Genomic DNA, 110,458 nt, shown 5'->3' with positions numbered 1-110,458 from the left:
GGCTGAGAGCCTGTTCCTGAGCTGCTGTGGACGCAGCTGTGAACGACCAAACTGTCAGGGTCGTCTGATGTTTAAAAAGAAAAAAACAAACAAACAAAAACAACCCACGATGTGTTCAGGAGTGCTGGGATGTCTCTGAGGATGATGTCACAGATGCCTACTCTTTCAGGATGAGTGCACTCAGGTCTAGATATTTCAGACCGAGCCTGAGCCTCTTGGGTCTTCCAGCAATGCGTACAAACTTGAGATTTTCTCTCCTGATGACGTTGTTGTCCTCTGAAACCGGCGGCGCTCCCAGAAGCTTCAGATAAAGCGCTACGACTTGACTTCCGTTCGTGTCCGTCCTCTCTCCAGCCTCCATCACAAACCACCTCGCGTTTAATCGCTTGCCCACCGGAAGTCACTGCGACATCATCACAGTAGCAGCCATTCACATGGCTGGTAAATCCTGTTAGTCTGAAGACTAGATCACTCCGCAAAGAATGACTTCTGACCAATCACATGACTCCATCTCGCCGCTCACCTTTTGAGGCCTGGTCATCCAGGTGATGGCAGAGCTACGACATTGTGGGGCAGGTGGGTACTTTGACCTCTGACCCCTGCAGGGCTGGAGAGGTGACGGTAGTAGACTGAACTGAACCACTGATTGTTCTAGCTGTCGACCTGAAGATGCACCGGATGGCATGACAGAGCAGCCGGGGCTGATGGGAGGTTGAGTGAGAGAACAGAGGTCTGGGCATCATTACAGTGCAGATGTTTGCCGTTAATAACCTGAATGAACTCTTGAAATTTTACTGCTCGTCTTTGGAGTGTAGATGTTTCAACTCCCGGTGATAAGAGCACGTCTGCGATTTCTCATCCTCGTCGATTAAAAAAAACAACAAAAAACACTTGAACTTAAAACTGGAAAACTACAACTGTCGTGAGTGTTGATGACTGAGGGTTTGGACATCTCCAGGAACTGAATCGCTGAGTAGGACTGTGACGCTCGGAGGAGTCGTCGGTCCTTGTTGATACTTCCTCTCCACTTAAATTTAATACCATGAGTGGCGTTGAATTGGCTGAGCAAGCGCACAAGACGAAGAAACACGGACCTAATAAATCACTAACTTGCTTCTCTAAGTTCACGATAACTGATCGACCTTTACCTGACCCTCTGCAGCCAATCAGAGTTGTCCAGACCTCCTGGTCCAGGTGACTCTGAGAGCTCCTGGTCTTCCTCGTCCTGGTGCCCGAGCCTGCAGACACATCACAGCACTGTGATACTTGTAATAGCTGCATGTGTGTAAATAGTTGAGAGACTATTTGGAAATACAAAGGCAACACTGCGGTCTGGCATTTTGTATTTAAATTATTTATTTTTGTAGATTTTGACCAACGAGCTCTGCTGTTACGTCTGTCGCAGCCGAGCTCTTTCTATTGAATAAAGGATTTCTAAGAGACTAAAACTTGCCTGGCTTCAGTGTTTTTGTTTTACCCATAAAGGCAACGATGACTTTTACACACCACTGAGGAAAATCTGACAAGTAAAACCTGTCTAAATCTATTCGCGTAATTACAAAGAGCGACGAGCTCTGTTGCTTGTTACATTTAATATCCTACAAAAACACAACAAAATGGAGCAGAGAGATGTTCCTCAGTACAACCTAACAGGCAGTCGCTGTGAATTACATTTCCATGACTTTTCCAAAATGTTTTGGCTTTCCAAAGAAATAAAAATAAAGATTCCAGGCCTGAAAAGGGATATTTTAACCTTCCATGACATTTTAAAAGTTTTTCCAGATCACATGGATGAAACCATTCAGGCGGTTTTAGCTGTGAACTCGTTTTCTTAGAGGGTCACACGTTGGGTTGGAGGGTGATGGCCCTGATGATGGACTCCACCGCAGCCTCCGGTCCCAGAAGCCTCAGCAGGCTCTGAAAGGCCTCAGCGGCGCCACCTACAGCCTGGGAGGGGAACAACTGGAGAGCTGCAGAGCACAAGAGAACCCAGATGAGCAGCGGGGTAAGAAGACTGATGAACTCATTTATAAACATTGGTAAACGAGTTTGGCTCGTTGGTTGCGGGTTCCTATATTCCTATGGATTAGACTGTAATAATTACCAGCATGAGGAAGTCATAGATTAACATGTATAAATATTTAAATTGTTCACAAACATACAACTGAAAGACAACTCTGGGTTATTTTTTTGTTTTAAATATCTTACGTGCTCCCCGTAACGTTACCTTATCATCTGCCAACTAAAACCTTTACAAACCCATCCACTGGTTCTGGAGGCATCCTGGGAATCCTGCTTTATGTGGGTCTCACCTTCCTCTGGGATCTTTGTCAGCAGGTCGATCTTCGGCGTGACTCCGCCCTCCCTGGTCACCTCGACTGACCAGTGAACCAATAAGACACAGCTGTAAAACACAAACGCAGGTTGTTAAGATGTCAGCACAGGTGACCTCCTCGTTTTGTTTTTTCTGCTGTGCTGAATTTACCCCGGAAGCTCAGGATGGTGCAGGGTCATGACCTCTGACCTGCAGCCTTCAGGGAGAGAGACCACAGACGGATATTTGGCCTGCAGAGGAACAAGAGTAGAGTAATTTCTGTTAGAAATTTGCATTCCTCTCCCCACACACTCATGAGAATGGGCAGGTGGAACCCGGTCCAGGATTCGATAAACACCACCCAGTCACTCGCGATCATTTTATTCTCTGTTAAAAAGAAAATGCCAAATATCTTCTAATTATCAGCTCATAAATTAATTGTTTTTTCTTGAGAGTTTGGCATCTTCCAGCCCCCCCCCCCCCCCCGCCTGTCGTTAATAACACACATTATGAGATGCTGCTCCTTGTTCCTTCATTTATAAATTTAGCCTGCGGGGGGCGCTGCAACATCTTTTTAATCATCTACAGCTTGAGAACACCAGCAGGGAGGACGCTCAGGTCGTTTACAGCTGGGATGTTGTTACCTGAAAGCTGCTTCAACATCTTTGTTTCCATCAGGAAAAACTGGATTGAGTTAAGAGAATTAATGAGACTCTCTCTGAGAAATCTAATCTGATAATTTACTGTATATTTAATTTAAGCACCCCCGCCCTCAGGCCGTCTTCTTCAGCAGGTGACGGGTGTGTCAGGTGACTCAGCTGAAAGGTATCTGCAGCTGTGTTTGTAATCACCACCAGGTTTCTCTCAGCTCCTTAAAAACCAGTCTGGATCAGACCAGAACCAGATATTTATCACCCCCCCCCCCCCCCCAACTTGCTAGGCAGCTTCCACAGTTAAAAAAGCAGCTCTGGAATTTCAATCTGAGCTCGAATGTCTCATGTGAACAAATGACAACATGAGAGAAACTAGAGGAGGTCGAAACTGTTCACATCAGCCTCAAATGAGTAAAACAACTCTGCGTGTTTGTTCCAGCATAAACTCACTGAACGTTCTTCACCCTGCAGCTCCTCTCACGCGCTAGCCGAGACCACATCGGCACCAGGACCAGTTCTCTGTCAGGGTGTCTTTACAACAGTCGGACGGGTGTGATAAAAGGTCCAGGGTGGATTTAAACACCCGCTCCAAAGATGTGTTACAACAGTGTTTCTCAACTGGTGGCTCGCAGGGAGGAAAAAAAAAGTAAAGAGGAAAGTCTACACAGAATTTCTGACCATTTTATTACGAAGGACATCATTTCCCATGATGCACATCCAGTGGTAATGTAACATTGTTGCTGGACCCTGCTCACTTCTGTCAACATGGCGAAAACACAACGCAGAGCACATCTTGTAGTCTTCCATCAAAGACAAACATTTATCTTGAAGTGTTTGACAATGTTTGTACGGTCACACTTCCCACCCACTGCCACTCAGTGTGCTAAGCTAACTAGCGGCCAGATGGAGTCCCAAGGCGCACACAGAGGAGAGAAGAGTATCTGTCCTCTTGTCTGGCTCTTGTCTTCTGATATGAGTGTACCTTTACTGTAAAGTGCTACTCTATAATAAAAACCACCACACGCCACTGAGTGACTCGTGTTGTCTTGATGCTTTTTAACTTTTCATGTTTTTAAATTCATGCATTGAGCTTTTTTTCCCTTCCGTTTGTCACCCGTCTGTATCGAGGTCAACTCCGCATCATCAAATGTTTGTCTTTCTTAATTCCTTATCACATTTACTCAAAGTCAAGCCGATTCTCCACCTTTGCGTGCTTTGGGCTTTGAATACCTCAGGATATTCTTTGACTTCTCATCTCTTTTTCCTTTAGTTGACGCTGAGTTGAAATGTTTGGTCATGCGTGACCTCTGACCTCCATGCAAACACGGCAAACTCAACCTGCGGTCTGTTTTTCTGTTTTCTTCTGTCTTTCTGCTTGTTTGTCTTCCTCAATATCTCGCGGCGTCCAGACAGGAAGACGTACGCTACATCTGCCTCTCTCTCTCTCTCTCTCTGTCTGTCTCCCTCTCCCTCCGTGTCGTTCTCGCTCTCTCACTCAGCTCTTCTGGTTGCACAAATCCTGGCTTTCCCTCACAGCTCTGTTAGCCTGCTGCTCTACACAACTGCTCCAGGCTTGCAGACACACACAAACATACACACACACACACACACACACACACATACACACACATCTCCTGGAGCCCCAGTAGAACCAGAGGAGGAGGAAAAGAGGGTGGAAGAATTTGCCCTGAAGTCCTTCAGCTGCCTTCGAACTGCTGGTAAAGTAGAGTCAATGTCTGTCTGTCCTCAGCTCCTCCCCCTCTGTCTGTCCGTCTGTCTGTCTTGATGTGATTTGTAAACAGTTGTCTGCTGAAGGCTTTTTTTCTATAGATGTCTTCTCCACATGTGCAAAGGTAAAAAAAACCCAAACAACAACAAAAAACAAAACAAGGTTGCATCAGGGCCTTGCAGGAAACTGGACCAGGATTCTTTAACGTTAAGAAATTCATGTTTACACTTGATGGTTTTGATACAGCATAAATTCTCTCTCAGCTCATGGCTCCATGGATCAGAGCCACAGGACACATGTTGTTTTCTATTCAGTGACAGTGCAGATGTTCTCCTTCATCTTCCACTGTGTTTCAGAGCAGAGAACAGAACCCGGGCGTCAAGGTCTGGCTCTTAGGTTTTGTCGTCTTTTGCAGAATAACCAGTTTTTCCATTTGTAGCTTTTGCCGTCTTGGTGAAGAATGACGTTTTTTTTCCCCTTATCAGAATATACGGACAAAAAAAATTAACCACCTTGAAACAAACCAGAGAATCTTACTCATTCGACAAGACTTTCAGTAGAACGTCACTGAGTCAAGCTGTATGTTGTTTTGATCAGTTTGTACAAAAGATGACCAGACAGTTAAATCACAGCAGCGACCCCGGGACCAGTTCCTGGAACACAACCGGGCTCAGGAGGTAGTAATTCATGCAGTTCCAGGTACTTTCAAGGTTGGCAGCGCTGCTCTGTATTGTGATTGTACGAGCAGATGTGATGTCACATCACAACAAGGATGAGAGCAGAGCAGTACATTGATTCTGCATCTCCGTGGAGCAGAATAAATCAGCGTTAAAAACAACGGAAAGTTGGACAAACCAACACGCGGAGGCCGTCGTCGGTATTTGGGGAAAGCAGCTCAGTTGGAGGGAGCCGGAGTCAGCGGTTGGAAACTAAACCATGGAGAATATTTCTCAGAGAAACGACGCACAGAAAAACAGCGTCAATGATGAGAAACAACAGACGTGCTTTGTTGTGTTGGACAAATCCTTTTATCTGCAAGTAATGAACTGTTGTGCAACATGAGCATCGAAGCTCAGTAACTAAACCAAACAGTAAGGAAAAAAACGTCCCTCAGTCCAAAAATAACCAATGAAATCCAGCCGCCTCATCAGCTGGATAAACGAGGGTCATTTATGAGAGAGAAGTTTCTGGGGGAGCAAATGAAAAACCGCTCTGAGTCAGGAGAAGTTTCTGGGGTTAGTTTTCAGGCCTGCGTCCTGCTAAAATCAGTCAGTTAATGCATTAATCAGACTGACCAAACTGGGATGACCCTTTTCACTTTTTTAATGGTTTATGGGAAATGATCTAAAATAGTAACACACACGCACACACACACACACACACACACACACACACACACACACACACACACTCCCTCCTTGTTATTTTTATCCTCTGCTGCTGCTGCTGGAAGTCTCTCCGTCTGAGCCTGATCATCCAGAAATTGCACTGCTAAATATTTTCCGTCCCCCGCCCCTTCCCTTTTCTTTCCCCTCGCTGTCTTTGTCTCTCTTGCTCTGCCTCCTAATTGGCCGCTGCTGAGGTCAGGTGGGAGGGTCTCTGCTGACGAAGGTGCGCTCAGACCTCCTGACCGTGGAGCTGAAGGCTTAAGTTTTGTTTTCATTCAAGAGGACCAATGTGAACGATCATAAAACAGCACAGATGGATGGCGGAGCTGCTCACTTTGACATGTTAAGCTTTTGGCCGCTCTGGGAAAATTAATGTACATCCAAAAAAAAAAAGAAAAAAAAGAGAAAAAAACCCAACAGCCAATAATCGCTGTTAAAACATGATTTTTTTGGCCACATGGGGGCAGCAGAGCCAAACTGGGATTAAAAAAAGATCAAAAAGGGCTTTACAATTTTGAATTATTATTTAGATCAAAATATTTGCAATATAATCATTATTTTTACATTATAATTCTCAACTTGAAAACCCCATTAAAACAACAGTATATATTTTTTTTATAGGGATCTGTATTGAACAAAGATATTTTCTTAAGTCTCAAGAGGATCTCTGCAGCACCAAGGTATCTACTTTAAAGTGTTTCTTCGCACTCAAAATCAGCCTCTAACAAACATCAAGCCTTGCTAGGATTCATTTCCATCAACTGTGCAGCCCCACTAACTCACGCCTCCAAACCTCATGAGGCGATTTCTCCTCTTTCTGTCCCCACAACTCAGGGAACTCATTTAGATTAGATGCATTTTTTTTATAGCTTGAACTTCATGACCAATTAAACAACAAAAATGTGTAAAAAAAAAAAAAAATTAAAAAAAATCCTTTTACAAACACCATCCAGATTAATCCACATCTTTTTTTTTTTTTTAACATCAAACCAGAACACTTCGGGTTCGTCGCTACCATCAGTAACTGTGACCAGCTGGAGGATCCATTTCAACTCCTTCAATCAGTACCAGGGCCTGACGCAGGACGCAGGACCCAGTCTTCAAGTTACAAGGTGTTCTGACTTTCTTTGTGGGATATTCTAACAGGAACAAAGGAGCCATGTGTGAAGATACTCAGGTTGCGTACAACTGTTGGCACAATGTTGAGCCGTAATCAGAGCGTGTTGTTGCAGTCTGAGTGCCGGAAACATGATCACATAAATGGTTGTTCCACAGGTGGAGACGCGGGTCTGGGATCTCACTCAGGTTCTGAGATCAGAGTTCTGTTGAGAGACGTTAAAAATGTAGCTCGGAAGGGGGAAAAAAAACAAAACACGTCTGTAGCTGCTGCAAGTCGACCAGCAACCTTACATCAACATTTGATCAAGAGATTGAGATCATTTGATCAAGAGACTCAAAGAAAATCCCACATCTCCTCCTGTAACAATGACTCACAACAACTGCAGTCACTTTGCGTGTCATGTCCAGTATTCATTCTGCTTCTGCGCCGGTCGAGTCTCCGCCAACTCCAGAGAATTAAAACATTAAAGGCTCCGGAACATAAACGTCCTTAAGAGTCAAAGTGAAGTTTTTTCCTTCGGGCAAAATATTTCCCTGGATTAATTTAGGAGGACTGGCCTCTCCTAAGTGTTAGAATGAGGCTTTCGTGGGAGTCACGCTGTCGAAACAGGTCACATGTGTGCCTCGGTTACCATGGTTACGCGTTGCGCACATTATCTTTTGCACATTTTTCGGAACCAAAGCCAAACTGGGATGAAAAATGAGGTCAGTGCTCCCCTGCAGAAAATACGGGAAGCACAAGCAAATAATTTAGGGTGAATGAAGATGTTTCACATCCATTATCAACATTTGGGGGGAACCTTAGTCAGCAGTGGGCAGATCTTTAGCGTCCGGATGTGCCACTGTGTCGGCCGTGAAGAGCTAAACCAGAGAAGCAGAACTGAAGATGATGAGTTTGAAGGACAAAAGGTCAAAATATGCACCATTTCTAAGGTACATAAACAGTCACCGTCCAAAGCAGATGCTCCAACAGTATGTAGGGAGGCGCCATATTGGATTCTTTCCTAGTATTTTATAACTGAATTTGAAGTTCATATGATTGACGTGACATTTTCTACAAACTGTAAACATGTCAAATTCATGCTATCTGAACTGATGCTATCGTGCCTTCCCGCAGAGGCTCAATCTGCTCTGTTATCAGAATCAGGAGAAGACAAAACTATCAGGTGTGTGTTAATGTCAGATCTCTGCTTTAATGACAGGACTGCTGTCTACAGACCAGTCATTACGCACGCGCACACACACACACACACACACACACACACACACACACACACACACACACACACACACACAGACACACACACAGACGGAGGGAACCAGCCATTAGGGCCCCAGCAGAGACCTATATGAGGGCCGGCAGCAGCAGCAGTAGCCCTCTTTGTCAGAGGAGCTGCTGCAGGTAAAAACCTCTTTTCACTCTGAATGTTTCTGCAGGCGGAGGGAGACGAAGGGTCTGTCTGTTGGGTTCAAGCCCTTTCAGCTGCTGGGTGTACTAACGGGTCTTTTCTCTGGCATTCAGGGACGCACAATGATGACAGCTTCATGATTACATCTGCTTTTTAAAAAAATATAAAGACAAAATAGTTCTGCTTTTTTTTTTGCTCATAATTTGTCATTTATCAACCAGCTGGAGCAGTCAAGTCTAGGCTGAGTGCAGTCTGTAGTTACGGAAAAAAGAATGTTTGATTTCTAAATGTAAGTTGTCTAAAAAGGTAGCAGGTATTGAAATGATACTTGGATCTGTATCCAGAAGCCCGTAGGTTCCTGTGAGGTGACCTGAACCTGTTCCGCTGCTCTGCAGGGATGAGGTGGTGGCTGGTGGTGGCTGGTCTGTGGCTGCTGGTGGTCCTGACTATCTCAGATGCCCAGGTCAGGAACAGCCCTCACAACCAGGGTGGTCAGACCCGCCCGGGGAAGAGGAAGAGGGACGGACGAGGTAAGACTCCTGTCAACTTCCCTGTAACAGCTCTGACACTCTGAGGTATCAGGACTGAAATCATCTGAACTCCTCCCTGGACATCAAGCTTTTCGATCCATGTAAACAAGCTCAAAGTTCCTGTGACCTGCATTCTTCCTAATGGCCAGCAGGGGGTGGCTTCTAGGGTTGCAGAAAGAATTCTAAATGTAAAGACATCAATGAGGAAACTACCCAGCTTCACCCTTGATTATTCCAAATGACTTTATGACACCAAATCTTCTTCAATACTGTATGATACTAATTTCTAAATTATCATCCCATTTAGATTAAAATTGATGATAAAGCAGATAATTTTAGACTGTGGCTCTGTTGTGATGGTCACTACCAGGTCAGGAAGTCTGTGTCTCAGTCAGATTCACTCTTTACTCCTCTCCAGCTCAGCCTTCTCTTCCAACATAATGGTTCATAAAAAAAAAAAAAAAAAGCCAAGATGGTGACTGCCATGAGCTGATGGTAAATCTCTCAATTTATCAGTAGATTTACGCTCCAACACTCACCACAGCCATAGCCAGTGACCGCCAAAGTGGTTAAAATTCAGTTTGGCTTAACCACGCGGACTGACATGAGAAATTTACAGGACAAAAGAGTTTTTATGCAGATCCCAAGGGAAGAATTAGCAATGATTTTATCATTAAATCACTCATTTATTCTCCTTCCCAGCGTCTTGAGTAGGCGGAGGGAGTCTGTCTACGGTGAAACCAGCGAGCTCATAGCCACAGCAGGCCTCAAGCCATCAGAGTACATACAGTTAATAATTTCTGACCAGTGGTCCAGCAGCCTTCTCTGGAGGTAGCGCACCAACAAATTCGATGAAACAGAAGCTGAGTATCTCCTCCGTAGGACGGGTGAGTCCGTGTTAACTGGCCAGTGGTCTCCTGAAGAACCCGATAACAACGAGAACTAGCTCATATACGCAGGTCACCTTCTCTTAAAGGCTGAATAGAAGTTTTAATGTCACTCAAACCAAGACAAACAATCATGTATCTGTTGACCGAGGGACCCTGGAATCCAGCAGCTCTGCATACTGTCTCGATACTGCCATACTATATATCAACATCAGTACCACTGTGTGTTGTAGGCCTTGGGAGGGCCAGAGCGGGGCGCTCTAGACCACTTCAGATCAGACTGATTCCTGGTTCTGGCATTCCGGTGGAGCCTGGGAAAAATCAAGGAAACACTCTGTTTCTGGAGTCCTTCAAGAACGTTCAAGAATCACAATCCAGCTACAATATCATCCCAGGTCAGAACTTAGCCTAGACCAGGGTCCTGAGACCTGGAACTCAACAGGCAGCTCCTGGCCGGGACACTGAACCTACTTTGATCCTTCAGTGCAAGTAAATGAATGAGTAGCACTTTTTTTGGGGGGTGGGGGTGGGGGTGGGGGTGGTGGTGGAAAGTGTTCAGTAAAGAATTCAGCCTGAACTCGATTAGTCTACCAATAACAGCATGTTGCTCCTCAGCTCTCCACCACTTCTGATCCAGACCATTTCACAGTTTTATAAACATTTCCATTGAAAAGGTATTCCAGAGAGCAACTGCATTGTTTTTTTGTTGTTTAGATCATTGGACTCACCACTTAAGAAATTATGACATTTCTCTTCCGCACATCAGTACGTTAGAAAGGATGTTGCCAAATTTCATCACACTCAGTTAATAACCCAGAGGTTTAACCCTCCAACCCAGGGATCATTGGGATTTGTATTTTTCTACTGTCTTACAGTAGCATTTAGTCCTTTAAAAGCATAAACAGCAGTTCTGTAGTCAATTAAAATCACAACGGGTTAAAGCACGTGTGAGATGATGACAGGTCACAGTCTCACTGCTCTCAGCCAGGAGGACAATAGAGAGAATACACCAGAGACGCAGCTAAAGCCTCTTAACTACCTGTGTTCTAGAGATGGGACACAGAGCATAGCATTAGAAAGGACAGATGACAGAGGGGACGGACATGATTTAGTCTCAAAGAGCCTCCTGCTGCTGCAGCACACAGTGCTGCCTTGTGACTCACGAGCAGTTCAAGCCCGGTCCAGCCTCGGGTCTGATGTTGAAAGGAGGAGTTAATGCAGAGGGAGGAGTGGAAGCACGACATATCATTGCTTTGTCTGGTTCTGATGGTAAAGTACAGGCTTTAGATCGGACTAGACGCACACAGCAATTACTGCAGCAGGGCCTGATGACAAGGGTCCACAGTCAGACTCTAGGTGGGCTTGTTTGAATCAGTCAGGGGCCCTAAACTGGTCTGTGCTGGGCGAATTTACAGCTGTTTCACTGCTTGTAAAAACCAACCGAGCCACTTAAGAGCCCAGATGAGATGTCTGACTGTGAACCGCTGAGCTGCTAACGTGTCCCTGTTGTTTCAGGTAAGCAGGGCCAGTGTGTGTACCGGGGTCTCACCATGTTCGACCAGGCCGTCTGGTCTCCCAAGCCCTGTCAAACTTGTCTGTGCACCAGAGGACGGGTTGTTTGTGATGAGATCACCTGTCCCATAATGCACTGCCAGTTCCCTGTCACCCCTGCTGGGGAGTGCTGCCCGGTCTGCATGGAGCCAGGTAGAAACACAACATGTGGCAGCGCCATGATGCAACACGGAGAGGCCACAGAGACGAGCGGCGCTTATGATCATTACGACCAGTTTGGTTCCAGTCGTAACTCCTTTCAGTTCTGGAGAACGGCGTCTTACAACCGCTGAACTTCTGGAGTTCAGTTCAACGTGATGCACGAACTGTAGAATCATTTTAGATGTGTTTGCACACAAGACATGATGATATACTGCATATTTATATATCAGCAAATCAGTCAAATGTTCACAGCCTGGTGAAACTAATTGTTACCACACTGCCCAGTGCTAGCTATTATTATTAAAACCCTCTTAATCCAAATTACATTATAATCTATATTTAATGTCGTCGTGTTTCCAGGAGGAAATGAAACATTTTTCGTCTCTGAGGCCTGAGCATGTTGCTTCCTGTTTCCATCATGGCTTTAAAAATGTGGCCAGCACATTTTGGGTGAATGTTGGGGGGGGGGGGGGAAACCCACATGTTGTTTTCAGCTTCGTCGAGGATTTGTTTCTCATTATTGTCAATTCAATGTCAACGAAATGAAGGCTGGATATTCAGCTTGATTCTAAAACAAAAACACAGGTGACTCAATGAGTCTCTGAGCTGAATTATCATTATGAGATTCACACACACGCTGAAGTCACAAATCAAACCGAAACGAGTGGAAATTTATGGGGAAATCATGAGGTGTCATTTGTCTGCTCTTAACTGCACACATGGCTGAGGCAATGGGTGGGAATACTTGAGTGTTCTAGGAAGTCAAACTCTCTGTAAACTGAGAATGAACAACCACTATTTTCATCTGGTGATTTGGTCACAGCTTTGGAATTTTATTAGGTGGTGGATAGTTTTCTGCGGCACTGGAAGGGAAAAATCTTGTTTCAAAGTCAGACGGCTCACACTTTATTTGATTATTTTATTTCTTATGAGTGGGGTTGGCTACTGAGCTGAGGACTGACGCCATTACCGAGTACATATTCATAATATATCAATGGGTTCCAAATTTCAGTACCTGAGGGTACATTTGAGTGAGAGAGAGACTGAAACACAGAGAGAGCGAGATCACATGACATCAGCTGTGCAATGTGTTCAAACCCAACATATCGTCAGGGAAATGTGAGCTGCTCTCAATAGTGGTTACTTTTTTTTTGGGTCTAAACTTGACATAGACGACGCTCCCAAATACAATTTGTAATGTGAAATGCAAAATTGGTGACTCATCCAGCCAGAGGAAACAGTCCTGTCAAACACAAGATACATCTGCAACATCTGGGAGAAACTTAAAAGTTCTGACTTATTAGTTCCAACTGAAGATAAAGTTTTGCGATTATAGAAAAGTTCAAGCACATAAAAAGTGCTGTTGGGTGTCAGTACAGAATTCTAGTCACAGGCACCGGTGCAAGCATCAGTTCAAATTTGAATGGCACCACTTCTCATAACACAGAAACATGAACGCACTTGAAGAAATAACACTGGAAATGTCGACATGCTGCAGATCGACAGTGACACAATGGCAGTGTGCTGCCTCCCTCCCCGTGCGTATACTTCCTGAAGGAAAAAAAACTGCAGGAGTTGAATTGACAGTAACTGTCTCGGTACTCTTTCATACACTGCAAAGGAATCATGCGCATGTATGAAAGCGACGTAAACCTCTTAAACGTTTCTTTTTCTTTCAAAATCAATGACTGATGCGTCCACTCTGACTCCTGGCTTCTAAAGTCTGACGGCGGGTCTCCCCCCCAGAGACAGGTGACTGTAAGCAAAGCGAGCCTGATGTAGTTGTTTTACAAAATTTCAACATCAAACATATCAAAACAATGTCTGTCATTTATTAGCATTTGACTCTTGGGAAGTAGGATAAACAGTTACACCCCCCCCCCCCCCCCAAAAGCCCGCCTCATACTTTGAAAACCTCTGCAGTGGATGAACACAGCATTGATGTGATAGCCGTTACCATGGACACATGTATGTATCTCTATACATACATTGTGTGTAAACTATGTCCAAGCTTTCGTTTCACTGTGTCTGTGTGTTGTCTCTACGGTAACCAGTGAAAATACAAATAACGTGAATGTGCCATGATGTTTCAGTTCAGAGGGTTCTGGTCCTGATGGGTCCACAGTGGCTTCAACAAGCTGTCTGGACAAATGGGGGTGTCCGTCGACAACACTAACACAAAGTCATGTCTGTCTGTCCACATCCTGTCTGTCCTCAACACCTCCACCCTGTCTCACTCTCTTTTAGCTTTCTTTATTTGTTCCTTTTCCTTTTCCTGCTTCCTCCTCTCCTGTCTGTCTGTCTGTCTGTCTGTCTCTCTTCTGTCCCTCCACACTGTCTCTTTTCTGTCCTCTCGCTCATCGCCTGTCCTGATTGGCTGCCCTGCGCCACCCTACACCCACCTTAGACCCCGACCTCAGCCTTGACCTTTCTGGTGACTCCCCAGTTCACAATGACCCTGCTGAACCCGTTACCCCGCTGACCCAGGAGGATATCCAGCGCATACTGTGGCGGGAGGAGGAGGAGCATCTGGCAGAAGAGGAGCGCCTCAGGAAAAAAGATGAGGAAAAGAAGAAGAGGAGAAAGCAAAGGAAGGAGCAGGCTGAGAAGCAAAGGAAGATAGTGGAAGAGAGGAGGAGAGAGGAACAGGAGAAGCTGAGGCAGCAGGTGGAGAGAGAAGAGGAAGAGTGGAGGAGGCAGATAGAGAGGGCGAGGGAGGAAGAGATGAGGAGAAGACAGGAAGAGGAAGAAAGGAGGTTGAGGGAGGTAGCAGAGAAAGAAGCCAGGAAAAGGAAAGAAAACAAGAGGAGGAAAGGAGGAGGCAGGAAGAGATGCTGAGGGAGGAGCTACTTGCTGTAGAGGAGGAGGAGGAGGTGTGGTTACGAGGAGATGTATTTCAGATGCCCCCAAAAGAAGACGAAGAGCCTGAGGAACCAGATCTTCTCCCAGCTCCAATTCCAAGGCCCCCTGCTGCAACGGAGGATGAGCTGAAGGAGATGGAGGCTGAGGTGGAGGAAGAGGAGGAGGAAGAGGAGCAGACAGAGGTAGCTGTGGTGAACAGAGGAGGTCTTCCGCCAGGCTGTGACATCTCTGATGTCACCGTGACATGCGAGAATGCCAAACTCATCCACTTCCCTCCTCTGGCCATCCCTGAGCTCAAATCTCTCAGTCTGGAAGGTGAGTTCACACCTGTCCCACTAAACTGTCCCCATAATCGCAACACAGTCACAAGTGAGCAAGATAGGGTCATGAAACCTTAGAGGTGTGTAGTTGATCTACATGGAGGTGGGCCTGACACAACTCAAACCAAACTACCAACACGTTCCAGACGTACAGAAACACACCGCAGTTACAGAACGTCTCCTCTCCTGCTCTCAGACCAAACTAACTCTAACTGCTCTGTAGGCAACAACATCAGCAGCATCCCAGCTGCAGCCTTCAATGGCATCCCAAACCTGGAGTGGATCAACCTGAAGAAAAACAAACTCACCTCTGCTGGAATCGATGCCACCTTTAAAGTAAGACCTGCCTGTGGTGCACACAGTGATTCTCTAGTCTAGAGGCTCAAAAAAAAAAAAAAAAGATTATGGGATAAACACTCTTATTTGGCCGACTGGAAATATGTCAGTATTTCAATGATGTAATGGCGCCCTGTCACATGGATCTACAAGATGAATTAATAACCTACAGGAGTACGACTTTCAAAATTGCTTCTATGAGACCTGCGAGAGAAGTTAAATACTAAAGATGTGAAGGCTGTGAAACTGGAAACACAGGTGAGAGGTGGACAGGTATCTCTGAGGAGGCACAGCTGACTCGGCGCACGCATCTGTTGATTCTATAATGTGTTTGTGTGTCAGGGTCTAAAGATGCTGAGTCGTCTGTACTTGGACGGAAACCTTCTAGAATCCGTGCCCTCCAACCTGCCCCCCACCCTGCAGGAGCTGAAGATCAGCGAAAACAAACTAAAAGGGATCCAAGAAGACAGCTTTGAAGGTAACGCTACAACATTCCTGACATTATCCATTCCACCATCAGCTTGAATGTCACTCAACACTCAGTTGTCAGCTAATTCTTCAACGGCCTGAAAATGACTGGGTACGACCACAGAGACTGTTTATCCAGAGAGAGACTCCCCGCTCTGAACCGCAGAACTAAAGCCCCCTCCGTCTTTGCAAATATGATCAACTGTAACAGAGTTTACCCTCTTTTGACTTCTGCAGCACAGACTCCCTGAAGTTGGCAGCGACAGGTGTTGCTTCAACTTGTATGATCATTTGCTTACGGCTTCAATCACGCTTCCTGATTGGACGTTTTACCATATTTACATAGCAGCGTCTTCACGGGATCAGCAGCAGAGCTGGAGATCTGTGAGGTTTCACTCTAGAAGGAGCAAGAAGCTCAGATACCTCACACTTTTTCATCAGTTTCAACTTTGACCTTTGGGCGGGGTGGGGGGGGTGACCATGTTAAGAAATGTGTTCCTGTTTGTCGATGACATTTCAATTCACACGATGAATTAAAGCTATCTATGACGTAACGTGTACGAAAGGTGACATTTTCACGTTTGTTTGTTTGTTTTTAAATGTGTAAGATCTGAGGAGCCTGGTGACTCTGGAGTTGGAAGGAAATCTGCTGAGTGAGGGGAACGTACATCCCAAAGCCTTCACCCCCCTCACCCAGCTCTCCTACCTCAGACTGGGGAGAAACCACTTCCGCACTATACCACAGGGTCTTCCCAGTTCACTGCTGGTATGAAGCAATATGGGTTTCCATTAAATCTCTCCAGCCCCCCCCCCCCCCCATTCCTCACATGGACAGTTTCATGAGTATCTGCAAGGTCCACGTCACCTTGGAAAAACTAGTCATCACGGCCCAAACCTAAATCCCTGAGGGCCTCCACGAAGAGTCGTAATGGAAATACAACAAGAAAGAGGTCAATTTACTTTCTAGGACGACAACAGATACAAATTCATAAATATCATCAAGCCCACGGACTTTAATGTCGATTTTAATTTAATCTAACAGATTTTCAGTTACACGATCAGAATCCTGACAATGGCTATGTCTGTGGCTCTGGTGTTAATGGCTCCACTGAATCAACTCTGCCTCCTCCTGCCTCTGGTTAACCACAAACACTGCAGGGTACCGAGGACGTGCTGCTATGTGAATCCTAAAACAAATATCACGTCGTGGGGAGTTTTTCTGCACTTTTTTGCGAATCCCACATTGTTTCTGGAGACTTCATTCGAAACTCTCATTTGGTACAGTTCTGTTTTCACAACAGGCAGAGCAACACGACATTTGTTTTGTGGTGGATGTTGTACTCGTAACCTGGAACACTCCCCACAAGCCACTGACCTGTCTGAGAAGATTACTGAACCAAAGGTGCTCAAGTAACACACCACTGTGTCATGACAAACTCTGCACCGGCGGCTTCGCTGGAAATAAAAGAACGTAATGCGAGAGACCATTTCAGCCCCATCAAGCCACTCCCTCCCTGACACCACAATCCTCACTGTAAAAACAATGGGGACCAGACATTAGGTCACCTACCACTCATCGATGGGACTCGATATTGAAGCTGGATGCAAAATAGTTCAAAAGAGGCTATAAAGCAGGCCAATATCACACCACATAAGGAGAAAAAATGGACCCAAACCAAGAGTCGCTGGGTAACTGATGTGTTGAAGTACACACAACAACCACAATAACCCTTGAAACATTCTGGAAAAAAGTAGAAAACATTCACCCAAGAACTCAATGAATCATGCAGCCAACCCCCCAGGGCTCTAGGTCTAGCATGACCCAGGTACCCATGAAAGAACTCTTCAAAAAAAACAAAAAAAAACAAAAAGAACACACGAACTTATGGGATCCGACAGTGAGTAATTCAGAAATGGTTCTCCACGAGTTTCATTCCTCACTCTTCTTTCCCACCTTAACAACGGCAAATATTTCCTGTAACTGTCCACTTCTCTTTTAGGAACTACACCTGGAGAACAACCTGATAGAAGAAATCTCAGAGACGGTTTTCAACCAGACCCAAAGTCTGAATGTGGTTTCTCTGAGACACAACAGGCTGGACGAGACCAGGATTGCCCCCATGGCCTGGATCAACCACAGGTCGGAAAAAATCAGACCCGTGACTCACCCATGGTCAACAAGGGGGGGGGGGTCCACACAAATTTTACTCCCATTCCATCATTTCCAGCACAGTGCAATTTAGCAAGAGTTACGATCATGATTTAGCGTTTTAAAGAGTAAAGCAACTTTGCTCTGGCAAATTACTAAAAGACTTGATGATGTTCAAGTTCAGTTTAACACCAATAAGCTGTAACTCTTTCATTTCCATTACCCATCTTTCCTCTCCTCATCCTCTATTTTTGCTGCAGAAATCTGGAATCCATCGACCTGTCACATAACGATCTTTATCTGGTTCCATCCTACCTACCGAAGTCTCTGGTCCACCTCGTGCTGGTGGGAAACAACATCGAGAGGATACCTGGTGGGTAGAAAGTGTTGATGGAAGCCCTGGTAGAAAAGCGTAGCGAGCAATGGAAGGTAGTTTGGCAAGATACCTGCAGGAATCCCCCCCCCGTCATTTGTACGCTCAAAGTTTCACAGCTGGTGTATCTAGAATGCATGAAAAGAACTCTTAATGGATGATGTCAGCGATAAATGACACGTCTCACTGAGCAAACTTTTAGTCCAAAATTTAGCTTTAGGGAAATAACGACAAAAAAATCAACAAAATTAGTCGGACACTAAGTCAGAGTGTTTTGGGGGTCTTGAGGGGTCTGAGTCCCCTTGACTAACACTTGAGAACCCCTGAAAGCCTCTAGTCTACGACTCCCTTGGTAGAACACCATGAATGTACGTGATACTCACTCGACTTAAAAAGAATAGTAGCTCTTGCTGACGCAAACAAAACCTGTCTCATGGTCTTCCACATTGTTTCCTACCAACATCTCCACAGGTTATGTCTTTGCCCACATGGACCCTGGAATAGAGTACCTCTACCTCTCCTACAACAAACTCGACGGGGAGGGCATTGAACCCGAGTCGTTCTTCGGCTCGTACCATTCGATGGTGGAGCTATGTCTGGATCACAACCAGCTGCTCTCTGTGCCTTCCGGGATCAACGAGATGACCAACCTACACTTCCTCCGACTCAACAATAACAGGATCAGGTATAAAGTCATCAGCCATAAACCATCGAGCTGCTCTGAGGGAATTTACAACTCTTTCTTTCCAAGATTTCCGCAACGGCACTGATTCTAACTGACAATGTTTATGATGATGAAACCCCAACCAAACAGTGGTCTACCAGGGTTAGAACAGCATCACTTCATTTCCCTTTGTTACTCCTGTCATTATTTTCAGTTTCTTTTTAGAGTCTTGAAAGTAAATTTGTGTCCATCTGGGGCAACTGCTGACACAACCGATCTGGACTGTTGCAACTAGCTCGGTTTATTCAGGCATTCATGTTTTTGTCAACTTGTTGTTTTTGTCGTGAGTACGGGGGCTGTTTGTCTGAGATCTTGAAAAGCAGTTGAGCAGATCAATCATGCTGTGTGTCCTAAGATGTGACTTAGGCAGTGGAACACTCTGCTTTGTTAAATGGGATTTACCCGAACTCTCCTCTCCTTTGACGACTGAGTATGAGGAGGACAGGATCATGTGACGTCCCACCCCTCTGGCTGCAATCCACAGTGCCGCCGCTGTGAATAGATTTGATGCAAAAATGTGTGCAGGGGTGTATTATTTTGTATTTTCAAGTCATTTTTGTCTCTTTTCCAGAGTGTAAAGGTCAATTTACTGCCAAAAATAATAAAAACAACTATAGAAAGATGACATGATTAAAAAAAAACTAAATACCGACAGTGTCAACTTCATTAATACTACAGTACAGTACCAACAAAAGACTCAAATTATAAAAACAAATGGAGGCAGTTAACAACAATAAAACCAGGTGCCTCCAGATGGATATCATGGAAAATAAATTAAGAACAGCAACAAAGAGTCTCATAAAGGAGCAAAAGCCTGGCTGGATGACTGATTCATTCACCACCACACGCCAGATAATAGCAAAGCTGGAAGTTCCCGATTGTTTTCATGACAAGAAACAAAACAAGGCAATTCATGTTTCCCCGTTGGAGTCACCTTAAATCACCTCACTGCTCACAAGTCCAGGCACGGCACACTGCTAAAGAACAGTTGCTTCAGCTTCGCAGCCAGCAGGACTGACACCTAAACCGCTAGATTTGACATGAAGATTTTACCGTATGTGTTATGGTATAAGCAACAACAAGTTATAAATACAATAAGTAAGATTAAAGGAGGATTATAAATGCTCGTCTAAATCGCAAGGGAGTTTGCGTTCTCTTCATGCGTTAATAATTCAAACTTCTGAGGGGCGTTCAGACAGAAGTCTTGGGTCTAGGAATGAGGATAAAAAGTACTTACGTGTATCATCTGCATAACTTAAGTATCATATTTGACTTTTGGGAGAGAAATCTGTGAGAAAAACTGTAGCACTACAACAGAGAGATATGAATGCTAAAATAAAAGCTCTGACTGAATCAACCACTGCTGCAGCCTTGATAGTCAGAGCCACTTACTTAACGACCTTGAGCGCAAGGAAGCAATTCTGAGAATCCTTCAATTCCTTAAGTAATTCATCCAGTGAGGCGTAGTACAACAGAGAATCAGGTTCAAAAATGTAAGAGTGTTTTTGGTGATTATACACCGAAGATCTCTGGACTGTTGACCAGACAAAACATGCTGTCTAAATGCACGGACAAATATTGAATGGTTCAGGGTTTACTTCAGAGAATAATTGCCAGGTAATTAATGTTCCCTGCAGTTCCAACACAGGATATAACAAAGATTCTACCCTCCATGTCTTCCAGGAGTATTCCCGATGAAGGCATCTGTGACCCGAACCACAGCGGAGACTCCACCCTTGTGGCACTGAGACTGGAGAACAACTACATTGACCCACAAAAGATCGCTCCAACAGCCTTTTCCTGCGTGCGCTCCTCATCCAGCGTGGTCTTAAAACCCCAGAAAACTGAAAATCCAAGGCCCACCATCAAAAAGACATTTTAAACAAACCCAAAAAATCACAAGTTTTACAGCAAATATTTTTTAAACTACCAAGAATAATCAAAACCCACAACAAATGTACACACATTTTTTTTCTGAGTTGTCATAACACTTTTACAGCTGGAACATAAAAACATAGCTGCTGCTGATGTAATGACGCATTATGAGAACGCGTTGTCCTTTCGTATCATGAACCCTTGTTGTTGTGAACAAGTTGCATCTCATATTTTCTTCTTCTCTGGCCCTGACACACAGTTTTGGGTCTGGTGAGTTGTTTTCACCGTCTCCTGGCCCAACTTTAACTGGTATAAAAATGACAGAACACCTTCAGACCTCAAATCCAGCCAGTAAAATATAGTAAGAGTGAAATATCAAACCGCCTAGAATGGCAACAATTCCATCTTCGGGTATTCTTGTCAAATGAGGCTACTAGTCCAACGCAGTATATTTTATGAACCTAAGCACTTCATGTTCTCATATCTGTTTTCGGCATTTGCTTCTTAAGCAATATTCATAAAAAGAAAAAAAAAAAAAAAAAACCTATGACATGGAAAAAAGTGAGAGCTGAAGTGAAAACGGCAGGAGAGCGAATCCCTCCGACAGAAAAAAGCAACAACTGTTTGTCCGCTCATCTTCTCCATTCTTCATATACACTTGGATAGCAACAGCTTCCTCTGGTACAGTTGAACTGGATTTGTAAATATGCTGGAAGAATAACTGGTTAACTGGAGTCTTGCCAGACGCATTTATATATATTAAGTTTACTGTTTAACCCGTCAACACCAGACAGATTTATTGTATGAAATATGGTCATGTAGGTCTTCATCTATATTTCCCCACAGCAACCGTTTTTTTCACACACAAAAAAAAAAAAAGGTGATGGCCGATAGATTTGACGTCCCTCAAGGTGATAATATTACGACACTGTTACACTTTGCGTAGAAATGAAAATGCACTGAGACGGAACGAAGTAACAGACCCATTCACCTCTGGTCCAGCAGCAGAGGTGTTAACAGTGCCAGAACAGTGTCTGCAGGGAAGGAAACGGCATCTCGTTGAAATCGCTGATGCTGCTGAGTTCACGCATCGTCCGTCTCGCCAGGGCGCCACATGAATTCATACGCTGTGTTGACATTACGCCAATGCTGTTTGGTTCTGAGACATTTTTATGGTGATATCGCAGAACATCTGTGTACAGGTAGCTGTGGTGTCAAGGTGTTCAGGTTGAAAGCTAAAAATGTTGGGTTCACCAGCTGACTGTATAGCTGCTATTTCAATGGTGGACTTGGACAGTTTTCATGTACTTGCAGCTGTTGTGTATTTCCTCATACAGCTGGGAGTACTGGTGTTTTAATCGTGGCTGCTTTCTGGTCTTTAAGGAGCAGTAACATCAAAGGTTGCAGAACATGCATCATTAAAAAAAAAAAAAAAAAATCTAATCAGCATAAGAAATTAAAGCATTACATCAAATGTTTAATGAGTGAGCATGTGGAGAGGAGCTCCGCGAAAGATTCTATGTTGGGTTACGACCGGGGCTGGTGGGTGGAGGTGTGGCTGCTGAACATCTTTTAGATGAAGAGTCGCTGGTTCGATCCTAGCGTCCCTCAAAAACCATGTCGTCGTGTCCTTGTGCAAAATACTGACAAGTAGGCTGGCGCCTTGTACGGCAGCTTCCACCACCAGTGTTGGATGAGAAACCATGAGGGTAGAAAGACGCTTGATATATTATGTCACATGCACACATGACACTAGGAGACGGAAGAGCCAGGTCTGCAATGTTGGAGTGGGAGAGAGCGGATAAATGAGAAGTACGCAGCTCTACAATCAAACATGATTTTGTACCCATTATAAATAGTAAAAACCAATTGAAAATAACTATGCAGTAGCGGTTCATGTCGTGGAGGGCCTCCACAAATAAATTACTGTACTGGAAACACTGCATTGTCTGCTTATTAGAGCACAGGCTGTTCCCAGTGCCTCGGCGTGGACAAGAATGACTCGTCTGAGGGTCAGCATGAAATGGCAATCTAACGGTCAGATAGGAGAGAAGGAGACAAGCAATGGAGAGCATAAAGACAAGTAGTATAACTTTTGAGGTTAATTCTAAAACTGCAGGAAGTTATAAGGAGTTACTGAGGAAGATATTTGCTTACTTCCATGAACGATTACGCCGAGCTACGGTTTTAGCTTGATTAGCAGATTTATGTTGTCCCAGTACTAGGCTAATTGGATACTCTAAATTGACCGTAGGTATGAATGTGAGTGTGAATGGTTGTTTGTCTTTGTATGCTGGCCCTGCGATGGACTGGCGACCTGTCCAGAGTGAACCCCGCCTCTCGCCCGTTGATGCTGGGATACGCTCCAGCCCCCCCCGCGACCCTTAATGTAGGAATAAGCAGAAGACAATGGATGGATGTTGTCCCAGTCTACTACGGGAATTATTTGACCAAGATTCAACAACACATGCTGACCTCTGGAACAGTCGGTGGCGGTTTACCCTCCTTCAGTTGGTGGCAATCAGACTTTGTTCCAGTTCACCCTTTTTCTGTCACATACTAAAACTGTTGAACAGCAGACTTAAATTCAAATAGTATTAACGATAACAAGGAAGCCGAGATGGCATTAAGTTCTTATCTTAGTCCGGGCAAGACCTGTTTTCACCATAGTTTCACACGCCATGATGACTGTACAATTTCAGTCAGACTAAGATGTGTACATGTACCTTTAAAGTCCAGCTTCATTCTGACTTTGTCTAAAATTCAATAAAGTACTGTGTGTTCTGCCCACGCTGCAGACATGAGGGGCAAGCAGTGCTAAAACAGTGTTGTAATACCAAGGGTCTATAAAATCTACAATAAATCTAAAAATTAAAAAGTGTAGAGACTCTTGTGTACCATAGTCTGATAATCAGCTGTCAATGTACACAACATCAGACCGGTTTAAAAAGCAGAGAAAATAACGGTGATTCTGAGGCGGAGAACCAGGCTACATAAGACTCATATTCCCTCCTGGAACACCATTGGAAACCTTGAGGTTTTTTAGGAGTAGACACATGCTGACACTGAGTACAAATATTTAATCAGTGTGGTGAATTAGTCACATATCCAGACAATAGGTTTAGTGTATTTCGGGGCATTGCAATCATTTCTTTTCATGTCATCAAACTAACTCCTCAGGACTCCGGGAGGAAGTGGAGCCATGATGATTATTGAAGACTGAGTCATAATAAAATGCGGTTATCTTTGTATCACATGTCCTCAACCCTCGCGCAATAGACATTCCATGAAAGCTGTAATTCTAAGAGCTGCAAAAGCCAACTTTATCGTCACATTTTCCTCTGAAAGCCTGAGGTTTAAGGATCATTTAATACAGTGGCAAGCAGATCTAAAGGGTGATTGGCAAAGAAAGGTTAAAATGTGACTAAAACCTCAGCTCCATCTCTGGTAGGGCAAACTGGAAATATTAGATAATTATATGCAGACAAAAATAAACCTACAAGTAGAGAAGTAATAAAACAACAATCATCATTGCTTTGGTCAGTTTCTAGATGAGGCAGTCATCCTCAACATACGCTGGCTGGAAAAATTTCCTGCAGTAAGTCGGAGCTTAGCGATCAAAGGTTTGCCTGTAAAGAAGAGAATTCTACTTCCCTGCCATCACGAACAGCTGCTCAGATAATCAGTGTCACAAAGCAGACACTTGGAGAACCCATATTAATAATCATCAGTAACAATATCCCTTCCGATACGCCAAAGGATGAGAACTTATTACACGCATATCAGTTACAAACTCAAGCTTGCGTAACCTGCAGACATTTTATCAAGCGCAGGTTTGTGCTGCTCTGTTAATTCAATAGTCCACAACACCAATGTTGCTGCAATGACACTTATTTTATTCTATTCATCTGATAAATGTATTCCTCGGTTGCAGTCAGGTTTCACAAATTTAGGCCCACCCCTTAAAAGAAGACCAACCAGAGGTGCATAACTAGTCACAGTTTGCAGTAGGTCAAGATGATATTGGACTTTTCGCTGATATCCAGTATTCCACAACAGATGTGGCAGATATACGATATCTAATGACGTCCAAGTGATTCAAGTAATGAAGCCAAGGGCAGATGAGCATGACCTGGAACAGGATGTATGTGCAGTCCTTTTGCAATACAGGACAAATCAAGCCTAATTAGAAATAAATTGAGCAAATACAAGTGTTTATTGTATGATGTAAGTCTGCTGCTCTTTCTATGGCTGAATATCAATATCGAACCTCGACAAAGGGGGGGGGGGGGGTTCTGGCATGATTACTCAGTGCCTCCTACATAGGCCATGCACAGTTGTTGCTAAAACAAACACACAAACAAACTGGGACATATACAGCTTGTTTACTATTCAGTGTGCTAGCATGCTACAACAAGTTAGCCCAGCATTTGTGGGTCCATAATCATGGGTATGTTTACCCCTCTTGATCACAAAGTGATCAAGAGGGGTAATACTGGGATCGCCATAATCTATCCTGATTATTGAGTGATTTCATACAAAAACATTTGTCCACATTTAAAATAATCAGAGCACAGCTTTCACTTCCATGTGCTACATTCCTGCAAATGTACAAAAAAATACTGGTCCTCATTGACAGTGTGGTATAAACAGGATTCCAGACATCATGTTTATTGGATCTGTCTTGGGCCAAATCAAATGCAGTTGCATTGATTATTTCAGTCTGGCTTTGGGAGCTGGGCGGATACAGTCAGCTGCTGCCAAACCTCGTTACTGTGGATTCCTGACTCGATGCTGGACTCAATATTTAGCAGATTAACGTTCACAATGTTATTCATCAATGCCTTCACTCTACTATGGTTTGTAGTGTTGCAGAGACTCAAGTCTCACGGACTCTTTGTTCCTGCTTCACATCACTTTTCCTAAATCCGAAAACACATCCAAATGATAGATAATGATCTTTCAAGGGAGTTGCTCTTCACCTTTTGTTCTAGACAATTGATGTTCACCCTGCTCATCTGTTCTCTGCTGTATTACTCTTCCACTTTGGGCTACAGCTGTTAACATCCAGGAAAAAATTTTGGACAGGCTGCAGGAGCAGGGTGGGCATGCAGCATGACAACTCCCTGTAAGGGGGCCAAAACATTTTGATCGCCTCCTGGTGGCCGGCTGTTAATTTAAGACGACATGTCAGCCGAGTTTCTAGGGCACACATCAATATTGCAGTTGATGATGTGGTCCACTTGTTTCATCTGCATATCTGTTCTGTTATAAGTACTTAGACAGCTGTGGAAAAACCTGTCAAATCTCCTGTATGTGTTCACATAATTGGCCTGTGAAGCTGATTGTGGTTTATGGATCCATGGGTCTCTGCTGCCCCCACCTTCTAGAGGTGTTGTGACCAGTTCGTGTGCTATTATGTGGGATGCACTTTTTTTTGGTCACAATCCTTCTAAATTTAATGCTTGCGGATTTGCCCTTTGCAAAGGCCGTGTCTAAGGACTGGGTACAGAAGGTCAAAGTCAATCAGGGGGGCTGGAGGTGAAAGCAAAAGAGAGAGATGAGGTAATGGGGAAACAGTTAAAGGGGAGGCGGGAGAGTTATTATAGATCCCTCCACTTTCCATGGCGAGACACATCTTGTCCTGCTACAGGCTACCTACGTACCAACCTAAAGGAAAAGACTGACCACGCTCACTGGAGGAAGTGCTGTTTTTTGCGGCTGTGCATGGGGCTGCACATTTAATTCGAATAAGCTTGGGTATGACGATTAAAAATAATAACCAACGTTCATCAACATCAAAATGCGTCATATAATTGGCATCATAGCATTAATCCTACGTGTCGAAAGGTGAATGGACTGTTTATAAAGTGCTTTTCGACCGGGATGGACCTCAAAACCCCTCACAGACAGAAAAAATATCTTAAAACTTTACATTACAATATATGGCAAATCGTATCGACCTTGTGGAATCGGGAGTAACGCGCACACACATTGACTGTGTTCAAGTAGAAGTTGGGAAAGGTTTAAAAAAATATCCATCCATCCATCCATCGTCATCTTCCGCTTATTCCTACACATTAAGGGTCGCGGGGGGGCTGGAGCCTATCCCAGCGTCAACGGGCGAGAGGCGGGGTTCACCCTGGACAGGTCGCCAGTCCATCGCAGGGCCAACATAGAGACAGACAACCATTCACACTCACATTCATACCTACGGTCAATTTAGAGAATCAATCAGCCTCGTCCCCAAATTGCATGTCTTTGGATGGTGGGAGGAAGCCGGAGTACCCGGAGAGAACCCACGCAGGCACGGGGAGAACATGCAAACTCCACACAGAAAGATCCCGTGCCCGAGGTGGCACAGTGTGAGGCCACAGTGCTAACCACTCCACCACCGTGCAGCCCTTAAAAAAATATAAGGCAAAAAAACAACAACAACAACAAACACATTTGTAACGTCTCAGTCATCGGCCATTCCAGCTGATGACAAGAAGTATTCTGTTCTTACAAAAATAACTACACTCTACAGGCAGAGAGTGAGAAGTACTGATGACCAGAACTATGAATGATTTCAAGTGAGACAGTTAAGAAAACCACAACAACAACATATTATCAAAGCATTTACTCTTTAAATAGAAGCCATTTTTAATTTTGATTTTCATCTGCATTATGTATCTCCCAGTTTTCCAGTGGGCAGAGGGGTTTGGGGGGTGTTCCAGTTGAAATTCCCAACTGGGAATTCGGAAGTTCCGACTGCCGAGTACAACTGGAGAACACCGGAGCTGCTTTCTCTCTCTCTCTCAGACTTGTGTTGGTTTTGGACCGCAAACAACATCCAGACCAGCAAATCCAGTCTTCAGGCCCACATAGCGACCAACTGAATTACCCTTGAAATGAATTATGGCCACATAGTTTCCTAACATAAATCGTGTTACCGTAACTTCACTGGGCTTGGAAACATTGATGTAACCAATAAGATATGAAAGTTTTGACTCTGATTTGTAATTTTTGAATGAATAAATGATGGTTTCATGCAGGCCCAGCCACTAGATATTGTTCCTGAAGTGGACCCATAGGAACAATCTTCATTTTAAGATAAGTATCAAACCAAAGCACCAATGGAATTGTTGGCTAATAAAAATAATTATGATTCTGCACGAAATCTCAATCTTGGTATCAGCATCACAACTCCTGCTCCGGGTGGTCTCAGATGGTGGGGTCCGAGGATGTGAACAGTGGTCTGTTTCTTTAACACTTCCAGCAGCAGGTAACATATGGTACTGAAGGGTCATAACTCCATTCAAATGTTTCCTGGCAGCAACTTGCTGCTGTGGTACTGAAACAACAACACTGAGGCAAATCCTTGGCACTGTTGCACTGCATGTTGCCCCGGTGACTCACACTTTTTAAGGCTCCGATGGAGGAAATTCTCCTCAACACAAAGACCCGGCAAGCTCCTGTCGGTCTTCAGCCAAACAGACGTCTGATGGGTTGGAAAGTATGAGATCTTGAAAGTGTAGAGACATCCTGACTGACTCCCATCAGGAACGCAGACCATCACCCATCAGGAAATAATCTCTAACATTTAATTTGCAGCTTGAATACTGTAATTCCAACAATTAAGCCATACTTCTTTCACTACCACAAACCCATTTCCCTCTTTGGACGATTCAAGCGACTGATTTAAATCCGTCTGTGGCAAACCAGTGAACTGAGAACCATGACAAGAGAATGACGACGTGACAGCCGTAATGTTCAAAAGTATTCTGCATTTTAGAAGTTGCAATTTTGTTCTTCAACATATTTCCAAATATATTATGTGCATAGATTTAATTTACCCTGTTCTAACAGCAAGACAACAGCGGAATCAGAACTTTTTAACGGTAGGAAATAATAGGGGTATGACAAAGAAGCAATTATGTGGTCATGTTGGCCATCTATGCTACGGGAGTGCATTACATTTTTGTATCAGTGAAGAGTCTCGGTAAATGAGGAGTAGAGGGAGGTAATGCCACTTCGGAAGACCTAACAAAGAGGTAGGAAAAGCTTCATCAGTACTTTGGATTTAGAAACATGGAAAAAATTATGAGAGGAGAGAAATAATATCCTGCTTGATGGCTAACACGTCTAGCCACACACTTCAAAGCTTTTATAGGAGTGAAGATTCCCCAAGAAAAATCTGTCCGGCGGCATCATAACTGAAAATCTCACACCACCAAGCTTAAGAAATTTAAAAAAAAACAAAGGAAAAGTTGTACAGTCGGTTATACAAATTCAAAATCAAGCTGAAACCAAGGCTTATCTTTCCTGAGTTTGTTTGACAGCATTTCTCTTTGTTCTTGACATATTTCCGAGTATGTGGTCCTTAACCTGATTATGGCTTCAGTCCTTTCAGTCTTTGTAACTACACAACACACAACGTCCACAATACAACAACAAACAAACAAGGCTGCCTTTACTGATGCTGCATGTTTCTCATCCAAGAGCATTTCGCGACAAATTGTTACTTTGTCCCACCACACCACACATTCTGTGATAAAGGCCCAATCAGTTAAATACAAGTTGTGTAATTGTGTATGACCGCAACTAACATTTAAAAAAGTGGCGTGACAGAACTCAGATTTCCTGATGTTTCCTCTGTTCTTGGTGTTGGTGGAGTCGGCTTTGATGCGCACTGATGGGGAGTTTTAACCATCCTCTCAACACAGTCTCTGTGACACTGAGGAAAGGGCCGGGAACTTTACTGCTTTGTGGTCCTACCACTTAGAGAACCATTCATTTCTCCTACAAACGCAGCCACCTTTACTTCCTACCAGCTAACACGTCACACACAAACCCCGACAGTGCCAGAGCACAGGAACTGTCCATGGTGAACTATGCAGTCAAATACACATCCACTACAACTCTTTCATTTCCTAGGAAGCATGGCTGAGCACGGCAATATTCCTTGACAAGAATTGTAATGATATTGGCAAAACGGGAGAGTTTGAAGGATCACCCAAATAATTAGGAATCTCTGACTGACTACTCAAAGGAAACGTAATAGTTAGAAGATGTCAAGACATCCTGTTCTGGACTGAAGAGTTGGACAAAGGATTATCAGGCACTGCTGACATTTAAGCAAACTGAAAATAACTGACAGACATACGCTGTTAGGCTAGTTTTCCTTAAAGTGCAGACCAAATGCTCTTTGGCAGGATTACATCAGGCTCCAACAGATCCCTGTAATGTTTGGGAAACTTGTGTCCTCTATTCTGGAAATCTGGCTCCTATGATGGTATTGTTTCTCCAGAGCTACATATCTGTAATTACGAGGAACTGGGATTAATCTAACAGCAAACTGTAGCTTTACTTACATATCAGATAATAGCAGATTAATAGCTGTGCTAAAACCTTGACAAGTCAGGATCGCTGTCCGCACAAAAGGTGTAAAATGAATAAAATGAGAACAAAGCAGCAGCATCAGGGCTTTGTCAGTATAATCACCTTTTTATGTAGTTACGTTAGGTTGATGTAGTTGCTCAAGTAAAATAGTCTGCCCCCCCACCCCCAACAGAAACAGGCACTTCAGCTATCATTAATAAGCTTGTAGCAGCAGAATGTTTCAGAGCTGCTGATAAAAAGGAGTCCAGCAATTGTTTGCACGTGTATCTGATAGCAGAGGGTAAGGAGGTGGCAGGAAATGAGGGGAGAAGAGGCACAACCACCAGCAAAAGCTTTCGCAGATATTTAAAAAAAAGCTGAAGTCCGTGCATTTTTTTTCTTCTTCAGCAAACTATCATCACATATTGGGCTCACTCGTTTTAGTCTGGGAGAGTTGGAGAGTACCAGTGGGAACAAGAATGTGAATTTGTTATAAATCTTTAAATTTGAGGAATTTCTTTCAAAGACTACGTTGAACATGAGGGAGCTCATCAGGCTCCTTGTTTATGAGATGATTATTTAACCAGATCTCCGATGGTTTGGAAAATATGATTTCAAAAGTACCAAGAAGATGAATTGAAACCAGAGACTTGCTCCCATTTGGGGTCGTCTAACTGCCAAACCAGGGCATATTTGCATGGTCTGGCTCTGCCGTAAGTTGTGCCTCAGAGTGCCGTTACAGCTGGGCTCAGCAGAAAATACCAGCACTGAATGGAAAATGAAATAGTAGAACACGTGAACCCCTGAGTGAGCGAACTCCTGTTAATTTTTCCACTCTTGGGAGGTATTTGACATTTTTTTCCCCTCCTTAAATAAAAAGCTCTTCTTTTGTTAGGATGTACAGTACATCATCAACATCACAACAACAGAAATAATGCTGGTTTGGGGTTGCAGGTTTTTCCCTCCGTTTTTAGTGATAAGGGTGGTAAAAACTGGAGAACCAGACCTAACAGTTGTGCAAGTGCAGGCAGACACCTTAGCAAAATCTATCTTTAGAGCTTCTCAGTCATTTTCAGAAAGAGAGGAACACCGGTATCTTGAGACAGAGGAAGCTTTCCTGTGCTATGCTAATGTGTTTCCGTCATGTGTTCTTGTCTGTCGGCCATACGGTGGGTGTCCAATGAAGAACATTTATGTGACAGTTTTCTCCGAGGTTGTTTCCGTGGTGGGGTTTTAAAAACATATTTTCGTAGTTGGAGCCTTAGTTAATGATCGTTGTGTGCACAAGGGAGGCCTGCCTCCTCTTGTCCCATTGAATTCATTGATGCATCCCCCCCCCCACCAATTTCATGGTTTATTCATGAATTCTGCCGCTGTCGGTGTTGTGTTCATGTTTGCTGGATAGGAATGAATGTCATCAGTCAGTTGGCATGAATGTAAACGGAAAACATAGAGAGGAAGGCTGCAGCCCACAAAAAATATATCTATATGCCTCCATGCCAACAACAGTCGTGGCGTCATGTTTTTGGATTATCTGGCTGTTGGTCCCATTCTCGTTAATACGATTATCTCAGAAACGTCTGAACGTCTTCACATTTATCACACGTCTACTGGGACTCATGGGTGAACTTCAGGGAAGTGAAGCACCTCCCTTACACGTCTTGGTTCATTAATTATGATAAGTGAATTATACTTAGGGCAGCACGGTGGTGCAGTGATCAGCACTGCCACCTCACAGCAAGAAGGTTCTGGGTTCGAGCCCAGGCTGGATCACGGGATCTTTCTGTGTGAGTCTCCATGTTCTCCCTGTGCGTGCGTGGGTTCTCTCTGGTACTCCAGCTTCCTCCCACAGTCCAAAGACATCAAGAGGGGACCAGGTTAATCCAGACTCTAAATTGACTGTAGGTGTTGCTGGGAGAGCCAATGGTTGTCTGTCTATATGTGTTGGCCCTGCCATGGACTGGTGACCTGTCCAGGGTGAACCCTGCCTCTCGCCTAAAGGCTGCTGGGATAGGCTCCACCCCCACCCCACCCTTAACAGGCTAAGAGGTAGAAAATGGATGGATGGATGGAATTATACTTATTAGGGGTGCAACGGTTCAGCAAGGATACTGTTTGGTTTGTGTTGCGGTCAATACATGAAGGAGGAGGGAAACATCCTCAGTGACTTGCACAGATACTTGAGCTGAGCTAGGATGGATAAATAGGAGGGGTGCAACGGATCAGTATGCCTAGGGTCCGGTTCATACTGCAGTATTTGGGTCATGATTCAGCTGATTTTGATGTGTACATCACAAAGAGGAAAAACATCTCCAGCATGAGCAGAAATTAATAAATAACATGAACTTAACTGATACTGCGTCGCCACGTCAGTTACGGTCACCGCCGCGCTGGCGCCTGTAATCTTCTCTGTAGTTTCTCAGCAAGAGCGCAACTAATGAGCCACCCGTGCATGTGTGCGTGTGCACAGCGAAACAAAATCAAACATAACTTTTGGTTTACCCATCGAACCAAAAAAAACCCTAAAAAAAACTGCAGTCCACATACGTGTTTAATCCTGGACTGTCTAGTGAATCTCTGATATTTATTAGTCATTAAATCAATAGAAAATTCACACAGTAAAGTTGGCCTACTGGTAGTGTCGCGCTTTGGCAGACTGGCACAGAGACCAGTTCATCAATCTAAACCATTAACCATAAATAAAAGATCTACCAGTTGACACAGAACATCTCCACAACCCTCCTCCGCCTGATCTTTCCACGATCCTCAGCTCTCTGTTTAGGGAAAGTTATGAGGCAGAAAGTTAAATCTATTTCTCAAACAAAATGATAGATGGCTTCATCCTACAATTACTGACCGCTGATGTTTCATTCACTCAAAGAGAAAAAGCAGCCCCGCTGTCCTCGTGTAACCCAAAGGGTCTTGGTGTATTCTTGTTATTGTAAAATATACCAAACAGCAGCAAACAGTGAAGGGAGGGGAGGTGTAACACCAGCCAGTTTGTTGTCTATACAGCCTTTAGGAGGCTAAAACTAACTGCTTTGGCATCACTTCAAAGCTCCTGATGAAAAGCACATGACGTAAGCCCTAACAAAGCCTTTTCAAACCTAGTAGCTGAGATATCCAGATGGTGTGATGACAGAGAGTCAAGAGCTCTTGACTGAAACTGAACTTCTCACCCTAACAGTCGAGGTTTTCCGTCAGTGGGGGTGTTCTAGGGGCCTTTTTTTCCTGGTGCGACAGGGTGATCCTTCTCTGTGTTCAGTGGGAATGTATTGACTTAGGATCCAACTCTCAGTCCTCCAGCTGGACATTGCTGCTCCTCTGCTCACTGTGTGGGGGTTTAACCAGGACACAAACACACCTGACCGCTGAGGTAGGATACCCCTTGGATTTATTAACAAAAAGACCTCTTTATCCTTTTATTTTATTAAGTAGTCCATCTGGCATGTTTTATGGGCAGTGTAGTACTTCTGGGTCATTTAGAAAAGTTTACATCCCCTACAAGATGATGGCGCTGCTTCAGCGAGGCCAAAATGTCTTTTTCTATTTAACTGTAAGATTAACAGATGCATTATGTGACAGGCCACTCTAAATGCATTTATTCATGAAAGAGTGATTTTTCAAGCACATTTTAGAGCTAAGAAGAAGAATATATTCATGTGCGAGTGCTTTGCATTTTAGTGAACTGAAAATGGGTCAAATCTGAAGAGGACATGGTTTTTAAATTAAATACTGTGGTTATTTATGTGTTACTTGCCCGGAGCCCTGCTTGATCTCATTTGTCTACACTATTAAGTATTTTTCCATGAAGAGAAGTTATGAAATATCTTCATACAAATAAAAACATGGGAAAAATGTTCCAATGGACAACGCAAACAGATCTAACATTGATGTTAGTGCTGAAACAGTTAATTCCTTAGCCAATGGGAGGGGGGGGGAACAAACAAAAACAAAACCGCTACATAATTATTATTATTATTATGAAGATTAACTTGAGATAAACTACTCTATAATTGTTGTAAGCCACAACCAATGGCACCAAATCCGCTCTGTCTCCCTCTTCTTAAATGTAAGGATTTACTGGTTCCTGTTCATTTATAAGTAAATAACTTCATTTATATGCAGTAACTTTCGAGAACAGACATCGCAAAGTGTTTCACAGAGGCAAAACATAAGAATCAATATCTCAGTGTGAAGTTAAAGATCTTTGGGGTTGAACAACCAGTGAGACACTTGGGAGCTTAATGTTTAACATACCCTCAACCTCACCGTTAAAATAACATTGATTAAGGCAATAATTACTCAGGGCAGCGCTGAGTGATGGGAAGCTGTTGTGAATGAGTCAGGAAAGAGGCACCCAGGATGATTTCACTCTGCTTTAGGTGTTTTATGACTTAGACATTTTACCTGGAGAGCAGGGAGTGAAAAATGTTGTAGGGTGTTTGATTCAGTAAATCAAAAATTCAGTTCGAGAAGAGTTATCCTCAAATGACCAAGTTACTAATAGATATCCTTGTGAAACTGGCAAAACACACGTCAAGGAAACACGCTAAAGATGCACGTGTAAAATTAAAGGCAGGCTGGGAGCAGAGGACGGGTCTACGCGGAGCAGTATTTGCTGCTGCAGCAGGATGTTGGGCCACTACATAGTTGTGGGTGGACTGAGCACTCATCAGAGGGGCTCAGAATCCATTGAGATTACCAGAGGCACGCAACCAGACAATCTAGGCTTGTCTGTGCTAGCTTCATGAACGTGTAACAGTGGAAGGTATAAGAATTACTGTGTGAATCACCACCAGATGGTGAGTAGGTAAGGTCTGGAGAAACATTTGTGTTGGCTGTAAGAACTCATTTCCAACAGAAGTTTTCACAGACTGATTAAAAAAAAAAAGAAAGAGGGAGAGAGCAGCACTTAGTGAAAGTGCTCCCTCCAGGAACTCTATATGCCCTTTTGCCATGTTTTAGGAACAAACTTGTGTTTTTGGTTCATTTAGGGCCATAAAATTAAAATTGAATTGGAACACTGCAAATGTTTCGGGTGGTCCGGGGTGAGATTAGCACTGTTTAACTGTCGCTTTTATTTGGCTCCAACATCAGTTTGTTTTGTCTACGGGCGCACTCTCTGGTGATAAGAAAACCTCTATCGGGCAAATATCCCCGTCAGAATCTCTTGTATCACGCTGCTATGGTAACCACTGCATCGATCCATCCCTGTGGAGCACATCAGCCTTTCCATCCGACAGGGAATGAATCCCATGCCCTGTTTAGTGTGTTCTCACAAAAAAACAAAACACAACAAAAATTCCACCAGCTTTAAACTCTCAAATCAGGCTTTCAGTGGGAACCTACAAAAAATGCTTTGCTTTCTTTGCAAACCGTGACAACCCCCCCCCCCCCCCCCCCCCAGCGTGGTGATACACTAGACCACACATGCCATTCTAGTCTCATATATTCAGTCTGTACATGGTGTTCTGCAGTCCTGGTTAAGACGTAGATGCAGGATAAAGCTCTGTTAGATGTGTGACTTCCATTGTTCAGTGACCACAATCGATGGTCACTTCTACTCAAAACAGGAGAGATCAAGAGCCTGTTGGGCAGACAGAACCAAAGTTTGAAAATCTTGAATGGCACTCACTGCTTCAAGAACCTGCACAGCAGTGATAAGGCACTCGTGAAAGGTTGTAAAGCAGCAGGTCTTACTATAGAGTTGGTGTACACTGATTTACATTAAAAAACAAACAAACAATACATTATTAAGTCAACGATACAGTCAACGATTGGCCTTCTGACATGTGAGAATGTAAAACTTAAGAATTTCATTGCAGAATCTGCACAACTGAGCAGGCTTAGATTCCAGGCAGGTACGGAGTCTGTGTGGAGACCAAAAAAACGCAGAACTCACTGGCAAAAAAGCAATCTGACCACCTCCCTCCACTGACTAACACTGGTGTAGCTTTCTTACTATGGATACTGGGAGGCTACACCAGACGCCCCTGAAGGTAGTTATTAAGTTTTAAAGCCATACTCAACACTCAAGTAGTAAAGACCAATGAAATCAGACTATTAAACCCTTTTCTGTGTGTGTGTGCTCTCTAAAGCACTCTGGACAACCTCTGCGATGAAAAACGCTACAGAAATACATTTGCATGCCCTCGCCTTTCAAAATACTGTGTAGGAATCTATCATGTATGGAAGAAACAGGAAGATCAGACATTGTTGATCAACTGGCACAGGCTTCATAAGAAAAACAGCTTGTTGCAAGTGATAGAACTATTTCAGGATTCTGCACAATTTCTGTTTTGTGCTGATTTTGGCACTACACAAACAACAACCTTGCACTACTTTGTCAGGTTATTTCCTGTGGGGCACGGCATCAGGGTCTAACCCTGTCTACTGTTTTTTGTTTTTTTTGCGGTTAATCCGATGCTGTCAACCTCTCCCCTCAGCTCCCTCGGACCAGTCCTCCAGCCAAACCATGAGGATCTTCCTCCTGCTTTGTCTGCTGGCGCTGGGCAACACCAAACCCTACCAGCCAATCAAGATCCAGGACTTCATGAGAAACTATGACATAATGATGGCTGATTCAGATGATGATGACGACGACGACGATGATGATAAAGATGACTATGACGATGATGATGATGATGTCAACTGCCCAGCCAGTTGCCATTGCTCTCCGAGGGTGGTACAATGCTCCGACCAGGGTCAGAACACTCTGTTTCTACACATTTTCTCTTGTCAACAGTCTATCAACGCTAAACCGTTGTCCAGCACCTCAGAGATGTAAACTTATATGCTTCTAGCAAGGAAATTAAGTAAAAAAGAATTGAATATTCAATTGCTAAAACTACCACATTCTGCATAACATGACTGCTTGATCTTGGTTGCAGTTTCAGAGCTCTGACGTGGTTTTCACCCCTAAAAATATCACGTGACTGTCTCACGTACTTATGAGATTATAACGGCTCAAAAATGCTCACAAAATATATCTCAAATTACTTCCTGGGCCTGTAACTTGTTAAATATTCGTGGTATGTAGGTAAAATTTTGCATGACCTCATCAGATACACCAAAGTATTGTTCAACTGGAGCGGCCGTCTAAAGACATGAAGGGTCACAGGTTCAATCATCTTGTCGAAGCACCCTTGAGCGGGTGCTCCTGAGGAGCGGGTTGGCAGCTCGCAAGCAGCCTCTACCATCAGTGCACGAGTGTGTGTGAATGGGTGAATAAGGCAACATTGTTAAGTGCTTTGAGTACTGCTGAGGTAAGAAGCCGTTATTTAAATAAAGCTGATTCACCATTTATTTACAAAAAAAAAAAACCAACAACAGCTGATTCTGAGGGGCTGAGGTAGGAACTTGTTCAGAATTGGTTGATTGGATATGGAATGACCCTGGGGAGACACAGCCGCAGATGTCTAATTAACTACAGAGTTTGAGTCTGTAGAGTTTGACTTTTTTGCTTTTTTTTTTACACACTGTGCATCTCAGTTGTTCATACATAACACAGCTGCGTCCTCATTAACTCCCATGACAAGGGGAACTCTGGTTTTCATCACTCCAGACTCTGGTCTTTAAATCAGGATTTGTGATTGTGCCAACAGGTCTGATCTCTGTGCCTGAGAAGATTCCTGAAGACACGGTGATGATAGACCTCCAAAATAATGATATCACCGAGATCAAGGAGGATGATTTCAAAGGCCTCCACAAGCTTTATGTAAGAGAAACCAGCAGACCTACACCAACCTGCATGTAGTAATGGAGCTAACAGCCCCTTTTTACTAACACAGTGCAGACCCAAATGTATGACGTGTAAAGCTAAATGAGCAAATATGTTCACATCTCCTGCACGTGAACCAGATAAATGCCACAGAGGTTTGAAATCTCAAGTCTGAGAATTATTGAAATGCATGTCTTTCTCCTGCCTATTACTTTAACTCACTGGGACAAAAACAAAACAAATGAAAAACAGAGTATACATGTCAGTTCTCTTCAGATATTTTATTCTAGATCTAGACTGAATTTTTTTTTTTTTTTAAGTTTTCCAGTTTAAATCACGAAGGAAAACAGGATTTTATGCACACGAGATACAGCCAGATTTGGTTTTTAACGAGACTGAGAGTCTATACCATCCACATCCCAGGCAGCAGGTCTGTGACTCTGAGCTCAGGTACAGCGAGCTTAGAACGCATCACACCATCAAGAATATGAAGTCAAAAGACATTTTTTTGCCAAGTAAAACGTATCTTTTTACTTAAATTTTACTGATTCGTCTTTAGCCCATGCTCTGCTCCACCAGTTTAGTGAAAATTACCCAAGTAATTTTTGTGTAATTCTGCGTAACAACAGACACAAAACAAATATACCTGAGACTGATTTTGACTGATATGAATTATTGCCACTGAATCAGTACTATGTAGTTTTACTGAGCAGTAGCAACCAAGTTTGTACATTTCAGAGTGCTCCTATGTATTTTGCCTGTCTTGGTTGCTGTATTAAGAATTCTGAGCTGGTGTCTGGCACCTCAAAGCAGCACTAGCAGGAGTTTGGTGTAGATGTGAAGAATTACAGTCAATTTAACGTTGAAACAATAACTCGTACTGCAACAAGCAAAATGCGATCTGGCAAATTTCAACCTCGCTGTCCACTAGTTGCTGTTTGGACACCCTGACTTCATAACCACAAAGTATGGGACACAGTGGCAATAATTGGGACAAGGATAATTTCATTATTACAACAAGAAATAGTAAATTCAAACCAAATTTAGCCCTAACGTTCTTCCTCTGATTCTTTTCTCCCACAACAGGGCCTGTTTCTGATTAACAACAAGATCTCAAAGATTCACCCCAAGGCCTTCAGGAACATGGATCATCTTAGATTACTATACATGTCCTACAACCTGCTGACTGAGATCCCTGCAAATCTGCCTCCAAATGTCATTGAGCTGCGCTTTCATGAAAACAAGATCAACAAAATCCAGAAGGATGCATTTAAAGGCCTGAGGAAGCTCCACGTACTCGGTATTATTAGCTTATACATAATCATTGAGAGGTAAAGTAAGATGATTGTGCTAATTTCAAAAGAAAAACACTGGAAATTCAAATTATTTTTGGATGCTTCATCATCATAAATAGAACATCAAATCCTCTTCAGATGGTAAACAGTCCCTCATCTCAGGCTTTTACGTACCTGCGTTGTTACACAGTATTAAATCTACAAAAGGGTCAGTGTAAATTTTTGTCAAAGGGTTTTTCAAGATGGTTTTTAGACATTTTTACACAGGAATATCGTGTAAACAAAGTCAACCAGTTCCCAGAGAATAAACAGTAAAAATGTCATCAAAGTTGATCTGCTGTAATTTCATGGGTTCATGCTTTGTTTTGTTTTTTGCTTTCTACTGTGCCATGTAATGGGTCATTAGAAATCAAAATAGATATTTTGTGTCTGTCCAAACAGAGCTGGGTGCCAACCCTCTGGCTAACAGTGGAATAGAGCTGGGAGCTTTTGATGGCGCCTCCACTCTGTATGTTGGAATATCAGAGTCCAAACTAACCGCTGTACCCAAAGGTAGAACATCACTCGTCTCCTCTGCTGATTTAAACAAACAAACGTTTCTTTCTCCTCCAACCATGCAGTGGTATTCGTGCGCTGTTGGTCCTCAAATGTACAACTAAATGAGGAATAAACTGTGTCAGTTTCTCTGAATGTGATTCTTTAATTTCACTGGTTTGTTTTCAAATAATTGTTGCATCAAGTCAGGCGTGTTGACTTCCCGCTCTCTTTGGATTTGTTTAATGTGTTTTTGCATGTTCCAGATCTCCCATCCTCCATCACAGAGCTGAACCTGGATTACAACAAGATCGCTAAGGTGGAAGTTGAAGACTTCATCAGATACAGAAACCTCCAGAGGTGACAAACACCATCATTTCATCCTAAAAACTGCTCTTGTCAGAAACAAAAATGTCGTTCAGGCTGTATTTGAATACTACGAGATGTTTTCTTGGTAACAGAAAGTCATCATTTACGTACACAGTTTGCTAGAAAGGTCTCACAATAGGTCTCCAACAAGTTTCTGTTCACAAGCAGTGACTTATGTCAAGCTTCTTTTGTTGTTTTGCAGACTAGGACTGGGTTTTAACCAGATCAAGTTTGTAGAAAATGGCAGTCTTGCCAGCATCCCAAGCATTCGTGTGATCCACATGGACAATAACCGTCTGAGAAAGGTGCCACCAGGCCTCGGAGACCTGCGCTACCTCCAGGTGAGACCTAGATGACGTAAATATGCGCAAGTCTTTATTTTCAGGTCAGGTGGTTGGCTACTGAAAAATCATAACTGATTAAACACATCTTCAATGATTCCCTCTGTCTGTTCAGGTCATTTTCCTCCATGGCAACAAAATCAGCAGTGTGGGAGTCAACGATTTCTGTCCCATCAGGACCAGTGTGAAGAAGAACCTGTACACAGGCATCAGTCTATTTGCCAACCCTGTTAAATACTGGGACATCCAGCCGGCCACCTTTCGCTGTGTGACCGGACGAAGGGGTGTTCAGCTTGGAAACTTCAGAAAGTAGGGAGTGGAAATTATGAGTTCATGACAACTCCAAGATGAAGAGCTGCCAAAAACCTTGTTCCAGCAGACAGAAGGACCTGGTTATAATAATTGTACATTGGTGATAAATTAAAAAAAAATAATAATAAATAAATAAAAAAAAGTACAGTAGATGTTAGTGTAGCCATTCAGAAAATCACTGATGTTTTTAAATGCTTGTGTAAAGCACACAAAAAGTTCTCTTCCAGGGTAAAATCATAAGCTACAGCACTAATAAAATGTTCTCAGCAGCAATGAATATAAACAAAAACGGCTCTTCATTATGATTAATGATAACTAACAAGTTTTGGAGGTGATTCTTATCATTTGTCTTCTAAAATTTTGTGGATGTTCCCAGGACACAAGCTGCCTCCTGATCACATTGAGTCCACCCAGCCAATGACGTGACTTGTATTTCATGCTGATGATATCTTAAAAACGAGTAAATTTCACTCTACTTTAAATACAACTTTAAATGAGATACATTTGAGTAGAACTTGAAGTTTAAGTTATCATTGTACCTCTAATAAAGACAAAAATATTTTTTTCTGTATTTTGCCATTTCCTTACATGTAGTATTGATGTGGGTTGTTTTTCTTTTTTCTTTTTTTTTACTTAATGGAGCATTGTGGTTATCATAGAAGAGTCCCGACAGAATGGAGCTGCGTAACTGCAGTGGCACAAGTTCATTCAACTACAACACATTTCCCAGCAAAAGTCTGTGCAGTCAGTCAATGATACTGAAATTATTTGTTGCAACAATTCATTCCGGAGTCCCACTTCTGTCTTTACACGGTTGTTGCATTTTATCTCAATGTACTGTCTGAACTGTAGATGGGATGACACGTTGTCGTTGATGTAAACGTGTCCTCAGCAGGGCTGGGGATGGACAGATTTTCTACAATTATTCTTCCAAAAAAAAAACCCCCCCGAAATGTCACTTGATTTTTTTTTTTTTAATGAAATATAGCAACCTTTTGACGCACAGTTCATAATGAAATTATAAGCAAGTAATGCAGTACACAACCCTGAACCCTGTTTCCTTCTGTCCTCTGCAATGGTGCTATATTTATTGAGTATGTCCTTAAATAAAAATGGAACACCTCCCCTGTTATGTCTTGACTTTTTGCCAAAATGAGAGATTTTCTTTTATGATCGAGCAAATATCAAGTCCTCTGGGACAAAACTGTGATTTTAAGTTATCGTTTAAACATGATAAAGATGGGGGGGGGGGGGTGGGGGGATCTTAAAAATTCCACTGTCACATGTATCAGCAGAAAGGAAGCTAAAAGTTTGATTATCAATTAATTCGACCTATGCTACTGCGGGGGGACGGAGCTGCTCCCAGCTGATATTGTGTGAAAGGCTTCCTTCACATGAAACAGGTCACCATTCAGTGCCAGACACAATTATTCATATGCACATTCGCATCTGGGGTAGTTAACAGTTACCAATTAACCTTTTTCCTGTCAGTGCACACATGGGCATGATTAAAACTCAGAGCCACTCGTCGTACTTGAAAGAAAACTTGAAGGTGCATCAGTTAAATTTGGGCTTTGGCAAAAGTGAGCTCATAGCAGACGGTTTTAATGAGTTTCATGGAAGAACCAGGAGGTGAAATATTTTATACTTTTTCCATTCACCATTAGCATCAACAGCCTGTGCAACATGCTCACAAAATCAAGTACCTCAGTAACACGGAGTCCAGTTGTCCTTGAATCAACCCTCCTCATCACAATGAGACAGAGGAGCAAAGCAGTAAGAGGGTTTTTTTTTGGTGTTTTTTTTTAGTTCACTGCTTTAAGATCACGTAGCTCCGCACTGTAAGATAATCATGATCGTTTCCTGTAACTATAGGCTCTCTGATGGCTCATTTAGAAAGATGCAGGTGGCACAATGAGCAGCTTGAAACGCCACAGCATCTGTACACAACCCTCCAGGGATCAGCCGGCGCGTATTGTGATGACAAGCGCTACAGCTCTTTGAATGTGTCAAACGAGTACGTGACAACACACGGGACAATGAATAACAGCAGCGGCGGACGTTTAATCAGGCTGATGCACCTGCAGTTGTACTGAAAATGAAATAAACGGTGTGATGTTTATTTATAGAGGTTATACATGAAAATGTTCTATATATGTACTTCCCCCCCCAGTCAAATGTGAATTTGGGGAAATGACTTCTCTAACTTTTACTACTTTTAAAAATGTTTTATAAATATTTGCACGACCACAGCTGTTTCAAGGTTGATCAGAAATAGTTTTGGCTCTCTTGCCCTTCTGACTCAGAGCTCTAGAAATGCGGCCCACTCTTCCACACTTGGATGCTTTAAAAAAAAAAAAAGAAATTAAGGGGAAAACAAAAATCAAAATAACATAAGTTCTCAGAGCCCAAGTTGCTGTCTTGTTTTGCCTGATCAACAAACCAAAGCCAACAAATATTCAGTTCTTATAAAACAAGAGATAAGAAGTCAGAGAGAAAAACAACCCAAACATTTATGCTTGAAAAATTATTTTGAGGATACAGAGATGCTCATAAACTACTCTGACAGTTTCAATGTAATGCTAACATTTTTTTTTTTTGGATTATCAGGTATTTTCACTGCGACAGCGTCCTCAGACTGTTCCTTTTTTGGTCAAATGAAATAATATGAGGTTTGTGTTTACCATCTGTGAAATAATCAGGGATCTGTTTAGTCCCCCCCAGGCCATCCTCACGCTGACTTGAAGTGAGTGCTTCCAGGTGGGACTCCAGTACTGGTGGTAGTGGTCATGGTGTGCCCCCTACTGGGATTTTGCAGTAGTACTGGTACTATCCTGTGTAACCTGCACATATTTAGTGGCCTCTGTTCATAGAGTATAGCAATAGCATGACAATAGCTTATGTTTATATCTGATCTGGTACAATGTATGTTTTGCGTATTATCCCTGCTCAAAAAGCAACAGACATCAAATAACTATATTGACTCCCACTGCATGTCACTGAGGTCACTGCTGATTTTCCTGGCAGAAGGCTGCTTAAAAATGTGTGGCTATGCTTGGTTATCGACCAGCAGATGTCGCTGCCCACTAAGGGGTTCACAGGCAGTGCTCAGGTCATCCAAAAGTTTCATAAGACGCCATCCAAAGAATGTTTGTTTCAGATACTGCTGAGGACCTGGCTTCTGGGGAGAATGTTCTTCCATTACGCAGATAGCAGGTGACCAGCTTAAGTAAAGTTTGCACTTGTTACTAAATGACTGGGTTCAGATTGTGTTTCTAAATAAGTGAAATAGGGAGGTACTTTCTGTACAATAAGGTAGACGGGGCCATTCTTCGGAAAAGGGATGGATGATCACCATCTGGCATCTGATGTCCTAACTTCCTAACATATGCTTTCAAGTTTCAATAACATTTTAAACCCATCGGTGAACAATGAATGTGACTACAATGTAAAATAATGGAGTGAATCAACGTTGTAGTGTCAGCTAGACTCAGTTTGCTCGAGCTGCTTCTTAATTTGGAGCTCTGTTGTATTGCAAGCCTTCAGGAATATCATCAACAAATGTTAAGTCTGACAGGGCCTTAAGAAACCCAAGGGTTTAACTGGATCATCTCTCCTCAGTGAGAAGAACAAACTCTTCAGTGTTGATTGAGGTGATGAATTAAGCTCACGTAATATGGTGTCATTCACTTGGTTATTATGATGCCATTCCGGTTGACGTAGGTTGTTTGTCTGAAACAAGTTGATGAGGGATTCATGTTGTGTTAATCAATGAACCAGACTTTGTGATTTAATAGATTCCCATTAGTTAGCCTTTAACAGAGGATGCTTTAAAATTAGATCATAGCTAAAGGATTAAGGTGCTGATCGCTGATGTTGGACACAAAAAGATCTTCATGTTTGTCCTGCCAATAGACACAATGAAAAACACTCGTACAGCGATGATGAATGTGAAACCATGATGGCTTGTGTGTTTTCTTTGCCCTCTCAGTCCCACTCAGAGGCCTTTGTTAAACAGCAGCCGCGTCCTACAGACTCACAGGAAACCAACACCTGCTCAGTTATCTCCATCAGAGCCATGTCTACCTGAAACTGATTCCTTACAGGCCACAGAAAAGCAGAACGAGCAACGTTTCCACAATGTAGCACTGCGGATACTTTGCTCCTCATCTGTTTTGTCTTCTTAAAATGAAGACTTGGGTGTGCTGTGGGAGGGATGGATGGAGGGGAGCTGCCTCTCTCCTTCTCCAGGAAACATATGGAACAGATCTGCCACTTGGCCAGACCTCGTTCTGCCACGTCTCACAGCATGCACATGCATGCACATGCACACACGCACGCACGCACACACACAAAAACGGTCCTAACTTTAGGGCTTTTACCTCTCCTCACCCTCTCTTTCCACTCCTCCATCTACCCTATCTTTGACTTCAATCATCGGCTCCTCTCCTGTCTTTTACTTTCTCTTCTGTCAACCACTTCTCTCCATCAGCTTTCTGTCCAGCGCGGACAAAAGCTTGAGCTAGCGTGAAGTCACATGATGAATGATGTGACGTTGCTCTACACGTCCAGCATGTGGAAGACATGCTGGTTGTCCCTTAACTGCTGTGAGATTTAGTCAAAAATCCTCTCGTCTTTGGCGCACATACGAGACGGATGTGTAAGGTTATGCATAACGGGGAGAAGGACACCAGCATGTCGGATAGTTCTGTAACATTGATAAACCAAATATAACTTGTTTGTGAGTCTCAAGTTTTTTCTGTACGAATGTGAGTCAAGTCTTGCGTGTACGACTTTAGTGCAACTTCAGCTTGTGTGAAACAATATTATTTTATATATATGTTACTCTACAACTTTAAGTAGAGGACACATTGATTGTCCCCTCAGTGCTGTGAGGTCCTGTCACAGATCCTTACAAGTCTTTATTTGCCTGTCCAAGTCAAGTCTCATGTCTATGGCACTGGTACCACACAGATGGGTAGTCTTTTATTCATGCACCCAATCAAGATTGTTCACGAGCCCCAAAGCCTTCCTGTCAGTTTGTTGTCTGTATTGTCATGTTTGCCAAAGTCATACAGGATTTCAGGCAGCATTTTATTAGAAGCACTCTGCACCTCATCTGAAATAAAAACAGTGCACGTAACAGAAAATAACACACGGCTTCATGATTCTGCAGGTCAACAATCAAACTGCAGGCTAAATTCCCTCCACCACTGACTCACCTGACTGGCAGTTAGTTACTCGAACCTTTTCTTCGTGGCAGTTAAAGCACTTGATGATGTCACCTCATTTAAAACATTTACTCACGTACAGAGGGTGGATCTCGATACAAAAATTGTTCTGCAACTTCAATTAAAGTTGTTGAAAGCAAACAATAAATCACACTTCTGCTAAAAGTGCACAATTCATTTAATGTCTATTTGACTGGGACACGTGGAAATCCACAGCAATATTGCCCAGAATTCAAAACACAGTATGTACAGTACACATTGCAGCATTTTCAATGACTGCTGATTTTCAGCTACTGCTTATTTCCGGCGCTAGTCCCTTGCAGTGTGCCATTATTTAATCCAACCTTACATCTCTTAGACATACAAATACACCAGTGCCTTCTTGACATTTGCCCACTAATCAAAGGGAATGGTGACGAGTGTGTTATCCCATTCATTCTCTCTCCTTAACTTCTGTTAGTTTGCTCCTCCTCACAATGTTCTTTCAGATGAAAAGCTAATGATCTCGGAAGCATCTCAACTTTAAAGGCTGTTTAACTGCTTTGAGAGATAAATCAGCTCTCCCTCGCTGCAGTTCAGATATTTTAAATCCTAAAACAACAGAGTCTGATCACTTTTCCAACATCCCATCTTCTCCTCTGTCCTGCTCTCATTCAGGCACCCGTGACTACAAAATAACTGTAAGTGTTTTTCTCATCAAGGACTCCTTCATAAATAAGCCATACAGCACTGCATACCGTATCAGACTACAGCCCTCAAATGATTAACAGCAGACTCAGCATAAACTCAGCCCCACGAGTGGACTGCACCTATCAGGATCAACCATATAACTTTTACAGCTTTTATATTTTCCATGTATTTGCATTATATAAAACAATTCTCTTCTATGAAGGCCATCCAACGCCGTGTTTCTCATCAACACAGGAGCTCTTTCAGTGAGCGTCTAGTGATGCCTCAGTGTTAGACTGAACTACCCCAGCAACGGTTTTTAAAGATCAGCTTCAGTTTTAGTTGTGGCTCTGATTCCCAGCTGTGAGTGACTCTTTATGGAGTTATTCATCTGTTGGTACTGTGTATGTATATACCAGCGTTGTTAGTTGTGTGTATGTGTTAATACAGTAATAAATGAGTTTCCCCCCTTCGGGATCAACAGGGTTTTATCTCTCTGAACCATTTTGTGAACAACTCCAAAAAGGAAAGTGTTAAATTTACTACTGGAGCGATAGTTCGATCCTCTTTTAGGATCAGAATTGTCGCTCTGTATGTCCATAACCTAATACGACTCATAAGTTTTCAATCACAATTTTAAAACTGGATGCATTTTTTATTGTTGGAACAAAAGCTAGACACAGTCTTACTCAAATTAAGGTATTTAATGTCCAGAAAGACAAAATTAATTTAAATCAAAGAAACACTGGGAGAAATGTGGGGGGGTTTTATGGATGACCATTTGTGATGTTATTTTGACATGCATTTCCTCAATCGTTGCGGTAAATGACCGTGATTATGCTGTGAGCCTGAGAGAAGCCGCTCAGAGGCCCAAAGATGAAGCCGAAGAGGTACAGAGGGGGCTCAGGTTTCCAGAGCAGAAACTGAGGGGTAAGTGGGCAATGGTAGAGTCATTAAGCAGGAGGGGACCACTGCTTTCAGCTGCTCGCCATGAGCAGAGAGCCAAAACCTCATCAATCACTTCACAACTCAATGATGAATTTGAGAACATTAATTAATAAATGATTCCCTCGTTAACCGTCCGCTTAGTCGTCTTCTTTTTCAGAGCTAATTATTCATTCTGATCTTCTAGATCCTTAAGAAAATCTAAACCTGATATAAAGATTCAATTATCTTAGTATAATGTCAGAAAAACTTGAATAATTTTGTTATGCTGACTGAAACTGGATTTAAAATAAATGTATGTATACAGTACAAGTTAGTTCAACTGAAATCGTACTTTTCAAAGTCGGAATAACATATCCAGAAAATGTGTTTTGTAAAGGGTTTGATTTCTTCTGGCACTTATATGCTTTAAACGGCTGCTCGCTGGCAAAAGGCTGATCGCGTCGACAAGACTGACACAGCAAGAAAGTTCAGGGTTCAAATACGCCAGCTGGCTGGATTAGCATTTTCTCTCCCTGTCTGCAAGAGTTCTCTCCTGGTTCTCCAGGTTCTTCCCACACAACAAAGAACACGCAACAACTTTATGGAGCTAAAACAGAAGGTTAAAAATAAAAACTAAAGAGATTTGGCTGTTCGGATAGTTCAGTGTGAATGGACCTTCAAACCTGACAACACAGCCGTGGATGTAACAGTCATTGAGGTTTTTGGGATTAAGTTTAAAGTTTAGGTTAAAGTTTAATCACGCGCTAGAGGAAAAAATAACATTGAATTGTTTGTGGGCTGTCATCTCACCTTTTCAACAGTTTGAAATCAAAGCAAAGGCAATTATTATAACTGTTACATTGAGAGAGCTTGTCTAATTTTAGTGGTACCAGCCTATAGCCTTCTGATTTTAATGCACAGCAAAAATCCCGCATTGTTATTGCCAACAAACCCAAATGACTAATAGTCAGACTTCTGCAAACATTTTCAAAGAGGCATCAAACACGTAAGGTTGCCAAAATCCCAGTGAAAAAAAAAAAAAAGAAACTCTAAAAGTTCAAGAAAATTGGACATTTAGTCCGTCAGCGCTCACTCAACACACATTCATTGTCAAAACATGCACACACAAAACTGAAACATATACCACAAACTCATCCAGATCCAAGCCAAGGCTAAATGAGGTCAGTGAAATTAAAATGTTTAGAGGCAAGTAGTGAAAGGCCTGTTTGTTCATGTGAGAGAATCCCAGTCGCGATGCCGTCTGCAGGGAAAAGACGACTGACATGAAAAATGAGCAACGAGGATGACGAGCCAATTGGTGTCTGGCTGTGGAGTGGAAAAACCTGGCCTATGATGATGATGTGTGTGAGGGATGGTGTGTGTGTGTGTGCGTGCGTGCGCGCGAGTGTGTTTGAGAGAGATGGACTGAGAGAATGTGGCTGTAACTATAAGCATCAAAACTGTCAAATTAAAGTATGAAAGTAAATGTAGTTAAATATGTGTTGTTTTAACCAGAAGCAGTTGTTTCACAAGTTGTCATCTTAGTCCTCACTACCACTGTGTGTTTGAATCCCTACATGGCTCATAGGCAGACACTTGTGGGCCCCCTGTCAGAAAGCAGGTTTCGGTGAAAGCCTGGAATCTGTTAAACCTGAAATGAGGGAAAGTCTGGGTTTTCCATTTCAGAGAGGGAGGCAACTCAAACCTGAGAGAGAGGGGTAACTCCAGCCTGTATCAGAAAGAGAGATAACTTAAGAGTCAGTTTCTTCAATGAACCTTGATTTTATCGGTCTCCTCCCTCCGTATCACGTGCATTTTAGCATAGATTTACCATCTGTCTAAATAGAAATCCAGGTGGGTTTATATAGTCTGCTTGGTATACTATATAGAAAAATACTTTTTGTTGAACATGGCATGTCCTTTTCTTGAGGATCCTATAGATAAAGGGCCTGCATTACTCTGCAGGGGATGACTTATGCGCCGCAAAATGGTTTTGAGGCCCAGACCAGGTGTATTATCATTTTAAGATAACTACCTACTGTATTTGAGTGGTACTGCTTTTCTTCACATTCTATGTAAGCAAAACGCGTATGTCATGTCAATCTTTTAAGATTTTTGGTTCGTCCCAGTCACATGAACACGATAACTCTTGGTACAATTCTAAGGAATTATGGCGACTGCAGCAGAGCCCGAATCATTTGCGAAAAGAACTTCCCTGCAAAGGTTTCCAGGACCAAAGGAATTGAAGTATTGGAGACCACACGAGCACAAAACAAGAAAGTGGTTTGTACACTGTGTAAAGTTTGGATGGCGTACCACAGGAGCATTAGCGCTGTGAACAAGCACCAGAAGAGAAAGCTCACGGGCGCTGTTCTGGACAATGGAACACCAGAAAAGGCAACACCACCATAAGTACTGCCTATTTATTCTAATTACATTACCATTAGTAGGGAGAGCTTTTGTTGCTTCCTAATAGGCACCCCGCTACGGAGTGGATTAAACTTAGCCTTCATGCCCTACACAAAGGAAAATTTCAGGCTGTTTAATATATAAACATTTTGTTTTGATTGCAAAATCTGAGTTGCACTTTAAATCGAACACCGTGACTCTAACGTGTGGCACTTTGACTGTTTTTATCTTTTATGAGGGGTTTAATAGAATCTTGGATTTCTTTTGGGGATGCACTACTGACTTTAATAATTAGCCCTCTTTTGCATTCTTTCTAAACATGTTAGAGATGCTGGTGCACCCTAATTTTCCACTTTGTAATGTAACCCTTAGTTTACTTTTTTTTGTTTTTTTTTCATTTTTGCTATGTTAAACAATGTCAAACGGAATTGTTAAATTCAATTTTGTTGGAGGAGGAAAATGTATTTCCTTAGATTTATCAACTAAAATAGCCGATAGATTAACTGATAGAACAATATTTATTAGTGGGAGCTCTAACACACACACAAATAATACGTATTCATGTCAGCAGACTCACTCCTGCGTAGTTCAGTATTCTACGACTACACGCAACGTTATCTTGTCCCATTTGAGTCAGCAAGCCAACTTGAGCTGATGTTTTGTGGTTTCCTAAACTAATAAATACCACACATACACAAAACTGCTTTGCTCGCTCAATCATGTTGTAACTTTATCTGCTGGTTTATGGAGGTTTTTTGTGTTTTGTGTTTACCAGCGAACAGATTTAGCCAAGTGTGTGTGTGCAGATGGTCCAGAGTCTCAGTGTTTTATCCACACAGGAAAAAGTCTGTTTAGTTTGGCCTACAAATCAGCTCAGTCCAATTTAGTTCCACAAACAAACAAGAAAAACGACTCAAAATTCCCCACAAAAACCAAATCAGATACACTAACAAAGCACTGCACAAGCAGAAATGAATTAACTGTTGAGGTCCATGTGATGACTGTTGGGAGTATTTCTGCTCATTTCTGCTCTCATTTTGGTCTCAACTTAATTCTGAGGGAAATATCAGGCTCAACGATAACAAGTCTCATTCACACGTGCAGCCTTTCTCAGAAATGTTCCCTCATTTTCCCTGTAAAGGAGCAGGTGTGAGAGAAACAGAATCCATTTTCTTGGAAATCGTCACTGCCAATCTACCAGCTCAAGATAGTAAAATTTCAGGGAATGTGCCGGGAAGGCTGTGTTGTGAATGAGAGCGGGAACACTCCTGGGAAGAGCATAACAGCCTGTCCACCTTCGGGTATGTTGCTCCACCTATTACCAGCATTGCCATATCAAGTGTGAACTGGCGGATGACAGGAATGTTCCAGAATGGAGCTGCATGTGTGAATAGCAAAAAAACCCCGGTGATGCCAAGAAGGCAATCCAAGTATTTGACTGGGAACACACTATGTGTGAAAGAATAAATGAGGGTAAACCAAAACAGTAAAACTGGAAACCTTGACAATTAGATTTTTCAGTGTGTGTGTGTGCGTGTGTTTGCATCATAAGTGTAATTGTATGTCATCTGTCAAAGAGAATGTGATCATAAAAGGAATGAAAAAACTATTCGGAGTCAATCCTTAGTCTCTCCCATTTCTCTAACGGTGGCACCTTTACCAGCAATTAATAAAGGATCTACACGTTCTGGAAAGAGTCAAATTTTCCACTTTTACTGAACGTATTTAAGGGGAATTCATGATGCAGTGTTTGTGGAAAGGCAGGACTATTAAATTGGCTTTATGAATCAATTAAATCAATTATTATATTGTCAGAGCTTTTATATTAACCGCACACATGATCAAGCGTTTTGAAGGTAGAAGTGTCCAGGATCAACCAAAAAGGAAATCGGAGAGTTTCTACAAATTCATGTTTCATCTCTGATGGTGCCATCTGCTCTGGATGACTTTATGGCAGTCGGGATTTATGGAGTCTGAATTGGACGTCTGCAAGAGTCGTCTCTGTTCTTTTGGACCGCATTTCAGTTAATTAACTGATTTAATTATAAATCCAGATACATGCATGTGAAGTCAAATGCAAATAATTTAAGAAGTGCAGTTCAATATTCAAAAATATTTTGCTAGTCTATGAAACCAAAGACGGTATAATTTGAGAATTCTGTATTAAATTTAATGACCGTAAAAAATGTGATATGGGAATGCTGTAGCGTTAAAGGCACAAGGACAGACAGGAGAGCTGAAATACAGAGACAGACGGACTTTGCCAGAATCATAAGACACTGTTATTTTAGCCAGTAGCGATCTTTAAGCCAGAACTTTTGAAGAGCAATCCAATAAAAAGAGATTTTATCCAGATGGAGTCTACAGCTGAGGTAGACAGCCGTGTTCTCCTCATCACAATTAGCACAGAGGGAAACATTTGAGACCACAATGTCCTATTAAACAGACATAATTACATTAACATGGGAACTTCCCAGAATTCCCCAGCCTCCACACGTGAAAAACACATTTCCTTTAACCGCAAACAATAATATAGATGAACTGTAACTGTATTAGGGAGAAGACAGAGTGGCCTACTGTACCACTGGAGGACAGTATCAGTATCAACTGAAAAAGATGACAACATTCAGCCTCTTCAAGCCAATGCAGTGCTGCACATCCGTCAGCCTAAAAACTGGACAGCGATGCAAAGAAAATCAGTCAATTCGTCAACTGATCGACTTGTCAATAGCCAGAAAGTCATTCAGTAAAACAGTAGATGGACTATTATGATTTATGTATATTATACAGATTTTAAATAAAATCTCAGTCTATTGGGCAAAGAAGACAAGACATTTAACGCCATCAACTCGGCCAGCAATCTCATAGAAATGTATGCTTTTCAGACTGAGTTTGCTGTTGCAAAGACTCGTGAGATGTGAAAGGAAATTAAATAAACAAAGTCAAATAAATCATCCTCATTATTCTTTGTATCTTTCTGGTTACATTAAAAGGAAACACAACGGAAACTAGTGAAATAATGAGCGTAGAAGCCATTCAACAGGTTCACATGTGGTTAATAAAAGTGGTCGTACTGCGCCAATTAGAGCATCAATTAGCCCCCTCATCCCCCAGGTCACCGGTTTTCTTTCCTTGGACCACATTTGGTAGTTCCTAACCACTGCACACCAGGAGGCCGCCTCAAGACTCGCTGGTTTGGCTCTGGCCTGCTCATCTGTCTGTAGCTCAGATCCTTGCATTTGCCCATTTTCCCAAAACATCAACCTCAAGAACTGACTGTTCGCTTGCTGCCTCATGTATCTCCCCCCCTTGACAGCTGCCATGGTTACTTGACAATCAATGTTATTCACTTCAACTGTAAATGAAATTGATGTTGTGGCTGATGAATGTGTGTATATAAACTATGTACAAATAGAAAAAAGCGAAATGAGCCAATATTCTGTGGTCCTGATACTCACAGGCCAGCCCATCAAGTGGTCCCATCCTCCATCAATTAATACTTTACTAATACGCCTGGGTGTCACTCTTTTGAAACTAATTGAAAACCATTTTAACAGGGTGAAAATACAAAACATTGTATCACAATGACATTATGTCACAAATGTTTGCTTTCAGTTTTCAGCTCCCTGGAATTTTACACAGTCAAAACAGTTTCCTAACATTATGATATAATCTAATTAACCACAATGTCTCTGAACTTGATTTTTCTGTCTCGGGTCTTCAGTTTTATGTTTCAGCACTAAGGCATTTTTCCACTCAAACATAAAAATAAACTAAAACTTAAGGGTTTACTTCTTAGTTATTAAAAACTGGTATTGAATGACAAGGCATTATTTGATACTCAGTAGTACTGAAGCACTTGGGTCGGCGCCATAAAAGTACTGAAGTTTGATACCCAGCCTCTGCAGCCAATACTGCATTCACGATAATGAGGCTAACAATGTTTACAAGCTGCTCAGTTTGAGTAACTCAGGAGTGATGACAACCTTCGGGCTTTAGTAATTTAAGTATGAAAGGACACTGACATTAAATTAACATCGTAGCTCATGTGAAACTGTTGGTACAGGACATAATTTAGTTCGCCCTGTGATTGCTGTCACAGCTGCTTTAACAGAAACTGAATAAAGTGACATCTGCATTCTAATCAATGGGAGAAACATCAGTGAAAAGGATAAAAAAAAAATAAAACTGTACTTGAGGCTATCCAGCTGATGACTGTGATGCTTGTTTATTACTGACATGTAAGGACAGACTGAAGAGAAACTTTTCCTCAGGTAACTGAGAATGCAAAAGCAAGATGTGATCGGACCGTCTGCAAGAACAGTTTGTTAAAACTCACATTGAGGGTGATATTATAGCGGGGCAGCAGTACATAAACCCCTCATTACAAAGATGAATTCTCATTTGAGGGTACAGTGGTGATAAATTCACAGGAGTTATTCCTCCTAATGTTCTTGACAAGTGGATGAGTGCATGCGTTGGGATCTGAAGTGGAGATTTCTGGCTCATAGTCGAACCCCCCAAAAAAACCAAACAACAACAACAAAAAAAACTCAAATAAAACATGTAAAGGAAAACAAGTTTTTATTATTTATTTCCAAATAAACACAAAAACCCCACAACATTTCTTCATGCTCAATATGTTATTTTAACAACTTTTACTTCATGAAAAAAAAAAATTCAGGATATGCTTATTTTTTATGAGGACAGTGATTAAAGCCAAGACAGTTTGGGCAGATGGCCTGAAGGGAGATCCTGCAGCTACCTCACGTTGTCGCCACATTTTTCGCAGCAAATAACTTAAGTTAATGATGTCATTAACTCACAACCTGAAAGGCAGAAGCCTCAGCTTTCAGCCGTAGAGAGAATGAATGCTCCAGTTATTACGATTTATTTTAGTTCAATACAAGATTATGCAAACAATAACAGCGGAGGGTGGCCAGGCTGAAAAAAAAATTAAGTGTATTTGACACTTTCTTTCCATTACACTTAAAGAAGCCATGTTAGGGAAGCAAAAAAAAAAAAAAAGCCTAAAATGGTTTTGCCTGCTGTGCTTCGCTTGATACAAAGTCAGTGTGAATCACTACTAAGCCAAAAGCAAACTGTACCTAAGTGTCTGTCTGGGAGAGGGAAAAGGACAGGAATGCTGGGAGTCCAAATCCAGTAGTCATCAGAGAACAGAGAACAACTATCCAATACCACCGCACGGTGGAACCCAGTCAGCCAGTAATACTCTCCATATGTGTCATACTGGTTTAGTCCAAACCGTCATGTCTCAGCTGACAGTTTAATCAGAGCCGCTCTCTTGTCCAGTTCTAACAGTGTCCATCATCAAGAAACAACTTGTGCCAGCTCAACAAAGTGCCAAGACACTGAAAAAATACGAGTTTGGACGAAAAGGAACAAAGGCAGGGTTTTATTAGACAGAACCTACACATATATGGTAAAAGTCTGGTCCACAGGTTTGCTGTCGAAGGAACGTGCCAACTTTTTGGAAAATACAGTTTGTGTTCATTATTTTTAGAGCCAGACAGATAGATACCTTTCTCTTCTCTCTCCCTCTGCATTTCAGAGCTCCAGACCCCTGCCGGATGGCTGCTAGTTAGCTTAGCTGCAATGAACGTTAATAGTGGGGTCGTAGAGAAAGCTCTGCACTACGATTAACAGAGACATGTTGATTAACTGCGGCTAAGGGACATCCCTGGATGTATGAATAGGTCTCAGGCTGGAAGCTTAAGAAATTATATGACATTTTGTACTCAGTGTTTTTGATGTAGCCATTTATTATGTCTGTCATTGAAAATCTGAGGCACATCCACTATATTTCACATGTCACCCACTCTGGATTTGATATGACCGCATCGTCCTCATTACCAGTGATGTAATGCCGAAGCCCCAAAGACCCTCAATTGTTCAATAAGTGAACCCAAGGTTTGCATTGCTAACAATTAGCTCCCCACGAGAGCTGATGACAACACCCCTGTCCTGTCCTCCTGGTCCACAGAGGCACGTGGATGTCTTAATTACCTCTGCCGATAAGTGGGTGGTAGGGTTTCATGACTGTGCTCACATGAGCATACCAGGACGATTTCACAAACCTTGCAATTTACAAGCGCTGCGTGAGAGCCCGTTTACCCATCAGAATTCTCTGTAAAACCTTCTGAAGACTCTGAGTAAACGCACGTGAATGCAGTGTGTCCAACTTTCATACAATCTACCCATGAAATTCAAAAGATGGCAACTACCATGGTGATATTTTTTTTCTGACTCGGAGAGTAAACTGAGCCTCCTTTACACCACAATGGTCACAACAAATAGCTTTGTGGACCTTAATTTCTAGTTGTGCTCAAAAATTGATGAACTTGATCGCAATTCTGTCTCTGACGTTTCAAAATTAATGAATTCTAAAAATCAATTCATAGCGTTCCATCTTGTAATGGGTCCTGCATTTTTCAGACAGTAGTTTAGACTGCCAACAGTTCAGATGGCAGCATTGCATCATATTAGTTTCAGCTCAGATACTCTTACACTTGGTTGGCACGAGGGCAAGAAAAAAGCTAATGTGGTAGTAGCTATGCAGCTGGGCTACTTCACACAGGTTACGTGTTTTTAACACACTGCAGCCTCACCCCAGAGAGCGTTTTGAAGAATTCTGAAGCTGCTGCCTGTGTCACATCTGCGAGGGAGGATTCAGAGAGTCACTTCTCTCAAAGATGTGGCTCCATTAGAAATGGTAGCCAGACTCCTCAAGGAACATCCATCTGTGCTGGCTCTCGTCCCTCTAAGTGAAAAGATTTTTTGAAAATTCAGGTCAACATCAGGTTTAGTCACAGGGTCATTTAGGTGTACCGACAAAGTACCAACTACAGTAACAACACAAGCCTGGCCATCTATCTGTAAACTGTGAGTCACGCCTCTGAGGGTACCGAGGTGTTTGTTAGAGAGAGCCGATAGTAAACCTCATGCTGGGATAAGAGCTTCCAGGCTTACAGAACCATGAAAGGTTCTTTAGAATAAACAGTCAGCAGCTAAACACAGACAGCAGACCCTGAGATGTCCGCAACAGGACACGAACCAAAGATCCTGTATAATTTGCCACAGCTGAGATGTATAGCCCTTGATTAAGTCTGGAGAAAATAGACCAAGAACAAAGAGAAGAAAATGACAAAAATAATTCCTGAGGTATGTAATATAGAGGAAACAGGAAGGAGTCCTCATTTTGCTCCGCTAGTTGCCTCTTTCCTTTGAAATTCAAACACGAAAACATTCTAGCTTTAGATCACCGTCTTATCAATGAGAGGTAATTAAAAGTATGTAAAAGCCATCAATTCCTCCACACAGCAAAGTTTCGCCAATGAGTGATTTATCAATCACCACACAGAACACATGACAGAGGTGCACATGTACCAGTAAAACTTTAAATCACGGCCTTCCTCTCAATGCATCCCTAACATCTGCTCTGCATCTGTCTCAGACAACAAGAACCATTTGTAGATAGCAAGCAAACCACAGCTTCCAGCAGCAGCCGTGAATACAGTGATATAACACCCATCAAGAAAATGTGTCAGTGCAGGGAGCTGCACAATTTTACATTAAAGATACCATGTAGCGTGGGACGTTCGCATTTGCAGAACAACACCTCTCACTTCATCCCCTGAGCGTGCAAATTTACGGAAGAAATTACACGTTGTTTCTACAACTTAAGTGGTGTTCTCCTTGTGGAGGCTGCAGCTGGACTGTTTTAACCATCAGGTTGTCCTCAGATCCTTCGGGACTGAATTCCAAGGCAGAGAGCCAGGATTTAAACCAAGGTTCAGCATAAGGGAAAACAATCACAGTAAATACCAGGACAGAATTCTGCTCAAGAGCAGTGGTTTACTTCCAAAAGATTACAGGAAGGTATAAAAAGGCTTACAGTAATGGAGATCTAAGAACTACTCCTAATGTATTAACACTATAAAATAAGCAACTCAACTGTTGGAACAACTTGTGCAGTTTTATTCAGGTAATTAAACTGACTGGTGAAAACTAGTAGAGCTGGGTCTTCTGAAATTCTGAAATGTCACAATTATTCCAAACTTTTACCCTGATTACGACGAATGAATTGTTATCTAATACTACTGACATTAAATTAATAATCAGATTAATTTGACTGATTGTCCAATGGCAACGTAAGTCACATCGGTTGTGCTTTAACTGAGAGACATATTGAAACGATCATGGTGTGATTTTTGCAGGGATCCGTACTAAAATTTGGTTATTGCCCAGAGGCATACAGTGGTTTCAATCAAATCTAGATTATTTTCTCAGCCCTATCTTGATCAAATTCTATTCATCTTGATTTGGATTAATATACATTGATTTGCTCAACCCTAAAATAAGCGAGTTTAAATTGGTTTTTCGATTTCAAACACTGCTCTCCATTTCTCCCCCAGGATCACTTGAACCTTGCATGAACACGCAGATTGTCTACTTCGCGCCAGTTGGACCAGGATCAATTTTCAATCTCACATATGGAATTTCCTTGATCTTTTAGTCAGTAGACCTGAATCAAATGAACGTAGTGTAACACCACAGCCATGCAACAAATCATCTCTCCACGAGGATGATAATGGTTAGTGTTTATTGAATCTGAAAAATGTTTTCAACCATAATTTGTGGAATTGTGCAATTCGGTGTTACTGAGGTTCAGTCCAGCAACATTACAAAGCCCAACTCAACACAAAACAGTTTTGTTTTGTTTTTTTCAAAACTTATTAATTTTGAGATCTCAGGTTATTACATGTCCTTGTCTTGGTCATGTTTCAGATTGGTATAAAATGGAAAACACAAAATTGGGGAAAAGTCAACCGAATTTGGAAATTACTGAAACACAATGTCCTACTTTAGACATGGCAGACGAATAAGCTGTAACTCTCTGTTGACAGTTTATGTATCATGGCCTCATTTCCAGCTGTTTGTGTATGTAAGAGAACTGAGGTCCATTATTTATTCTATTTTAGCAACAGTTTGTTCCATCTCCTGAGACAACCAACAGTCTGTTTAGCTGCTAGTTGTTCCACTATCTCCACCAGCTAGTCAGCCTGAAAACATACTCCTTAATGGGTAATTTGAAAATGTTTGAAGCAGTCTGGCATTCGGTGGTGTTTGGGTACAGTGCAGCAGGTTCATCAGAGCTTGTTTGTTAAAAACAGCTGCCAGCTGCTGCTAGAAACAGGCTTGAGGACAGCGCTGAGCTGAACCATTTAAAAATGTCACAAAACTAAAGTGGAAAACGCTAAAGAGGCTAAATAGTTCCTGTCCTGTGCATGTTTCTTTTTGATAGTTTCACATGGAGCTTAATAAGGGAACTGAGGCAAGTAGTTTTGAAAAAACACAGAACACATTACATAACTAGTCACTGAGCTAATATAAAACACTTTGCTGGCAGGTCTGCAGCTGCTGAGATTTGGCGGGTGGCTATGTCATGGCCAAAACACAGGTCTCGGTGGAGGGTTAATACATCATGTCAGTTGTCAGCCAGACCCATGCAGACCAAGGTTGTTTTAAGTCGAGCCAGGTGGTCCACTGTGTCGAAAGCTCCCATGCAGTAAAATGGGTGTCTGTACATGGAGTGAATTCACTGATGTATGTTGTTTTTGACTACGGTGAGTTCCATCTGCCGTTACATATGCTGGCTTATCCCTGTCAACCTGAAATCAGCTCACCGTCAGCAGAAATGAGCTGGGAAGACTTCACCAATACGACGATTGTGCATACGAGAGAAAAGTGAAGGGGAAGGGAGTTTGGAGCAGGTCACATCAAGGATCATGACAAGCCAAAAGGAACCGATACTTTGGTACCAACTTGTTGCCAAAATTCTGAGAAAAAGAGATGGCATTTTTATTGTAGGCGCTGGAAATATGGAATATTAGCAACACAGGGAATGATCGTGCAAGCACAGGTGCACCAACAGGTCTGATCTTGAGGACTGAAATGTAAAAGGTACAACACACACACACACACACATGCACACACACACACACACACACACACACACACACCCTAATTTGGTGCAGTGCCCCCCTGCTCAATCTCAAAGTAGCTTAGCCTTAATTTGGGCTGCCACAATTGACCACATTAGAGCAGAAGTGGGAGTTGGTGTCGTTAATCCCACCCATGGACTCTCCAGGAGGAGGATATCATGGAACAATATCAGCCATGTCCTGGTGCTAAGATTGCAGGGCAGACCAAGAGCTTGGTTTTGTTTTTACACACTCACTTCTGATGCAAGGGTTCGGTATCTTACACAAAGGACACTTGAGCAGGTTCTCCGTGGGGGAAAACTGGGATCAAACCAGTGACTTTTACAAGATGTAATAAGATGGCTTCTCTAACTCCTGAGCCATGGTGCCTCTGTCAGATGTGACTTGAGCTGTTGGAAATTCAAAATGCATGCAGGTGTGGCAACAGGGAATTTGCTTTTACTCTTATTTTTGACAGCCCCAGAAGTATTTTGGGGCCATTTTGCCTTTGCACACAGGATTGCATTACATTTCAAACTTTCATGTTCATGTTCAAAATCTCACTTTGCAAGTGATCATGACAGGAATAATGTGTGTTTAATGTGTTGTTGTGGGTGGCTTCCCCCATTGACTTGCTTTATTGTGCAGTGGAATACCAGTGAAACCACACCGACAACCCAAATTCTGGTACAGAAAATTAGTAACAGTGAAAACATTCTCCTGTTGCTGGCCCTCTTCCCAGAGTCATAAAAGTTTAAAGGTGAACATAATTGCTAACACACCTGTAACAGTCTGGGCTCATGTTCCGTGGATGTTTATATCTGAGCCCCCTTCGCTTCCCTCTTCACTTAAAGGCTGAAAGAGTCACATGATTTCTGTTTAACTGTTTAACTGTTAAACTTCAGCCTTTGCTCTTTCACTCTGCTTTATAGAGACGCTCAAACTCTTGATTTCGTCTTTACCTGAAATTCACTGCGTGCGTGTGTGTCTGGCAACAATAACAAAAAAAACCCCAAAAAAGCACAGAATTCAAGAACTGCTTTGGGGAAGCCCAACACGTCTCTGATTTGACAACCAAGGTTGATTCAACCCAAGAACAGCTGGACTTCAACAGCTGTTCAGCGCACAGAGAGAACAGAGTCCCTCCACTTCCATTACTCAGAATTTTTTGGGCTCTCTCCTTTGGACTGTTCGATCATATTTTCTTGCCATTTTCCAATAATTCTGTTTTTGATTCCCTTCTGGCATTTTTTTCTGTTTATCCTTATACCATATTAATCATATTTATTGATGTGTGCCTGTGGTGTGCTATTGTCTCTACAGCACTTCATAACTCCAGAAAATCAAGTCTGTAGAGGTCTGATCCATATTAAACCATAGGGATGCACTGATTAAAAGAGCTGACTTAGGACTTATCCACAATCCTCCAATATCTTTCAGAAATCTTCTGGTTTTTGTTCACTCAGCTCACTAATCCCCGTTCACCTTTTCACTCTTTTCCTCCTCCTTTCATCTTCACCACTATTTTAATTCTATTAAAACCCCAATCAAGTCAACTAGGACAGAGGTGATTAAAGCGTGAGGCAGGTGTCCCCCAGGGACTCCAGAGTTTCAGTGGAGGCTCAGTGAATGGAGGTGAGTGAATATTAAGAGGACCTTTAAAAGAACACACTAAATGTCCGCGATTTAAACAGTTAGAAGATCCAATGGTTTGGGGTGAATTTTACTGTTTTCCTACTTTCCAAGTGTCAGACAACTAATAAACAACTCAAAGGACCACTGTCATGTATTTCAGGTGCACTCTAAAGGTATGTAACAGCTCAATAGCTGACTGTTCATGGGTCAGGTAACATAAGAATGATCCTATACAACTATGAGAAATGTGTGACAGATACATGATTCCAAGCTTTGTTCGAGAGGAATCCCACCATACTAGACTTTGAAATCCCTTCAAACAGGACATTCTTAAATTTACTGGCCGCTAGATTCTTGTTTTCAATTGGGGCAGAAACTCACTGACGCATTTTGGAGTTTAAAAGTGTTGTTCTAAATTTAAAGTGTTGTTCTAAATCTACCTCCATTCTATGTAAGCCCGCTGGGTAGTAACCAGAAGAATACAGTCCCAAATGCCTAAATGAGTTTTTTTGTGTCTTGATACTGTATAAAGACGCAATGGAGCCTGGAAGTCCAGAAGGAGCTTCGAGAAGAACTGGTGATGATTCACATGAATACGAGTCTGAGCTGTTTTTGACATTGAGATTGGAGAAACGGCAATTTTTTTGTTGGTCTGCTGCCACTGTGATCATTACAAATTGCAGAAAATGAATAGATGGATGATGTTTTTATTATCTACGTTCATCGGTGAGTTTTCAGGCTTGGTCACCTCATGCTTTCTACACTCAGAATCAGAAACACTTCCACCTCAACTCTAATAAGCAAGACTGTTCTTTTCGTATACTTGACTGTTGTTACATTGTCTTACTATACCTTCCTGAAGGTCATTAAACACAGGTCACTCAGGCGATGTACAGAGACAAGCAAAAAAGTTAAAAAATGACATATTTCTGAAGCATATTTAGAAAACTGCCCCCAAATAAACCCAAAACGAAATAAACCCATATATATACATGTCATCTGCTATTTAATCATCTGTTGCACAGTGTTATTTCTAACATTACTGTGATTGTTCCTGTACTCACATGAAAATACAGCCAGCAGACCTAAAGATGACGGATGAACTAACGCTAAAGTGCTGAGCTAATAACATGCATAAGCATTTGGATGCATCCTGCTAAATCATGGAACACTTTAATCTATTTTGCTTCAGGTGTTGATGATGATGATGATGTGAGCCTGTTTGCAGACGGATGTTTGCCAAAACTATAAAGACTCAGGAGTCATAGACCTAAATGTGTATAAAAACAATCCAGATGAGAACTATAAAAGCAGATGGTGTCCTTCTAAGTGCACTGTAGCATCGAAGGGTAACTTCAGGACTCACAAGATGAATATGAACCTAGTTAGCAACTTCAATAAAAGCCCGTTTTCAGCAAGATTGTGTTGCCCTGGTCAGACTGTGTGTGGTTAGTGTTTGACCACACAGCAGAAAAATAAATGTTCTCAAAACTGGCTTCGCTGGTGCTTTCAAACAGCAGTCACAGTGTCGGGGGTAAAGGGTGCTAATGTCTGGACATGCAGGTCAAACGCTGGGTAGGAGGAGAGCTTTCCCTCAGAGTCGCGTTGAGCTCATAGCCCATGGGACACTCAACACTGAAAAATTCTGAAGGGAGTTTGGATGGGCACAAAACAACCCTTTCAAACCCAGCAAGTGAAACAATTATAAACACTCTATTTTTTTTTAATCACATTTGAAAACAGGTTCGAGTGCACGCCCCCTGATGATATAAACACTAAAAAAAAAGAAAAAAAAAGCTACTCTGCGACAAACCTCGCAATGTTTCTAGCACTGGTCCCTTACTGGTGCAGCCACTAAGAGACACCAGGATGAAACTAAACTGGCTTAAACTGAATGCCTGCCTTTTAAAAACATGAAACACTATAAGTTAGTGAGACCTTGAAATTAAAAAGTCTTTGTGATGACTCATGGGCACCCTGCACGAAGCCATTCAGATAATTTGGACTTGTTCAATACTGCACAACTTGTGTAATTCTGCCTGAAGGCCTTTTAGTGGCATCCAATTGCTCTGTTTCTATATTGACTAAGAAAGCAATGCTTTCTTTTATTGTGCAAATTCAAACAAATGCAGTGATTTAATCATTTGAAGATGTACTTGCTGTTTTAGTCGGCCAAACTGTTCCCTCAGCATTTAAAAAGAGTTCCTTCTCCACAACCCCTCCTGCTCAATGAGGTCAAAAAATGCAAATGCAAATGCAAAAAAAAAAGACTAAAGCAAGATTAGGTTAGATTAAGACTATTGGTCACTCCAAAGAACTCACTTCATTTCCAGCCTTTGATCAATGTCTATTACTACTTTTATTTCTCATCAACTGCTGAGAACAGAGCCAATGAAGAGAGAGAGAAAAAAAAAAACACTCGTGCAGCCTAATGAAAGATGGGTTGCTATTACCAGTCATTTGTGAGTGGCTGGGTAGAGACCAGAAACGTTCCTCTTAACAAAGCACGCTCACACTTTGCTGTCAACTTTCAGTTTTTCTGCAGTTTTTACTGTGCTCATGTTTTAACGAGCACCTTCAAGTGATGTTTTAACTGAAGGAAATTAACCTTTTACTCACTCTGAACTTTTAGTTCCATACATTTACTGTGTGCGTCTTTCTGTCCATTATATCTAGGGGTGTCTCTCTCTCTAGTTCTCCATGCAGATGGATGGTGGGTGGTCAGGGAAGGGTTAAGTGCTCTGCTCTACAGATTCAGCTGGATGTTACTGGTGCAGCCTTTAAATACAGTCATTTGACACATCTCAACAGGGGCTTGTAGCAGAGAGCATCTGCTGACCCAAACTCAGCAAAGCAAGCTGGTGTGTCGGAGTCAAACTGCGTTGGACAGCATGAAGGCTCTCTTATTCACCTGTATGCTGGTGCCGTGGCTCCTGGCAGGCTCAGCCCTGGGGTTTGACCAGGGCTCACAGCTGATACCAAGATCTCCAACTGGCAGTGAGCTTAAAGGATACTTCAGTGACCTGTTTAAATCAAGGAGGGCTGGGGTAAGATTTTAAATTTACTGAAGCTTTAGGGCATTTTTTTTTGCATGCAATTCAGTGCCATGAAATATAGTTTTGATTGCTAGCTTATATCTTGGTTCAGTGGCAGGATGGCTTCAAAATAAGTTGAAGAATGCAGGAAATCAGTTGAAAACCACAGCAATATCTTCTGCTCTCACTACTGTAAATATGAGCAAAAGCAGTTCAAGCATTCCTCAAGAGAGGAATCTGGATATATTTGACAGTTGGCAAATTCTCTAGTCAGAATATGTCAGCACTTGACATCATCATGCTCTTCTTACACACACCATGCTGTGTCTAACCTTTCTCTTCACCATAAAAACACTACACCAGACTTTAATCGACCACACTAACCCTCAACTGACCACACTAACCTCTTCAAGAGAAGGGTGGATGAGCCAAAACCAAACCATGGTCTGGTTCCTCCTTGGGTAAATGCTGGCAGGCAGTGAAAACCCACAAACAACCCAGAAAATGGGAAGGAGAGAAATAAGTGTAAGAGAATATGCCTATGAAATGGAACTTTGTTTTAATGAGTACGAAATTCATTAGGGGACAGCTGTTTTTCATTTCAGACAATTAAAGCCAGACATTTGAAAGAAAGACCTTGTATTTCTTCAGATTTGTTAGTGGACCAGAGAACCAACAGCAGAGTTGGGGCGAGTAGTTTTCTCAGGGCCACATTGATCAATTTCAGCCTTCAAGGGGACTGAGCTCATTCCCGGATGATGGAGGGCACACTAATCATTCATTAGACCACTGGTATTGTCGGAGTCCATCTTACATTACCAGTAGATTTACTGGTAACAGTCCCATTTCGTCTGCTGAATGTTTGCAAATATGCTATTCAGTTGTAATCTTGAATGTAAATTGTTAGACTTGGCTCATTGGTAATCTAACGTCCCTCAGCCACCACAACTGAATGATTTTATTTTTCCAGGGTCCCATCCAGCCTCACATGTCCTCAGGCTGATGGATTGACATTATCACAACCACCAAAGGACTAAATGCTTCTGGGGTCAGGGGCCAAGAATGCAATAAAAAACAAGCAAACTAGAAAACGACTAGCTGCAACATGACACACCTATATTTCTGTTACACTTGAGGAAAAACCCTGTCACGGGTCATGGTGAGTCCAGGAAACGTCTGGAAACAAAAAAATAATGACCAGATACGGTTGCTTATGCAGAGCAGGTTATCAGTGTCAGACATCAGAGACAACAATGGCAAAAGGTACACCAATATCAAGACAACAAAACGTTATCAACAAAAGTTCCACCTGACTACATTTTTGCAAATCAATCATCCAGTGGTACACCACAATCACCATATACAATCGAGCAAACTTTCCTGTTGGATTGACTTGGTAACATCAACATTAGGGTTTTACTGTTTACCAGTTAATTCTACGAACAACGTTTTCAAGAATTGGGCCCCAGAATTGCAAACTTGAGCAGTGCTTCAGTTTAGATGAAGCCAAAAACCCTGTATCTGTTATTCAAACTGGAATGCATTTCAAGTTCTCACCTGCACACGAAGCAACATGCCTCGATCAATAATAACTGTTGTGATAATCAAGAAGCCCTCAGTTTCATAGATCCGATAAATCTTAGCTATGTAAATCTGACCACCATGCTTATCAACACTGTCACAGGAAAGATCTAGATTTTACTTCTTATATGCTAATGTTAGCTAGCTCAGAATTTCAGGGGTTTGGTTTCATCTTCAATCCATGAAGAGGGAGTGTTTTCTTCTGCAGAGGGCGCTGCCTGCTGATGAACCAGATGATACCCCAGTCCCAGAGGGGGGAGATGTCACAGGTGAGGTTAACACCCGTTTATGTCATCTGCAACTGGTTTGCACAAGAAAAGACATTCAAAGTCCAATGACATATTCCTCAGAACAAGGTCATTAGCGCCATATTGAGCAGAATGCCTCTTTACATCACCATACATTTGCACATTAGTGAAACAAGCAACCACTGCAATTTTAAAAAGGAGAAAGTACATACAAAGCATGCAAAGAAAACTAAAATGGCATGGTTTACTCTGGGTAACCTTGAGATGGATTAATGGTAAGCTGTTAAAAAATAAGCTGCTGTGGCCACAGCAAAGTGAGTCAAAGTTTCCCCTCCTGCCTGCCACAACCCTCCAGTGACATAAATGTAAACAAGACGGTGTTCTGAGAGTCTGATGTTTTTGGGGTGTCTCTCTGTTGCAGACCTGCCGACTTGTCTGCTGTGTGTGTGTCTAACTGGCTCAGTGTATTGTGAGGAGGTCAGTCCAGATATGACCTCTGTTCCTACGTTGCCTAAAGAGACAGCATACCTCTATGCTCGCTTCAACAAGATCCAAAAAATCAGCGCATCTGACTTTGCTGACATTGGTAAGTCTGACAAACTGACCTCACCAACACCAGTGACCAGCCACACCGTCACAGACTGAAAGTAAGCAGCTGAGCAGCATCCTTGTGTTGTCCTTTGATTAGATATTTCCGACTACATTCTACTGAAATCGATTGTTTTGAGAAACCCTTGATTAAAATATGAAAGGGTCAATTCATCACCTCAATGAATACGGATAAGTTTTATATTTGGGTTTGTCCTCATCAAGCTGCAAATATATATATATATATATATATATATATATATATTACACATGTTTACTATATTACATTTACATAATACATTTAATAATATCTGCTTATAATGATGTCAGACAGACAATCTCAGGTCGATCTTAAAAAAGTGACCTGGAGGTGTGGAGTTGAAAATCTGAAGCCAAGAGGGCTGGGCTCAATGGATCTTTTGGAACTTGACCTGTATGCTAGTGACTGAAAGTCAAGATGTCTCAGCTTCTGCTGCACATTTTTTTAACATTATTCTTATCCTTGCTAAAAGTGTGATGGTTGGGTGGTCAACAATTCCAGACTGGGCCAGACTGAAAAATGTCATTAACTAAATAATGTACAGCTGTGAAATATTATGGTTCCAAAGGACTTCATCTGGTAATCCCCTGATTTTTCCACCAGCGCCACTATGAAGCTGTCATTTCTTAATGCGCAATATGTCAAAAACAATTAAACTAATTGTACTCTGTTGTGTAATATAGCACAGATATCCATGATGCCCCAAGAATTAACAAAATGACTGATGACAATGACTCTAGCACCATCAGCACAAGTTTTCACTTATCCAGTGAAATATTTCAAGAACTACATAATGGATTGGCACACATTTTTGTACCAACTTTGATGGTTCCCATATGATGCATTCTAATGAGCTTGGCTTTCCATGATGTTACCACTACCACCACAATCACAGTGTCTCAAAGTTTTCAGTGTAATATCTCATCGACTAGAGGATGGATAGCCTCAAAGTCTCATACAGACATTCGTGAACCCGAGGGTACATTGCAATACTGCTAAGTAACAAATCCTGTCAAAACTACTTATGTAAGCCAAAATTTTGGTTTAGGACCAAATATTTGCAAAGCTAATGAAACATTTAATTTTATGTTTACATGCAATAGGAGAGAAACACATCTGCAAAATATCAGCATGTTCAACATCACCATTTTATGCCTCGTTTTCAAGTACATACATCTGGTATCTGTAATTTCATATATTTGCCCCCCTGCAATCCAATAGAAACTTGGGTAAACAGCCCACAGGGAGACGTGAACTTTGTTTTTCGACAGCTGGATGTGCAGAATATCCTTCTGAGATCGCTGCAGCAAAAGCCTGTTCTCAAGCCTGTTTGTGCTTTTTAGTGCTTAATATGATGTCAGTGAGATGCCAAAATTTGGAGGTACAACAACAGAAGAAAATGAGATGCTCAACATGGTTACTACTCTAGTAATCCCCATCTCCCAACAGTGACTCTGAAGAGGATTGACCTGACAGGCAACCTGATCTCAGAGATTGAAGATGGGGCTTTTGCTAAGCTAACCCTGCTGGAGGAATTGTCTCTGGCTGAGAATCAACTGGTCAAACTTCCGATGCTTCCTGCAAAACTCACAGCCTTCAACGCCAACCACAACCTCCTCAAAACCAAGGGTGTCAAAGCTACTGCTTTCAAGGTAGACATCATCACGCCTCTCAGCTTTGTCTAGATGTTCCTAACAGAGCTGTGATATGACCATTTAATTAAAAAAGCAATATTTGTAGGCTTTATATACGGGATATTAGATACATAATATATGTCTTGATACATAAAAACCTCGTCGAAAGCACTTTATAAATGCTCAGTTCAACACTTACAAGAATAGACAATCAGTAAGGTGATTCTGGTGATCCCTGGAATGCATGTTTCTTTAAATTTAAACATTCTTGTTTCTATTCATTAGTTTTCTTCATCCAAAACACTTCTAAGGTGAAAAGGTGGGAAGGATCACAACCGGGCTGTTTTTTTTTTTTTTTTTATGTAATATACACAGTATTCATTCAAACCAGGCACACTGGCCTTAAATCAGTCACTAAACACCTAAACCACTGTTTAAAGGGCATCTAGTTGCAGATTGGGGTAATTCATGATTCTCCAAATCCAAATATTTGATTTGACTTTGGAGTATAAGTTGGTTTATTACCAACTTATCCAGGGAAGACATGCACATCCCTAGAAAATGTCATGTAGGGCTCTGGATCAAAGGGTATGTCTGAGGAAGCGTTGCAGCTCCTGATTCTGTTCCATGTCGCTTGAGCTGGATCATAACCTCGCCTTAACGTAATGTGAAATACATCACTGATTCATTCATTCAGTTCAAATAAACTGATTTGGAAAACATTTCAATTTAATGCATTTGTGCATATTTTTTATCTTTTGGTAAGAGGTGCTGTTTGGGTGACTAAAACCTCATGATGTAACCTTAAACCTAATGCCAACAACAATAATAGTGATGCTAATCAAGAAAAAAGACTGTGTACCGGATCAGAACGGGAAAAAAAACTGGATTGGAGCATTGCTCTAATAAAATATCGACATCTGACACAGGATGTAAATGAACCTGGCAACTTCGTCGTGACATCAAGACTAAAGAAAACTGTACACAGTCAGTCAATGTTCCCACATTTAACCTCAAGTTAAATCAGAAAAGGTTATTTTTACAGTGGTTTTTGTTTAAGGGCTAAATAGCCAAAATATACGACATTAATTATTAACTATGATAGAATGTTTGTGTTCAGGAAACTCACCTGTTTTATAAAAATGCTTGAACAAGGATGTGGTGTACTTGTTCTCACCTATAGGAAATCATATTTTCTAAAACATTATTGTTATATCAGCTGAAAAATTAAATATTTTTCAAGTGCACCATCATTTTGCACAGCGAAAGAACAACTAACAGCAGCTGCCTTGTTATCTCAACAGAAAATGACCAGGCTGGTCAACCTGTTCCTGGCCAACAACGAGCTGGAAGCAGTTCCTCAAATCCCAGAGAGCGTTCGGATCCTACATCTACAGGTTCATCTCTTAACTGGCAAAGCATACATGAATACATTAATTTGAAAAGCTTGTAACCATCTGCTACACTATGCTCTATTGCAAATTTAATATAAAATGGATTAGATTCATAAATTTTTTGCAATAATTTAATGAGTTTAATCAAATTTGTGGGACAATTGTTTCAGCCAAACCCTTTGGATTTTCGCCCAGCGATGACTCACTCGCATTTTTCACATTCCTTTCAGAACAACAACATCACTGAGGTCAACTCAGACACCTTCTGCAAGTCCAATGACACCTACTATCTACGACCAAGTCTCAATGAGGTCCGCATGGATGGGAACCCCGTGGTACTGTCAAAGTACCCTGACAGCTTCATCTGTCTGAGGGTACTGCCTGTTGGACGGTACCGCTGAGGAGAGAGAAACTTGACTGTGCAGCCCCTTTGATGCTGATGGAACAATTTTCCCGACACCAGAGTGCTGGGGGATATTGCAACGTTCTGAATTTTGGGGAGATGTTCCCACGGTGGGGGAAATGATGTCAAAGTTTTTACTTCAGCCAACAAACAAACAAACAGCTTGTGACATTGTCAGGTCGAAATGAACATAAATGTATAGAAGTGAAGACAATTCTCTACTTCAGCTGACTGGTGGGGTTTTAAATCCCACAATTCGGCCTTCGGAAAACAACTCCTAACTGCCAACACCTCTACAACTACTACAACTCAGCCAAAGTTTCATTTCGACCTGACTCTGCACTACCTGGATGAATGAAACTAATCTACAGACCAACATGCAACTTTGGTACAAGCCAGAAGGTTTGCTTGCAACAACTACCTGTATCTATTAGTTTAAAAACACAACAGGAAGATTTTAGACTTATCATGGAATGAATTTTAAAAAAAAAAAAGTACCATTTTAAAAGTATTACTTTATTTGTAAGTAACTATAAATAAAAATATTACTGTGACCTTCAGTATGTCCTTGAAGCTTGATCTAAATACAGTTATAAAAGTTATACAGTTATAAAATTCATCATTTGAGTATTTTACAAAAAAAAAAAATTAGCAGCAAAAATATAAGCCTTGCAAAGTCAGATCCCAGGTTTCTGTCTTATTGTAGAACAACGGTGAACACATCAGTGACTGTGTGGCTGAATTTCAAACACAGGGACATTTGGGCCTGATTTCAAATTGAAAAACTGGTCAAAACATCAAAGGTTTTCACAACTTAATAAATGTTTGTATTTGTTTTTGGTGAAAACACTTTTCTGGATGTGTTTTTCACTACGTGCCAGTATGAGACAAGGTGCTACAGTATCTTCCTCCACACAGATTCATGCCATGTCAGTCATAAAAAGAAATACTTGATATCAGCTGATTTTCTTGCCACATTTTTTTTTGTTTTTTTTGTTCAACTGATCTTTTCTTGTCACATTACATTAATGGTGTTTCTAAAGTGGCATCTAAATGTATGCCTGTGAACATTTCTAGCATGTCTCATTATGTTATTTGTATGTTGCTTCGAGATTTCTTGCATGTAGGATTCTTCCCAGCGGACTCAGACAGGTGATTAACATTCGGGTGTCTTGAAATGCCAGCAGAAATAGTCTGTAAATAGTATTTTTCCACATTAGATGTTTTCTTTGAACAATTGCCAGAAAACACTGTTTGGCTGTGTATTAATCTACAGTTGTGTGAATTGATTTCACTTTAATTATTCAATGAAATCTGACTCTGTAAGGGCAATGGCCAAGTGAACTTGTCAAACTACAGGCTTTCTTAAGTATTTGGTGACCTCGCCTCATGTAGGTTTTTAATTTATAAATGCCAGTTTAAGTGAAGTGGGGAACAATATATCTATGAACTATGGTAATGTGAAAAACACAGTTATTTTTTGTCAACATTTAAAATGTCTTCTTATGTCTGCAAGTCTTCCCTTCCAGTAACAAAAATGTCTTTAGAAAAGATTACGTTTGTGAATAACGCAGTGCTGTACAGGAAGATGTGTATGTGACATGGCTTTTTAAGATATTTTAATAAAACTCAACTTTTTTTAATTAAAATGTGTTCAATTGTTGTTGGAGACTGCAACACTTGTTAGGAAGATTGGACTTTATTCTGTGAATGCTCCCATCCACATATTTAACACAACTGGACTTTTTGAGCCCTCAATTCAGTCTTGCAGATGGGATGCAAAGCCTGGTGACGATTGTAACTCTTTGCTCCTGACGTCTATTGTGTAGCTGTTGTAACCATAAAGCCTTGGCAAGCCTGACTGGTGGCCCTGTCCTTCCTCCTCAACAGAAATCAAGTCAAATCTATCAGTTTTGAAAGAATATGTGATGCACAGAATCACATCTTGAGTGTCTGGAAAAACAGCAAAAAGGTAACTGCACTATTCCGCATAGCTGCCTGTGGAGTTTGCGCCTGTTTATGTGTCTGAGTGAAGATATATTTAAACTAATATGTCCACAGAGGAGAAATGGCAATCAGAAATCAGCCACATAATAGCAAATGTCTGTGGTTTGTCGCTGGTATGCAGCCTACCATCGTCTACAGTCCTGTGAAACGGCGGCTGTCTGGTTAATGTCGTTGACCAGTAACAAAAATGTTACGATTCCTGGCCTGGGTTGTATGTTGTGTTATATTTGTTAAATGCTCTAAGTCCAAGTTCAAGTCTGTGTGTCATTAAATCATGGACATAAGCTCACATGACATCCAACATTCCAGCAGAGTAGTTAACAAAGGGAATTAGGTTTTTCCATAATAATGCTGAAGAAAATGCAAGTAAAGCAAAATAAGATGAGTTTAGAACACACAGGCCATCATGGAAAATGTGGGTTAATTCACATTCAGCGCTGCCAACTTGGCAGAGCTTTACATTCTCAGAGCAAAGAGGAGAATAGGTTCCATACTGCCCCTGCAGCTCCAATTATTGTTTGACTGTTTATTGCTACCTATTCAGTAAAGACGCACCATGATATTGACCATGCCTAATTAATTCACACAACTGCATAAATCTTAACTGTTGTAACCTTTCATCATTCTGCATCAAAGCAGTGTACAGCCTCTGTTAAAAAAAAACAAAAAAAAAACAGGGAGATTTTCATCATGTTTATGTGAGTGAAACAAGATGTGGGAACTGTCAAGGGTTTTTGGCTACCAATGCCATTATTAGTTCTGCTTAATGATAAGACTCTTTTGTTAAGTAGAGTCATAGAGTCATTAGTTGTTGTAGGGCTGCCGTCTTAGACTATTAAGGTGTAGCAATGACCAATGTGATAGTTCCAGTTCATAGAAAATGACAAAAGGATCACTTGTCCCGGCATGAGGGACCTGCTTTGCCACAGTCATACACAGACCTGTATGTATACAGCTCTAGGGCTACTTGTTGGTGAAAACATGCTAAAAACCCCTCAACAACCAAGTAAATTTACAGTGTTTTGCTTTGGAACTGCTCAAAGCGAACGGGGCAGCTCTGAAGCTAGTGACTACTTTGGCGTGGACTCTGAGGCTCACTGAAGGTCGACCAGCTATTGTCATTTCAGTGGCAAGACATGTTATATTTCTCTGGGGAACACTAAGATCATAGTCTCCAAAATAAAATCATACACAAAGCAAAGAATCAAAACACTAAATGAGATGGACAATGACAATGACAGGATGGCGGCTATGGGGCCTACATCCCCAATATGAAAGAAATCTTATTTCTTACACAATCTAGCCTGTCACTCAAAAAGTAAAACACTTCAGGTTTGCATGTATTTTTCCCCGGAGTGGCCTGAGAAGGGTACTGGGATCAGTTGCTTTTCTGTTGTATTAAAAGTGACACCAGCAACTCAATCTTAATCAGCGTCGTGGTAAAAAATTCCATTCCATCATTTTTTGACTGTCATTAACATATACTGATTCCAAAACTGAGATCAGCAAACGTCTTTCACTAGAGCTCTCCTGAGGAACATCCCACTCATCACTGACTCACACAGTTGAACTACTCTGAGGGTCAGGACACACCAAAGTCATAAATGCTCAGTTATACATTCTACACCCAGTTCCGCCGACAGGGACTTGAGCCTCCCAACTCCAAAGGTAAGTGGGTTTATCAAGACACCAAGGACATTCCAAGTGAAACCCATTATGGTCAAGCCGAGGTTAACCTTTATTCACAGCCATAAGCTCTTATTTTTGGCTTGACTGTCTCACACTGATGGATGGACCATTTGGTCTCCCCCATCTCTAATGATGCAGACTGCAAAGATGTCAATAGCTGTAAAATGTTCCCTCATGTTTCAGCACTCATATGTCTCACACATGTACAGTAGCAATCTCCCCGGGCCAAAAAAGTTTCATGACATTTGGATCAGTGGTGTTAACACATGGTACTGGAAGAAAGGTCCAATCCGGCCAAATTAATAGTAAGAAAAAAGAATTTTCCCACCATCAAATGTGGAGGTGTAGAGCGAAGGTGAGGCGACTTACCTGGAAGTGCTGGAAGGTTTTGCGCCGGTCATCACATCGGTCTGCGAAAGCCCTGAGAGTCCTGAAGAACAGCAGAAAGTCCCTGCTCTCCTCCACCCTGAAACAACATTTCCACACATTAATGGGACAACTTCCTTATGCAGGACAGGTATTAGCTCTGCCACCACAACACTGATGATTTAGCCCCATAAAGGTGTATTCAGATGGGTTGAGTCAAGAGCAACTACACTAACAGTTTCTGGAATACAACATGTCTCTCATCCAAAAGGCTTTTAATTCCTGGTTGGCAGAGATCCCATTCGATTTGTGTTCACCTTCCTTGATATGAGGTGACAACAGTTGATGTCAGATGAGCCAGGTGTGACTAGTTTGAATGGTTTTGTTTCGATATATGTCTATGCTGACATGGCCAGTGTAAAAAGGTAGTTTTTTTTTTCTTATTAATATGAGAGGCAGATGGTATTGATCAGAGAGCCATGAGCCATTCGGGCTGGGGAGTAATCAGTGCTTTATGCCCCTTTGCCTCTCAAGCCAAACAGACTGCCCTCAGTCATGAAAGCAGGATGTCTTGAGGAGAGTGGGAACAGCACATTTCTGGAGCTGGAACCAATGGCAACTAGTGACCACTGAAAGGGTTTCTCCACCTCTAAAAAGTGATTCTGTCTTGCTCTATCTTTTCTCTGGCTGGATCAAGTCGTTGAACATGTACGCCCTTTCCCCCGCTGCACATCTCCTTGGTTCCTTGCCTCCATTTTTAGAAGTATATAGTGGGGCAAGTTAGGCTCACACCTGGGGGTGTAGTTATGCCTCACGTTACTACAGTGTGTTTAAAAAGCATTCCCAGGTATTTGCTCCGTCATTTATTAAAAACAGCAACAACAAAAAGCAGTGTAAATCCACAACAACAAACCCAAATACAGAGAAAGTTATATGCAGTATGCTGAATATCACAACAGCAATTGAAAAGACATTTCCTCCAGTTCACTCTCTGTGAGAGAGTCTGCGACACTCTGTTTAAGGCTTTCCAGGGTTTTCCATGGGGGCCCAGGGCTTAGACGGCAGCCGGGTGAAGTTTGAGACTGTTATTCCACACAGAGCTGATGGAAACACGGCAGCACACTGCCAAATAATGAAGCTACACCAAAAACACAGAAATAGATTTTGATCCCTGGTTTGATGTTATTGGACACACTGATGCTGGAGAAAGCTTGTTGATGATTGAAATCAACAGCCAAACAAACATACCTCCCTTCATTGCTCCTCTTAGAAAGAGGGAGAGATCATACATTGGCAAGAGAGATGGTCAGAGAGGTAGTTTATGCAGCATAGCCTTTAGCCTTTTCTCAGCTTGTAGGCCCACTCCTGCTCTGGCTCCCACCCCACTGGCCCACGTCCCTGGAGGAGCAGTTTGCTTAAAAATACGATTCTTAGGAAGTTATGGTGATTGTAATCTGCTGAAGCCTGCCTCAAATTCACACTCCAAACACGCCACAGTGAAATCAACAAAAACATGTTTTGTTCATCTTTGCCACTACAATCTTGTGGAGAAATGAAATATAGGCAAAGAAGTGTAATTCCAAGAGAGAGGATGTCCAATATCCAATGGAACTAAACAAGGGAAATATTTTTTTTGAATCAAGTTGGCCCGATGATGTCTCAGATAGTGTTTATGATTCACTGCCATCACAGTAAAGCTGTCATTCCTGGGTGAGGATGTGCAAGGGGGAGAAAATTCAAGCCTCTCATCCAAACAGGAGTCCACTAAATAGGGGGTTACATGACGCTTGTTCAGTCACTTCCGTGGTTACATCCCTCTACCAATGTTCTAAAGACTGTATATTCTACACGTCAAGAGACACTGAAGCTGTTCTGGCAGGCCGTGGCACCCCAACACCTTACTAAGACACTGATTTAATTACAGATTTATCTTTAGTTTTTTACCTGTCCATGTATATTACTTCCTGTGTCAAAAAGGGATGACTGCCATATTTTCAATGCCTGAGCTATACTTAGCTAGGTTGTCTTCTCACAGGAACCAGGCTGTTCATCCTGCTTCACCTTCAAAGCAAATTCTTCTTTTTCACTTAACATACAGCATATAAATGAAAACTAGTGGGCAGATAGTCATTACATTTACAAAACTAAGGGTTCTTTCCTTTTCAGTCACTGTGAGCTAAAAGTAATTGGACTGTGCAGCCTTAAAATAAATCAATTTAAGTGACACCTTATTATCTTTCAGTCTCAAATTTAAGTTTTATGAATAAACAGCTTAGCTTCATGACACTGTCCAAAATACATGCGTGTATAAGTCTTTAAAACACTGTCTTGAAAGTACACACTCCTTTCAGCTTCAGATTTGACAATTATCTCCTTTTGCTGTACTGAGTTTGGTTTCACACCATCAGCCCACTTTCAACCAGGAAAAACAAACTCAAAAGCCGAATAGTCTGGATCAGTGTTTCATCATCTACAGGCTTGGAGTCAAAACGATTCATGGATCATTTGGCTTGAATCCCTCTATAACAAGAGCAATTCTATGTTTTGATGACAGAGGTTCAGAAGGACAGTTTGACAACATCAAGTCTGCCCTGAGTCCTCCAAGTCCATCTCACAATCATCCACAGAGCGGCAGTTTCAAGTTGCTCCTTCAGGCCGTGGACTGGGGCCTCACGGGCCAAGGCCTGGCCTACATCATCATTTTGCAAAGGAATTGTTTTCCCCACACTAACAAAATAACCGCCAAGCGAGTCTCCCAGAACACACAGTGAAGCCCTTACATGTGGTCCAGAAGGAGTTGACGCATCTGGTTTTCCATCATTCTCTTTTGTGCCCTTTTCCCTCCTTTTTCTTTGATGATGACAACTCACCCAACCAATCTGTCTTCATTGCCCCACCACCTTTGCTGCTGTGGCACGACGATTCCTCAGGAATACTCACACCCTCATCCGGCTTCCCACCTGCATACACGACCAACTGTCTGTACATACAGCCATTCGATCCGGAGGTAGCACAGGGAACCAAACGAGACCCGCTTGTTGGTAGTCATCACAACGGACCGATGCACTACCTGGGCGCCCATTTTCAACTCATCGCCAATAGATGAAATTCAAGTTAATACTGCTTGCCTAAAGAGTAGGTCTGTCAAAATACTAACATTTCTTCCTTTGATGCAATACCATGAAAAATACTGATATGATGCTGTGTAGACCCACTGCAGCAGTGTGGCTGTGTGTCAAATCATGAATAAAAGCAGCTGGTACCACTTGTGTGAACAATGAGGAATCGTCTGTTTCAAATTTTAGAAACAACATGAATCAAAATATCTGATCTTTTTGAAAACTGCCACAGAGTGGCTTGAAGTACAAACCCATCCACTTGAGCTCAATTGTATGTACTATGGAAGCTCCGTCTGATAATGTACCCTGTACCACATTCCTCTAAGAGACGTCCTATGGCATTGCTATCACTACATACAAGGCAATATTCCCTTTGACTGTTCTCATTAGAGGTTCCTCGGCTGTGGAATGAGCTACAGAGGGCTATTAGAGCGGAGGCATCCCTCTCCACCTTCAAGAATCTCTTGAAATCTCCTCTTCCCAGATGTCAACACTCTTCACACCCCAACTTGCACTTCCTGTGAAAGTCTTCAACTGATCTCCTACCTCTTGGTCTTTTGAATAAATACAGTACTTGGTGTTGACTCAGGGGTCTCCTACTGTTCTGAATCGTGCATGTTGTTACTCACTTGTAAGTCGTTTTGGATAAAAGCATCTGCTAAATGAATGAATGTAAATGAAGAGAACTAATGCTGTCATACTACACTCACTACGCAACCTGCATCACTGTTTGTTTAAACACGAACAAATCTAAAAAAAAAACACACACATTCTTAAGTCAAAAATACTGCCAATCTGATTTGGACAAACACAGAGCTGAATAAAGCAGAACTGTGTGAGAATCATTATCTCCAGTAATTTTCTGTCTGTTGTTTCCCATATTTTACAGACTGCACCATACAATCCAGATGTGGTTTGTCCTCAGATATAGAGCAAATAGAACGTCATACATCTGCTGCGAATTGCTGATCCACATACAGGAAGAGTGAGACCGGAGTTCGCCATTAGGTCAAGCAAAGTTTACATTGTGTACCTGGTAATAACCACGGCTGACACGAGCAAAGACTGCTGGAGTCAAAGGCATGATTCTTAGACACAAAGTGAAACTCCCCTGAAGCGAATTGAGAGCTTCATTTATCTTAAAATATTGCTTCATGGCAAAATATTTTTTCAAGACTAATACAATAAATACAGTGAAAGGCTGTTTCTGAACAAAAGCATATTTATCTTCTAGCTTTCTAAGCACCGAAGACACATATTTTGCCCCAGGAAAGTCCAAGTGACAGAAGTAGCCTCCAACCTCCTGCAGGCTCCAGTGCTGAGGACCAAATTAATATTTTTTAAAACAACACAAACTGCGTCCAGCCTCCTGTCTCTCACACTAGTGGGAGTGGGTTTGTCTACCATCTGAGAAACATTAATGGAGTCAACTAATTATGACTGCAATTTAAATTCTCCTTGGAGATGTCTTCAGGCCCGGAGTCATGTGAAATCTGGAAAACATCCGACCGTGTGGAATTATGACTTTTCTCTGTTCTAATGCAAAATATCAAAATTGGTGCCCTTGCCACAGCAACACGAACGAAAGCTCTCAGTCCCTGCTGTAATCCATCACACAGTTTTTAGGGTGTGTCTGACCAAATTTGAGATGGATCTGGTCGACCAACCGCGAGGAGTACATCAAAACATAAAGTAAAATTTCTATTGCTACTAAATATGACTATAACTAATCTGCTCCAAAATTGAATGTATTCTTCCATGCCCAATCTCCCGTCCCCACCTTCAGCTGACAGGGGGCTAATGTTTAACAAGCAAAAATTAATTTTCCTCTCCTGCTGTATTATCACTATACCATTTTTAAATGTTTATTCATCTGGACTTCATTAACGTATGGGATTGGGGGCAAATACAGTCACATGTGATAGTAGTATGGTAACCATCCTAAACAAAGTGCAGAAGTGTGTAAGACTACAACTCTGCCTCCAGGTCTCAGCTCTGGAACGTCATGGTTTTGGTTTTCTAATAATCTCAGTCAGATTCCTAGAAATGAGAGCTGCTCAGTCCAATGTGGGATGGATGCCGTCTCTTCTAATCAGTGCAGGTTTTCCCCAGAAAGTTTGCCAATTATCTGTGACTCCTGCAACGATTGCTGGACTCCACCTCGACAGCGAGCAGTCATATGATGACATGTCATAGCAGGGCTCCTCTTCTCTGCCTCTTTCTGTAACCTCATGTCGTCCTTCATCAGCAAAGACATTCATCTCTTTCATTTTCTCCAATCTGAGCGATGAGAGTTGGAAGAGACGGTACGGTCATTCATCAATTAGATGGAGCTATGACCAATTAATCTCTTCAAGATGATTTCCAGAAGCTGCAATGTTCTTCTTTCATTCTTATTTTACATGGACTCAAGAAATTTGATGGAAATTCTTCTGTATGTCCAGAAATATTTCTAATTGCTAAATCCTGCCAATGGCCTCCAAGAGTCTTCTGGTTCCAGGATCTACAATTCTATAGAGCTCATTCATGAGCGAGCAGAGAAACATGTTTAAAAACATGTTTGAAGTGTAATTTTTTGCAGAATTACTGCACTTTCCACAATTACAAAGTGCATCAGCCAAAGTTCCTGCGGTCATTAGAAAGGATCTAACTGACTGTTACCCTACAACACCTTTACAGACACACATCCTAAATTGTCTTTCACAAAACTATGTTGCACTTAAATCAGTTTATAAGAGACCCAATAAGGGGGAGTGGGCTCTGACGATCACAGTGACATTAAACTGTTTTTTCCCCACCAAGCTGGGCAGATTCATGCTCAACCAACTTCCCATCTGATTAAAGGTTTAAAATAAAATTCAAAGAGACTTTCTCAGCATTATCCCCATAGACTATAAATCTGCTGGTAAGGAAAAATTGGCTAAGGAGGCTGCAGAAATCAGCTCAACCAGCGCAGACTAGACTCTGCTCACATATTTGTACCTGTAGCAGCTGTAAAACAACAGGTGTAACCGAAATTAATGATGGGCCCTCTCAATTTGCAGGTATTTGTGCCAGTAAACAGCACACCTAAATGGAATGCAGCCATTATGAATGTAATGATTTAAACCTGTTTTTGGCCAGAGGAAATGTCTGGAGAGAGAGAGAGAGAGAGAGAGAGAGAGAGAGAGAGAGAGAGAGAGAGAGAGAGAGAGAGAGAGAGAGAGAGAGACAGACAGAGACAGAGAGAGAGACAGAGAGAGAGAGAGAGAGAGAGGTCTGTTATTTGTGTTAAGAGCAAACAAGACCAAGTGGATGTGTGTGAGGAGGAACAGATGGATGACAGCTGAGACAGTCACACACCTTTTTCTACTTTAATATTAACTGAAATCATCCTGACAAGAATGAAGCATCATACTCGGACTAAGGATACAGTCAGCGAAAATAAAACTCGCGTACACAAATTAGTCAACGCAGCATTTGATGTTCTTTAAGTCAACCTCACTGTGATTGTTGAGCCACACATAAAATTGGTAGAGCAAACTATTCCTCTGGCTGCTGATTTGTGTTCAATAAACCACCTCAACAAAAGTAAACACCACATGTGACAGATGGACTCCAAGATCTTCTGCTGCATGCTTATAACCACACCATGGATCCATGTTTCTGACCAGAACTCGAAGGTCAACATTAAGGTGCCGCCACACTCATTCGCTCCCAGGTCAAAGCTGAAGCCAACATGTCGGACAAACCAAAAAAATGTGTATATTATGACCTCCAGCTCACGTAAGGGATCATTCTCATGTTGAACTAATACAAATGGAGCCAAACGAGTCAGAACTTGGCACTGTGCTGTCGACCAGTTAAATGTTATGTTTCACTGCCAGATAACAAACTGCAGAATCAATGTTACATTTGCAGTCTGTGATTGCACTACTAAATATTTACTTGTCCTCCTGCGTAGACCCATGGCTTCACATCAGGTTCAGACCTGAGCGCTGGATACTTCATCAGCTACAGTAAACCGAAATCAAATCACCCAGCGCTCCATCCACTTTAAAGTTCCACTCACCTCCTCCATTCATTGTATTTAGTATCATGTTTCTTTTTAATAATGTTTTTTGATATGATTATTTTCATTTGTCTTATACTGTCTCCAGATGTACTTTTCTTCCTATGACAGATTGAAGAGCCAACTTATGTGTTTGTACCTTACAGTTATTGTATCTCTTGAAAAATGGTCTTGAAATGTATTTATATACATACAGTATATATATTTCCCACATGAGTTTCTTGTTGAATATTCCATTCGTATTCCAGTTTACATTCTAGAGCAAAGTTCCCCCGCCCATAAGACTTTTTTATGTTCGACGTCAGAGATTCCTTTTAAAATTTGAACTGAAGCAGTTTCTGTGCCGGTTAGCCATGTAACCGTGTTACATTTCAATGACTGTCTTGCTAACTATGACAAGTTATGACACAGTGCTTAGAGCTGAGTTTTTACACTCACTCGAAGCTGGACCATCCATTGCAAAGTACTTTCACTGCCGTATGTGTCGTGAAAAATGCAAAAAGGAATTCATTTTGCAATTAATGCGTATAAACGTCTACAACATTGTTCAATAATGAGACGAAGAATTAAATACTTCAAATGTCTTCGTCCAGTTATTGCTGAAGACAAGGGTACCCGTGTTTTTACTGGAGGCCATCTCCTGTGTTTGATCATAAGATCATAAATGAGTTCAATTAAACTAGAGAGCCTTTCCTCACTACTCCTCTGACAATGAGTCATCACTGAGGTAGAGCCTGAGAAATCCACTATCCTTCAGGTGAGCTTTACACTTGCTGTTCATCTCCGACACACGTCCAGTACTTCTCACAAACCCAGGACTGACTGGATGTGGCAGAATTTTGGTTCTTACCCAGACAGAAAGCTGCCAAAGCTCTGCAGGTCACAAGCATCCATCACCACATTCAGACAGCTGATTGTCCTCTCAGACGTCTGACCGTCCTGCAGGATAAACACAATGTAATTTATGTGTCTGACATCTCTCCCATAAATTGATTAAAGCTCAGCACATTGAATCATGAGTTTGTTTTGTGATTGTCATTTGAACATCTCATTCTCAGCAAATAAAATTAGTGCAGTTTGCCTAATATGATGATTATTCCATTTTCATGTGGAGGAGAAAGGCGTTTCACATCTGGGGAATAGCCAGATATCTTATCTGTGATTGGCCTCAAACATGTTACACCCTAACAAGCATCTTGAGGCTATGGGAGGATTCAGCTGACAAAAAAAAGAAAAAGTATTAATCAAATCTAGAATAAAAGATGAGAGGAAAATGTGTGTTTACACAATGAATGACTGTGTCATGTTGCATAACCAAACAATTTTTCTCTTTACCAAAACAAGCTTAAACTTTGGAGGAGATCTATCACATCATTGACATGAACCAGGCAGGGGGAGTGATTCCATGAACCAGCTGTTCTGGTCATTAGTCCAGTTAGTAGGAAAACCAAGAGGTTTCCACGTGGAGCAGGACTACGGATCACAATGGAACAGAATCTCACAACAATATAATTGCACAAACCATTTCACGCCTGCATTAGTGTTGTCATGATTTTTGGTTCGCTGTCTCAGTCAAAAACATGCTTTTGTGTGAAGTTAATTCTATGTCAGAACTCCTGTGTCAAAACAGCCAAACATTACAAACAACAAACACAATGGGGTTTCAAATTCAGACCACCAGCAACAAACAAGTGCATTTCATTTTGCAGATACAAAAATCTGCATTATGAGGCCAGCATCAAAGCATAGACACTGCTGGGAGAGACCAGAGATACTTTCTTGTAGTTGTAAGTCACGCCGTATTTGTTTCTGAATAAATATGTTGTGCTTTTTGTTTGACAGGTGCGTTTGTATAACCAGATGCATTGGTTAATTAATGGTGTTTTGTACAAGCAAACCAAATATAACACAGTTTGAGGTAGCAAACAATAATTAAGCTAAATGCTGTTTTAAAGCGTGTCCACACACGAAGTCATAAATACTGTGAGCTTGACAGCCGGGTATAAATCATCCAGATTCATAATGCTTATTAAGAAAATTACTGATGAAGTATCGATCAAAGCTGTTTGAGAGATTTAACAGAAATACGAAGTGTGCGAGAACCCCTTCACTCAACACACTTGTCAGCGTGTTCCAGTTCCTCTGATTTTCTCCTTGAACTGAACGGCAGCTGATTCATTTGGCAGGAAGTTACTTTGAGAACGCTCTTAAATACATCTCTAAACTTTATTCACTTTGAGGAGATAACATCCAAGCCTGAGAGGACACTGTTTCCTTTGAGAAAATGTGGTCACTTGTCTGATGAGATGACACTTACCAAACTTACTTTTGTTTGTTATAAAGTTTCAACAGCTAAAAAATGTGTTGGACTGCAGGCAGCAGCTAAGGTCTGTGGAACTGCTCGAATTCTGACCTGCCCTCTGATGCTGCATCAGTGACTCAAAGAGTAAAGCTCTCTGCCGCCCTCTGTTGGACAGATGAAGCGCGGCAGAATTTTTTTGAATTTTGGTTTTTTTAGAACGTTTAATAGTACAGACATTAAATGTTACTCGTTTCGGTCTGCCTGTCTGTGATGTCATCACCACGCGCCAGCAGCAGCGCAAATTTCAGAACAACAAAACGTAGCATGGCGGACAACAGAGGAGAAGCCAGCAAGCGAGAAAGTATGAAGCCACAATAGTGGTCCGGTGTGTGGAAACACTTTGGCTTTTGCAAAGATGGAGCTGTTCTAAAGAAATCGCTTGCTGTTTGTAGGGCATGTAAAAGCAAAAGTTAGCAGGTAAACCTCCTGTTAAATCAGCCAGAAGAGATTGAACTTTTGACTTTATATAATAATAATAATAATAATAATATCATGATATCTTATTTTTTTATGTTGCGAAACAAAAGCAGAAGCAGCAGGTAAACCTACTGTTGAAATGTTGGTTGCAGTCACTGTACTTTTATTGAAAATGTTCTGAATATTGAAAATGAGAGCGGAAAAGGTTAACCACTGTTAATTCTACCTGAAGTGTTGGTTGCACTTTATTCAAACCAAACGTTAATGTGTTTACCACTAATTGCTGTTTACTTGTTGTTTGTTTACGTCCATAATTAATTTATGCCTGATTCCCTTAAAAGAAACAACAGGAATCTAGGAAACTTCACCTGCACTGTCCAGTATCCAGGTGTTGATTTCAGTCACACTGGTAGAATTTTTGGCTTAAAAGTTACAGAATCGATTTCAAGTCACTGAATCGTTTCGGATCATATCGTTCTAGATGAGCCAATATCATCCTTGAATCGAATCGGTGACCACGAATCGTGATATGAATCGAATCGTTGTCAAAATGATTTGTTACGCCCCCATTAATCACCCAACTCCACGCAGGTAGGCAAAAGCAAATGGTTACGGAGGGAGCGTCTTCATCAACAAACAGGATGGTGGTTGTGTTGTTTGAGTCTGAGAACAGTTTATTTCAACATCAACTTGTGGACTCACCTTGACTTCAGAGAGACGGAACTCTACCTGGAACTCCAGCTCTGAGTAGTAACCTGATATGCAGATCTGCTGGACCAGCTTCCTGCCACCTAGTAAACACACGCACCCAACCAGTGTTAGCAGCACTTTATCACGTTACTGTGAGGGACCAATTAAACAGACGCCCTGTGGAGTTTTCTTGTAAAGAAGAAGAAGAAAACAGGTTGAAGCGCATTCAAGGTTTCTTAAGTTTGATATATGTTTTCCTCATTTTTTCCTCTTACACGTTGTCTTTCAACTAAACAATAAAAACAGGAAAAAAACAAAAACAATCCTACATAGAATTCATGAGCCAGACTAAGTAACTGCATTTGAACGTACACTGGAACATTTTGGAATGAGGCCAGCCATACGCAAACATCTGTGCTATGCTACATTCAAAATAGTGTCTAATTTACAAAATAAAAGAAGAAAAAAAACTTAGCAAAACTAGACCATCGAGTAGGACTGTTCAAAACAGCAATTGTGTTTTGCTTGGATTTTTAGCTGTTGTATAGATGCAGGGTTGTTTTTGTAGTTACACAATTGCACAAGCTGACACTGCAATTGAGATTCAGTGAACGGTGCAGCTCCAGCTTTGATTGATTCATCATGCTCTGCTATTTCCCTGTTTAGTGAACGACCCGTTTCATCCATAACATGACAAACGCAGTGAAACCAGCGCTGTGCTCTTACTGCTTTGCAGCGTCTGCGTGGTGCAACTGTTCAGAGTGATTCCATTCATTTGGGTCTGTCGCTGCAGATCCTCCGCCAACTCCTCCACCTCCTCCCTCAGCCTGGACAGCACCTCCTCCCTGCCTCCCGCCCCTTTCAGTCCAAACATACACGACCTGAGGCGCAGTAAGATAGATCGTTCACTTACTGTGACAACAGTTCAGTACATATGTTAACCCTAGAACACTAACGTCAGATGATTTTCACCCACACGATTCTTGCCGTGATTTTCAAGAACAAGTTCCCAGCTCTGTTATTTATTTATCTATTTATTCTTTGTCTGGAAATTTTCTCGTTAATAATTCCCTCTCCAATGATTTTGGAGCCTTTTTATAGGGTCCCCCATGGTACCTTTTCTCATTTTATGTGACATTGCATATTGGGAAATTTAAAAAGAAGAGAACTTCAATTTGGCATCCGGTGCATATTCTATCTAATACATTAGGCAAAATATACCTGACATTAGTGATGGTGTTACTAATGTCAATGTTACTGTTCTAAGGTTAACCATCTTTGACACATTCACTTAAGTGTACATGCGGGGAATCAGATTTTGAGGTACATAGTGTGAATGGGCAATAGCAGAGATTTAAAAATCCAAAACAAAAATAAGACTCACAGGGCGTCTTGCATGTGTCCACTGAAATGTAAAGTCAGGTCCTTGCTGTTCTCTTGCTGTTGGCGTTTCAAACCCGCAATTTCATCCCGCAGACTCTCTATCTGAGCCTCTAGCACCTTCACGTCCTCGGTGTTCTCCTCCATCCTGATAGTCACCAAAACACGGAAAAATATTTTGCACTTACAATGTAGAAGACATGAAGAGGGTCGAATGACAAGCACTGTTTCGCCAGTGACGTACACAACATGAACAAGCGAAAGAAACATTTTTTTTTGGTGATGATTTGAAAATAAATTGTCGAAACACCAAGGGGTGTAACGCTCAATAATCCCACGTGCGTTTTCCCACCACCCGACGACGAAAAGAATACCTGTCAAAGGCAATACAAGCGTGACATCTATTTTGGCTGTCCGAGTAGCAAAATTCGGCTCACGCGAGGTGAGTTTAGACACTTTCGTATCGAATAAAGCTAGTTTAGGGAACTAAACCCACATGTGTTCAACACTGTTATTCTTTCTGAATGGAAAATACAGCGTATGTTTCCCTCACCTGTTTCCTCGGGGTTTTTTTTTTTCTTCTTCGCAACGAAAACAGTTCGGAAGCTCGCGCTCTCTGGGCTGTACCACATCTTGTTTTGTCAGAGGGGGCAATAGACTGTTTCAGAATAAATAAAAGTATTACGCTTTTCTGCGTATATAAGCGCGGTTAGTAATATTGAATAAATGTCTTAAGAAATGCTTTAAATGCGAATAAGCGCAAAAAAAAAACGTTTTCGACAAAGAAATGCTTCGTGCCCCCCCCACATTGAAAGGTTGATTGTACCGGATGACCGGAGGTAACAAATTCAGTCAAATTGATGGCTAGACGTTTAACCTAACCATTTTCAAGATAGATAGATAACTAGCTAGCCCCCATTCATTATCCAAAAAATCGAAGGCACGATGATATGTGTTTATTCATTGTGAAAGCTGTTGTTGAACTCCCTTATGAACATGAGACAAAGTGGAACTCTTCGGTCCAGCGGAAACAAGGTCGGAGTGGAAACTCGGGCGGATTACAGTGTCGGACAAGTTTGTCGGTAACACCAGCTGGATACATGTGAGGTAAACACTTCTTTGGATTTTTGTCCATTTTGATTGAATCTTTAGCTTTACCGTGATTATGGCATCAAATCATTTATTCATGAATGTGTGTTTGAGTGCCAGTTGAATTGTAATTTTGTGGCGCCGCTTTGGCCTCCTTTAGGGAAGAGCTAGAGCTACAAGTTGGTAGCTTAAGTCATGTAAGCAGATGGCCAAACGAGCTAAATCGCTCTTGAGTCTTATTAATCCGTTTGGCTATTTTTTTCTTCTTTATTGTCACTTAACTCCAATATCCAGTTAAGTAGATGCATCAGGCAACAACCTATGCAAACTAGGCAATCTGCACAAGAGACTTATATTTTTAAAATTTGGTTTAAACTCTTCTAGAGGAGTGTGTCCACCATATTTATTTGAGTTGGATACACTGATATTTGGAGCATCTTTTAATATATATACAGGGAACGTATAGTCTGCACATACAGCCTCTAAAAGCACCACAAGTTTGAATAAAAACATAGTTAAAATAAATACATACAGCCATATAGTAGAATGCTTGAAGAGTTCCAAAACGTCTCTGTCATCGATTATGAAGCTCAGAATACAAAGCAAAAGCACATATAACGGGGTCACTTCAACTCACAAAAAATGTGTGATTTAGTGGGATTTGTAATTTTTACATTGGATGATGAGATGTTGTTGTCTAACAGAAGATGTTTTTGTGTCTCTGTAACCCCTGGTTTTGTCCTGATAAATGATAAACTCACAGACACAAAGGTTTTCAGTGTTTATAGAGGTACAAAGCGCTCACACTAAATCCTCAGATTCATCAAATTTAGATCCAACCGTCCATAGTCAGTTGATGGATGGATCATCTATCAGGTGGCTGACGTTTGTGTTTGTGTGGTGATAGTGTTGTCGTGGAAACTGCAATGCGACGACTGTACGTGGGTGGACTGAGCCACTCTGTCACCCAGAGGGATCTGAGGGATCGTTTTGGGAAATTTGGAGATGTTAAGGACGTGGAGCTCCGCACGAGGACGGATGGCGAGGGTGAAGAATTGACACACTGACCCTCCTGACAGCCACTATGACACTAACAGAGTTACAATTTTAGGTTCTGCAATTCTGTTTGTTTTAAATACATTTGAATATCAAAAACTTAGCTCACAGCATTTTTTTGTGCAACTTTACTATACTTTGTCTAAAATGTCAAAAGTCATAGCTTGTTACTTTGGAGTGTGCCACCAGTATTGATTCATTATACTCAAACAGATGAATATATATTTAGAGAAATTTAACACAAGTTCTTATTGGCTGTAGTCTGGCCTCCTGTTGCTACGCTATTCAGGTTGATTTTTCACTGAATTCAATTCAAGAAAATAGCTTGGAACAAACAAAATCTGAAAGTATGATTTGACATCTTTTGACTCCGCTAAAATTAAATATCTTATCAATCCACATTTTCATCTTTGAGTGAACGGTAAGTTTCAATGCTTCGTTTTGGTTGCTGTGACTGCGGTATTTTATGATGCAGAGCTTGTGCAGCGGCCGCCATGTGATCTGACTGTTGCTGTCCTCTTGCAGGCGTCCCTTACAAAACCTTCGGCTATGTTAACATCAACATTTCAGATGCAGACCTGAAGAAATGTAAGTGAGATGAGCTGCTGCAGGAAATCTTGGTGTGTCGTACAGAACTCAGATCTTCTGTCTTGACTTCTGTTGTGTTTCTTGTGTTTCCTCTGCAGGTATGACGGTGTTGAACAAATCCAAGTGGAAAGGAGGAACTCTGCAGATTGAACCAGCCAAGGAAAGTTTCCTGCACAGGTACATCAGTGTTCATGTTACCATTAAAGTATGTATAAAGTGTAATGTTAACATGATAGTTTCTGAACGAGAATGAGCTGTGAAGAAGTTGAAATAATTATCATACAATCAGTCCATTTAATTACAGTCGGAGCTGAAACTTACTATCTGCTGATTATTTTCTATTTCTAATTATTTTTAACAGCAATTTGGTTTATTTTTACTATCAAAAAAATTCTTGTCAAGTTGAGTTCAAGGTGATATCATTACATCTTTTACTGTCAAAAAATAAAATCCCAAAACCATAGATGCCACTTGTCAAATCTGAATATCCTCATGTTGCGAAAACGAGAGAATAATCAGTGTATGTACTAGAAATGTAATGGTTGCTGGACTGTACGTTGCGGTCGATATCTGTATTACAACCACCTGTAAATACTAATAGTGCAGTTGGTTGGAATTTGTGGAACACAAACTCGATGTGGAAGGAAAAAAAGGGTTGTTTCAACAGTTTGTGCTATAAAAATATTATGAGATGTTCTCTGAGATGAAGACCTTCAGCTTTTTCTGAACTGAAAACCGATTCCAGTGACATTTCAGCAAAATGTCACAAATATTCCACTTTAAGAAGCCACTCACTGACAGTCTGTGATAAAAGCTTCCCTCTAGCCACATGATTTCATGAGTTAGTGGTGTTTGTGTCTTTAGACTGGCTGAGGAGAGGCAGGCGGCGGAGGAGCAGCGTCTCCAGCAGCCTGAAGCTGAAGACAAGAGAAAGAAGCTGCTTGATTCTCTGAGCAAAGCCGGTGTGGAGAACTTCACCATGAAGGCTGCGGTGCCAGGAACAGAAATACCAGGACACAAGGTCTAGTTGTGTGTGTGTGTGTGTGTGTGTGTGTGTGTGTGTGTGTGTGTGTGTGTGTGTGTTATTTTCAGGAGTCAGTGGTTTGTTTCCCCCTATAACTTGTGATTGGCGCTATCAAATATTGATAAGAATAGCAGGCTGTTTATTAATTTCTTGAGTTTTTACTGACCGAGCTTAAGAAGGTGAAGTGTTTTCTGAGCTGTCTTTCTGTCCCCTTAGCATCGTGGCTGCTGATCAAGGTACCAACTGACTGTCTTCTCTCTGCTCTGTTTCAGGACTGGGTGGTCAGTAAATTCGGACGGGTCCTCCCCATCCTGCAGCTCAGGTGTCAAAAAGGCAATAGGGCTCGATCCCTGAAGTACGACCCGTCTAAATACAGCCACAACATCCGCAGGCTGAACCCACCCACTGCAGACCCGCTCACACCTGTCACCCAGCTCACCTGGGAGGTGGAGGGAGGAGATGATGACATCAGCAAGAAGAGGAGGGGAGAGTTCCCACCTTTTGAGCCATCAAGACCCAAGAAGAGTCGTACAGATGTGGTCAGCTCCCATCATGCTCCAGGCAGCACCAGGTATCAAGGTTTAGTCTTTGGTTTGAACGTCCTCTGTAATCCCCAAACCTTCTGTCTCCTCCATTTTGGAGTTTAATATTTTTTGTGATTGTTGAGCCTTTCATGTACGTGTCTGAAATTCACACTTCATCAAATTAGTATTTAGTCTTAAGAAAAGATTCTGGGGTTCTAAAAGATCACATTCAGCTCTAGAAGGTCCCAAAGATGGACGTTGCCTCAGGAACTTCATTGATTTCTGGAATTCTCTGAGCTTTGTTGTGTCATCTGAGATTCTTGGCATCGCAAGATAACCAATATCTTCCTAATAGTTTATGGAAGTCAAGAACTTAACATTGGGATTCAAAGATTTGAATGGCTTCTAAATTTACAAAGCAAAGATTTACATTTTGATCCCATTTCTGGGTTCTTGATCACAACCCCCCCAACAGTCTCTTCTTTTTGTTTCCTTCTTAGATTTTTGCACGTTATCAACTCGGAGAATCATCTCACCAATGGACGTGAATTACCGACCGACTGCAGGGCAGCTCAGAGGAGAGGAGCCCATTTACCAGACAGTGATGATGATTCAGACGAGGAAATCCGCAGGCTGGTTGCAGCTCAGCAGACGTCCCATGGTGCCCAGTCACAGGATGTGCAGGAGGATAACCTGGAGGTGGTTGGACTCGACTACTTAGTGAAGTGTGGAAACTCCCGGCAGCAGCAGACAGGTAACTGTTCCTAAATTACTTCATTTGTACCTTCAGTTTACACACAGTTGCCATGAAAGTATTGCAAAACATGGTTTCAGTATTGTGTTAAAAGTACAAATTGTGCAGTGTCTTGTTTTTCTTTGGGATTGTAGGCGATGAAGATGATTATGACTCCGCCGACACAGATGAGCTCTTTGCTTCGACGAAACTTCCTCCTCGTCCTCCACAAGAGAAACCTACTCAGCCAGCTGCTGACAGCGTCTCGGGAGATACGACAGAAAGGATGGGAAAAGTGAAGAAGAAAAGTCCAGCGGGAGAACAGGAGGATGAGTTTGTTTCAGCAGATTCCAAACAGCGCCTCAGTTCCAGAAAACTGTCTTTAGTACGGCAGGAACAGGATTCTGAGGAACAAGGCAGCAGATCTGAGATCCAAAGTATGAAAATGGCTGCTGTCTCTGTTGCCAAAACATCTTCTTCAGAATCAGATGATGATGATGATGAAGAGTCAGAAGCTGCTGACTCAGAATCAGACTCTGACTATGAAGCCATGTTTTCTAACGTCACCCACCTGGAAATATCCCTGGCTGATTTACAGAAAGTAGCTGAAGAATTCCAGAAAACTGAAGACTCGACTCCCATCAGCCCCAGACGAGAACTCGTGTCTGGGAATGGAGGAGAACCACGTGTTCCCAAGAAAGGCACAATGCCCGAGGAAATACTTGCCGCCCTCCTGGAAGATGACAGCAGCGAGGATGAAAAGAAGACAAAGAAAAAGAAGAAAAGAAAAGGCCCAGTGTCGAAGCCTTTGCCTGCCTTTCAGGGGACAATGGTGCTGAGTGACGAACCAGGAAGAGAGACAGAGAGACAAAAGAAGGAGGAGGAAAGAGGAAAAGTGGTGAAAAAACAGAAACTGGACCCCGAATCTCCTCAGCTGAACCACAGAGCAACTGACAAAATAACCAGTAGGATTCTGAGTTTCCAGGGGAGGATGTCAGAGAGTGGCAAGCAAGAGGGGTCACGAGTAGATGAGGAAGAGGAGAAGACAGGGGAGGCGGTGAAGAGCGCAGGTGCTCCAAAAGTTGTAAAAATGGACTCTGGGAAACCTGAAACTAGCTCCGCCTCTGCCAGTGAGGAGGATGAGCAGAGGTTGAAAGCCAGTCAGATAATTCTGACAGCTAAAGCTGCAGCGAAGACTGCACCTTCCTCCTCTAGTGAGGAAGACAAGGATCAGGAGGAAGAGACAGTGAAAGAAGCACCTGTTTCTCCTTCGCACAGTGAATCCACCTCTAGTGAGGAGGAGGAAGAAGAGGAGGAGGGGGAGGAAGTGCAGGCTCATCTCCGGGTGCCACTGGCAGCTGAGGAGGAAGAGGAGCGACAGAGGAAGGCCAACATGAGGAGGCTGGCTGCAGTTCAGCAGAAGCAGAAAGAGGCAGAAGAGCACAAGAAGCTGATCCAGGGAGCTCTCGCCAACCTGGTGGGTTCAGAGCTTAAGGAGACCCCAGCCGTTAATGTATCCTGATTGTAAAACATTCCAGATTTAAATTCAAGTGAAATAAAAGGCATGTAGGTAGAGATGGGCCCAAGAACCGGTTCCATCTGAATCACCTGCCCATGTTTTTTGGACACCAACGGTCTCCCAAACTAGTTTTGATGTCGCAAATGTTTACATCTCCAAAACATGAATCAGGAGTTGAGGTTTTCCATCACAGGATTATTAATAATCTTAATCTCCCTCAGGATGCTCCAACAACAAAAGCTGGGAAACACATAGTCTTTGGCTCTGATGACGAGGGAGACGATGAAGAGGAGCAGCCGACCACCTCACTAGTCACAGCATCAAAGAAGACCCTGCTTGAGGACAGCCAATCAGAGGACGAGGCCATGGGCAGCCAGGCGGCAGCCAATAAGAACGTCCCAGCCGAAGAGAGGGTGAGCAAGGAGATATGGATCCCGGATACGTTGATTATTTCGATTTTTTTTTTTTTTTTTTCATTTATTAAGACTGAAGTATGTGTGTGTATTCAGGTGAAGCTGAAGTCATCAGGCCCTCGGCTGTTCAGTGGCAGCGATGATGAGGAGGATGGGGATGAGGAGGAGGATGAGAGCCGCTTTGACATCAGGCCGCAGTTTGAAGGTCGAGCAGGACAGAAGGTGAGAGAAGCTGCTGCGTTCTTTCGGTTCTTACATGGTACATTTATCTCGTTAAGGTCCGCATCAGGGTGCGCTGAACATAAAATTATTATGTAAACAGAACATTAGACTGGTTAAAAAAACAAATAGTTTGACAAAGAAGGCTAAATTGCCCATAAGATCCGGTGCTAAAATAATAAAAGGCTTTTTTAAAGATGTGTGTGTGTGTGTGTGTGTATTCTATGTTTTTCAGCTGATGGAGCTCCAGTCTCGCTTCGGGACTGACGAGCGTTTCCGAATGGACTCTCGCTTCCTGGAGGAGGAGGAGGGCACTGAGGAGGGGGGGGCAGGTAAGGCTGTTTTTTAAGTGTGTGGTGGTTCGATGCACTCAAGCAAGTCCAAATGGTGTTAAGAAATAAAAATAATAATTGCTAAGTTGAGACCCGATAAATCTCGTGCCCCCCCCCCATAGAACCGCTAATGTTAGCCTGTGTTACTGACTGATGTCGCTAATTTGTGCAACAAGTGAAACCTCAGAGTGGGAAAAAAGTGATTGTTGGTGATTCAGAGAGGAAGAGGAGCGTGACTGAGGATGATGAGGCTCTGGAGGAGGAGAGGAAGAAGAACCTGTCCATCCTGCAGAGCGTTCTCGGCAGCAGCCAACAGACCTGCAGTAGCAAGACAGCCGGCAAAGCCAAGACCTTCAGGTCAGCCTCACACTTGCATGCAGAGTCTGAACTACATCAGCGTCCGATCTGGAACTCAGAGGAACACAATGACTTGTTTGGGGAAATGTGCTTATAGCCACTAGGGAGCAGAGACCCTCAGGTCATGCGTGACATTTACAATAACATATCTAGCTGGAACGACTTCCCTGACAGTGATTTGATGCAGCATCTGGAAGAGCGACTGTTGCTACTCATCATGGAGGACCTGGTAAGAGACTAGAGGAGGATTCCCTCTGTACAAAACTAGATCCTGAACCTGATCTAACCGATGACTCATCGCACAGGTTCTCTAGCACTTTCACCCTGCTACTATTCATTGTGCTAAGCTAACTAGCGCTCAGTTGGTCTCTGGGGTTCAGCTCCCTAATGGGTAAACAAGGGTTTCCAACTATTTGTCTGGTTCTGAGGAGGATGGAAAATAAATATATTCAAACCCCCCCCCCCCCAAAAAAGGCCTTTTTAATGTTTTTAACTCATTAAATGTGGAAAAATGTGTTTGCAGAGACGTTTCAGTGCTCCATTACGACCCCAGCAGAGAGGAACACTCTTCGTTTGAGACCAAAACAGATGAAACCAAGAAGGAGAGGTATGAACAGAGACTAGGAAGGCCCCGGCTCTCTGTCAGCCGCGTCACTGACCATTTCAGCAAATTTTACAAAGTAAATCTGACATTGATACATTGTTTCTGTCAGAATACCTTAAAAGTACCAAAAGTACCGAAACCAGCAACATGTTAGCGTCTGCGGCTCCAATAGAAGGAAATAGTCCATTTATTCTGGACTACTTCGAGTGACATCTTCAATTAGATTTTGGTACACAGATGAAAACCACCAATCAACACGTTAAGGTACTGCATGGTATCCTGCCTCTGAGCGATGTACCTACTCCACAGCAAGTCGGCCAGAAAGAAGAAGAGGGAGGAGGCTCAGAAGCTTCCAGACGTTTCTAAGGAGATTTACTACGACGTGTCTGGTGACTTGAAGGCCTTGTTTGGTGTGACCAAGAAGGACGAGGTCAGAGATCAACAGATGGTGAACTGGGACCAAGAGGAGGAGGAGGAGGATGGAGCAGGAAAGGATGAAGAGCAGCCACCACTTCCATCTCTGCTCTTCACCGATCCCAACACAGAAAAAGAGGAGTCGTCCGAGTTCAAATTCTCCTTCTTTAGTAACGACGCAGAGGCAGGAAGCGGAGCGACAGGTGCGTTAAGCCTCTGATGGTCATCTCAGACCAGCTGGGGTAGGAGGTGCTGTCGCCCCTTTTAAATATTTCTCTCTGTGTCTAGCAGATGAGTACAAGGTGGAAAACATCCAGGCACCAAAGGTGTCATGGCAGCAAGACCCTCGTTTACAAGACAGCAGCTCAGAAGAGGATGAGGAAGAGCAGGAGGAAGATGAGGAGAAAATATGCTCCTCCCCTAAAGCCACAGAGTGAGAATAATTTAAATGTGTGTGTGTGTGTGTGTGTGTGTGTGTGTGCGTTTTTGTACCACAGCTGTAACTAAATGTGTTTTGATTGACTAATATCTTTTAAAAAATGTCTTAAAATGGTCTAAATAATTGCTGTCATTTTTCAGAGTTTAGATTCTTTATTTTATGACACAATCAAAACACAGATATTTGATAGTTTGTGACGTCTTTACCAAAAAAAAACCTCAAAGCTTTTGAGACATTGGAACAAATGAACATTTTCCTGACTGGAATTGTTGGACGTGCCGTGTTTGGACGGAGCCTTGATGCTTGGCTGTGAGCTCCCTGAAGCGGAGCAGGTGGTTTGGCCGATGTCCTCTTGAGTGTTTGCTCCTGCTCACAGGGACGAGACGCCACCCAAGAAGCAGCTGTTCTTCTTTCACCCGGACGACAGCAGATTGACAGGTATGATGGAGGCGTGCGGCTTTCTGAGCCACCAACAGCCTGAGTTTTAAACCACTGCAGCAAGGGCGACAGACTGTTTTTGTACAATTTCTGGGACACATTTGAGGTTTAGGACATGGTTTAAGCTTCAGGCCAGAGCTGGGTTTAGGTCCAGGTTGGGGAAAGACTTTGGGCTCAAACGAGAACTGCTTCCTGCTATACTCAGTCGCCATCACCTCTTAAGGAGGAAAAAGAGACAGCTAAGGTGAAATTATTCCCTCATAATTTATACTTTTAAGGGATAAGCTCATGTCAGTTCTCTTCATGTAACCCCTCATCGATTTAAGTTGAAGCTGGAAGAGAGGGAGACCTCCAGTAGAGATCAGAAGCTGATCAAGTTGATGTGTGTGACCTAAACTCTCCTGCCATCCACTATCAGAAGGTCCTCGTTGGTTCTGCCGTTCTTCCCAGCTGGAGGAGCAGAGAGAAGAGTGGGAGGGACGGAGGAGCGCGCTCAGACAGGTACACCTCACCTGACATGACACCTGTGGCTGGTGTTTGGTTGTAGAACGTTTCTTAAAGTGTACTCTAACACATGAGATGTTCTAATTCTAGTAGTCGATTCTATGTAGTCACTGAAATACACTCAGGGGTAATTTTAGTCCCAGTTCTCCGTAGAACAGCAGTTATTGGTCAGAAATTTCACTTCTCAAGGCCAAACATGGCTAATATTCTCTTGTACTCGATCTACAGCTGGTGAAAGAACCCACCCCCCCCCCCAGCATATACTGAGTAGTAATATTGTAGTAATATTTACAGGGTTGTTCAGTTTTAAACGGGATTTATACTTGTAGCAGAGGGTGAACGAGAGTTCTGATTTGAGGACATGAACCAATCCAGAGTATAAAACTTATGTGTCTTTCTTTTAATGCAGGAGTACCGCAAGAAGCACAAGGATGCCCGCAGGAAACTGAAGTCCTCCCAGAGGAGCTGAGGATTATGGGAAGTGGAGTTTGTTTCATGTTTTTCCCCCTCACTGGTCTGGACTTGAGGATCAAGAGCCTATTGACTGAAAGCTCTGGATGAAGATCAACAGAGTATTTTTTAAAATTTTAATAAATAATACAGAGATATTTTTGGTTTGAGATTCCTATTGAATGGGGATTTGTTTTTTCTCAGTCACCATGGAGACATGGCTGCCATGACTGTCAGCAGCCACGCAGCCCTCAGAGGTGTAGGCACAAGAAATATGCCACCACGGAAGGAAAGAAATGGAAGAAGTCAAAACAACACGTATCAGAAAAGACGCAATAACAAGTACCTTTTCTGTGTTTGACATTTATTGCTGACTGTACTTGACCATGTTTTTTTTTTTTTAACTTGTCACCTGTGGTCCCCCGTGTTTCATGCCTCCCACCTGTGTGACTCTGGCTGACTTCAGTAGGTCAAAGTCACAGACTTTATTGAGGGTTTGTTTTTGTGCAGGACACCTGATTTAGACTAACTTGTAGCCCTGCAATAAAGGCACACCTGTAAAGATTAGAATCATTCTGGATGATGTGCAGTTTGTAGAGGTGTTTTGGTCATATTCAGTTTAGGAGGAGTTTTTTTTTTTTTTGCCTTCCTTATTAGATTGTAATTACTTTCGGTCTTGAAAACACTATTATTATGAGTTTTAACGTGAATGTTTTTTAGTCGCGGACGTACGTTCTCAAGTGGTTTTATTTTGAAGTGTGTAACCGGAAGCTCCGCGTGCTGTCCAGCCATCCATCCTCTGGAACGAACAACAAGTGCAGAAGTGATCAGAAGCTTCAGAACTCCAGCATCAGGACCGGACGGAGCTCCAACTGACGGGAGGGAAAACAAACAAACAAACAAACAAACAAAACTCGTTCATGGACGTTTTTTATCTCCACAGTCAAATGTTTGTAGCAGCGCGTGTCCGTGGACAGAAAACCCCCTCAGCCCAGCGGTAAACATGAACCCGGTTCTCTTTCTTTTGCTTCTTTCCCTCCGGACGGCTGAGCTCCGCCACGTCCACCTCGCTCCACCGGCCCGGGGGTCCCTCCAGGGGTCCGTACCGGCGGAGGTTGCTGGTTTGCAGCCGGCGGAGGGAACGGAGCGGCCACGCCACCCGGAGAAAACTTCTCTGGACTGGGGTGAAAGTCCCAGTGTCCCGGATTTGAGGCGAGTCGCCCGAGGGGCCAAAGATGGATCCTTGAGGAAGAGGGACCCCCCGAGCAGCCACGACGGGTACTTCACCACACCGCGGGCTCGCCGGCACACCGCCGCCCCGCCGGGCAACTCCTCATCGGGCGGGTCCGGGCTCCTCAACCCGCTCTTCCCGGTGACCGACGGGTCGTACTGGGCGTACGCCGTCATGCTGCTCGCGCTGCTGCTGTTCGCCGCGGGCATCGTGGGCAACCTCGCGCTCATGTGCATCGTGTGGCACAACTTCTACCTGAAGAGCGCGTGGAACTGCATCCTGGCGGGCCTGGCCTTCTGGGACTTCCTCGTGCTCTTCTTCTGCCTCCCCGTGGTCATCTTCCACGAGCTCACCTTGAAGAGGTTGCTAGGAGACCTGTCGTGCCGCCTCGTGCCCTATCTGGAGGTGAGGAGTGTAAAAAAAATATATATATATATATATATATACATATATATATATATATATATATTATATATATGTATTATATATATATATAAAATTTTTAAGTTTAAAACTTTTCATCCTGGTTTCCTCCGAGCTCAGATGGAAGAAGCCAATAAAACAAAGAATAAAATCGTGAAACGACACTCCCAAAGCCGAGCTGTCACGTCAGTTTAAAAAGTGGAATTAGGATTTAACTGTCAACTCCTGTGTCTCCAGCTCGTTGGCACCTTCTATAAATCCAAGCTTGAGGTCAGTAAAAGTGAACTGCGACAAACTCGAGGTCTGTCAGCGCAACATTTATGGGATTTTTTTTTACTACTTCTGTGGAACTAAACTGTGTTTTGCGCAGTAAAGAGAGAGAGAAATGTTCCTAAATGTTGCATCTTTCTTTGCCTTGTTTTATTTGAACATCTCCCTAGAAAAGATGCTGCAACCTGACAATTAATCGGTCGAAGTCGGTCAGCAGCTGCTGTGAGTTATTTCATCATCTCTTTTCCGAGTTAACTCAGGTCAAGTTTGTTATTTTTGTTGTTGTTGTTTTAATTTCCCCCCCTGAAACCAGGATGTAATGGAAAAGTAAAAGCGACAGATGAAACTGTAAAGCTGACCAATCTCGTCCTGCCAGTGGAGCGCCACCATCACGCTGCTGTGGCGTCCCTGTGTGTGCAAATGTTTTCCAGTCTGAGGGGTCCGGGGCCGCAGTCAAAGGCCTGTTCGTGTCTCCTCGGTTTCACCGAGTCTCCACACACAGGCTGTTGTGAGCCGTTGGGCCCAGCTGACCTGCGGGAAGCCGCTCTCCTTCCTCGGGCTCTGAGACCCGAACAAACCGACGAGAATAAGACTGACAAATCAAGAAGGAGTTCAGGGCCTGCTGGGGCTGCTGCCCCCCCTCCTCCCCTCCCCAGGCTCAGAGAAGCCCCCCCTCAGTACGCAAAGATAGAGACGAGTTGTGTCTGGAGGCTCTGAGAGTTCAGGAGAAAGAGCAAACTTCTCGTTTTTCGTGCGCGTTCACGGACAAAGCGAGGAGCGCACGGCGGGCGTTCGAGCGCGTTCGAGCTCGCTCAACTAATTGGTGTTTAATCCGGACAACAGACGCCTGTAGAACGGCACGACGGCTTCAGGGCACCTCGTGAGGAGATGAGCTGTAGTACTGTGTAGTAGTAGTAGTAGTTTACAGCAGTATGTCATTATAAAAGAGGAGTAGCTCTCAAAGTAGAGCTCCTTCGTTCTTTTGGCTGCTGGATTTTCATCGCTCACCTCCGTTCGTCTTATTATCACGTTTCAATGTGGACACGCACTTAACTGACCTCTTTTCTGCATCACCCCCCCCCCCGCCATTCCCTGATCTATTTTGATGCTAATGAACGTCTATAAATTAATTAATGTTTGTTAAAATGCTGTGTTTTAGTGCTGTTTGAAGCAGGTCGGCCTGTCAGGCTCCTTCTGTGCTCTGCTAGCGCGACCATTTTCATGCTAATTCGAGCCCTGTGTTAATTATCTGGAGTTGTGTCTTAACTGTTTGAGCTCATTAAACACTCACAGAGGGAGGACAAGTCTCTCTGATGATAATCTGTGTTCCTGGCCAAAGCTGCAGACTTCATCCAGCACAAGGCACCCAGACGCGTCTCGGGCCTGTAGCTGCACAGTTGTTCCAGCATAATGGCTCTCTATTCCCACTGTGACTGCTTCCTTGTTTTTGTCCTCCAAAGGTTAAACTGTTTTACTGCCTGTAGTTTGGAACAGCTTGCCTCTAGTTTAGCGCATCAATGCGGACAAAAGACTTCAAATGCTCAACAAAATATTCAGGAGAAATCTTAAAGAGGGATTTTCTGACACCAATTTTTTTTTTTTCCCCTCCCAGTACCGATTCTGGTACCTGAACTTGTACCAAGTACTGATCTGATACAAGTGTTAAAAATATACATAGCAACATTATTTTCCTCATTGTGACTCGTGTAAATCTATCCTGCTGTCGCGGGTTCGGCACTCAGCTTGTTAATAATTAACTTTTTTTTTTTTTGAAAAGAGAGAGAAAAAAGTGTAGTTTCACTTTTAGAAGTGCTCCGTGATCTAAAACAGCTGGGAGATGTAGTTTTTGCCAAAAGTCACTCAAACAGGAGAGGAGCAGCACATTTGTCGGGGACGAGCATCAGCATTCAGTGGACGGAGCCGTTTACTTTCGGCGGTCGCGTACCGAAAAATCGAATCTTCCTCGCCGCTGTGTGAACAGCAGTGGAAGCGCATCACAACTTCCTGTGAAGGCTTCTGTTTTGGAGCAGTGAAGAAGAAATGATTTCCTGCAGTCAGAGGTCACTGAGCCGACCGTTTCAGAGCTCATCGTACCAGAATTTCCCCTTACACTTCCTGCATTCGCTGCCAGTGTCAGAAATGTTTCTGATGTTCGCATCTGAAGTGGAGCAAATACTACTTGGACTTGGACTTGGACTTGGTAGACCAGGCCAGAATCTAGTGCTTCTCTCCCACAGCAGGAAGCCCTCAGGGTCGAACCTGAGAGCTGGAGAGCAGTTGTCCTCGCTCTCGGGGGGGGGGTTAAGGGTTCCCTCCTGTGATCCAGAGACATTCGGTTGAGTTTGTTTGACGTAGGATTGATCTGAGAGACGCTCCAGCACCACCAAGCCTGCGAGGGATGAGAGTGCACTCACGCGTTGATAGGAAAGAAGAACACCTGAGGCATCAGTACATCCGGGATTCATCATCCTGTCCTGATGAATTCTGACATTGTTTTTGAAAAGTACTTTTTTAAGTAATATTAGAGTGTCATCAATAAACTGAAAACCCTGAGGGGGCCTCACGGGGTCCACGGCTGCCAAACCGGTTCCTCACAAGCCGACACCTCCTGTTTTCTTATTAATGTCTCATAACTGATGTGTGAATGTTTTCTTCATGAGCGCGTCTCTCCTGTCTCTGGTCAGGTGACCTCTTTGGGTGTGGCCACATTCAGCCTCTGTGCTCTGAGTATTGACCGCTTCCACGCCGCCACCGGTCCCAGACCCCTTCACATGCCGAAGGTGGAGTCCTGCCAGTCCATCATATCCAAGCTGTCGGTCATCTGGATGGGCTCAATGGTGCTGGCGGCCCCCGAGCTGCTGCTGTGGCAGCTCCTCCAGGAAACCGTCGGCCAGCCGTCGCTCCCGACCGACCTGCAGCAGAGCCACAGCGGAGGGTCACTCATGGCTGCCTTCAGAGCCAGAACAGACTCGTTTGTGGTTGATATCTGCGTCCGCGAGCCCTCTGTGGAGCTCCCAGAGAGCATCTACTCGCTGGTGCTGACCTACCACGAGGCCCGCATGTGGTGGTTCTTTGGGTGTTACGTCTGTTTGCCGCTGCTCTTCACTCTGGCCTGCGACTTGGTGACCAGGCAAGTGTTAGGTCAGCGTGTGCAGCAGAAGCCCAGCAGCGAGAAGGTGACCAGCAAAGCTTCCTCCTCCTCCTCCTCCTCCTCCTCTGCGTCTTCCTCATCTTCCAAGAAAAAGCAGCATGTTCGGGAGCAGAGGCTACGCTCTACTGTGATGGCGCTCACCATCTTGTACATCTCGTGCAACCTGCCAGAGAGCATCTGCAACATCACGCTGGCCTACATCTCAGCCTCGGTGTCCGCCGCGCTCCCGGCTCTGGCTCTGTCAGCGCTGGCTCTGACTGGACAGCTTCTGCTGTTCGTGCGTTGCTCCGCCACGCCGGTGCTGCTGCTGTGCCTGTGTCGCTCGCTGGGCCAGGCCTTCATGGACTGCTGCTGCTGCTGCTGTGACGAATGTCTACCCGACGGCAATTCCTCTTCATCCTCCTCGGGCTCCACCGCCGCCACCTCCACCGTCTCCTCTCCCACATCTCTCTCTCCACCCTCGCTGTCTCCCTCCAGCAAGGAAGAGACCACAAAGAGTGTGTTGGTCATAGAACCAGCCGTCTGCTACGACCGGGCCAAGGACTCTTCGGTGGCTATCGGGACGCCCTGCTGAGGGCCAGAACTGCATCTTTCACTCATGATAAACCTGGAATAGTCATGGAATTAGAAAATAGCAACTTCCAGGCCTGGGATTTTTTTTTTCTTTTTTCGGAAAAGTAAATAAAGCCAGAAAATTTTGGAAAATTGATTCACAAGTACCGTACATGGAAGTGATTTCACTAAAGCTCAACAGAGAAAAAATCTCCTTGGTTACTGGTATACACGTTTGTGTCGCATCAGACCACTGGGCTTGGCAGTGATTTTAGTTCAATACGCGCTGGTAAATTTTGACATGAATTTCTCTGTTTGGGTCTCAAGTGTAAACAGATGTTTCCGAGAGTGTTTGCGTGGAAAAGCCACGTAACCGAATCAGAGCAATTGCGTAGCAAGGCTTGTCATCAGATGTCACTTCGTTTAGATCATTACAAATTACTTTTAGTCCTGACAGCTTCGTATCCAGCGAGTTGGAGGCTGAGACTTTGCAACACGGTGACGCGGACAGTGTTCATTGAGCTGTCGACATTATTTTTAGCGTTGATGTCAAATGATGAAAGTATAATGTTAGAGGATTTTCTCATTTTTTCTTCAGTTTGTGAAAACTATAATTGTGACTCTACGCACAAAGCCCATTATTTTCCCAGTTTGGCGCTGACTATGTTCACAGGCCTGCACAGAGCCCCGACCTCAGCTCCGTCCAACACCTCTGAGAGCAACTGGAGCACCAACTGCGGGCCAGAACTTCTTTATCCGTCAAAGCATCGGCGGCCAAACTCACCAGTCTTCTTGTGGCCAAATGGGAGCAAAACACTGCAGCCAGGTTCCAAACTCTGGTGGAAAATCTTCCCAGAAGCCTGGAGGCTGTCAGAGCTGCAGAATAATGGCCGTGCTTTTGTTCATGCTATGTGGTGTATGAGAATAGCGCTCAGGTGTCATGTCGTTAAAACCACTTTTTAATGCAGTAAAAGTAGTTTTGATGCAGGTAAAACTCCCAACTACTGTGGTGAAGCAGGAAGTGGGTCAGTAATCTGTGACGTGTGTTTGTAAAGGACTTGTTCTCCTTCACCCCGCCCCCCTGTTAACTGTGTGTAACCTGTTCCCATCCCGCCTGCTCGTGTTTCCTCACACGTCCACGCACAGATCTCAACTCATACTAATCACTGATAGAAACGATGGACAGAAGAATCAAGGTGAAACCCACATTGTAATCAGTCAAATAACCCTTAACTGTAGTTTGAGCGATCCGAGAAAGTGAAGTCACCGTAGGCGTAGAGATTTGTGTGACGGCATTTAGACACAATACAGAGTCTGTGGATTAATCCCTTTATCGTAGGACTTGTTGCCGTTACAGTTTCTGTGACGCGCAGGGTTTGTTGTAGTTAATAATGTCTAATGCTCATTCAGGGCACTAATGTTGGTACTCGTTACGTACTGTATAGGATAGGAAACTGGAACTCTGGATGGAAGACGCTTCAACTGAAAAATCTGAGACTTAAGACGTTTGAGCTGGGTTTTCTTTTCTTTTTTTTTTACTTTGCTGTTGCTGTTCATGTGTCTCACTGTCTCTGTGTCCACAGGATGCACCTGGGTCGTCCGTGTCTGCGCGCGCGCGCGCGTGTGTGTGTGTGAGTGAGAAACTGGCAGCTGAGGTGCATCCTGTGCTGACTGCAGGTCCAAGACAGTTGAGAGATCGTCAGAGAAATCAGCGCTGCAATTACTGTAATCAAGCAATGGAGTGTAAAGTTTTGTACTTGTTTTATAACTTTTGGTTTAGTAAAGTTCCAATTTCCTACATGAGGCGTTTGCTTCAGCTGTCGTTCCTCACCAGGTGTCATGTTTTCAAGTGGTGCATCTGATATCCCAGGAAAATCTTGATGTCCACTGGGATTCAAGGGTGAATCCAGAAGATTCACTCTGGTGGTCACAGTTCCCATCCATCCTTTTTCTAGACCCCGTGCTTGTACCAGGGCTTGAACCCAGAACCCTCTTGCTGTGAGGCAACAGTGCTAACCACTGCACCCGCGCGCTGCCCGGTCACTGTGTTTTAAATTTAATTATTTTCCTTAAAGCATCTTTAGAACCTGGAGGTAATGTTAGCCAATGTGTCAACTGAGAGAGGCCTAATTCCCAACTCACACCAGATGTGCTGAAGTTCACTATAAAATACTTTCTGCTATTTTTCTTTGAGTTCATCAAGTGGCCACCCACTGCATGAAAACTTTAAATTGATTTTACAAAAAATGCCAGAGCAAAATAAAGAATTCTCTGTTAGACATGGCTGCGATGTAAGTTCACTTGTCGGCTGGCGTTCTGGTCAGGTTCAATCAAGTCTGCCAATCATGAGCAGACAGAGAAGAAAAGGATCAACAACAATGGAATGAGGTATTTTTTGACGTAGGTAATAAAAAGAAAGTCACTGAGAGTGACTTCATGAAGTCTTAAAAGCTTCACGTGTGGATTTGTGCGATCCGGCACTGCAGAGATGCCTCATGTCAACGCGGCTCTCCTCTGGGGGGGAATGCTATGCAGCCAGCCGTGTTCCCAACACCCACTCAAGGAGAAAGCTGTTCATGCTTGACTGTGACTCTCCTTTCTGTTATTATTCAATTATTGAAGGTCACAGCTTCACAATAAGTGTTGGCCTTTGAGTTTCTGCAGACATAATGAGCACAGTTGCTCTGTGACCAGTTGCTGGGGAGCGCAGACAAGAATTCCTTGTTCAACCGAGAATTTCCAGAGCTTTCCGGGATTTTATTTTTGTTTTAATACTGTTGATGTACTCAGTGTCTCGGGCCTTCCCCCTGACAGAAGATTGTAGGGTGTAGACACTTATCCTGTCCACTTGGAGATAAAAAAAAAAGAAATACGCAGGTGAAAAGAGCATGTTTCAAACTAGCTGAAACTGTCATTTATGAGTTAATCCTGGCTGGTGATGTTCTTTTGAAAACAGGTACTGATGCAGTCAACCCAGGGACATAGATGGATGTTGTCGTCTTTTATTTTGGACATAAAAAGACAAGGGCGTGATACTTCCCGTTCAAGCCATAAATTGTGAAAAATGCTGCCGCGGTGTTCAAGGAAAATCTTCGATTATTCCAGGTTGACATTTTGTTGTATATCCAGAGGAACCACGGCCAAAACAATAAATACCAATATAGAATAAAACATTAAATCTGAAGGCATCGTTTAGAAGCACGAAGGGATTCCTGAGTCTGTTGGTCCTCCATGTAGGGAGACATCAACTCAGCATCAACTCCCTGGACAGAGGAGTCAATCATAGATGAAGCAGGTCGAGAACCTCATTCTTCAGATTCATTTAAGTTTAAAGAGGCACAACAACTCCTCCACGACAGCAGCGATAAAAAAAAAGGCAGCGCGGACCCTGACCGGATGGGGTGAAAGAGAGGGACAGAGAGAAGAGGAGAGAGACTGACAGGCGGCAAGGCGACGGCAGAGAAAGAGACCGACAGACGCGGACAAAGAGGGACGAGGAGACGTAGACGCACAACAGCAAACGACAACGATTTAAATTCCTACATCTACCACCACCACCGCAGCAACCATCTCGCGCATAATGCGAGCATGAGAGTATCAGTTTTCATCAAGTACCATCTTCACCAGCTCCAAGCGCATACTCGTGAGTACCTCAAAGACAAAACACACTTTTGGCGAAGTATCCATTTTAAGGTGAGCACCCCAACTACGCTATACCACCTGTTGTAGGCTAACTTTTAAGGTAGGGGAGTCCCAGACTGACCTGAGCTCAGTCCCCGCATCCAAGAGGAAGCAAACCTCTCCTATGGTCTGACCCACAAAGAAGAGACGGACACCCGTCTACTCGACACAAAACGCCTCGTTATGACCCGAAACCCACAATTAATCAGATAAAGATGGGGGATGATTTAGGGATCTTTTTCCAGCTTACATCATTAAATCTTAATGTGTTATGTTTATGGGGGGCCACCTGGAGCCCCTCACAGATGTGAGCGGGCCCCTCACTCTCACGCCTGCTGCTGCCGCTGCCGCTGTAAGTTGAGTCTTGGTTCCTTTGAGCTGAAATATTTGTGCTCCCACATCAATGTGCCTGGGCAAAGAGAAGGAGGAGGGGAAGCTTCAATAAGGCCTGCTTTGTTCAGGCGTCCCCCTCTCTGGCTCAGAGAGAGAGAGACGCTTGAACAAAGCTGCATATCAATCGCCATCCACCAAGGGAGTTGCTAAGCTACACAACACCCACCTCCTCCCACCAGCTGCCCCAGTCTCTGAAGACAGAGAAGAAAGAGGGCTGAGATGCAGGGGAGGAAAAAAACTGCTGCGGCCCACCCAGATAAGCCAAAACTCACACTCCTCTCTTCTCGGTTGCCTTGGTGACCGGCTCAGACAGCACGGTGACCCGAGTTGGCAATATGGCCCTGACAAAACCAACATGATCCCAGGTTTGAACCCGCCTGAGGCCCCTGCGTGTTCTCTGCCTGTTCCTGCTGCGTTTATGTGGACTCCCTTGGGGACCTGGACGAGGGAACGGGCAGCAACATGAAAACCTTATCATGTCACTCTTCCTGTTCAAGCTAGAACTGGAGACTGTCGAGGGTCTCGTCCACAAACACCTCTCCTAAGAAGCAGAGACTGAAGTGGGTTTTGCATGAAATATTTGTATGTGAAGGAAAAAGTCTGTTTTGGAGCATCTAGTGGGCCGAACTTTTACTTTTGTTTCATTCACTGTGGCGGCAAGTTATTGATCTTTAACTGAAATCGTCCTCATCCAGTTTTTAATGTTTAAAAATCAAGCGTTGTGTGAAAATACGAACAAAAGTTTAAACAATGAATCGATTAGAAGTCCAAAAAATACCAAATTCAGTGTCAGTCGTCATCATTAAGTAATACACAAATTGTACTTCTACATAAGTTTTGGAAAAACTTCTTTAGATTATATTTTGCTGTACTTTGTACTTCAGTGACACTGAGAGTGCTTCTTGCTTCCGCATCATGCAGGAAGTGCTGGGCTCGGTTGCTGAGTGATGCTGGCGTCCTGCAGCAATGTGTCTCCCTTCAGAACCAGAGGTTCCGGATGCTTCCACATCTTCTGTCATTGAAAACACAGAAACGGTCCAGTTTGTTCCCCCCGGTCCCGTCACTGTGGGCCGGCAGGTGGTGGAAGCTGACCGGAGCCCCGCCAGCAGACGGGGGGCGAGCGACCCGGGCCACTTCCTCATTGAGCTCTTTAAGAGGACTTGGGAAACATCAGTGAGGCCTACAAATAAACCCCGGGGGTCCCTTTCAGTCCTGAGCAAACAGAGCTTTCATTAACTTGGCAACACTCAGGGAAAAAAACCAAACAACAACTGAATGTGGTCTTTCAGGATGAAGGGAGGGCAGAAATACAGCAGCTAACTATGAAGCACAGAAGGGTCCAGATTATGCGACAACATAATTATTCAGATCGGTCAATGCATTTTTATTTCCAGCCAGATGAATGCGAGGCACATCGCCTCAATGTCCTTTAGTAGAACGCTGAGCCTTTTTACTGTGACACTGACAGCAGAGAGAAGAGCAGCAAACCTTGACCTGGTTTTGATGATGTCACAACCGCAAATAAATAAAGAGGTGGGTGATAAAAGGAGGACGAAGTACCCAGAGACAGCGGGCGCATTCGGGCCTAATCTGGGACTTTTTTTTTTCTTTTTTTTTTGGGGCACTCACGCCTCAGCAAGTGTCGCGTGGATCGGACGAGGCCCAAATATAACGAGCCAAGCTTGACTTGGACCGGATTCGGGCCGTATCAGGTGGACCTGTGGCTCAGGTGAGGCACTGGCCCTGTCTGAGCCATAGCAGAGCTGGAGCGAGGACACCGCCGTCCAAAATACGCATGAAATGAAGAATCCTGAGCTCTGACTGGATGCTCAAGGTCAATTTGAGGATTAAAAGTGTTTTATTTCTTCGACCGCATGGGGGCAGCGTTGCTCCGTGTCCTGATGGCTTCAGTCAGGCTGAGCACCAGGAGTCCTCCCCTGCCACTGTGCTCAGAAATTAAAACCTCCCTACAAGATACAAGACACTTCATCGTCATGATACACACGTGTACAACGAAATTAAGGCGCGCAGTCAGGGCACGGCCTCACTGAGAGAGGAGAATGAACGAGGCCGGATGGAAAAAAATGGCTAAAACAACAAACGTCGCTCGCATCCAATCACTGATTCACACAGCCTCACACATTCACAACAATACCAAACAGGCATCAGGCAGTCAGAAACTGCACATTTCAAAAATACTGCACTTTTATCATTCAGTGTTAGACGTGGTTCAGCGTGATCATGGCTCAGGCTGAGGTGAAACACCAGAACTTGATGAGGAAGCAGAGAGAGAGAGAGAGAGAGAGAGGAAATTTACCTCCGTATCTCTTTATGAAGAAGACATTTTGTGTGTATTTTGTGGGTGCTACACACACGTGTTATGGGGACGCAGAGAAGCAGTGATTCTTCAAATTACGAGCTTTAAATCTTCCTGTTCCGGGGCTTTGCTCCCTCGATTGTTCGGTAATCTACTGACTCTCGTTTCATTTCAGTTTCCAAACTAGTTTTAGTGTTGGAGGATGAAAATGGAAAATCTGTGTATTAAATACTTCGATAATTATTGAGACCTTCACTCAGACCAGTGCAGCTATTAATTCTGACCTTTTGAAAATGTTTTTTATTACTCACTTTTCCTCCATCGGAAGCATTCTAAATCACCTGCAGTTTGCTGACGGAGAGTTGAGAAGATAAAAACACATTTTTATTGTACAGTATTACTCTGGCAAAGTTTCCATAAGGAAGGTCTAAACAGTGCAGCATTTGTGTGTGTGTGTGTGTGTGTGTGTGTGTGTGTGTGTGTGTGTGTGTGTGTGTGTGTGTGTGTGTGTGTGTGTGTGTGTGTGTGTGTGTGTGCATGTTTATACAGGAGGCCTGCAGCCTCCTAACAGAGACCAGACACAACGGCCATATTTAGACTGTTAGCACATCCAGCACCCCTGCTTGTTTATGACAACGACACACAAGACACTTTTTATTTCCTCTTATGGTGAATGTGTGTGTGTGTGTGTGTGTGGGGGGGGGGGGGGGTCATAACTTAAGCCACCGTAAAGGATACAAACCAGACTTAAGAAGTGAAGCAGGCTTTCCTGGGACAGTCAGGAGCTCCATTTGACTAAATTGCCCTTCAAATGTCCCTCAGCGGGATGACAGCAAAACTCCAGTCACTGTTTTATGATTTTTTAGGTCAAGGAAGAAGGGCGTCAACAGCCTGTCGCTGCTAAGATGAGATCAAGCCCAGCAACCTGCAGGTATGGATCCAGAACCCAACCTGGAGCACCACCAGGATCAGAGGCCTGATGCCACAACAGCATCCACAGAACCTTGTTAAGGCTTTTATCTGAGGCCGGCTGGATTACCGCGGCGGGCTGCTCTCAGGTCTGTCAAAGACA

The 110,458-nt window shown here is 42.8% G+C and overlaps 6 protein-coding genes across 11 annotated transcripts; 5 read left to right on the top strand and 1 right to left on the bottom strand.

Moving 5' to 3' along the window:
• Positions 1-1,218: 1,218 nt before the first annotated feature.
• Positions 1,219-87,290, bottom strand: cenpp (centromere protein P). Of its 2 annotated transcripts, none has more exons than XM_086200166.1 (9): positions 87,219-87,290; positions 86,670-86,813; positions 86,012-86,166; positions 85,298-85,386; positions 82,667-82,755; positions 74,650-74,746; positions 2,486-2,565; positions 2,313-2,404; positions 1,219-1,970 (listed from the first exon to the last, which is right to left on the bottom strand). In XM_086200166.1, the coding sequence occupies exons 2-9, from the start codon at positions 86,810-86,812 to the stop codon at positions 1,840-1,842; spliced, it is 876 nt and encodes a 291-aa protein (XP_086056292.1). In that variant the 5' UTR covers position 86,813; positions 87,219-87,290; the 3' UTR covers positions 1,219-1,839. The 2 variants fall into 2 exon arrangements, with proteins under 2 accessions (XP_086056292.1, XP_086056291.1); XM_086200165.1 differs by lacking the exon at positions 87,219-87,290 and adding an exon at positions 87,040-87,208 and having other exon boundaries at positions 1,220-1,970.
• On the top strand, positions 4,510-22,787 carry ecm2 (extracellular matrix protein 2, female organ and adipocyte specific). Its single transcript, XM_086200159.1, has 14 exons — positions 4,510-4,685; positions 7,078-7,196; positions 9,008-9,142; positions 10,263-10,424; positions 11,545-11,733; positions 14,150-14,498; positions 14,540-14,919; positions 15,148-15,260; positions 15,603-15,738; positions 16,337-16,494; positions 17,729-17,868; positions 18,138-18,250; positions 18,722-18,935; positions 20,658-22,787. The coding sequence occupies exons 3-14, from the start codon at positions 9,010-9,012 to the stop codon at positions 20,854-20,856; spliced, it is 2,286 nt and encodes a 761-aa protein (XP_086056285.1). The 5' UTR covers positions 4,510-4,685; positions 7,078-7,196; positions 9,008-9,009; the 3' UTR covers positions 20,857-22,787.
• Positions 30,034-41,899, top strand: aspn (asporin (LRR class 1)). Of its 2 annotated transcripts, none has more exons than XM_086200885.1 (8): positions 30,034-30,126; positions 36,662-36,919; positions 37,820-37,932; positions 39,022-39,235; positions 39,672-39,782; positions 40,031-40,124; positions 40,336-40,474; positions 40,590-41,899. In XM_086200885.1, the coding sequence occupies exons 2-8, from the start codon at positions 36,691-36,693 to the stop codon at positions 40,785-40,787; spliced, it is 1,098 nt and encodes a 365-aa protein (XP_086057011.1). In that variant the 5' UTR covers positions 30,034-30,126; positions 36,662-36,690; the 3' UTR covers positions 40,788-41,899. The 2 variants fall into 2 exon arrangements, with proteins under 2 accessions (XP_086057011.1, XP_086057010.1); XM_086200884.1 differs by lacking the exon at positions 30,034-30,126 and adding an exon at positions 33,360-33,588.
• On the top strand, positions 64,391-72,324 carry ogna (osteoglycin, paralog a). Its single transcript, XM_086200167.1, has 6 exons — positions 64,391-64,708; positions 66,486-66,546; positions 66,947-67,111; positions 68,603-68,805; positions 70,092-70,184; positions 70,412-72,324. Exons 1-6 carry the CDS (start codon positions 64,553-64,555, stop codon positions 70,580-70,582), a joined length of 849 nt encoding a protein of 282 aa, XP_086056293.1. The 5' UTR covers positions 64,391-64,552; the 3' UTR covers positions 70,583-72,324.
• A 264-nt stretch (positions 87,291-87,554) lies between the features above and the next one.
• On the top strand, positions 87,555-97,841 carry nol8 (nucleolar protein 8). 4 transcript variants are annotated; one of them, XR_015112179.1, is made up of 19 exons: positions 87,556-87,772; positions 88,662-88,801; positions 89,336-89,398; positions 89,497-89,575; positions 90,263-90,419; positions 90,695-90,993; positions 91,447-91,700; positions 91,835-93,156; positions 93,420-93,611; positions 93,708-93,833; positions 94,066-94,162; positions 94,381-94,519; positions 95,043-95,126; positions 95,433-95,740; positions 95,826-95,970; positions 96,353-96,414; positions 96,833-96,915; positions 97,328-97,490; positions 97,573-97,841. XR_015112179.1 is itself a non-coding variant. In XM_086200160.1 (18 exons), exons 2-18 carry the CDS (start codon positions 88,681-88,683, stop codon positions 97,385-97,387), a joined length of 3,591 nt encoding a protein of 1,196 aa, XP_086056286.1. In that variant the 5' UTR covers positions 87,556-87,772; positions 88,662-88,680; the 3' UTR covers positions 97,388-97,841. The 4 variants fall into 4 exon arrangements, 3 of the variants coding, with proteins under 3 accessions (XP_086056288.1, XP_086056286.1, XP_086056287.1); XM_086200160.1 differs by having other exon boundaries at positions 97,328-97,841; XM_086200161.1 differs by having other exon boundaries at positions 87,559-87,772; positions 95,829-95,970; positions 97,328-97,834.
• A 116-nt stretch (positions 97,842-97,957) lies between these two features.
• Positions 97,958-105,377, top strand: gpr37l1a (G protein-coupled receptor 37 like 1a). Its single transcript, XM_086200163.1, has 2 exons — positions 97,958-99,004; positions 101,977-105,377. The coding sequence occupies exons 1-2, from the start codon at positions 98,078-98,080 to the stop codon at positions 103,015-103,017; spliced, it is 1,968 nt and encodes a 655-aa protein (XP_086056289.1). The 5' UTR covers positions 97,958-98,077; the 3' UTR covers positions 103,018-105,377.
• Positions 105,378-110,458: the final 5,081 nt, after the last annotated feature.

Source organism: Aulostomus chinensis, chromosome 3 (genome assembly GCF_037954235.1).
Source record: "Aulostomus chinensis isolate RoL2024-O1b breed Wild chromosome 3, RoL_Achi_v1.0, whole genome shotgun sequence".
Lineage (NCBI taxonomy): Eukaryota > Metazoa > Chordata > Actinopteri > Syngnathiformes > Aulostomidae > Aulostomus > Aulostomus chinensis.
This window is presented reverse-complemented; position numbering and strand designations above follow the sequence as displayed.

Bases quoted from the DNA above. Each gene is read 5' to 3' on its own strand.
- ecm2 (XM_086200159.1), top strand. From the start codon at position 9,010: ATGAGGTGGTGGCTGGTGGTGGCTGGTCTGTGGCTGCTGGTGGTCCTG. The intron at 9,143-10,262 runs GTAAGACTCCTG...TGTGTGTTGTAG, and splicing joins GAGGAAGAGGGACGGACGAG to GCCTTGGGAGGGCCAGAGCG. The intron at 10,425-11,544 runs GTCAGAACTTAG...CTGTTGTTTCAG, and splicing joins CAGCTACAATATCATCCCAG to GTAAGCAGGGCCAGTGTGTG.
- gpr37l1a (XM_086200163.1), top strand. From the start codon at position 98,078: ATGTTTTTTAGTCGCGGACGTACGTTCTCAAGTGGTTTTATTTTGAAG. The intron at 99,005-101,976 runs GTGAGGAGTGTA...GTCTCTGGTCAG, and splicing joins GCCTCGTGCCCTATCTGGAG to GTGACCTCTTTGGGTGTGGC.
- ogna (XM_086200167.1), top strand. From the start codon at position 64,553: ATGAAGGCTCTCTTATTCACCTGTATGCTGGTGCCGTGGCTCCTGGCA. The intron at 64,709-66,485 runs GTAAGATTTTAA...TTTCTTCTGCAG, and splicing joins TTAAATCAAGGAGGGCTGGG to AGGGCGCTGCCTGCTGATGA. The intron at 67,112-68,602 runs GTAAGTCTGACA...ATCTCCCAACAG, and splicing joins ATCTGACTTTGCTGACATTG to TGACTCTGAAGAGGATTGAC.
- cenpp (XM_086200166.1), bottom strand. From the start codon at position 86,812: ATGGAGGAGAACACCGAGGACGTGAAGGTGCTAGAGGCTCAGATAGAG. The intron at 86,167-86,669 runs GTGAGTCTTATT...ACTGCGCCTCAG, and splicing joins GGACACATGCAAGACGCCCT to GTCGTGTATGTTTGGACTGA. The intron at 2,566-74,649 runs GTAAGTCGCCTC...GTTCCTCTGCAG, and splicing joins AAACCTTCCAGCACTTCCAG to GCCAAATATCCGTCTGTGGT.
- nol8 (XM_086200160.1), top strand. From the start codon at position 88,681: ATGCGACGACTGTACGTGGGTGGACTGAGCCACTCTGTCACCCAGAGG. The intron at 95,127-95,432 runs GTATGAACAGAG...CCTACTCCACAG, and splicing joins GATGAAACCAAGAAGGAGAG to CAAGTCGGCCAGAAAGAAGA. The intron at 95,741-95,825 runs GTGCGTTAAGCC...CTCTGTGTCTAG, and splicing joins GGCAGGAAGCGGAGCGACAG to CAGATGAGTACAAGGTGGAA.
- aspn (XM_086200885.1), top strand. From the start codon at position 36,691: ATGAGGATCTTCCTCCTGCTTTGTCTGCTGGCGCTGGGCAACACCAAA. The intron at 40,125-40,335 runs GTGACAAACACC...GTTGTTTTGCAG, and splicing joins AGATACAGAAACCTCCAGAG to ACTAGGACTGGGTTTTAACC. The intron at 40,475-40,589 runs GTGAGACCTAGA...CTGTCTGTTCAG, and splicing joins GAGACCTGCGCTACCTCCAG to GTCATTTTCCTCCATGGCAA.